Source organism: Hippoglossus stenolepis, chromosome 3, assembly GCF_022539355.2.
Source record: "Hippoglossus stenolepis isolate QCI-W04-F060 chromosome 3, HSTE1.2, whole genome shotgun sequence".
NCBI classification, from domain to species: Eukaryota; Metazoa; Chordata; class Actinopteri; order Pleuronectiformes; family Pleuronectidae; genus Hippoglossus; species Hippoglossus stenolepis.
The window spans coordinates 30,227,193-30,350,301 of NC_061485.1; the positions used below are offsets into that span (position 1 = coordinate 30,227,193).

General features: G+C 40.3%; 8 protein-coding genes across 15 annotated transcripts in view; 5 read left to right on the top strand and 3 right to left on the bottom strand.

The window, feature by feature from the left end:
* cadpsa (Ca2+-dependent activator protein for secretion a) overlaps positions 1-10,694 on the bottom strand; it is a 171,814-nt gene extending 161,120 nt beyond the window's left edge. For both annotated transcript variants that reach the window (XM_035152991.2, XM_047339451.1), the window contains exon 1: positions 10,025-10,694. In XM_035152991.2, the coding sequence (XP_035008882.1) occupies positions 10,025-10,375 (351 nt within the window). In that variant the 5' untranslated portion in view covers positions 10,376-10,694. The remainder of the gene's footprint in view (positions 1-10,024) is intronic.
* Positions 10,695-15,563: 4,869 nt separating this feature from the next.
* On the top strand, positions 15,564-33,275 carry nampt2 (nicotinamide phosphoribosyltransferase 2). Its single transcript, XM_035152229.2, has 11 exons — positions 15,564-15,879; positions 18,933-19,068; positions 20,818-20,921; positions 21,035-21,163; positions 22,276-22,434; positions 23,468-23,598; positions 24,869-25,094; positions 26,036-26,155; positions 26,759-26,899; positions 27,403-27,528; positions 29,359-33,275. Exons 1-11 carry the CDS (start codon positions 15,832-15,834, stop codon positions 29,518-29,520), a joined length of 1,482 nt encoding a protein of 493 aa, XP_035008120.1. The 5' UTR covers positions 15,564-15,831; the 3' UTR covers positions 29,521-33,275.
* A 1,612-nt stretch (positions 33,276-34,887) lies between these two features.
* ldlrad2 (low density lipoprotein receptor class A domain containing 2) lies at positions 34,888-41,586 on the top strand. The gene is made up of 5 exons (XM_035150340.2): positions 34,888-35,053; positions 37,059-37,544; positions 38,477-38,626; positions 38,881-39,021; positions 40,763-41,586. The coding sequence occupies exons 1-5, from the start codon at positions 34,963-34,965 to the stop codon at positions 41,065-41,067; spliced, it is 1,173 nt and encodes a 390-aa protein (XP_035006231.1). The 5' UTR covers positions 34,888-34,962; the 3' UTR covers positions 41,068-41,586.
* A 7,282-nt stretch (positions 41,587-48,868) lies between these two features.
* Positions 48,869-50,248, bottom strand: LOC118104963 (G0/G1 switch protein 2-like). 2 transcript variants are annotated; one of them, XM_035152287.1, is made up of 2 exons: positions 50,181-50,248; positions 48,869-49,806 (listed from the first exon to the last, which is right to left on the bottom strand). In XM_035152287.1, exon 2 carries the CDS (start codon positions 49,796-49,798, stop codon positions 49,427-49,429), a length of 372 nt encoding a protein of 123 aa, XP_035008178.1. In that variant the 5' UTR covers positions 49,799-49,806; positions 50,181-50,248; the 3' UTR covers positions 48,869-49,426. The 2 variants fall into 2 exon arrangements, with proteins under 2 accessions (XP_035008178.1, XP_035008179.1); XM_035152288.1 differs by having other exon boundaries at positions 48,869-49,803; positions 50,181-50,234.
* A 4,829-nt stretch (positions 50,249-55,077) lies between these two features.
* LOC118105406 (laminin subunit beta-3) lies at positions 55,078-72,671 on the top strand. The gene is made up of 24 exons (XM_035153136.2): positions 55,078-55,216; positions 55,970-56,116; positions 56,208-56,258; positions 57,218-57,372; positions 62,399-62,513; positions 62,942-63,015; positions 63,296-63,487; positions 63,638-63,701; positions 63,793-63,983; positions 64,302-64,422; positions 65,091-65,279; positions 65,370-65,525; positions 66,432-66,625; positions 66,918-67,014; positions 67,335-67,710; positions 67,899-68,059; positions 68,252-68,463; positions 68,591-68,797; positions 68,909-69,053; positions 69,132-69,339; positions 70,549-70,690; positions 70,776-70,952; positions 71,245-71,407; positions 72,048-72,671. Exons 3-24 carry the CDS (start codon positions 56,234-56,236, stop codon positions 72,185-72,187), a joined length of 3,504 nt encoding a protein of 1,167 aa, XP_035009027.1. The 5' UTR covers positions 55,078-55,216; positions 55,970-56,116; positions 56,208-56,233; the 3' UTR covers positions 72,188-72,671.
* A 65-nt stretch (positions 72,672-72,736) lies between these two features.
* camk1ga (calcium/calmodulin-dependent protein kinase IGa) lies at positions 72,737-88,060 on the bottom strand. Of its 2 annotated transcripts, XM_035153141.2 has the most exons (13): positions 87,973-88,060; positions 83,246-83,357; positions 81,836-81,908; positions 80,783-80,908; positions 80,509-80,583; positions 79,822-79,960; positions 79,111-79,234; positions 78,606-78,681; positions 77,436-77,548; positions 75,802-75,880; positions 75,446-75,533; positions 74,207-74,553; positions 72,737-73,854 (listed from the first exon to the last, which is right to left on the bottom strand). In XM_035153141.2, exons 2-13 carry the CDS (start codon positions 83,274-83,276, stop codon positions 73,791-73,793), a joined length of 1,335 nt encoding a protein of 444 aa, XP_035009032.1. In that variant the 5' UTR covers positions 83,277-83,357; positions 87,973-88,060; the 3' UTR covers positions 72,737-73,790. The 2 variants fall into 2 exon arrangements, with proteins under 2 accessions (XP_035009032.1, XP_035009033.1); XM_035153142.2 differs by lacking the exon at positions 81,836-81,908.
* Positions 88,061-90,906: 2,846 nt separating this feature from the next.
* On the top strand, positions 90,907-106,704 carry usp48 (ubiquitin specific peptidase 48). Of its 4 annotated transcripts, none has more exons than XM_035152443.2 (28): positions 90,907-91,062; positions 91,539-91,676; positions 92,171-92,291; positions 92,460-92,601; positions 93,058-93,185; positions 93,603-93,727; positions 94,343-94,451; positions 95,344-95,477; positions 95,698-95,783; positions 96,120-96,299; positions 96,582-96,719; positions 97,283-97,432; positions 97,884-98,084; positions 98,705-98,816; positions 99,046-99,179; positions 100,301-100,375; positions 100,527-100,651; positions 101,378-101,500; positions 101,704-101,765; positions 101,927-102,037; positions 102,419-102,549; positions 102,960-103,066; positions 103,187-103,294; positions 104,813-104,995; positions 105,110-105,235; positions 105,367-105,415; positions 105,530-105,556; positions 106,016-106,704. In XM_035152443.2, the coding sequence occupies exons 2-28, from the start codon at positions 91,543-91,545 to the stop codon at positions 106,036-106,038; spliced, it is 3,144 nt and encodes a 1,047-aa protein (XP_035008334.1). In that variant the 5' UTR covers positions 90,907-91,062; positions 91,539-91,542; the 3' UTR covers positions 106,039-106,704. The 4 variants fall into 4 exon arrangements, with proteins under 4 accessions (XP_035008334.1, XP_035008333.1, XP_035008331.1 ...); XM_035152442.2 differs by lacking the exon at positions 90,907-91,062 and adding an exon at positions 91,091-91,415; XM_035152440.2 differs by lacking the exon at positions 90,907-91,062 and adding an exon at positions 91,091-91,352.
* Positions 106,705-107,409: 705 nt separating this feature from the next.
* On the top strand, positions 107,410-120,467 carry zbtb40 (zinc finger and BTB domain containing 40). Of its 2 annotated transcripts, none has more exons than XM_035152029.2 (13): positions 107,410-107,494; positions 107,588-107,781; positions 108,237-108,486; positions 110,006-110,439; positions 110,564-110,766; positions 112,159-112,348; positions 112,515-112,892; positions 114,972-115,178; positions 115,465-115,629; positions 115,840-116,054; positions 116,584-116,740; positions 118,484-118,722; positions 120,051-120,467. In XM_035152029.2, exons 3-13 carry the CDS (start codon positions 108,335-108,337, stop codon positions 120,255-120,257), a joined length of 2,547 nt encoding a protein of 848 aa, XP_035007920.1. In that variant the 5' UTR covers positions 107,410-107,494; positions 107,588-107,781; positions 108,237-108,334; the 3' UTR covers positions 120,258-120,467. The 2 variants fall into 2 exon arrangements, with proteins under 2 accessions (XP_035007920.1, XP_035007921.1); XM_035152030.2 differs by having other exon boundaries at positions 108,293-108,486.
* Positions 120,468-123,109: the final 2,642 nt, after the last annotated feature.

Genomic DNA, 123,109 nt, shown 5'->3' on the forward strand with positions numbered 1-123,109 from the left:
GGTGGCAAACAATTATACTGTGTAGTTGCCGATCAACTATGGGCATTATTAAATAGGGAAAAAATGAAAGGCATATTTTTGCGGCTGCGGGTAATCAAAGGTTTGAAGTGCACTCACTAGTGGATGCTAGTTAGGATAATTCTCAATCATCAAACAGTTTGAGTAGAATTTGATTTGGCTTAGTTTGGACCTGACATCAGCTGCTGTGTTTATTGACATATTTTGTGTATATGAATTACATTCTCAATACAGAATATGTACAGCAGTGATTGTTTTTATGGTGAATGTAATGGCCTGGAAGGCTCATCATTTCACTGATTGCTTTTGATATGACCTCACAGGTGAAAGCTTGTGGAGAAGTTTTTGTCGACAGTCTAAAAGGCCAAGGACTCTTCATACTAATTACCCTGTGGCACTATAAAGATGAGTGTCATATTAGAGTCACAATAGATTGGATAGATATGATGACTCACCCTCAATCTAATTACAACACATTCATTGCTTTCTGTGAGTGGATGTGTCATAGAAACCCATACATTGAAGCATGTGGTGTATGTTCATGTGTGTGCTGTGTGGGTGTGCGTTTGTATATGAACACAGCAGGCCATCTGACAAGGCTTTCATCATTATTAGCAGCCTACATGCTGTCCTCATGAATTATGCAGACACTACTTAACTGTTTCTATAACAAACATACACACACACACACACACACACACACACACACACACACAAATGTGCTGTGAACCTTGTGGTGGCATATTTCAAAAAGGTTATCCTTTCTTTAACCGCCTCCTTTTGTGTTGCCAGACACACTGACAGTGACAGAAGTGAGAACTTGTAAGTGTTTTGGGAATCAAGCTGTAAATCAAGCTGTTTACAGCTTGATTTACAGCAGGAATATCACTGTTGTTTCAGGTGTGTTTTTAATGGCTTGTGCCTTGTCTGTGCCCTGTTATTTTGTTAACAAGGCAAAATCGGGTCAGGGATACAATTTTGATGTACTGTAAATAGAAAAAACTAATTTGTTGTCATACAAAGAGTCAGATGTGGAGAAGAAATGTTATCATTCTGCAATTAAATTGCAATAAAGCAGAACGTGCAGGATGTTCTCTGGTTCGTTTATGCAAACACTGACACTGTATAGCTGGTTTCAGACATACACTGAACTCCAGAGATTCTTCGCACTTTCTCCAGAGGAGGTGCATGTGTGAACACAAATGTCAGAGTGAGAGCCTCCAAATTATCTGCAGACTTTGTACTAGGGGGCCAGGTGACAGTCAGGAGAATCTGATGTGAGAACACAGCAGAAGATCCCCCACTGGATTCACAGCGAGAGAGTGGAGAGGGTTGATGATGCTTCTAAAATGCTAAACAGATGCAAAAATAAAAAAAGAAAGCAAATATATCTGGGTGATGAATCTATGGACCCCCAGATATTAATATTGTTTGTCACTGTAATAACGTTGGTTGGCTGCTGATGACGTAGCGAGTGATGTCCCAATTCCTGGGGAACGATTTTCTAGTCTTACCCCTTGTGGCTCGGTTTGGTGGGGACCCTACCTCGCAAGGGGCACTTCATATCTATGGGCAGGACCAAGGGAGAGGAATTGGGATATACACTCAACACTGTAAACTTTGGCCATGAATGGAGCGAGGCTTGTGAGCTAGTTCAGGCAGCCAACTCGAGCTGCGCTACTTTAATCATGTGACATATATCATGTGACATACCTCACTCTCCACAATCATCTATATTACACACCCACCCTATTAGGTGGTCTATTTAAGCAGAGACAATTTCCAATCCCCCCCTTTGCTCGCCCCACTGCTGCGTCAGTATTCCTGCCAGTTGCTTCAGCCCCTCCACCACCCCATCACCCACCTGTAGGCTCCGACAGGGGATTATAAATGATTTCTTATCACTAGAGCCTAGACATCAAACACTAACATGTTCTACTGTTGCAATAAACATTTGTACACATGAGTTGTCTGACTGAATTTGATTATACAGTTACAAGCAATGTTAAAATTTCACAAAGACATATCATAAGTATTCCCAGGGACAGATTTAAAAAAAAAAGTCTGATAAAAAAACAAATTATAATTTCAATGTGCAAATTGTAAAAGATACTTTGAGACTTCTACTCATCATCATGATCATATTTTCTTTCCTTTATGTTCCAATTCATGTTAGATGAACGTCTTTTGTCATCAATGTTGGAAATATAATTATTTTATTGATGTGCTCAGCTACACATGGCATCTATTGCACTTGTGATCCTGGGAGAGGGATCCCTGACACCTGTCTCCCTCTGAGGTTTCTATAATGTTTTCCCCTGTTTATAGTTTTTTTTTTTTGTTCTTTCATACTCTTGTTTAGGTTTAAGGAAAGAGGATGTCACAACAAATTTGATTGACTGATTGATTTACTTGTTAACTGTTTAACTGCTTTCAATTTATTTCGTTTAGTTTCTTAGATCTTAAAACAAAACAAATTGTTGTGAATTTGATTTTGAAAGTCAAAATTTAAATAACCAATTTGCATAATATCAACAGTGTCTCTAATTTCTTTCTACAGCATACAGACGTCTACAGCATAACAAAGCTAATGCCCTATCTCACCATATCAAAGCAATGTTTCACATTAATAAACTAGATTATGAACACATAGGAGATCTTGTACTTGGTGTTTTGCTTGGTTGCTGCAATTTGTAGCCCGATTTTCTGTGTGTTCACTCATGCTATAGTCCATAAAGTTGTTACTATCCATGCAGACAGTCCAGACCTCATAGTTTCAGCTGCACTTGTGTGCATACCATGTAATGCAGGTCTCTCTCTCACACAAGAACTTCTCTGATATTCTTTAGTCTGTGTGCCTGTCATTCGGAAACTGCATGAGAGCGACATTCATGTGTGTGCACGTGCTCACCCACTACCGCCATAGATTAAAGTAATTCTTTGGCAAATGTTGCAAAGAAAGTAAAAAATAAATCCTGGATACATTCTTTTCTGGGTCATGTTCCACCTCCCCACAAAATTTCATGAAAATCAGTTTAGCAGTTTCTGTGGAATTTGGATAACTAACACACTGTTGAAAACATAACCTCCTTGGTAGAGATGATACTGTAACTGTGGGTATAGAATACAATATAGTGAAGCATTGAACAGCTACAGAGCCAGATTCTTCGCTCGGGAGTTCATGGTGACTGTAACAAGGCAAGGCAAGGGGCAAATGAATTTATAAAGCACCTTTCATACACAGAGGTAAATTCAAGGTGCTGAGCAGAGAGCAGAGCTAAAAGTGAGGGAATATTGGACTCACGTGCATCAACACATGTAACTCTAAAGGCTGTTCTGTGTCTGCTAAATGTGCAAATAGGAAACGGTCCCAATAACATCTTCATTAGGTGTCAGTGTTGTGTTCATCGTTGCTGGCCTACCTACTTCTGCCAAGTAAAAATGTTTGAAACTCAGTCTTCATTAAACAGGTTTGAACATTAAAGAAACTGGCTTCATCTCTTTTCAGCCCACAACATCTCAAGCCCAGTGCAGTACCACCCACTTCCCAGCTGACTGGCAAATGTGTTTGAGAAGACTTTCACTAGACTTTCATTCTCTGTCTACCTCAGCATTTTCTCTCGTAACACACACACGGATTCTGACATTGTGTCTGAACTGTGATGCTGATATATTTGTGAATGGCTTACATTCAGGAACATTTTAAGCAATTTCCTGCTCTCTCTAAAAGTTGCTTGAACTGATGATTATGTAAAATCGCAGCCTTCTCACAATTCATCATCATCCTCCAGCACCTGTGTCAACATACTCCACCCTCCCAGCCTCACTTTTTTTCTGTCAGAACACCTAATAATAACACCTGATATCCCTAAGAATTGCATCCATATTGACTTAATTGAGTTTATATCCACTAAAAAATATCTGAGACAATGCAAAAAGTAATGTTTTGTTTAATTCGTAAGGTTGAAATTAAGGGTAGGAGGATTAAAGCATTTATATTTACAGAATGTGTTATTGTTGCATCTGCTGAAAGTAAACCTACGTTTACCTACTTTATATACCGTGGAATAGCTGAATATATAACTGGCATCATATATACACAGTATATGTATCTTAATGTTTGAGTATGAAATTAGAATTAAGTTCCACTCACCAAGGTTACACATATTTGTATGAGACTATATGGCAAGTGGCTGTAACCAACAAATGTGCTTGTTAGTAGAGTAAGTTAATGCACAGCGCCCTTCATCATAAATGAGGATGGTAAGGTGAGCCCCTCGCTGCACATGTAGGCATCATCCATGTCCCTGTGGGGGAGAGTCTAATGGAGACAATGAAGAGGATACAGTGCAGCATGATGACACCAAAATAACACGATGACACATACAGACAATAACAAGACCTTTAGTCAGCACTGTAGGGGTGATCTGCTGTCACCAGTGCCCTTTGTGTGGAAACATTGAGTTAACATGAAGATGAGCTTTACCTGATAGTAAACACTGTACAACTCAGGCACTGTTTGCCCCATTTCAACAGTCTAAGCTACCAGTGTGGGGAGAAACTGCCTTGGGCTGACTACAAATAGCAAAACATGTGTAAAACTCAAATGTACTCAATAGATTGCAGACCTACGCCAAGGCCTAACAGTCCCCTTCTGAACCCACATTTAAATTTACTAGATGCAGATTTTTAATCAGATCTGCAACAAATTGCACACTTTGTGTAATTCTGCTAACAAACAAACAAACTGAAGAAAAAATTTGCTCCTGGGCAGAGGTGACTACAAAAGATATGATGTGCCAGATGTTTTGTAAAGGCCTTTTCAGATACAAAATAACAACGGCACCCCTGTGCCCTAAAAATCATTTATTTTTAATTAAATCCACCACACAAGGATGTTTTTTACTGTTCCGACCAGAGCACGTTGAACTTGACTGGGGCGTGCTGTGTCTTTCTTAATGTTGTCCTTAATCTCAACAATTTCCACTGACATCCAATTTCATCCTAATGTTTTCAAAATTTCAGGAATTTTAGCAAAAGATGCTAACTAAAAGCTATTTTGCTTTGAGATCATGCAGGCTGCGATACCCATCAATATGTATAGAGTAGACCTATGAGTATCCAGTAGTTATTACTGCATTATTATAGGAGTAAACTATATCTGACTCTTAGTAATCCAGGTCATGGTATCTTCAGGAGTTTTCCATATATTCCCTGTGTAAACATGTACAATTATGCGAGTACCCAATTGTCAATACTAAATTTGATTTAATTTGCTACTCTAATGGACCCTAAAGGGCCTTTTTAAATGCGTTTTCTATTCTCTATTTCCTGTTTGATATATTTTCCTCAGTGTGTCTTTTGTTTTACATACAGTTTTTGTCTGTTTTCCTGCCTTTGTGTTCAACACCGTGAAGTGTTTCACCTGTCTCCAATTATCCCTGCTTCCCTTGTGTAGTCTCCCTGCTCCAAGTCCTCTTTGTCAGTTCATCTGTTCAGTTCCTTCACTGTGACATTGTGCAAATGTTGGTACAGTGAATACATTTTAATGAGAAATAATGAGGCTAGTAGTTCCAGTTTGTAGATAGGCAGGCAGATGAAAACAGGAAATCCAACTCAAAAACACAAGAAACCTACCACATGAGAAAACTAAACAGCAACACAAATTCACAGCATGTCTTAACATTGCTGCCAGTCTCTCGTCTGCAGTCCCAATCAATCCCTTTCAAAACTCCACACGCTCTGACTAAAAGGTAGACTGCTCCTTCTCCTCCTTCTGGTAATCCCCTTGCCATATACTACTCTTACTTTCCCAGTTACCGGATCACCCACCTCCTCATTGTCATCGCTGGTTGTTCTCAGATTCTTCCCCAGCCACTTTCTGGCCTCAATGCACTCTGGCCCTGCACTGGTCTAACCATAGGGTCTAGCAACTGTGCAGATTAAGCTGGAGGCAGGGGCAGCGAGCTCTGCCACTCCTGCTTTGGACCTCAATCAATTCATCACATTTTATTTGTATAACCCATATTTACAAATCACAATTTGTCTCATAGGGATTATCAAGGTGCCACACCCTCAACAAGAGTAAGGGAAAACTACCAAGAAAAAAACAGGACAGACAGAAGTGCACTAGATGTGGCATGTAGCAGAGCACATCAATAAAATAACAACTTTACACCATTGATGAGAAAAGGCGGTGTTTAACATAAATGTAGAGGTGTATCAATGTTTAAAGTATTATTTTATATTTAAGAAAATGTTCAACAGAGATGCCAATAATAATAGTATACGTGAGTAGGCATTTCATATATCTAGGCAATCTTGTAATCATAATCCATAAACAGCTGCCAACACATTCAGGATCCATGGTCACAATCCACGCTCCACCATCACGCTACAACACTTTGGATGGTCACCCACAACATCCAGGGATTTGCACCGGAAGTTAGCCCTCCACACCAAATAATGCCTAAATTGTCTGTTTTGCTGATTTTAGTGTTCAGAGTTTGCAATGACTTGTTATTTAGTGACCAACTTGTTCTTGCTAGTAGCATCGGAAACCACCACAAGCTCCAGAAAGAAGTGTGAGAGAGGAGATGTAAAATACACTGAGATGGGTTCTGGAACATAAATCACAAGTATCTTCTTATGGACATTAAAACAACTCTATGAAAGTGTAAAATGTGCAACATTTAATCTCTGAACCAGAAATGTAAAAATGACCATTTGTAGATTTGCGTTACATGCTGGAATATATGACCAGTCATAGCTGTAGTGATAGAAGTCATCAGTACTCCAGACCACAGCCTCGCTGCCGATTTCGTACAGCAGCCAACTGCGTTACTCTGACAAACAAACTCTCTGGGGCCCACAAAGAAGCTTGTCTATGGAATGCCATTGGAAAAGAGACTCTTGACAGGTCACCTCCAACTGCAAGCTCGGTCAATTATTACTCCTTTTTGACATTTTCAAGATTTGTTACCTATTTATCCTTACACCTTCTTATTTGTTAGTGGATAATAGAGAAGAAACAAAGGGAGAGAAGGGGCTATTGACATGAAACAAAGGTCGAACTGGGGGATGATGAATTAATGTGGTGTGCACCACAACTGTGCAGCTGTCAGGACACCCAAACCACAACTCCAGGTTCTACGAATTTGTATGCAATGAAGGCAGGAACAAGGAATCAAACCAGGGTTCAACAAAATCTTTTTGACTGGTGTACTTGTAGGGCAATTTTCATTTTGGCACTCATCTTATACCCTATTCTTTTCGGAACCACACACTCCGACACTCTCTGACCCTCCAGCACAACACTGCTCGTAAATAGGATCGGACGTGTGTCAAACTCCACTCAGCTTTGGTGATCTATCATTCCAAGTAATAAGAGTAGTAATTGTGTTTTGTCTCTCCTTGTTGTCACAAACAGCTTTTGTGACTTGCTTCCCATCCATTTACATGATTTACAATACTGTGGTTACTCTAAAACCACTGAAATCTATATTAGAGGTGAACTTCTTTGTGTCAATGTGTCTGACAATTTCTTATAATGTTTTTTCTGGGCCCTGGAACCATATACTGATTTAAAAACGTGTTAATGGTATTTGAGAAACCTGTTAAGTTGCTCCTGTACTGAATTTGTAGCTTCTACTTTTAAAATCCCTCGTTCAGATTGATGTTGCAATCAGACAACAGGTTTTTAGTGGGAGAGTAGTGAGTACACTATTTTTGTTGTATTTGTAAGTGTGCACATTTTAAATTTTACTGCAGATTTAATACAAAGTGGTTTGAGTTAACTTAAACTGAGCATTATCACGTTTCTTTCTTTTCAGTAAGTGGCTGCCAGACAGTCATGATTCCCTGTAACACTCTATAAACACTTATTACTAACTGCCTGTGCCAATGTCAAGTGCAGTGTTGAAGCCACTAGAGCAGAGGTCACTAATAGGTGGACTATGGTCCAGATCTGGACCCAGTGACTGTCCTCTCCGGGCCCACGCCTATAACCGATAAATAATCGAATGTTGTCAAATTTTGACATTGTTTCTATTTTATAGCTTTGTTAGCCTTCATGGCACTATTGGTGGTCCAGGTAACTTATAGACCAATTGCATCTCTCATGACGCCACTCAGCCAATCTGTGAATTCCGTTGAGCATTCCGACTGGAGTAGGGTTCAGTTCGAGCTTGGTTGCTTTTCTCTCAAACAGAAAATATGACACCTGAGCCGCATTATATTCTATACAACTGTAATGTCCACTGAACCAGTTCCTTGCGGCGTGATGTGTCCTGTCTCATCTCGTGTTTTTGTGATCCATCAAAGTTTGAAAAGCAGACATGCTTCTCCTGGAGCAGTGTGTGACTCCCCATCACTAGTCGGCCGTGTAGTGTGTGCTCACCATGACTGCAAGATTCCCAAGCACAAGACAACAAGTTGTGTTGTGTGAACTGCACAGCGATCTGACAACTTTGAAAGTCATGTAGTGCGAACTTGGTTATACACACCAGGGAGGGACGAGGGGAGGAACAATAGACAGTGAGAAATGTGTCAGAGAAATGCACAACAACAAATAACTGAGGAGGTTTGCCTTCCAGGATGTATCTAGTTTTGTGCAATATTTTGCAAAAAGATGGAGTATGAACCTATGCATACACTCTATGTGTCACTCAGCTAACATGCTACTGTTGACTAAATAAGCCGTTGAACCTTTGATTTGTGGTATCCCTTGTACAGTCTGTCTGAAGTCTGTTAAAAAACTTTCAATGTAAAATAGCTATTTCTGGACCAAAGAAAACTGAAGGAAGCGTTTTGGAAACACATCAGAGATCATGGAGGTTCCCTTATGAGTGAATGTACTTTCAGTCCAGACTAGCATGCTACACAGAGCTCTGTGGAAATGGTGTATTGGACTGAGTGCTGTCTGTGAGTGCAGCTTTATTGGATCACTGGTGCAGACACAATAACAGTCTGCAGTTGCTCTTGCTTACAAGTTACTTAGACTGGTGTAGAAAAGGTGTAGGCTAAACACTAACTTTGAATGTAACCATTTCCAATGCAAAATTTGTCTGATTACATTTATGAAGTGACGAGTGACGTACAGACACTTTACATCACACAATGTACAAACAATTTAATTTTAAGTATGTTGACACCATCCTAACTGCAGTTCCAGTACAGACCAGCGGTGGACTGCAAATAACCCCCCTGTGTCTGTGTCTGTGATACAACAAAGTCATAGAGTCTACCTAATTCATATATTAGACCGGTAACCCTATAAAGCAGCTCTCCCATAAGACCTGCTTACATCACCACTGATAAACACAGAATGACATGGTGAGTGGTGTAGAGAAGCTATTTCTCACGTGCTGGCTTGAGACAAGCAGGAGGGGGAAACATCAATGATGCGTCTATGCCCAGAGGCAATTCTCATTTGTAAGAGCTACTACAATGGGTGGGAACGAACTGAATTCACATACTCTCTCTCTCTTTTAGCCTCTCCTCATGGTGCCAACCCTGTCAGTTTAGTTTGAATAGAACATCACATTGCTCCTGAAACCTTTTTCACCTTTTAGCAGTTTCTCATTTAATCTTTTTGATTTCGTCATTACAAGATGCTGTGTGTAGGGACAAAAGAAAATATTTTCAATCGGAAAACGACTGCCCGTGGAGTCGGCATTTGACATTTGTGAAGTTACCGTCATAGATGCTTTCTGTGCAGTATCATCCTCCATCCTGTCTATTAACCACCTTTCCTAATACAAGTATTGGATCGCCGTGTGGTGTGATGTGTATTTAGAAGCCTGTGATCTGTAGATTCGTCTCGAACTATAAGGCTGAGTGAACTAAATTGTGTTTTCTTGCTCGACCAAAAGCCAACATGGTGCGACTCCGGAAGCAACAGTTGGTGTCATGTATCCTGGACAAGCCTTGTAGGAGTGAAAGGTGTATTTAAATCACAGCTTTAAAGTTAGGTTCGGGTTTTTCAGATTTTGAACAATGATCTTACCTTCTGCTGCCTCCTTGCCATATCAGTAGGTTGTTTAGCGTTGAACGGATATGCGATGCAGCGCATCACAAACACATAGAGCTGGAGTCTCTTTTTCCTCTCCTCCTCTTCCCTCTGCATCTTCTCCAGGTCCTCCTTCTCCTTTTCGCTGCCGATTGACGGGCTGGGGCTGGAGGGTCGGCCACCGCCGCTCCCGCGGCCCCGGGGCTGAAGCCCTCCTCCGCCGTGGCCGTCGGCAGCTCGCCCCGGTGACAGTCGGGCTCCTCCGTGGCTCTTCGGGGCCGCCACCTCTTTGCGTTCCACCTCCAGTACCTCATCCCCTTCCTCCTCGCTGGAAGACGGGTCCAACATGCTAGTGAGGCTGTTGAGGTGGCGACTGTAGGCCTACCTGCAGCAAAAGTACAACTGTAAAAGTAGAAAAAAAAATACCGAGCAGCTTCAGAGACGAGCACAGAGGGAGGGATTCGACTGAAGCTGCTGCGGAGACGCACAACCTGACTGATGAGCGACTGTTGCTCCTGAAGAAAAACTGTCACCAGACGAGTCTGTCTCAGCAAGAAAAATGAAAGTGTTGGTGTGGAGTTGGTATCGTGATTTCCAGATCTTTCAACTCTGCCAGTCAGTGGCACATAGGAGGGATTTACCATGAGCGCAGATATAAAGGGGGAGGGGTCGCAGCGAGGACTGATGATGATGTGTTGATGCTCTGCTGCCTGCGGAAGGAAGAGGCAGGGCCGGGAGCTGACCGCGGTGCTGAAACCCGATCCCCGGCTGCTCCGGGATCAGTTAGATCAGCCTGCGAGCACAAGAGATGAACAGCCACCTGATGAGCCAGCTGAGTCAAAGGAGGTCACATCTTTACAGCAGCAGCCCGGATTCAAAGGGCTGTGGCTTTCACAATAAAAGCTGATTTCCACTGATTTCATCAAACCAATGATGTCTAAATGTTGAAAACATGAAAATGTTTGAAATATTAAGAATAGGGTTCTATTTACTGTCCCTATGATGTTTGGAGAGACTGCCGCTGGTTCAACACGGGTCTGAAATTGTGCCTACCATCAATTGTCTTAATAAGAGCATATCAAATTATTTACATTTATAACATAATAACATTGACATGTATATATAAACAGTATATACAGCTGTATCTCTCTCCCCATATTTATTTCCTTCATAGAATAAAAATACAATGATCATATAAGATTATCACATTTTAGTTAAAGACACTTTGCAACTGGGATTTAAAAATTGCAATGGTTGGAGCATTCCTAAGATCATCATGCAGTTGGCTCCAGCGCTGTGCTGCATAGTGACTAAAAGCTGCTCCTGTTTTTACCCCAGGCACCACCAGCAGACCACTCCCCACTGACCTCAGAGGTCTCGCATGGGTTAAATTGCACGAAAATGTCTGTTATGTATTTGAGAGCAGCTCCATTAAGAGATTTAAGAGATTTAAAAATCAGCAGGAAAACTTTCAAATCAATCCTGTAGCTTACTTGCAGCCAGTGTAGAGATTTAAGAACAGGAGTGATGTGGGCGGTCTTTAGTGATTTGGTTAAAACTCTTGCAGCTGAATTTAGGATGAGTTGTAAAGTGCATGCTTATCTTTTTAGGAATTCCTGTTCAAAGTCCACTGTAGTAGTCCATTTTACTAGAGTTAAAAGCATGAATCAAGTCTTGTTTTGTCATGAAGTCCCTGGCTATGTTTTTGAAGTGATAAAATACTGATTTTGAGATTGCTTTAATGTAACTGTTACGCCGGGCTAACCCTTTAACTGTATAATTTTAAAAGGCTTCAACTTTACTCTTTATGTAGAGTGCCCTGAGATAATGTAACATGTGCTTTGATGTTTAATAAACATTTATTTGAAGAATATCAGGATCAATTTACCATATGAATTTAGGTAGCGCAATAGTTGTAGGCTAGCTAATGAATGGCACTAACCCTTCACAGAATTTTTAAATATTATTATACAAATCTAAACATTATAATTTAAAGTAAGTAATCAAGATTTTTTTTAATTATGTGTATAATAACAGCTGATATTTTCAATGTTATTCCTTAGCCTAATTCATATTGTCACAAATATGTCAACCAGTGATAAATTTCAAATGAAGTGTGTGTTAGACAAATACAAAGTTTCTCATCTCATCACATCACCAAAGCTTTTGCTAACTAATGATGCGTTCACACCAGTTCTCATTCCCAACCCTTCAAATGTTTTGGAGCCCTTTGTCCCAGTCTTTGTCTGATTGCCTGCTTTTGTTCCCAGTGTTGTCCTCTTGTCTCCTTGTGTATAGACTCCTGTTGTCTGTTCCTGTTTGCCTGCCATCCTTTCAACTCATCTTCCTGGTTAACCACCCATCTGCCTGTAAACCTTGTTTTCTTTAGTAAGCTTAATCTTCAGTGTATCAGCCTGTCATTGTGTGTCTGCATTTAGATCCTTTCCCCTGTGTTTCATCAATTGTCACCAGATGACCAGGTGTTCTGCTTTACATCGGACTCCGGAGAATAAATGCACACGTAGCTTTTTGTTGTGAATTTTAAATTGGATTATAAACAAGGTCAAGGAAAATGTATAAAATCTGGTAAGGACATTCTGAAGGCAAACTGAATGGCCCCAATAGTGCACAATTGTGTGCAGCTGCAGCAATGCCCAAAGTCACTGCAGGGACAAAGGATGTTTCCCCGGCCAGGATAAAGATGAACTGTACCCTGTAATGTCTAATCCAGCCTTGAATGGTTCCTATGGACACATCCCCACAGGCCTTCCCCATGGAAATCAAGATGCTCTGTCTTGTGTACAGGTTTCGGTTACAAACCTCCCACCAGAATGCGGGAAAAATGTCCTTTACCGCATTGAGAAGTGGGCAATATGATAGTAAAAAAGGTCTGTGAATGTGGGCTGGTCATTGAACTAGGTGCAAACCAGAGCCACCCAATGGAACCTTACATTATCCAGATGAAAATGTGTTGGGGCTGAGTTGAGTAAACAACAGTGTCTAAATGGCATGTTGATGAAGGACCCCTTGATTGCAGTCACTTTGCTTCTTCTCTGGCAAGGAACCTCCACAAATTCTGTTTTGTCACCTTCTTCCCAACGTTGTGACCAACCATGCCATCAACAAAGATGTTACTTGTGGGCTCAGGCATTGCATTGATATCAAAGATCATCTATATAAGTAAAACAAGGGTACATTTATGCATCAACACAATAGGCCCACTACATTAACTATACAAACAAAGGTATGCCATGCCTAATGACCATGTCTGCAATAGTAGTTTCTTGTACATCTATCAGTAGTCATTGAAAAAAATACAGAAGCTTAATGCTCTTCTATTACAATGGAGCTGTAATAGTGAGTAATAAGTATAGTTATAGTCTGTACAGAAACAGTTCCCATGTGCTCAGTGCATGATAGGGGTTCCCCCAGCAGTCTAGACCTATAGCAGCATAACTAAGGGATGGTTCAGGACTCACCTGCTCCAGCGCTAACTATAGGCTTTATCAAAAAGGAACGTTTTTAAGTTGAACCTTAAATGTAGAGATGGTGTCTGCCTCAAGAACCCAGAGTGGGAGCTGGTTCTACAGGAGAGGAGCCTGGTAGCTGAAGGCTCTACCTCCCATTGTACTCTTAGAGATCCCTGGAACCACAAGAGAGCCTGTATGCATACAGGCATTTAGTCCCTAAACTCCAATGAGAAAAAACACTGAGGTGCACACTAGCTAAGCCATGCAGCACCCAATATGGTGACTGGTGTAACCACAATATAACTTAATGACCACCAGGGGGACAACCTGATAATCTAGACCTGCCTGAATTTAGTCAAATAATTCATTTGCTCACATAAGCACATGCTGTAGTTACGGGAGCTTGAGCCACTTTTAGGTCAAATATGAAGTGTTTTGGTGGTTGAATTGGACCAACGTGTCAGGTTAATCACTGTCACTGACGTCTTCAGTTATATTAACGTGGGTTTTATTCACAAACATTCACTACCCATTGCCATGATGAAGTTACCTAATCACATAACTGCTGAGTGACCAGTTGCATGCTGCATTCAATTATATCAGTACATCTCACCACATCTCCCCCTTTTAGAAACACAAAAGGCCTACTAAAGGAACATGTCCCACTTAGCTGAGGATATGTATCACTTAAGAATTCTCACTCTCCTACTGTGTATCAATACAACATTTAACATACACAACAGACTGGAAAACTATGACTTCGGGGTAGACTGCCCTCCGCCAGCAGTGACATAGGGATTATTCTGCCCTCAGTAGTTGTTGTTTCTATTGAAGAACAATATTTTAACTCAAAAGTCTATATTGTCCCTCTCTAGGTAGGGACATTTAACCCAATTTGTAAAATCACAAATAAAGTGCATTTCAAAGTCTGATGTAACATCTCGTGGCTGGTGGTACAAGAGTCAGTCAGTACGGATCTGCCGTCCTATCATCAACTGAGCCGCACCAGTTGGAGCGATGGGCATTGTTCTGTAGCTCATTTAGGCCAGGTAGGAGTTAGGCTGTTTGAGAATCTGTTTCGCTCTTTCAGCTGCCCCATTCGCCTGGCGGTAATGGGGGCTAGAAGTAGTGTGAGTAAACCCATACTCTTTACAAAAGTCTCTAAACTCAGCTAACTTAAACTGCATGAAGTTGTCACTGACGAGCTCCAGTGGCATTCCCCATACAGCTTTTAAACCGGTTAATGAACTGAAGGCTTGACAGCGTGTCTGCTACGACCACCTGTTTCCCCGGGACGTGTACGGCTGTGGCACCGAACCTCTTAGGGCTCATCAACAGTTTTTGGCATTGCATTGGTGCTTTGTCCAGATCATACGCGTTGATCTGAGGTACCAGTGGTTTGTAGTCTGGAGGCAGAAGCTGTCCATTCCTTGTAGATAGCGTGCAAACCTTTCACAGGACCACACCACTGCAAAGTAATCCGTAGAGAAGACCTGCTCCTATTGTAAATATAGTAAGTATTTAGGGCCCATTCTTAGGTAAAGAAAACAACAATTTGTACAATTTAGATGAAACACACCAGTGAAAACATCACTAGGATTATTTTATATTCTAATTCTGGTAATAGATCCCTTTCACCTAAATCTTACACACTTACACACATAAAAAATCAATATCCAAAAACTGTTTGTAAAAGACCAGAAAATATATGTATATTTAAAATTTGGTTGGCAGCCTTGATGGAGTTCGATTCTCCTGGTTTTCTGTATGTGAGTATACGGAGGGGCTCTCCGGCATTGTCGGTATAATACAACAAACAACAGTACCGGGTCATTTACACATTCTTTATTTTCTTAAAGAACCAATCAGTTTGAATTGAAAGTTACTGACATTTGTGTAAACATAGAATGAAAGAATAAATATGGATAGAGCGCGTCAGAATATATAACTGAATAAATAGCTGATAAAAAGTGCTTAATGCACTTGAACGCAGCATGACGTCAGTTCACGAAAGCGTTGAGAGAACGTGGGCGTGGCCGTGAGTAGTGGGACACGCCCCTCTCCAAAACCCCCCACCCACAGACTGGTTTCTGTTTCTCCACAATCTCCAGTATCTCGGAAATTGGCTTGACCGTAAAAACCCGGGGCTTCACTTCACCACTAACCGCCACTGAACGCGCATTTCCCTTTCCACCGGAGCCACAGTGTGTTCGCCCAGCTCCCATCCAGCCAGCCCCACACACACGCTCTGGATCCCGGGTCTCTCTGGTCAACTTGCTACGAGGACGCAGAGCCTGACATTCGTTCACGCTCATTCATTCAACCACAACAACAATGGCAGCGCAGGATTTTAATGTCCTGCTTGCGACGGATTCCTACAAGGTGAGTGCAGCCGCTCTTCCTGCTGCTGGCCTCTGCCCCGGCATCGAACTCCGTTTGTTATACGAGATATTTAACCACACGCATTTACCACTTTCTGGACTGTGCTTTAAACTCCAGTACAATCTTCATTTGTGCCTCAGCAAGTCATGACTAATGTACAAACCGGTTCATTGTACATATGATCACAGGTTATATATTCTGTTTACACTCGTGTCCTATCTAATTCAGTCTGCAGTCACAGCACAAAGCCAACTATGTTCGCTGTTACAGTTTGGAGAATCGATAATATTGCTGTAATATTCACTGAATGGTGTGCACGCGGCTGTTATCCATGGCCAGGAGCAGAGGTTGTGACCAAAATGTATGAAGAAATGACTTGACCATCTCGTGCCACTTTTGCCTGAGTTTCATTTTGAACACACCAACCCACTCCTCACATCCTCCTTTACTGGGTGTAAGCGCATTTGCTAAATGTATTTATTCAGTTACTCCGTTAAGAGAGCTTTATCACAGCGTGATAATGTGACAGACTAGTTTTTTGAAGCAGGATTCACAAACAAGTCTTGGCCAAGCCTTTGCTGCCACATTTAATAAGTGCACAGCATTACATCTGCCACGTGCACATAGTGTGGCAAGGGGCATAAAAACTAATTGGGAATGTTCTTTAACTAAATTGTGTGGACACAGTCCACCAACACACACTCTCTTATCAAACTTCTAATTCACCAGTGTCAGTGTCAGCATCACCACAGGGGCCATATTTCAATTACAAATAATGACAGGGTCTGGACATGTGGACAATATGCTTACAAAAGACATTGTACATGTGCAGTACCCCCTGTAACTTTGTGCTAGTATTCTTGTATGCAGACGCTCAAGCTATTACAACCACAAGCTCATTCATGTCCACTGTCGGCCTTGCACTTCATGTCTGCCTTGGACTACTTCAGGGCCTTTTCAGATTTAACAAACAGGGGCCTTTCCTGGTGCTGAGTCTTCTTTGAGACTCTTCATTGACATAAGAATACTGTTAAAAGTAGAAACAGTCAGTATATCAGTACTACTTTGTGTCAAAGTGCTAAACTCAAGGAAATGTTGTGACAGAGTTAAATATTAGTTTTTTACTGAAGACTATTGAAGACCAGGATCTCTCAGGAGTCCCATGACTCCAGTTTAATGAATCATGTTCTAAAGGGCAAGTCCCTGTGTGATAAATATCATTAATATGCATAACCAGTAATGCTCACTCTCATAGTCTGTATTTGTGTAAAAGAGAACCTAACCCTCCACTGACTGTTTTGCTTTCAGTTTCATGGTAATGAAAGTGAAACCTGATACAGTGTTTCCTGACAGTTGGTAACCTGAATCCAGCGGTGAGTCAGTGCTGTGCTTGAGAAGGCGTTGCTGGCATATAGAGTACGACATATGCCCACTTCAGTAGAGTTAAATGTCAAATGTCACTGTTAGATGTCACTGAAAGGTCTGCATTGCATCCAGACTGCAGAGGTCTGCATGGTGACCAACTGGCCTTTATACTAGCTCCAGTGACCCCAGCAGAAAAGTCCATAGCAGCAGCAGCAGCACCACTAAGAGGATTCCTCCAATGGGCCTGTCATCACAATCACACAATACATCTCCATGAACTTGGTGCAGAGAGATATTCATAGTCAGCAGAAGATGAATCATAATCACTGTATTCATTCTCTTTCATTTACCACCAGCTGGGCATAATTTTCACTCATCTAAAGTGTCTCAGCGTCTACTTTTTTTATGTCCATGAACTCCTGACTTTTCATCACGGTCAAAATGTCATTGTCCTAAATAGTGACACTCCCATCAGCCTCAGCTGCAAAAGAAGATATATTTAGATCCTTACAGCAGTCATGATGCTGATTACGATGTCGCCTGCATGACTACACTTGATCCCTGGCCAATCCATGTGACTGTGGCTTTGTATTTTGTTTCCCGTTGAGCTTCTCAGTTGCATAACTTGTGTAATTATGAACAAGTATATCCAATATGCACCCACAGCACAGCTGAGAACACTACAAGCTTTAGCTTTCACTACTGAAGTTTCTGAGGAATTCTCTCGGTCTAAGTTTGTCCTTGTGCCTAGCTACATGCAACCGTAACCTTTGGGTGTGTACACTATATACACCTGCTGTCATTCATTTGTTTTCCTGTTCTTTCTCTGTGGTTTGTTCAGGGTCCTACCCCCACCATCCCTCCTTAAATGTTAAAAAAAATCTCTGTTTACAGTACAGGTAACATTCACCCATTCACTTACACATTAATACAGTGCTTCCATATCTTTTTTCTGTCCATCACCATTCATACACTGTCAGCACAGCAATGTGTGGTTCACTGTCTTGCCCAAGGCCACTTCACAATCACCAACCATCTGGATAGTGGACAACCCACTCTATTTCCTGAGCCACAGCTGCCCACTTACATAGTTAGCCTGTAGATAGTGTAAGGGTAATAATATATGTTGAAACAGGACGAATATTAAAGTTTCTTCCAGTAAAGATGGAGCCTGTGCTTGAAATTTCCATGTTTTGGATCTCCTGTGTTTCGGATTATGTTTTCCTGAGGGGAAAGAGGGAAGATAAGAGAGAGAACTCCAACTGGTGGCAGGATGAGGCAGAAGAATCCAGAGTCAATGCTCCTTGGAGTTATTTCTTCCAGTGACTGGTGGATGCTGTTGATTATTCAATTAGTGCTGAAGGAGCACAAAGAGACTCTTGTACTTTAAGCTTTCATTATTCCTTCCCACTTGAATCCAGAAAACATGCTTACTGTACGCAAGCATCACATAGTGCAGACAATCCTTCACTTTACAGATTATCCCCAGTGGACTTACTGTGGTTTTATTTCATGCTGTTTCACAATATAAATCTGTGTGGTGTGACGAGATTAAGAAGTGTTAAATGAACATTTCAGATACTGTGGGTGATAATTGGAATGGCATTGCAACATGTTTACTCAATGAATCTGTTTTGGGGGTTTTGCTTGTCAGTTGCTTGTGCTTGACTTCTGTCTGTTTCTTCCAGATCACACACTACAAACAGTATCCTCCAAACATCAACAAGATCTATTCCTACTTTGAATGCAGACGCAAGGAGGGATCCCAGTTTAGTGAGGTGGTGTTCTTCGGTCTTCAGTATCTACTGAAGAAGTATTTGGAAGGTACATTCACCCCCTTTCTTCTGACGTAAGAACAGCATTGACTGAGCGTTACAGTTACCGAGTTACAGCACTGTGTCAGATCTCGAGAATGGTCTTTTTCTGCTATAGACTTGACTTGTTTGTATTTCTTAAACCATCCCCTATTGTCTTGGGGAGCGCCAAGCCCAATATGCAACAAACCCCCCCTCGGACATTTGCACATGGGGAGTTGTCACTAGAGCCGTTTTCAGACATGAACTGCGGGTTAAGGCCGGAGAATTGGGTCCAGAGTTTGCCTTTCACACATGCACAACACAGCGGGAGGTTCTCTGCACAGGCGCATCATTCAGGCGAGAGGTGGAGCAGCCGGGTGCCACAGGCCGAGACAGGAAGAGACCTATTAACTCCGCTACTCAGATCACGTGATCTTCGTTACAACACACCGTCGTCGGCTCTTATCACCCCAAACTCTCTTGACACCTTTGTCAATGTCTTCAATGTGTGTGTCGCTGCTTTTTCACAGGGAGATATTTGTTTTCTTTTTGTTTGTTTTTTTATTTTGCGTCTGTCGCGCATTAGAAGCATCATCAACCCCCCCCACTCACTCACGTTAAATCCAGCGGGGGATCCCCTGCTGTGTTCTCACATCGAATTCTCCTGGATTTCTGCTGACGTTATACTAAGCAGAGAAAGATAGTCCGGAGGCTCTCACCCGGACATTTGTGTTCACATATGCACCTCCTCCAGAGAAAATAACGGATCATCTGCGGAGTTCAGTGCATGTCTAAAGGCAGTCTAAAATATCCAATTCCTTGCAAAGAAAATGCAACAAAAAGCAGTAAAAGACAAGATGTTTTCAAACATGAACTCTGGAAGATGTCTGGAGAATTGGGTCAGGACTTTCTCTTAAGTTTGCCTTTCACACATGAACAACGCAGCAGGACATTCTCTGCTGAAACGCATTCACAACAACACAGAAATCTCTGGTTTTGTTTTCAATTTTTGCATCTGTTCCGTATTAGAAAAACACACCCAATCGCTCACAGTGAATCCTGCCGAGAATCCCCTGCTGTGTTCTCACAAGAGTTTTACCAGGAGGCTGGTCAGAGATTTTCTCACATTCTGACATTTGATTTCTCACATACAGCCGCTCCAGAGTTCTTCAGAGTTCATAGTGCATGTCTGAAAGCAGCTATAGTGACTCTTCAATTCAAATCTTGGTCAGAACTTGCCATTTTCAGCATGTATATTGCAGGTTAGGGGTTGTTATTATATCCTGTAGCAAAGGAGATTTTGAAAATGGAAACAGATAGATAGCTGAGCCTGACTCACAGCTTATATCCGATGAGCCTGACTATAAAGAATATTACTCAAAGGAGTGCCTTGTAAGAACATTGCCATAAAACATACCTGTTAACATACAGGAGAAATGTCTCATGTATCATTAAAACCTAATGAATGAATAAAATCATTCTGTGATAGTATAAGTATTATAATATTAATGTAAAAATACACCGTCTCACGATTTACCATAAGGTGCAACAGTAAATTTAGATGGTAGCCAATAGTACACTGTAGTTTGAAAAGTTCACTCCTTTAACATGTGATCTTGAATCGTTTGGTAACTCCAGCACCATTTGTAAGGAGACATAATATGAACTACTCTGATACAGTTTGATTTAAATTGACTACAGATGAATCAATATTCCTCTATGTACAGTAGTTTCTGCTTGTGACTGATGTTGTAGTAACTTAGATTGTTTTCTACAGGCCCTGTTGTCACTGAGGAGAAGATTCAGGAAGCCAAGCTCTTCTACCAGATGCACTTCAAACAAGATGTGTTTGATGAAGAAGGCTGGAGGCAGGTCCTTGAGGTGCACAAAATGATTTCAACTGTCCCTCTGTCCAGACAGATCCAGATAGAGAGGCATCCATCATTATACCTCCAGTAAATAACTTGAACTAAATATGCTTGTTGCTTTGTCAGAAACATAATGGCCGTCTTCCTATCCGGATAAAAGCTGTCCCTGAAGGCAGGATTATACCGAGAGGCAACGTGCTCTTCACTGTGGAAAACACTGATCCCAGCTTCTACTGGCTCACCAACTACATTGAGGTAAACTGTGAATATGCTGAAAGCTTTACTGAATGAGAGAGAGATAGAGCTTAGTTATAAGTGTCCTTCCAGTTTCATATTAAACCAGGAATTAAAAAAACAGTAAGCACGTTCTGGGGTTTTTAAATTCACTAACCCATTCTAGCTACTCGTCATACAACTGTATACAAAAAACAACAGTATGTCCATTCCCCATGAAACAGCAGGAAATTATGCTTTAGTAGCATCAGTCCCTATCTCCACAACTTCATTATTCTCATGTACTCTTAACACTCTCATCAAAATCTGGCCCTTCCCTCCTTCTTATCCATCGGTTTTCTTTTTCTTTACCAACTGATCACTCGCTATGCCTCGATGTTGTTTTGGTTGGCCGGAGGCATTATCCGTCTGTTGGTCCCATTCTTGTGAACACAATATCTCAACAATACCTTGAGGGGATTTCTTTAAATTTGGTACAAACGTTCGACGTTTGACTCAAGGATGAATTGGTTATATTCTTGTGTTCAAAGGTCAAGGTCGTTGTGACCTCATAAATCATTTTTTGCCTTTTGAACGTGTCATCTTAAGAATGCCTCGAGAGAAACCTTTCAAATTTGGCGCAAACATTCACTGAGACTGGTGGATTAACTGATTAGATTTGGTTGGTCAAAGGTCAACGTCAATGTGACCTTAGAAAACACATTTTTGTTCTTGTGGATCCAAAAACCCTTTGAGGTAATTCAAAAAATGTTTTATTAGTTGTTACTTGGACTCAAACTTGGGCTGCAGCTATTTAATTTGAGTCTTCTATCGATAATTCCATTGAGTAATGACATTATCTGTTCTTTATTAAATAGCAATAGTAAATAAACAAAAGAGAAAAAAGGCATGTCTAACTAACTGTTTTTTTGAAAATCCAACATTTTTATTGGTTAAATTGCAAACCGAACCCAGTTAGTGCATTTAAATGCCGTCTGGTCTTCTGAACATTTTCTGAAATGCAAAAACAACAAACAAAAAGGTCTACGACTTTAAACTGTAACAGCCAAGGTTCAGTGGAAGCATACAACCACAGGGCAGTAATTCTAGCTTCTCTCTTTTTCTCATCTAACCCTCCCTCTTGTGGACTGTAGACCATGCTGGTGCAGATGTGGTATCCCATCACAGTTGCCACAGTGTCCAGGGAGTTTAAGAAGATCCTGGCCAAGCACCTGAAGGCCACCTCAGGAAGCCTTGAAGGCCTGGACCTGAAGCTGCATGACTTTGGCTACAGAGGCGTCTCCTCACAGGAGGTCAGGAATATTTTTGGCTCCTTGTATTTATTTTGTGAAAACTCAGCACTGAGGCAAAGCCAATGTGGTTTCTCACTTTATTTCTGTATATTGCAACTTTCTTATGTTGTGGTTTCAGAGTATCTACAGGCGCTATGTTTGCACATTGGCCTTTCTACGTCATTACTATCATCGGAACTCTGCTTGTAAATGCTCTGTGTTGCAAGTGATAATCTTGCAATATCTGCTTTGTGATTATGGCTTTATCATGCTGAAGTTATCAAGTTATTGAATGATGTACTGTTCACATCATTGATTATGGGCACAAAGGTTAGATGACTGAACATCAGAGGGAAACACTTTCATTGGAACAGGAAGCTGAAATCAAATTCGTTTCGGTTTAGTGCACAGAGGAACAAATGTTTGAACATTCTCTCTTCAAGCCGAGCTCAGTGTACTGAATCACCTAGGCATATGTGACTCTAAGTGCCATTGTCAACAGCATAGTCCTGCTGGCTGTCAGAGGGACCCACACATCACACCAGTCACTCAGTCAATCACAGAATTGTTTAAAAAAATGTGTTGAGGAATATTTAATAAGAAAGGAGAGCAGAAAGGGAAATCTTCAGAGTCACTTACATGATGTACAAAAACCTTGTCAAGTCTGATGTAAAGTTAAAAAAACAAAACACTAAGGCAGTGAGGAGGATTCTCCACCCTCTGTGATTTTCCATGGTTTGCACTGACGGTAACAGAAGTTACACTCTCTCAAAATATAATATTGATCATATTTGTCACTTTTTTACACCCAACTGACAGTATTTTTCATTTTATCTGAAGTATGAACATCATGGATTAGGGTTAAGCTGCAGAGCTCTCATCTCAAGTGTTTAACTACCTGCATAAAGCTCACTGCAAAATATGTAATCAGGATGTAATAACCCTGCAGCATATGTGCTGTCGTTGTGCTGTAACTCTTTAACACTGTACCTGAATTTCAAAGACACTATTTGAAACAGCAGAGTGATTTATTATTCCCACCTGTACACCCCAGTCTGCAGCATTAGGGGGAGCAGCTCACCTGGTTAATTTCTGCAGCACAGACACAGTGGCTGGACTTCTGATGGCTCAGAGATATTATAGCTGCCCGATGGCTGGCTTCTCCATTCCAGCAGCAGAGCACAGGTAGAACACAAACACACCACCCCCACCCCCACCCCCACCACTAACCCCAAAATGTTGTTTTTGTGATCCTATCTCAAGTGGACAGCTTTAAGTACAGGTGTGAACACACTCCGATCGGATAGTGATCCGATCACTCCAGACCACATTCGGAGGTGATCTGGGCCACGTGTCAACATTCTTTTAACAGTGTGAACTTCCTACTCAGCAGACTCGCTGCAGTTTCACTTTGAATCTAAATTTGTTTTTCTCTTTTGTTGATTTGTTTGTGTCCACCGCCACAATATCAACTCCGATCACCACATATTGGTCTATACTTTCCTGAAATTGGTCAAATCTTTCTTCACAGCGAGGCTGCATGACATTCATTCAGTCTCTCCTGACTCGTCTTTCTACCTCTTTCTCTCGCTCGTACCAACACACACACACACACACACACACACACACACACACACACACACACACTGACATCGGACATGCTTGGTCTTCATGAACAGAAATTTCTACATGTTTGTATAGAGTGGGGAGGTGACGTCTGATCTGAGATCCAATAGAGAGACGCATGTGGGGTCACATTTTAATGCAAGGTGTGAACGCACGCATTCAGAGCTGTCCACTTTTGATCAGATCACAAAAACCAAATGTTAATACCAGGTTTGACTTCAGAGGACATTACCTTAACTTACATTGATTTCTTGGAGACTTACTCTAACCATAACCATGGTTAACCCTTACCCTAACCTTAAAACATATCTCACCTTAAAGTTTAATGATTAACCTTAAAGGGATTTGCTTTTCATCCCCATAAGGAAAACATCACTGGCTTTGTAAAGAGAAATACCTGGACCACAAACAGACACTCTTTGTCACAAACTATGTTGTCCTTGGTAACATCAGAATATTTTTGAAAAGATCCTACATTAATTTGAGCTTTTAATCTAGAATTAATGTCATTGATGTCTTGTCTATGTTTTGGTCTTATCTGAAACTCTCCCTATGTAAAGTTTGTTGGATCCCTTACTTATCTTCATAATGATGTAATAATCCATTTTCAGTGTAAATTTGTGTTTGCAATGTGGAAGTGGGGCATTTACATTTTTTGTACTTGCATAAATTAAATGCATATCCCATTGTTCAAATCTGCCCAGTTGATGAGTCAGTGAATTGTAAGTAAAACTGTAACACCATCAGCGGTTGTATTTTCAGATATTAGAACAAGTTGTAAGATCTCTAGCACCATGAGACTGTTAATTTCTTCCTCTCTGTTATCCAGCACCATCATCTCTTGGGGGAGGAGCAGGGAGAAGGAGGCGTTTGAGCGAGTCCTGGACCAGTTCTCCTCTGGACCAGTCTCAGTGGTCAGTGACAGCTACGACATCTTTAATGCCTGCAAACACATATGGGGAGAGAAACTGAAGGAGCGAGTGATGGAGCGCAGCCAGGACTCCTGTCTGGTCATCCGGCCGGACTCTGGAGATCCTGCAGAGACCCTTATTGAGGTAAAGAACAGGCCTGATTAGTCAGTGTTGGACAACCAAAGCAATTGTACTATTAAAACACACACGGTCTATTAGTTCACACTCATTTATTACTGGAAATTTCATAAATATAGATCTTCTCTGCTCTATTTTAAGTGTAGGGGACTGCATTTACAGGATATAGCACTTTTTTTGTGTGTTACATTACATTAGGCCACTTTTCTATCACACATCATTTACACTTGATGGAATAGCCTTCAGGAAAAACCAGTTTAGTGTCTTCCCTAAGGACCCTTCAGGACTAGAGGAGTGGACTGGCTGATTAGGGGATGATCTGCTCGGCCTGCTGAGCCACAATTAAATCCAGCCTAGAAGGTTTAGTTGGAAAAATCTGTAGGCAGTATCTTCTTAGCTGCATTTTAGAGCTTTAGAAAAAACACAACACACGACTGTACTATTAAAGCTTTAACTTTAACTTCCCACACAACACTGTACAACACGGCCTGAGCTTTAGGTTGTGTGGCATGATCGTTGTCAGATGGAACACGTATAATCATAAAGGAGACTCAGTTTTATAACTTTTCTAAAATAATTTGATAACAGTATATTAACCAAAATCTGTAAAATATAATGTGTTCATGCAGTGACTATATGAATAAGTGATATAACTGATTGTAGATACAAGTTGAGAATGATAGTTTTTCAGTATCGTTATCACATCATCTGATGTTTTTATTAGAGATATTATTAATATATGATATATGTTATCGATAGTTATCACAATATGTTTGACACTAACGATGAGAAAGCAGTTTGTTGGTCCAGTAAGCTGCAGAGTGACTTGTATTTCTGAAATGCAGATTTTTAGATTGTTGTTCAGACTGCACCAAATTAACATGCAGCTTGTAGCTATACGTATAAATCAAAGTCCCCCAAAAATATACACTTTGTTTGCTTTATAGGTCATCAAGATTTTAGAAGAGTGTTTTGGCAGCTCTCTGAACTCGGTTGGATACAAGGTGCTGCCTTCTTGCCTGCGAATTATTCAGGGAGATGGCATTGACCTCCACTCAGTGGACGAGGTAAGAAGAAGTTTGGTTGTTGTACTAGTTTTATCTTAACTGTTATTTATACATTGTTTTGTTAGTTATGACGACTTTTCACTTACATTTTTCATTGCTGAGATTCGGCTGTGCTGTGACACACCACAGCTTTATAGTAGAGACGAGCAAGAAACACAAGCAGTGAAACATCACATGTACCCAGTTATCTAAACCACTGATTTGAAAATCAAGTGTTACCTTTAAATACTCTATTACACTAAACAGTTAACAGACAGCTATGGCAATGAAATGTCATGGACAATTCTCTGAAGCTGACTTGTTTTAAACCTGTGAAACTATGACTGACATTCACTATTAACTCCAGGGCTAACTTATCAAATCATTTATTATTAATAAGCTCCATTGTTATCAGTTCTGTTTTAGGTAAGGACAAATGAAGAAAAAAATATTTCCAATTTATTATTGCAACATAAAAGTTATCTTGCACATTTAATCTCAACGGTCTTTCTAAAGTAGACATTTCACTATGATGAATTTTGCCATTCCCCTTCCAAGTGAGAGATGACAAATCCTGATTTGTTGTGATTGTGTTTGAAGCTGTAATTTCTGTGTTTTCTGAAGATCCTTAAGAAGCTGAGTGATCAGGGCTGGAGTGCTGAGAACGTCTTCTTTGGATGTGGCAGTGCTTTGCTTCAGAAACTCAACAGAGATACACTCAACTGTGCCTTCAAGTGCAGCTATGTGGAGACTAATGGCAAGGGGGTAAGTGGAAGGGTTTTGGCTGGATTTGAATAGTGTGACTGAATTGCTGAAGATATTATCACTCTTAATTTACTGGCTAATGTTGATTGAATACAGAAAAAACACTTGCCTGGTCAAATAATCAAAAACCCTTCCATGATAAAGTCTCCAAATTGCCGTCTGTTGCTTTTATAGTTGGAACCATCGATAACGGTGGTTACGATAACAGGTTCTTTACCAAAGGAACTATTGAGGACTATGGAGGGGGGACAACGACTAACCCTAACCCTAAATCACAGTGGTCATTATCTGGCAACAAGAAGTGTGTAAATGTACAGAGGTAGATGTGAGATTTGATTTAATGAAGTAGAGTTTGCAGAACTACATTCTGGTTCAGCTGTTATTGTGGTTTCTTGTCTCATGGGTACACGTACTGGCATCCTCATAGAGTGTCGCTTTCAATTTGCTCATGAGTATGATTTCCATTAGTTGTCTTGAAACTAGTTATATGTCTCTCCCCCCAGATGGACGTGTACAAGCAGCCGGTGACCGACCCATCCAAGGGCTCAAAGAAGGGTCGCTTATCACTGAGGAGAAACTCTGATGGCTTCTTGGAGACGATAGAGGAAGGAGCAGGCAAACCTGAGGAGGTTAGTCCAAGCATTTCACTGTGTTTATTTACTAAGTGTATTTTAGTAAGAAAATTGTTTGGTTGATAGGTAAAAACTACAATTACATCTTTTTTTGTACTGCTCAAAGGTTTATGAACATGTTACCATTTTGATAATATTTGGTTTTCAGTGCTTTAGTCGATTACACACGTAAAAGCACAATTCCAACTGAATAACTAAGCAACAATGTTAGTTCTTTAATTCACCCAACCTCCATACCAAGAGACATATGTTAATCACTCCTCTGCATAGTCACAGAGCAGCCTCCTCCACACACTCCCCTTGTACACGTTTGTCTCATGTTTCGTCTGTGATGTGGCAGCAATCAAAGGAATTTAAAGTGCGTGCAGAGACGGGACATGACGTATTCATTCCACTGCAGAGATCACGTGACTTCTTTACAACACAGACACTGGCGTCGGCTCTTATCAACACAAACTCTCTTGACATATTCTTCTACCTGTGTGGCTCTGCTTTTTCATGAGGAGAATCTGGCGGCTAATCTTGCGGTGGATCTTCTGGTTCATCGGCTGCTACCGGAGTTTCTACTGACTTTATACTAGGGAGCCAAGCGGAGGAAGCCAGCAGAAGGCTCTCACTGGGACATTTGCGTTCTCACATACACCTCTTCCTGGGAAACTGCAGACTCTCTCTGGAGTTCGGTGCATGCCTGAAATCACGATTAATCACCATTTCTAAATGCCCGAAAAATCCCCATTTTCTATGTATTGTTATGGGAACTCAAAGATAAATGACAGAAGGCGGATATATACATTTAACATTTGTTTTTTTATTGATGACAAGTCCAAATGATAGTTATTAAGATTGAAAAATAATATAAAATCAAACTCAAAGATAACCTTCATCCTAAACAATTAGGGCATCTTAGCCTTTGCTCTCTTTTTTTTTTTAATCAAATATAGGATGGTTGAATAAAACTTTTTTCTTTTCTTTTTTAAATCAAACAACCAACCAAACCTTTACACAATTAAATGTGAATGTGAAATCTGAATCTGAGCCCATCTGTAGAAGCAGTGTTGAGCCAGTTCACACTTAAAAAGAACGAGTTCCAAGTTCAGTTCATGCAGATGAAAATGAACTAGTTCACGTTCATTTGTTAAATTTTTTATTGGGATGATTTAGGTGACAAACTTACGATCATGTGTTTAGTAATTAATCGATGGTGTTGGCACAAAATGTTGACGAGTCATTTTCATGATGTTTAAATGCAGCCTCATAAACTCTGGAGCGAATCAAACAAACACTGAGTGACTTCATGTGCTGATCAGGTCCTGATAACTAGTGATGAGTGTTTATTAGTTCCAGTGAGAGCAGAGTGGAGGAGGACACAGAAACTCCAGCTCGGTACAAACCAACTGCAGCTTCTGCTCTGATCATGAAGCAGCTGATCACTGAGCAGCTGAGACCAGAGAAACTCTGTGTTTCACTGTTCTTCTACAAAGTCACTGACCGGCTGCTTCACGTGAACGAGCTCTGATCTCACTGCGTGTGACGCTCCGAGAGAGTGAGCGGGGGCGGATATGGGTACATGGACCGGGTCATTCTGCGCATGCGTTAATGCGTTACAAAAATGTACGCGTTAATTGCACAAATTAATCATCCCGCGTTAACAAAGCGGCTCAAGTCATGACAGCCATTGGTTACATTGCACAACTGACTTTGGACATACTTTTAACACAAAGTTTCACAAGATAAAGTAGCTGGAGATCCAGTCGATCAGTTTGAATTGGTTTAATACCTGCTCCTCCTGCATGTGGTGATGATTTCTGTGCGCCCTGTGTTTCCCAGGACCTACTGGTGACAGTTTTTGAGAACGGCAGCCTGGTGCAGGACTACTCCCTGGAGGAGATCCGGAAGAACGCTCGGCTGCATGACGAGGAGCTGAATCTCCCCCTACACAACCATGAGCAGGAGCTGCTTCACAACCGTATCATCAATGGGATTCATTAGATCAACCACAGGCTCCGACCATGCACAAGATACCCCAGTGTTAAACAGGGTGCACTGGAATGAAGGCTGCCGTGTGATAGAAAGGCACCCCTGTAAGAATAAACTTCATCATGTTGAAGGAGAGTGAAAGGCTATTTCTCATAGCACTACCTCCACCCCCATTCCCCTGAGGATCCCTTTGATAATAGGTAGATAATAATTCACTTCTCTCCTCATTAAAGCTCAGGGTCAACTATAATAAGCCAACTTAGTTTTTACTTTTTCATACTTTGATTTAAAGATACATCTCCTGATGTTGTGGTTTTCATTAGGAACAACAACAACAAAATGAGGAAGTAGGTCTTTCTTGAGCATTTTAGAGCTATAATGAACTAAACATCCAAATATTCCATTTGATTTCTATTAGCATAGAAAGAGAAGAAACATTTACTAAGAAAGGTAGCAAAGTACCCATATTACTGATTATTGTAATAGTACCCAATTGATCGGTTTCCAATGAGTACTTGACGCAAATTATTACGTTAATGGTCAGTGTTCACTCCATTTTTCAGCAGAGCAATATATTGCTCTAGCCTTACTTGCTGCCATTTATTTTTTTTTATTTTTATTTTTTACTTCCACAGCAAATTTTCCTTTAGCAGGTTTGCAGTGCATAACACTTGAGATGTCAGACGAGAAAGGGAAACAAACCGAATGTACACTGTCAAGGAAAATGAATGTGAACCCTTTGGGTTGCTCATAAAATGTTATCTGATCTTCATCTAGGTTACATGATCAATCAAGCAATCAAAATTTATTTGTATAGCCCATATTCACAAATCACAATTTGTTTCATAGTGTTTGACAAGTCCTAACCCAGGGATTCCTAAACTTCTCAGTGTCCAACCTCTAAAAATAACAGTGCCAGAGATCTGCAACTCCCACTACCTCTAAGCAGAAGGCTGATGATACTTCATGTTTTCATGGTTTTATTTCGAATGTTCATATTTTAGAACAATTGTGGCTAAATGTGCCATTTCTAATAGTTTTTTAATTTGATCTGATTTCAGGAAATCATCTCTCAACACTGAACACTGATTTCATTATGGATAAGAACAATGATATATGATATTATTTCAGATCGATTGTGCTGTGTTCAAAAATGATAGGGTTCACTTACTTTTCCTTTCCCCTGTAAATTAACATCACAGCTCTACCAGTATTACAAGTTAAATAAAACAGATTATGCTGTACTGCCAAGTTTGGTAAAAACAAAAATCTAAATTAGTGAAACAATATATTTTCTTTTCAGTATTTCTGATGCAGCTGATCCACAATGCACTCTTTATGTAACCCCTGTTATATTCAATATTTCATATACAGAAATTATCAACCCTATAAATAACCAAACATTTGTTAAATAATTGACGAAATTATTGAAACTCATTATGAAAGGTTATTTCATGATTTATGTTTGAAATAAAACGGTTAAAATACTTATTGTTTGATATTTAACAGACAGGGTTTTTTGCATAATAGTGTCAAGTTACTGCCTTATGTTCCCCAAGCTTCTTTTCAGCTACCACCTTAAACCGCTGCTGCCAAATGTAGTAGTCAGCTCGGGCAACAACATCATCAAAGTAGTCGTGTAGTCAACCCAAAAAAGATTTACTGCCTTTAATAAGCAACACATAAAAGTATCAACTACACGTCTCCAGCCTTCCTGCCTCTAGTGAACTAGCGGAGCTCAGCATCACAGTGAGGAGACCGTGTCAGCAGTGTAATCAATCAATCAATCAAATTGTATTTGTATAGCCCATATTCACAAATCACAATTTGTCTCATAGGGCTTTAACAGGGTGTGACATCCTCTGCCCTTAACCCTCAACACGAGTAAGGAAAAACTACTAAAAAACCCTTTTAACAGGGTAAAAAGAAGGTAGAAACCTCAGAGAGAGCCACATGTGAGGGTGTAAGTCAGCTCCTGTTGTCTGGAACAGTTGCAGTTGTGGTCGGCACTGACCTCTCCTCACAGCTTCCGTCCATCTGTACGCACTTCATCCAAATATTGTTCATGTCAGACTGAGTTCTTTTTAATTTGCATAACTCCAAGCAAATAACAACTGAATTATTCTCTGGCTGAAATCGATGGAGGCACAGACACATTCATTGTTTTCTATTTCCATTTAAAGACTTGAACTGCCACTTTTGTTAATGTCTTTGCTTTAGTGAAATGTGTTTTTGTTTGTTTTTCCTTTGAGAATTGTAACAATAAGTGATTGGCTGATTTGACAAAGATGGTATCCTGAAATGCTGAATGCTACAGTGAACATGGCTCATTTCATCAGACATAAAGATAGAAACACATATTGGTAAGACGCCACTCTATGTGGTTCAAGTGCTTGATTGCTTGTTTGGCCTTTTGACCTTGACCTTGGACTGGCCTCCATTAAAACAGTGGCACTGCTATAAAGAGTGGCGCAATAATGCAAGTGATTATGAGGTGTGATGGCTTAGAGGTCTCTATGAATGATATGATGATATTTAACAGTTTCGTAATTAATATAGCACAGTCTTGACTTTGAGATAATGCATTGATATTCTCTCAGATTACAAATGATTTAGGTGATGATGCAGTGATAATGCTCGTTTCACTAGCGTTTCGCCATTTACTGCTTTTTCCAATTTTTTTTTATCATTTTCTGTTTAATGCCGTTTTCGGATTTGACAAATCACTTCTTTTTGCAGATGAACCTTAGACAGCCAACATTAAACTGCTTTTGCTACATTTCAAATAGGCTCATGATTGTGCACTGCTAACATGATGGGGGAATTCCACATCCCTGGATGAAAAAATACAGGATAATACAGGATGTATTTAAAGTTAGGTTTGATTGACAGATGAAACGTTTGATTTTTTTTATGGACAAAGAAAAAAAAATTCTCCGAAATTCTCCTACACATTAATGCACACATTAAATGTCTGTGATGTTCACAACATTCCTCCAGTTGTTTTATGATGACATTTTAGCAATAAGTCTAAATATACCAACCGGCCTCTTCTACTCTACTTGCCCAGAATGCCTTTCAACAACGTCAACACGAGGCATTATTACTTCAATCAAAACGCCACATATAAGTACATCTCAGAGGATTCACACTGTTGTCGCAGATGATTTTAATGTATCATCTGATTACCTCCCTTCACCAACATAGTGTCAAAATATATTGAATCATTAAGTGGCTCCTTCCCTCTGTTCTGTGCAGGTAAAGGAAATGCTGCCTACCTGTACAGGAACATGTGGACAGTGTAAGAAGCGTTGGAAATATTTGACAAAGGTAACATTAGCTAATTGAACCACTGTCAGTCACAGTGAACTAAAACTGCACTGACAAGTGAAAACACAAGTGACCCATTGTTTTGTTGAGTGAGACTTTTTAGAATCCTGCTGTATACCATTCATTTGAAGTGTTGTCATATTTTCTGTTACCTTTTTGTGGTTAGTGTAATTCTGTTTTTCAGCATCATATTCCACAACAATCAGTTCAGTGTCTGACAGCACTAGTGAAAGCAAGTAATGATGTACACATGGTCTACCTTTTGTGTAGTTCCAGCAGTAATCATTGTTCTATTTATGTTTTGTAAATATCCTTTTGACTCTGATTTTGCTTTTAACTGATCTGTATCTTTTGAATGTGCTTTATCTTTGATTTTAATTGTGTTTTGAAAAATGAACTTTTCTAAGATTAAAGAAAATTTTTTTAAAAGCTTCAAACTGGGCGAGTTACTTTGCTAAACTACAAACAACGACACCACTCTATAGAGGAAGAGGTTGTTACTAAGCAGAAAGTAGAACCTCTGCATGACATCACACGGATGATGAGATACGTACAGTATCATTCAGAAAACGAGCACACATGACGGGTGGATTTAAAAGAAAATATTATTAAACAAGGACAATGCACAAAAACATTCATCTTAAAATGAGAAGAGATTATTTATGCCAGATTTAGCTATCAGCTAATTTCCATATGCAGTCCTTGGGCAGGTACACTCTAAATATTTCATCTTATTGTTGGGGGAGACCCTAAACTGAGAATTTTCTTAAGTGCAATTCCAGAAGGGGACAGGAAAAAAAATAAATAACTGAAGGATTGTACCAGGATGTTTATATAGTTAACTACCCTCAGACACATCCTCACTGGTTGCAAGGTGAGATTCTGCCAAGGTAGGTGCACTTGGAGCTTTAGCTTTTATACCTACCTATGTTAATGTATATCACTTTTACTTTGGCATTAAAAGTAACCTCACCAATACCTTCATTGCAATTTTGACCATGTAATTCATTGGTCATCAAAATGTTTGTAACCATTTCTTAAACTTACCAGGTGCACTACCAGTTTGCTTCGCTTCTCTCCTCAAGAGGGCAGCAGATTCACACAAAGCTTGGTTTTGTGCACGGACGTGATACAAAACATTTCTTAGTGGTGCAGCAGAGGTGTATGGTGTCATGATGATATTTGATTTCTGTATTCATATAGGTTTCTGCTAAACTAAAAACTTCAACTGGTCAAACTTTCAATTATGAATTCATGTGCACTTTCATTAGAATTTGAATAGTGTTGTCTATTTAAATTGTATCAGTCAGTGGGAATTGAACATGTCTTCTTCTATGTACTCCGATAAACGTCTGCAGAGGGAGATAACTGGGTCAAACCGTGGGTCAAAATTGCTGCCAGATCATTTTGATGATTTGATGATTTGTATTAAACCATATCAGACTGACAGAGACATTCATAGTTGTCACGGGTGCTGATCTCTGTCACGGCAGCAATATTCATACATACTAAGTTTGAAATAATGTATTAATGAATGAATGAATGAATTATTTAAATATAAACGGCCTATTCTAGGGTCAAGAGAACCATTTACATAATTTAGATAATAACACACTAGTGGAAACATCCCTAGGATTATTTTGTATTCAATTTCTTCCAATAGATCCCTTTCACCTAAATCTTACACACTGGACCTTAAACAGACTGCTGAAATAGCCAACATGCGATTTCCCGAAAAAAACAGCACAAGTCAAGCACACTCGTGACCAGTAATAAAGCAAAAATCGGTTTCATTTTATGAAACACATTGACAATAAAATCTTCATTGCAGATAAACCAGGTAGGATGAACACAAAGTTGTCTCACTTCACCCTGCACGATAGTCTGTTTAGAATTTAAAGTATATGAATGAGTTGTGGACGTTTACGCGGGCAAACTTATGTTTGTCCCTCGCAGGCTTGACGGCAGCTTGGACGGGTGTCGTCATGGATAGGAGGGGACAGAGGGAGGAGGTCCAGCGGGTCTGAGAGGCAGCGGACAGAGGCGGTGATGATGGAGAGCAGAGCTGAGGGGGGACATGATGCGTTCACCGTGATGTCCCGTCAGTGAGTCTGTGTCTGCTGGATGATGGAGGTGGAGAATTGTTGGCAGCGTGTGTTCAGGCTGCTCCTCCTGCTCTGCTTCATGACTCTGCACAGCTCGGCCATCGAGACCGGTAAGACTGGAGCCTCACTGCCATCACGCTCCTGTCCTGGCACGGAGCTCTGAGTGGAGCCCAAAGAGGCGCATTCTTCTCTGGGTTGGTTTTTTGGGGCTGGCATGTGGGTAGGCAGCGGAGAGTAGTGGCGGTGCTTCAGTTAAGGATCCGGAAAGTTTGCCTGCTGTCTCTCCATCTGGATTTGTTATATGTTCATGTGTGTTCACCTCAATCTGCCACTGAGAGCTTCACTCACAAAGAACAGAGAACATTGCCCTCTTGTCAAACCATAATAGGGACGAATACATCTTGAACTTCTTCCCTTTTGACACTGAACATTATAGTGAATATTGAAACATTAGGATACCAAGTATAGTAGTAGTACAAATGACCAAAAGTAGCATCAGCTCTTATTGAAGTATTGCTCCTGTGAGTACTTTATTTTACACATGATCACATTATTCTGTAATTGGACTTGACTCTTTAGATGTTGCTTTTGTCTGTGCCGTCCAATATTAAAGGACCATAGAAATGATATGTAGACTGCTTACCATCTGAAAACTCAAAATATGTCTGGATTTCTGCCCAAAGTTAGGGTTATAGAAAATACAGTCATTTGTATTAAATGAGCTCATATGTGCAAAGCGAGTGGTCTGGTCCCATAAGCTGCTCCTTCATCTTCACTGTAGTTTGTTTATGTTGAGCTATACTTTTTACTGGAGAAGCTCTCTTGCATTAAACATTGTGGGAAATAGTGCAAATAAATTAGCTGTATTGATAGAACTGAATTTATATGTTTTTTTTTCATTTTTGAATGTGAAATATTTTATTCCCTGGACAAATGCAAGACAGTGATTTATTAGTCCGTGTAACATTTCTAAATGATTCAGTAAATATACCTATCATGATACATATCAATATTGTGATTTGAAATTGCAAACGCTGTGGTTCATGGTTTTTGTAGATGAAGTCCCTCTCCTGGTGTAAATCAGTTTATTCATCTTAACCACTGTGCTACTCATGTACTTTGTTTGCAGACTGAATCAGTTTCAGTGTAAAGTGATTGGTGTGTTAGAAGGACACATGGATGGAAAGTGAGGTTGCTCCCCTTTTCCATACAATACTGTCTCAGAGACATTTCTCACTACAGTGTGTCGCTCAGGACATTGACCCTCACTCACCCTCTGAATTTTCTCCCTGAAATGGACTCAGTCATAGTGTTTAAAAAGACTCAAATTATCAGCCTGTAAAAAAAAGTTTACCGGGGACTTGGCGTCCTCTGGTCCTCCATGTTTTGAACAATGTCTCTGGGGCTTTGTATTTACTTGTGCGGTGAAGAGGGGATAAGCTGCTTCCCACCAACAGGGGCTCCCAGGCTTTGGGACATTCCTGGAGGTCAGTGCAGGAGGATCTAGTTGTCTCCCAGGGTAACAGAGCTAATAAACTCCAGGGGTGGTTGTAAATTTTCTCATTATTTGGCCTGCAGCCCAGAGGCAGGGGGCAGTGGGTGGCTGGGTGTGGGCTGCTGAAGACAGATCTGCCCACCCATCTGTCCTGGTCCTGCCTGAGGATGAGCAGTGAGCTGCTTCTCAAGCTATCAACAACACTGATGGCATGGCTGATGTAGGTTTACACTTATGTGTACATGTTTTTACCGTGCATCTATATGTACTAAAGAAAAAAACAACTCACTCAAAAAATATCTCTCAGCTTGTTCTATAACATCACTGGGATTTTTTATTTAGCTTCCCTCTTTGTCCACACATCGCAGCTTCGTGGAGATTCTCTGTCATGGTATATGACGTGCCTCTCATCTCATTTTGCCCCTGATTTATTACCTCTAGATTCAGCAGTAATATAACTAGATTTACAAACCGTTTGTTTTTATTACCAATCAATTTACACAATCAACAGAATAAAAAAATCCCAATTATAAACAGTTGTCCATTTGCAGTTTGACTCATTTCTTTGTTGAAAAGCTCCATGTATCTGTTTTCTCTGAGAGTTGTGTTTTCCTCTGCAGTAAATGTGGTGGACTTCTGTGGCCAGATGATCCGAGGTGACGGCATGATCGTGAACTCGCATCAGGAATCCAAGAAGTACTACTTTGTAACCATGGGGACTGACTGCCACCTCACCATGCAGGCCATCTCTCCTAAAGACAAAGTCCAGTTCCACTTCCGTTTCTTCCTGGTCTACAGTTTGCTGCGAGTGGCCCCGATGAGCCCAGCCCCTCTCTTCCCAGAGTCCCCTCATGACCCTGTACCCCTCAACCCGAGACTGGAGCCCACCTCTGGTGAAAACCTGGGGGACCCGTGTCACGCCGGCTCATACGTTCAGTTTTATGATGGGAGGGACAGGAGTTCACCTTCCCTCGGGCCACCTCTTTGTGGGAAGAGCCCACCCAGGCCAGTGCTGTCAACAGGAAACTACTTGACCCTAAGGCTGGTGACCCGGGGGACTCAGCCCAGAGTCGATTTTGTGGGAGACTTCACCTCCTTCAGACTGGGTAAGTAAGATGCAGACTGCAGACCATCTGTCCACCTTCCAGTCTCCTGTTTTTAGAATTTGTTTATTGGGAAATTTTAGATGAGTCTGAACCAATACAAGGGTAGAGGTTGAATAGTTAAAAATATTGGTATAAAATGAGCCTGCTACTCTCACGTCATTACAACCAATTTCTGTCACTAAGATTCCTGAAAAGCCACGTGTAAGATCAGTGAAAATTTGTTTTAGGAAAAACCCTAGAAATGGCTTCCAAGTGTAGTTCAGGTTAGGGGTGGTGCAGCAGGCAAAGGCAGGACAAAATGTTAATTTTTCTTATAGGGCTTAACAAGGCATTACATCCTTTGTCCTTAACTCTCAACAAGTGTAAGGAAAAACAACCCAAAAAACCTATTAACAGGGGAATAAGAACCCCATGTGAGGGATCCCTCTCCCAGGATGGACAAAATAACATTATTTACAACATTGATATCCAACAATATTGTATATCAAGCAGTCTTGTAGTAATCATAGTCCATGGTCAGTTGCCACCACGATCAGCCACCACCATGATCAGGATCCACCGCCACTTTTTTGCATCTGCTATTTGTTAGAAACATCATCAACGCCACCAGTCAGCCCATGTAGGTCAGAGTTTTTTATTTTTATGAATGTTACATTATACTAGTGTCAGTGATTCAATGTGTCATCTCAGCAGCTTGTTTTCATGTTTCTGCTGTTTTTATACTGTTTAGAACATGGTCTCTGAGAAATGTTTGTTTCATTAATAACAAACAATGCAATGCAGGAAAGTATAATCACAGCGTGGTTGTGCAGCATCTCTGTGTAGCCCAACCAGGATTATTGTGGTGCTGCTGTCCAGCCGTCATCTGAGGTAAACGCATGCAGGTCCTTCCTCTTTTGCACGGTTTCCTTGATTGCCATCTTCTTCCTCAGGTTTCAACCAATCAGAGTGCAGCAGTGACCCCTACTTCACCTGTAGGAATGGCAAGTGTATCCCTCTCAGCCTGGTGTGTGATGATAAAGGCATTGACAACTGTGGGGATGGAAGTGACCTGGAGGAAAACTTAACCACAGGCTGCAAAGGTCAGTTAGGTGATGAGGTGGCACTTGTAATGCTGGCTTTTAAAGACATGCTTCCTAAATTCATAAACCTCCTGATCAAGCAGCACTCTCAAAACCTCACCCTCAATCCTTCAAAACAAATTTTCATAATCTCAGTAGTGTTGGGAGGAAATTCTGGGATTCTGAAGTGTCATAACATATTAAAGGGAGTACTTTTGTGGTCATGATTACTTTTGGTACCATTTAACAGTTGACACAAATCTGTCCTTCATCAGCAGGTCAGTTATTACCTCCTGAACCTCCACCACCGATAGCCACACCACCCCCACCTTTTGGGAATCCACCCACAGTGCCACTTCCCACACATATGAACTGTGGCATGCCAGACAGCGCTCCCAGCCATGAGTCAGTAACAGGTGAGTGACCAAAGTATTACAATAAATCTTTGTTATATTCACCTTGCAGGAAAATCTCCCATTCCAGACAAGATTGACTCACTCTGTATGCAGTCAGTTGGTTGGTCAGCAAATTAACTAAATGCCCATTTGGATGCAAAGTAGCCTGGTGACTGGGTATAAAGCTGATGGAGGTGGCTATTGAGTTGTTCATCTCAGCTAGTAAACCAATAGGTGTTGAAGGATTCTCAAAGCAAAGAGCAGCCTTTTGAGTTATTTGTCTCGTTTCCAGCGTCAGAGGTGCAAACAGAGACTGTCTGGGCCAGGCCGTCAGCTTCTGACGGATTTTAAGACCCGGCTGGTCTGAGAAAACAGCCATTCTTCTGTTGAGACAGTTCAACTGAGAGTGGGGGATCACATTGGTCTACTGTGCAACGTGGCAGCTGTTTATTAGCTGAGAGACATTTAAATAGACCCTTGTCTGCCCACAGTGAGGAACCATAGCCTGGGTGAACCAACACACTGTTCAGTAACAACTTGTTTGACTGTGGTTCAATTAGTGAATGGGCTCCATGCATATCAATATATAAGCTTCAAATATTCCACTGTGAGTAGCTCAAATGACTGTTACACAGACAAGGAGGCATTAGAACATGGTAGGCAAAGAAGGCAATTGCCTGGGGCCCTGATCTGAGACGGGGTCCCTGAGAATGGCTGATTATGTTAGTCCACAGCAACCACAATTTTTAATGCCCCCCTACGTGCTGTTTGCCTATAGGCCCCAAACTCATTTGATACACAAATCTAGTGCATCTCTATCTATATTTAAAACAGGTAAAACAAGAGAGTTGTATTTGACTGATTGTGGAAGTATTGTCAGAGGCTCTGTCGGCTTTCATTCACAATTTCTGAAGTTGTAGAATAAGTTTCTCCTGGCCCTTCTGGGCACTGTCGCCTCACAGCACAATTTTATGGTTCAAATCCCAGTTCAGCCAGGGTCTTTCTATGTGGATTTTGTATATTCTCCCTATGTCTTTGTGGATTTTCTCCAGATACTTTTGCTTACTCAGCCTTAAAGGGATAGTTCACCCAAAAATGAAAATGCACTCATTATTTACTTACCATTATGCCAATGGAGGGGTGGGTGTAGGGTTTGAGTCCACAAAAGACTTCTGGAGTTTCACAGGTAAACAGTGTTGCAGCCAAATTGAAGTAAATGGCGACTGATTCTTCAAATGTAAAAAACAACAGAAAAAACCATACTGCTCCTCTGGTGTCAGCCCCGACATTCAAATTGGATTCGAAACAAGGTCATTTTCACCAGGTTTTCAGCCTAAATGTCCTCGGTTATCCTCCTCTGGAGAACGTTTGAAGAATCAGTCACCATTTACTTCAATTGTATTGGATATGGCTGAGACACTGTTTACCAGTGAAACTCCAAAAGTGTTTGTGGACTCAAACACTTCACCCACCCCTCCATCGACATAGTGGTGAGTAGATAATGAGTGAATTTTCATTTTTGGGTGGACTATCCCTTTAAGACATGCAGTTTAATTGGAGGATTAATGTGTTTGTGAATGGCTGCTTGTCTTGTTGTCTTGTGAGTGCTTTTAGACTGCCTCACACCATCTCTGTTGCACTCAGGGCCAAGCTCATGGTTTCCTGCAGAAGATATAAATCTATAGTTTTTAGTTTTTTAAAACAGCTGAGCACTGTAGGTCTATGTTACAAGAAAACTGTATTGTATCTCTTTTATCTCCAGACTCTCCTTCCTCCCTGTCTCTGTTGATCCTCTACATCATCCTGGCTGTGGTGGCGGGTGGCTTGGTGCTGTGCTGGTGCTGCTGGTCACCTGGCTGGTTCCTGTGGCGTGTCAGCATCTGTCGCTTTTTACCCTGCTGCAACTTGGCCTGCGCCTCTTGCCAGATGTGTGCCCGCAGCTGCATCCACAGCAAGGAGCACCGACTGGCAAAAGTCACCCCACACACACCTATCAATGGGATCCCGACTGGCACAGCAGCCACTGGCAACAATGCGGAGGAAAATGTTACCACAGCTGCTGTTTAGAGCAGAAGGACTGACAATGAATGCTGAGCTGTGATCAGTGGTGAACATGAGCAGTTTAACATGACCAAGAATCCTTTTAGTGCAGAATGGACTCATGTGGTCCAGTGTGTCACACTGGAAAGAGCAGAGCTAAAGGGTATTGGTTAACCTGTGGTTTGTGTGCTTTAAATGAGAGGATGCAGGTGATGAGGCTTTTGTGTTTATGTTGTTTTAAGAAGGTAGAGCAGGGTACAGTGTGACTATGGATTGTATGAACGTATGAATGTATCTGACAAGAAAGGATTAAGGGTTCTTAGAATCACTTGAGAAACATTTGTGTTCACAGCAGGCTTTATATGTTGAACTTTTTCTCTTACATATTATAGTGGAAGCACCATCAGTTTATACGGACAGTCCACCGAAAAATTTAAATTCACTCATTATCTACTCAGCACTATGCCGATAGAGGGGTGGGTGAAGTGTTTGAGTCCACTAAATACTTCTGGAGTCTCAGGGTAAACAGTGTTGGAGTCAAATCCAATTCTTCAGACGTAATAAAACAACAGAAAAAACATGACATGCCTCCATACTGCTCGTGTGGTGTCATCCAAGTGTCTGAAAGCCCTGACATTCATATCCGACTCGAATCAGCGGCATTTACACCATGTTTTTAGCCTAAATGTCCTCTGATAGCCTCCTCAGACGCCCGTTCACGTACGAACAGGCACACAGGAACATCGCACACACTCTTGCCCAAGTGTTGGACTTGTTTTCTGGACTCAAACACTTCATCCTCCCCTCTTTCAACATAGTGGTGAGTAGATAATGAGTGCATTTTTTATTTTTCGGTAAACTAATCCTTTTAGAGACGATTAATGAAGCTTGAGAAGTTCAGCCAGTAAAGCGTCTCCAGAACACACAATGGCGTGTATTAGGCTATTAGTGTGTACAGTTTTACATATATATATATATATTTTTGTTTCTTCTAAATGTGTTTTTATGTTCTGTCTTAGAAGTAATAATTTAGGTAGACAGTGAAACTACAGCTCCAGTGTACAGCTTTAACCAAAGGTCTGCCATGGACACATGTTGAGGACACAGAACAAAGTCAACCAACCACCTGGTGATAACAGCTGTTCTCCGCTGGAGAAATTCCTTCAACCACTTAACTCTCCTCCCAGCAGCCTGCTGTTGTTCGTCATACTGTACGACCCAATGGGATGTCTGGACACTGGAGCACAAAGTCATCCAGTATCTAGCGGTCAACATGCTGAAGAGATATACGTTGTGGTAAATAAGTATTATCTCCCGACAAGTGTGTGTGCATAACATACAACAAATTCAAAAGAAACATTCAAAATAACCTACTTGAATTCAATTTAATTCTATTTTATCTTTTTAGTGCCAATCACAACATACATTATTTGAAGGCACTTAACATAGTAAGATAGAGACCTCACAATATTATAGAAAACTGAACGGTTCACTATATGAGGCAGTACAGATGGCAGCCCAGTGTGATTAGATGATATTTTAACTTGAGGTTGTGAGGCTCACCAGGACACAGCACATTACACTCCTGATCTATACCCTCCACTCATCGTTGAAGGCTCTCTATCAGATGTTGGGACCTGGCTGCATGGCTTTGCTCTCATTCAGACAAAAGAGCATTAGTCAGGACTAACACTAATGTTGAGCGATAAAGTCTGACTCACAGTCGGCGCCCCAGTTCATCCCACATGTGTTGAATGGGGTTCCGGCCAGTCAGGTTCCACCAAGCCAAAATGGGAAAACCATTATGGTGTTGCCTTTGTGCACAGGGACATTGAGACATTGATACATAAATACCCCACCAAGTTGGATTTACTCTGATTAAGGCTACATAGAGTGGTGTCTACATACTCTTATTGTATTTACTTGTTTGTGTTTATTATAAAACTGTACACAAATAGAAATCAAGATGAAAACACACCATACTAAAATATGGGTAATTTATATGTCTTGGCCCGAAGTCAATCAAAATCAAAATATGTGGTTGATGTCTTTCTTGCAGATTCTTCTGTTGTTTTCCTGACCTCATGTACAGTAAATAGTAAAGTAGAGTTAGTCACTGTACCCAGATTAAAAGTCCATGTGAGGGGTGACTAGTTCATGTGTTCACCAGGCAAAATGTCTTTGTGGCATCCTTGGAGTAGCTCCATAACCTTTCCTCGCCCCTGCTGCACTGTGTGTTGTGTAACCACCTGAATTACTGTCTTTTTAGGTATTTGGAATTGTGTCCTGCATGCATGTTTAAGACACAGGGCCACATAGGCTTAAACAAACTTGTGTTTCCAGGTTGCTGCACACTGAAGCATGCAGAATTCATGATCTATCTCGCTCTGCTCAGACTGTACAAGAATGCAGCTGCATCCTAACACCCATCAGACAACATACACACAGTACAATACACATCCCCTGAACTCTCACACACTCAGACATCCATGTGCGTCACTGTGGCGAAGGTCAGCTCTCCAGCTGGATGTCCCTTCCAACTAAACCTTTCTCACATTTGACTTTAAACATACATTTTATGATTATTTCGTTTTTTTTATGGTTTCGACTGTTACAGGCTGATTTTATAACATTTTTGTAAATAAACAGTGTAAATGTCAACATCTGTAAATGTCAAACATGGTTTGATTGACGGAAATATCACACAGGCTGTATTCATCAATATTTTATATTAAAGGGATAGTTTGCTAAAAAATCTACTCACTATTATGCCGATAGAGGGGTGGGTGAAGTGTTTGAGTCTGTAAAACACTTCTGGAGTCTCAGGGGTAAACAGTGTAAGAGCAGAATCCAATACAACTGAAGTAACTGGTGACCAAAACTTCAGACATAATAAAACAACAGAAAAAACACAACATGACTCCACATTCAATTCAATTCAATTTGTATCGCGCCAAATCGTAATATACATTATCTCAAGGCACTTTACATTGAAGATCAAGACCGTAACCTTTTTTTTATAGAGAAACCCAACAGTTCCAACAATGAGCAAGCGCTGTGGAGAGGAAAAACTCCCTCATTAACTGGAAGAAACCTCTGGCAGAACCAGACTCAGTGTGGGTGGCCATCTGCCTTGACCGGTTGGGGTGAGCAGGGGAAAATGGGGGGGGAGAGGAGAGATGGGTGGAAAAGAGGGGAGAGATAGGGGGGAGGGGAGGAGAGGGAGGCCAGGAATACTTGTGCATTATCAGGTATCAGCTCTAAGTAGTTATAATGAAAACAATAACAGTGTAAACATGCTACTGATTATTAATGACAGCAGCAACAGTTCATATAGTAATTGAGTAATACTAGGTATTATTGTTAATAATAATAGTAATAATAATAATAGTTGTTATCCTGCAGCTCTGGAGTCGGAGATACCTGCAAAGAGAGAGAGAGACTATGGGAGGAAAAATACATAGTAGGTGACATGTAAATAAATGAATGTGGGGGCAGAGAGACAGAAAGAAGGGGAGAAGTGCTCATTGCATGATGGGAGTTCCCCCAGCAGTATAGCATATAGCATATAGCATATATAGGGATGGTTCAGGACTCACCTGATCCAGCGCTAACTATAGACTTTATCAAAAAGGAACGTTTTAAGTTTAACCTTAAATGTAGAGACGGTGTCTGCCTCACAAACCCAGAGTGGGAGCTGGTTCCACAGGAGAGGAGCCTGGTAGCTGAAGGCTCTACCTCCCATTCTGCTCTTACAGACTCTTGGAACCACAAGAGAGCCTGTGTTTTCGGAGCAGAGTGATCTATTTGGATAATATGATGTTATGAGCTCTTTGATATATGAAGGGGCTTGATTGTTAAGGGCTTTATATGTGAGGAGCAGGATCTTGAATTCTATTCTGAAATTTACAGGGAGCCAATGCAGAGAAGCTAAGACAGGAGTAATATGACCTCTCCTTCTAGTTCCTGTCAGCACTCGTGCTGCAGAATTTTGTACCAGCTGGAGGCTTTTCACAGACTTACTGGGACATCCTGATAATAAAGAATTACAGTAATCCAGTCTGGAGGTAACAAATGCATGAACTAGATTTTCAGCATCCTTCTGAGACAGGATGTTCCTAATTTTCACAATATTGCGCAGGTGGAAGAAAGCGTTTCTAGAGACTTGTTTTATATGTGGGTCCAATGACATGTCCTGGTCAAACATAACTCCAAGGTTCCTCACACAGGAGCTAGGAGCCAAACTAACACCAGCTAAGGTGACTATCTGTTCAGACAGTGTTTCTCTAAAATGTTTAGGACCAATTACAACGACCTGAGTTTTTTCTGAATTTAGAAGTATGAAGTTTTAGGTCATCCAGGCCTTGATGTTCTTGAGACATTCCTGAAGTTGAAATAAGTGATTAGATTCATCAGGCTTCATATATATGTACAGCTGGGTGTCTGCGTAACAATGGAAGTGTAAGTTATGCTTTCTGATTATGGTGCCTAAAGGGAGCATATATAAGGTGAAGAGTATCGGTCCAAGGACAGAACCTTGTGGAACTCCATGACTAACTTGTGCATGGAGGAGTCATTGTTAACATTAACAAATTGAAAATTATCTGACTTGAATGTGAATTAAACCAGCCCAATGCTGTTCCTTCAATCCCTACATGTCGTTCCAGTCTCTGTCAGAGAATCTTATGATCTATGGAGTCAAATGCTGCACTAAGATCCAACAGGACAAGTATAGAGGCAAGTCCATTATCTAATGCCATGAAAGGGTCATTAGTAACTTTTAATAGTGTTGTTTCTGTGCTGTGATGGATTCTAAATCCTGACTGAAAGTCTTCCAACAGACCATTACTATCTAAGTAATCACACAGCTGGTTAGCAACAGCTCTTTCTAGGATTATGCAAATGAAGGGCAGGTTTGATATGGATCTGTAATTTGCTAAAACCTCTGGATCAAGAGTGGGCCTTTTAAGCAGAGGTTTAATTACTGCTACCTTAAAAGCTTGTGGTACGTAGCAGATTAACAAAGACATATTAATCTGATTTAATATGGAACTTGAAACTTCCTTCAAATGTCTAGTTTGGACAGGTTCTAAAAGACAAGTTGTTGGTTTAGATGATGAAACCAGTGACATCAATTCAGGAAGATAAATTGAAGAAAAGTGGTCCAAATATATATCTGGTGTTTACAGGTGGTTCTATGGTTTCTGTACAAGACAACGTATCTGTGCTATTCATGGGGAGGAGGGGGTGGATTTGTTTCCCTGATGGTTACAATTTTATTTGTGAAGAAGTTCATGAAATCATTGCTTCTGAGAGTTAGAGGAATAGATGGATCAGTAGAGCTATGACTCGGTGTCAGCCTGGCTACAGAGCTGAAGAAGAACCTGGGGTTGTTCTGCTCCTGTGATGTCATCCAAGTGTCCGCAAGCCCCGACATTCATATTCGACTCAAAACGAGGTCATTTACACCTTGTTTTTAGCCTAAATGTCCGCTGATAGCTTCTGACGAGGTGCATTCAGGGACCGTCGGGAAATGCAAACGTCTGCTAGCTTAGCCGCTTCTGGTGGACTTTTAGGTCAGAGAATGTCAGCTCAGCAGGAAGTTCCTCATATGTGGCCCAGGACACATTTGTGTTCAAACTGGTTAAACAATGAGACCACATGTCTCCCAGACCACCTCCCAATGTGGTCTGAGAGATTGGATCTCAAGACACATTAAGGAATATTTGAGTGCGTTCACACATGGACTTAAGGCTGACCACTTGGGATCAGATCACTAGGCCTAAACAGGGACTAAATGTCACTGGTTCACCATCTACACTCATAAGCATATTTATGACATCATTGGTTGATGTTTTCTTCCTGTGTGCTTCTCCCCCCCTCTCTGTGCTCATACATATAGTACTTTAATAGAGCAGTGGACCAAAGCTGTTCTCATTCATGTTTTTCTGTTCCTGTTGTCAGACAAAAAAAACTTCTGATAAAATCACCATAAACATCTGTTCAAGCTGTAGTGTAATTTCAGCTGTAAGGTTTCAGCTAAGGTTTGTCCAATCACCTGTTAGATTGATTGGTAAACAGTGTGCTACATAGGCATCACTGGCTGATGGGAATCTCCAACACTCCAATGACCAATGGTGGAACTTCAATCAGTCACAATGCTTTCAGCAGACCAATCATCATTCAGTGTGGACAGAGGGCTGGCCCTGCTGCTGAGATCTAAACTAAGTTAATGCAGCTTTAAAGCAGGTTCATTTTAGTTTTAATTAAATGAAAAGATTGTTGAATGATATGATTTGTTTCAATGGAGTAAAGTTTTTGTCACTTTCCAATGGAATTCATGAACCTCTCTGTACAAGTAAAACAGAGACATGGATTTTAACTTATTGCAGCATAAGTGTAAATAATGAAGAACTGTGTGAATAATTACTGAGATAACAAAAACTTAACTTTATAACTTATAGGGTAGGTATTAATATGTGTGGTTTAAGATGTTAAGTTTTAATAAATGCTCCACAATGGAAACACTGTTTTCTTCTCTTTCTGAATTACATACTTTTTCTTCTGCTGGTTGAGATTTCAGAAATAAAATAAACAGTATCAAATAAAGTAGCCTTAATGTTGTAGGGGCTTTGTCCATCACTTCACTGACACAAATCAATGCTTACATTTAGTGAAATATTCCAAACAAAAGATGACTTCCATTAAATGGGAAATGTTCTCGACTGGACCTAAGACCGAAGTTCTATGGATTAAAACAAACCTCATACAGAGTTTAGTTTGCAACACGTATGTTTTCATCTGGATCAAAATACAACTTATATTGCTCTTCATGCCTCATGTGATTGTTATAAAGCCAAGCTCACAATTCAAAGCAGGATGTAATCAAATCCTGGTCTGCAGCCCTGTGCCGAGTCGGATTCAGAGGCTGCTCAGTTGACACTGGGGAGGACTTGGCACAGAGTCAACAGCTTCACACTGTGTATGTTGCTTCTGGTTTCCACTGGCAACCTTTCAAGTCAAATCCCTTTTTTCTATGAAAGACGGAGCGGAATCTTTCCAAACCCTTTTTTCACTTTGATTTGACTTTCTGTAACTAACCTATTGCCCCTTAGTTAAATTGCTATGTTGTGGTACTGGAGGGTAAGGAATTTGCTCAGAAGGAAACCTTTTGGTTGGTTCATTAATGTTATTTTTATGTTTTTAAGCAGAGCTAATATCACATCAACTCTGTTTACTCATCTTTTTAGGTTAAATAGATGTAAACAGTGTTAACCCACCTGCATCAGTCTGTGTGAATTAACACTAAACACTACTACACAGAAATATAGAAAACACTGACACTGTATTCAATCCCCCATTGAACTCCTTAAACCTGTTTATTAAAAAATTAAAAAGGACCCAACAGCTGAAACTGCTATTCGGCCTTTTTATCCTGAAGGAACCTTAATTTTCAACATACAGTAACAAACACAAATGTGAGGTTCTCCTCTTCAAGTCTGGTCACCCTCAAATTATTTTCAGACCAGAGTACTGTGTTGACTCAGGGTCGTATTGGCCTCTCACTCTTGTGTGTTCATGTGTCAGGCAGCATTGTTCCATTGTCACACTGTGCTATCTCAGCCATGCTGCTGGATGTGTTAGTGGCTCCGCTGAGACGTGTTGTGATCCTATATACTCTGTAATCAGCCACCAAAACAGACAGATAGATAGATAGATAGATAGATAGATAGATAGATAGATAGATAGATAGATAGATAGATAGATAGATAGATAGATAGATAGATAGATAGATAGATAGATAGATAGATCTCATACCACCAGATTGTACAAAATGACACCAGATGATTTATTGAACATTTACAGCATTCATCTTTGAACATTCAAACTTAAAGTAAAAAAAAATGAGGTTAAATAAATAAAATGATCTTCGAAAGTTGCACATTTACAGTATTTTCACACAGCATAATATTTCCAACATTGTTCCTCTTTTAAGATGTATGTAGCTGTAGCAGCAGACACATCCACCAGACAATAGGTGGTGCTATACCGCAGTTTATGCTGCCAGGCAGACCCATGCTGCCTTCAGCTACTTCTCCTAAACTCATTAGTTTGAACTCTGAAGTCCAATTGTTTGAATCGAAAATATGAAGAAGTAGTTTTGTGTTTTGGCTATTTTCCTCTTTTCTTTAAACAATGTTTAAATGGAGTACAGGTGTTTTATTTATTCATTATTAACACATTACTAACCTATGACCACTGGTTGGTAAACCCAATTCGTAAGCAGCACAGAGTGGCAGGCGGGTGTGTGTGTGTGTAGCTCGTTGGTGTGGCAGGAGAATTCTAATAAATATCTCAAGTCACTGAGTGTTGACTCCTTTTGTCTTTAGGAAGCATGCAGCCGGTTGGCCATGGTTCGATGGCTGAGTCTGTGAGTCTTAGAGAGTGTCATGCTGAGGGTCGTGGCCCCATTTTTATGAGCCAGCTCCTCATCCTTCTCCTCCGTACCTTCCTGGCCTCCCACATTGTTCTGTGTCTCCGCCTTAAGAGTTCTCTGCTCCCGGGCCAACATGAGGACACTTTCTGCATCCATCCACTGACCAGAGGAGAAGGGTTGACACACAGTTTCAACCAACCCGATGATTGTCCCCAGTACAGCAAACATGGAGCCCAGCAGATAAACCTTCAAAAGACCCCGTCCGGGTTTCTGACTCAACATCTCTTTGGCAAAGGGGATCAGCTCCTGCATGGTTTCCATTCCTACTGCTTTAGATAAGACATAAGAGTGGGTCAGAAATTGTGTGTAGACCTATGAACAATTTACAAAACAAATAATGATCATCTAAAAAAAGCATAGAAACAATGGCAGAATGCATTTATCACATAAAACTACCAAACCTTAAAAAATAAATAATTTAAGCCTTTTGGTTCTGGGAACTTATTAGTAGAAATTGTTGTTACCACATCACATACTAACTGAACAGCAACAAAGCAGCAGCATTAAATGGATTTGCACAAGATACCAAATATAATTGACATGTCATAATAAATGCAAAAATAATAAATTGGCCACTAAAGTAACAGAAGCACAACAGCCTTTACTGTGCATTACATACAGCATTTCCAAATGAATAGCTTACTGTAATGCAGTCTGTTGTTTGTTGTAGGCAGGCGTATACCCTACTCCAGTTTGCTGCAGGAACACACCTTCCCTGGACACTCTGGCAATTTATACACCCACTCTCTCCACCCACACTGTGACAGCTGCTGAATATTTATGAAGTGGGGAGGAAGTAGAGAAAGCCAGACACTTTAACCCAGATATGTGTAGGCGCATTACTCAATTTGAAGCATGTGCATGTAAGAGTTGTCATTGTTGATAAATTACTCGCATTACAGCCATGGTCCATACATCTATAGTTCCTATCTCAATGAGTGACATTCTTTCAGCCCTCTAATTGTTCACAGAACTAAAACTATAGCACCTATTCAAACTTAAATTTACCGAATATAGATAGCTGGATAGATGTACTTTATTGATCCAAAATTGGGAAATTATTGTATAAATATTTCCCCTTAGATGGTATGGGAAGTAAAAGACAAAACAAAGACAAGATCACCTTTCCATTATTCTAGTAAACTGTCAATGTTGTAAATGTTATAATTTTGTTAATATGTTCGGTTACACATGGCATCTATTGCACTTCTGTCCGTCCTGGGAGAGGGATCCCTCACATGTGGCTCTCTGAGGTTTCTACGTTCCTTTTCCCCTGTTAATAGTTTTTTTTTGATAGTTTTCCTTACTCTTGTTGAGGGTTAAGGGCAGAGGATGTCGCACCGTGTTAAGAACTATGAGGCAAATTGTGATTCGTGAATATGGGCTATCCAAATAAAATTTGATTGATTGAATGATTGATCAGGATTCTAATGGTTTGTTGTCATTTTGATGCAGTGTTAGAGTCGGTATAGGCTAAAATACATACAGGTGACCAGGTTCCATGTGAACTGTCACCAAATAAAGGGGAAAGGTTGTGTAAACCCTGCAGCATTCCTGTTGCTCCAACACTGGCAATACTGGTGTGAACAATGGTCAGAGCCTACGCCATAGAACACACGTACCACACACACTCATAATTGTGACTAAGAGGCACGCAGGAAGTGAAGCACACGCTGTGTTCTGAATCACAGCGTGTGCTACTAACACTCCCCCTGACTGTGTGCCAGAGCAGACAGTGTGGTTAAATTAACTCATTTGACTTGTTATAAGATTGTTTTAAAAGCTATTTGGTCTTAATTGTAATAGAAAAGATTTTTTCTAAACGCAGTCATTTTTTTTACTTTTTACCAAAACCTTTTAGTCATGCCTTAATGACATGGAACAGTCCAGTATCCTCTGTTCATTCTGTTAGGATCCATAATGGACCTTGATCTTTGACACCAGTGTAACTAATAAAATGAAACGACTGCTGGATGTTTCAGATCCCTGACTGTGTGCATGCTGACTCACTGGGAAGGTTTGTTAGAACATTTAAATCACCCAGAAAAACATGATAATCATCTGTATTGTTCACACCTTTGTTTTTCTTGATATGACCATTTTTATTTAAGACTTTAATTTGCAGAATGATATATCTGTGTCAAATATTCAGAACAAATTACATCACTCAGAGGAACCTGAAGAAACCTTCTATCCATTGTATTTGTACCCATTCAAAACATTATTTGAATTAGTAACCCTAACCGTAGTTTATCCGCAAGATCTAGATGTACAGTCACACCCCTGTGTCTGTGTCATTTCCTGCATCAGCTTGCTGAACCCATTCGCCCTTACAAGGAGGAGTTTTTTTCTCCTTGTAAAATCAGTGAGGCAGAATTAGTAAGTAAATAATCTAGTTTGAGAAAATCATAAGAGCAACACCCAGAAAGCATTAAGTATATCTTAAAGTCCCTGACATGTAGCATGTGAGCTTGCATTGTAGTATTCCAATTATCTATTTACTTAATTATCTATACATCATATTCGCATCAGTCACATTTTACATCAGCCACATTTGACTTTAGTTACATTCTACATCAGTCACATTCTACATCAGTTACATTCTATATTAGTCACATTCTACATCAGTCACAATCTATATCAGTCCAATTCTACATCAGTCACATTCTACATCAGTTACATTCTACATCAGTTACATTCTACATCAGTCACATTCTATATTAGTCACATTCTACATCAGTTACAATCTATATCAGTCCAATTCTACATCAGTCACATTCTACATCAGTCACATTCTACATCAGTTACATTCTACATCAGTTACATTCTACATCAGTTACATCTATATCAGTCCAATTCTACATCAGTCACATTCTACATCAGTTACATTCTACATCAGTTACAATCTATATCAGTCCAATTCTACATCAGTTACATTCTACATCAGTTACATTCTACATCAGTTACATTCTACATCAGTCACATTCTATATTAGTCACTTTACATCAGTTACAATCTATATCATCTACATCAGTCACGTTTGACATCAGTCACATTCTACATCAGTTACATTCTACATCAGTTACATTCTACATCAGTTACATTCTACATCAGTCACATTCTACATCAGTTACATTCTACATCAGTTACATTCTACATCAGTCACATTCTATATTAGTCAGATGTACACACGCACACACACACACACACACACACACACACAGTAAAGATAGAACAAAAGAAATAAATACATAAGGTACAGTGGTCATACGTCACCTTTAGGTCATGGTCAAAAGCAGCACAAAAGATAAGAGGAACTATTATTTTATTACACACACACACACACACACAAACAAGCAAAAGCTGGATGCGGCTGATTAGCTTGACTAAAGCAGGGCGGTGGAGCCATTCGTTCGAGAAAAAGAATAAAGTCATGCATTCAGCCACCATTAACAGAGACAGACTCCTCTGCTGTCAGGGTTATCAGATGATCCACATAGCTTGGACTGCATGAATCAGCTGATGGGTTGTCATGAGGCTGATATATGGTAGCTGTGGGTTTAGGTTGGATTGTTCCCTTCCACATGCTAAATATTTACAATTTATCTATACAGCAGATGCATGTGGTATGTATGAGCTGAATCTATAGAAATACGTATAATCTATACATACATACATACACACATACATACATACATACAAACACACAAACACACACACATTCACACACACGTCCTGATGTCTGCCCCACACTTCTACCCCTTTGTACCATACAATTGAAAAAAATCATATAGGCTATATATATTTTTCATATCTTTGCAATATTCTACAGATATAGACATTTAAACTATAGTGAGTTGTCAGTTATGTTATCACATGTAGGCCATCATTTATGGTATGTTTATGGTATGTTTATTGTTTATGGGGAAAACAAGTCATTAATCAGTTAGAAGCTTTATTAGTTTCTCAGTATCTTATTGGGTTCACCACAATTTTGTTTGGCTAGTTTTGGATCCAGTATATGACACACAGCGAGGCTACAGATTGGCAGAGGAAGTTTTAGGGCTTAACAAATAATTGATTACCATAATATATTGAAAAGGATATTTAAATGAAATGTAATCTTTTTTTAAAGTGTGCAGCGCTATAAATATTTGTACTTTCCTTTGTTATTAATCTCTCTCTGTTTTCCACTGTTCTCCACAGATACATTCTGCATTCAGGGCTGGAGTTGAATCATGGGTGGAAGTCAGGACTTATTCCATGGTTGAGCTCAGGGAACATTCAGCTATTACAAGCCTTCCGTGCAACAATGTCTTCTGCTACAGTGACACACCATGTTCCTATTGTTGCCTGTCAGGACTTAATTCATCATTCACTTATTCATGGTGAAGCATATCAAATGATGTACAGGCTGATTTGTATGTTTGACGTATGTGGATGCTAGCATCAACTGCAATGTGCACTCAGTGTTGCATTGATCAGGGTCTCATTTCATGCTGCATTCCTATTGATTGGTTGGTCGACATTGGTCAAAGCAGTATTTTGAGATTGTCCTGTTTTTTATTAAACCTCTCTCTCACTACGACATAGGATCACCCTCCTGGAGCCATGGCATGATATTCAAGATATTGCCATGTTTCTTTAATGTGCGTCATCTTTTGTCTTGGACAGCCTAAAATTGAGCAATGACCTTACATGCCTTTCAAAATAGACAGTAAAATGTTATTGTTTGTTTTTAATTCACTGAGAGGCTTTACCCCATATCAAAATATCGATCTTCTCACCACCTCCCTCCCCTGCTTATACTCGTAGGACTGCAGACCAGCTGTTGCTCTGCGTCTCCATGGCAATGCCTGGGACAGAGGCTGGCCACAAAGTGGAGACTGCCAAACAATAGCAATTTCCGAAATCTGAGCTGTTGGTGATTTTCCCATCACGGCATTCTCTGTCCATATATAAATGTCCCAACATAAATCGCTAAAACGCTATTTTTCTGCCATACCTTTGGAACATGTAAAACACAGCACTCCTTTTTCTTGATCACATTTTCCGTGCTCCTATTATCTATTATCTGTTATTCCTTTATCAGCACTGTAATTTGTGTGAAACTTTTCAAGTCTTGATGACCACTCAAAGCCATTTATGCAGTGCCTCTATGTCCAGCACTTTCTCTATCATACATCAATCATACACTGCTGGCGACGGGGATCGAACCGCCGACCTTTTGGTCATCTTGATCTCCATCTTGATCTACACCCCCTGAACGTAAACAATGAATACAAACACAAAGATCCAAAGCCAAATGTTAACTGACGATGTACGAAAGGATTATTTTTGCAACTGTTTTACGTGTAGCCTACCAGCTTATGCTATCAGCCACTCCAATAAAGCAGCCTCGGCTCCATGTCTCTGTTCCCAACAGCCAGTGTTGAAAGTCAGGAGGAGTCAGGCTGTTTCCAAGAGATAACTCACAGCTACAGCGCCAACCAGAGACACTGCAGACTTGACTGTACTTGTCCGAAGTTGTATGTGCACAGTGGGTTAGGTGAAAAATTGAGTCAGAGGACACACCTCACAGAGAGTGGAGAGAACCTTAACATGAAAGTTCAGCTGGACCCTGAGGCTGCTATTTCTTTACAGACAAGTGATGATCAGCAGGAGTTACCACACATCCTGGTAAATCTTAAACACCTCAGGGCATCTATTGTGTCTGTTGACGAATGAGTGAGTTCGACTGTGTTCTTTTAAAGATGGAATAGACCATGAAATTGTTGTGTAATCCATTCTTACTTGTGTTAGGGTTGAGTCTTCCCTACATAAGACCTACAGAAATGTACATTACACTTCTAGACGACACCACCATTCATCTCATGCTTATTTAAGGTAAACAAGTATAGAGATGTTGTTTTTTATTATTTATATCCAGGAAATATGGTTATGTGGACACAATAACTAATTATTTTCAGAAACATTTGGGGATGTTGGTGGGTATAATGTTTATAACCATATTGTGTTAGCATACTAACATTTGCAAATTCGCACTGAACACAGAGCGCAGCTGAGACTGCTGGAAATGCTTCGTAAGTAAAAACCAAAACAATTTACAAATCTAAACGTTTGACCTGATGATGGCACCAGATAAAATGTTCAGCGAGCACCAAAGTTATTGCCCTTCTACTTCAGGGACCTTACATTTTATAGACCTTGTTGGTAGCCTGCATAAGGAACAACAAAATCAAGTTTCTAAATATTTGATATATTCCGTAAATAGATAAGATTAGGGTAGATTAGAACATTTGACCTGTATCTTTAGGTGTACTAATGTTTTATCTCTTCTAACTTTGGTTTTGTTTTTTTCCTTGGTGTCTTTGTGTTGACTATGTGTCTACGTCTGTCTGCTTGTCTGTATGCGTCTGTGTTGATTCATAGAGTGCAGGGTGTGGTGGTGAAGGGCGTGACTCTGACACACAGTGTATCACACTGTCCAGGTGAGAAAGTGTTTATAAAGCAGCAGCCAGGAAGCAACACACACTTAAAGAGAGGAAATAACAGAGGTGATATAGTAGCGGCTGCCAGGTGAGTCTCGTGCTCAGAAATACGATCCACTGGCTCTGGTTCTGTTCCTGTTTGCTGATATTCTGCTTTTTTCTTTTCTCATGTGTTCCAGAATCTTTCATATAGGAGAAACACAGCATGATGATACTTTTACTTCTAGCTGGTAAGATCTCTCATCTTTTTCTTTTACACTTTAACACTTTAGCATGTGTCATCTTACTGTTTGTCCTTCAGCTTTAAAAAAAGGCCTTACTTTTTCCACACCAGATGTAAACATTTATAAATCATTTGGAGTCAACATGTAAAATGTTGTTTTTCATCTTGCAGCAGCTGATGAAACTGATCACTCCATTTTGTAGAAGGGAGGAGGAACTGACATGAAACAATTTGCTGCAGTGATTGGCTGGAATGAAAACATGCATACTCTGGTCATGATGGTACATGTTTAACAAGCTGTATGGGTCTGCTTCAGAGGCTCTGATTCAAATCAAACACCCGTTTAGTGTGTTAGCATTATGTTCAAATAAACGCAACCAAAGTGTTTGACAGTGCTTCAATAAAAGAAATTGGCAGAACAGCTTGTTCAAATCATACATATCATATAATTTATAGAAATGCACTGCTGTAGACACTGACTTTTTCTAAACTAAAAAGAAGTGTCCCTCTTGCATGTATTTGTGTATCCAATGCTCCCTTTTAAGTCTTTTTGTTTTCCTTCATGAGTCTTTAGGAGGAAATATGAAATGTCACAAAACTTTGCGACATCATCTCAGGGACAGACATAGAGAAAAACTGCTATGGGCTAAAAGACGAGCTGGATGGATCTAAATTATGGATCCCATCATATAACGCATGATCATGGTGATGGCCAGAAGCTGAAAGATCAAAGATGTCCTTTCCAATGCCTGCTTTATCTGTAAAATCCTTTGTCTGAAGGGCAAAGCCGAATCTGGTGCTGTTTGGGTTAAAGTGTCATGACTGAATGAGTTTCAAAACTGGAATAATCCATAGTTTTATGTTTTCATTTGTTTTGAGAAAAGATGTATTTATAACTGTCACTGGTCATACAGTATACTGTCATTGTATTTTACATTTCTTCTTTCACTGCCTTCCTCCTTACAGCCTTAACTGCAGTATCACAGGCCCAGACTGATTGCTCTCGGGGGGCTTGTTACCCACCCAGCAATAACCTGCTCTTGGGTAGGGCTCACCAGCTCCATGCCTCCTCCACCTGTGGCCTCACCGGCTCCGAGGTCTACTGCAGCCCATACCCACTGGTAAGAGCAGTCCTGTTCAAAAAACCTTGTATCTTCCTGGAGATATTTTGAGACATAACTTTCTATCTCACAACTGCACTACATTTGTTTCAAACTGGGGAAAAAACCCCACAGAAAACTAAGTTAACTCGATCAAGGGAGAATTACCCTGGGTGGTTGGAAGAGAGTTCTGTTAATGGTGTGGACAAAATAATTCCTGAATCCAAGCTACAGTCTGTGAGCCAGAGAAAGACAGAAACAAATTTGCATTTTTTATTGTAAAATATTGGGTTAGGGTTAGGTATTACCCCCTCAGCCAACTGTGTTCAGCCAGGCCATGCATGGATCTCCACATGGTGTTTGCACAGCCAGGAGGTGAGTGCTGCAGAGGTCAGGATGAACAGACAGACGTGCAGGACAGAGTCTGTAGCAGGTTTGGCTGCTGCCTCCTGTCCATTTGTGAAACAGTCTGATTTCAGAGCCAGAGCATCATGTTGCAACTGTACTCTTTGACCAATGTCTGAAAAACCACTCACCAGCCCATGTGCAACCTCAGCACAAATACGTCACTTATGATTTTGAAATAAGACTTTAACTGTCCAGAGCAGAGGACATTCAATAAGCAAGAGACTGTAATGTTGCAAGTTCTATTTTTGCAGTAAAAAAGGGAAAGAAGTGTCTCTAATATGAGATAAACTAATCAGCCTGCAGATCAAAGTTTGTCTTTCAGCACATATTTTACTAAACTTAACTATTATAAAATCTGCTAAAATTAATGAAACAGCATGTGGCCTGATTCATGACAAAATAATCTTGTTAAAATGGACATTTTGTATTGTGCATATAGTGTGGTTTTAGTGTAGTTAGAATTATTAAAATTATTTAGAGTGATTTAATCAGTGATTGTCATTTTGATCCTCAGTGAGGGCACCCTTCACCTCAAAAATCTGAATGCAGCTTAATGACAGAGCAGCACTAAAGACACAAGAGATCATGTTTCTGCTGATGTCAAAGCCTTCACACCATACAGTGTATGAGCACAGTGTTGACATCTGCCTCAGGGAATGGATACTTGAGTTAGGTGTGGACTTCTTTTTTTACACAAGCCGCACCTTGTCCAGACAAGGAAGGGCAGGAACACTCTGTAACGCTGTATCCAGGAGCTGACACATAGAAATAAACACGTATGTATGATTACTAATTAAAAAAAATCGTGTTGGGTATGGTCCACATTAGTGCAATAATTCTGTATAATAATCAATTGACTGAATGTGCTGTAAAAGGAAAATGTCGAGGTGGCTAACATCAATTAGGTAAAAAAGCAGCTGAAAATGTTGACTGGTCTATAGAGACTTAACATGTCTTAGAAAAAAATATATATATACATTAATAACTACATTGTAAGTCCATTTAAAGCCCTTCTTATATACAGTATTTATTTGCAAATGCATTTATCAACTAAGAATTTTCATTTTCTGATGTCATTGTTGTGACCACGTCATGACGTCACCTATTACTATTATTATTATTATTGGGAATAATTTTCTGATCAATATAAGCTTTAGATTGTCTCTTTCATAGATAAGTTGGAAAATGTGTTTTTCAGACCATATTTGTGTTGAGCTTTACCTTTGATCTTTGACAGATCAACACAACACAGAGAGAGAGAGAGAGAGAGAGAGAGAGAGAGAGAGAGAGAGAGAGAGATGCCTGATATATTTTTTATAAAAATCCTCTTAAATATAGCTATTTGGTGCTATTATTATCAGATACAGTAAACGTGGCCAGGCACCTGTTTGAACATGAAGTTAATATTGGTTAAAATGTAACCTGAGCCTCCTTTGTGCCAATGCAGACACATATTGTGGTCTAGCCAACTTTTTTTCATCATCGTGTCTACTATGGACTTTACACCCTAACTGAGGATCAAAATGCACACCAATTTGATTCAGACTACTGGAAGTGACTCAATGCAAACAGTGTGTTTGTGCCAGTATCTACAAATCCCTTGTAACCTACATATGCAAAGTCAAGAGGAACGTCCCTGTCATGCTTTGATGTGGTTACAGGATTAAATATATGTTATGAAACCTTCAAACTTAATACTCTAAAACTGAAGTGAGCTTGTGAGATGATTATTGAATTGTGTCTCTACTGTTAATAATATATACAGCTGGGCTCAGTTAAGGTTTCATTGAAGGACAGTCTCTGTAAGCTGTACGTGAGTTTATCTGCTATTCTTTATGTGTCTGACTGACATGTCTCTGACCTTCATCACAGAAGAAGACAGTGATTATTCAAAGATTTGATAGGACTGAAAACCTTGAAGTAAACCTGAAGTTAACCCGTTAACTGCAACTTCTGTTTTGTAGTAAGGCCCCAGGTAGTTTAATGCAAAGACCTCAACAGTGTGAAGCTTCAAAACAAACACATCTTTCATATCTAGGCTGCATGCATTGCGTAAGGAATGGAAATTAATATTTGCCACAAGTGGTATAAGCATTGTGTTTTTATATCTTGAAGCACAAAAGTGAAATGAAAAAAGTGTTTCTTCTGTTAAATTGCTATCGTAGTTAATGTTAATTTTCTGAAAGTCTGAAGGTCTCTCGGAGTTCCCTGAACAGGCTTTAATATCATTTACATCACAGATGTTGAAATATAGAAAAAACTGTAAATACCTCCGCCAAGGAGATATGTTTTTATCTTGTGTTGTTTATAGTTGGCATGATTATGCAAAAAACAGACAGATTACCACAAAACTTGGTGGAGGGATGTGGTATTGATCAGGAAAGAACTCGTTAAATTTGTGATCCAAATCTTTAACATTTTTGTTGATTTCTCAGAAAATGGAAAAATAAGAGATCTTCATGAAAAAAGTCTGATATGTTTGGGGCTAATATTTATCAGGGTGTGCAATTTGGTGCAGATCCTAATAAACTGTATCTAGTCAATTTAGATGGGATTTCTGTGGGTCAGGGGGTAGAGTGGGTCATCCTCTAACCAAAAGGTAGGCAGTTTGATCCCAGTCTTCACCATTCCATATTTGAGCAAGATACTGAACCCCAAATTGCCCCTGTGCGTGTGTGTGTGTGTGTGTGTGTGTGTGTGTGTGTGTGTGTGTGTGTGTGTGTGTGTGTGTGTGTGTGTGAGAGAGTGTTTGTGTGTGTGTGAGAATGGGTGAATGGTACTGTAAAGCGTTTTGAGTGGTCATCAAGACTAGAAAAACACTATGTAATACATAACATTTACCACAAGGGGACTCTTGGGCCTTGGCGTAGTTATGGTCTCTCCTGTTGTGCTGACCAGCTCCCACAGCAGCATGAACTACTTATTCGTCTACACAGAAAAGATTCTCCACACAATGGATACCACAGTAGCAGGATACAAGCAGACTGAATTGTTACACTGATGTTGTCATAGCCTCTGTCTGCCCTTTGACATCAACAGATACTGTTTGTGATACAGATAATAAAGTATATGATCTTTGCTGAGTTGCCTCAACTTGACCATGAACCTGACATGCTAAAGATGTCAGCCATATTGATGAGAGGCACTCAGAGACCAGTTCACGTTTTGCCTGTGGCCTTTCTGTTGAACTTTATCAATGTCAGCACATAACATGCTACCATGGCAAAGTAATGACCTAACCTAGCCTCACTTATTCAACTGAATACATGAATAGAAGAAGGAGGATTGCATTTGCAATGGAATATCAGAGTAGGTCTTTAGTTTGCAGTATAGAGTAAGTGAGGTAATAACTCAGCCTTAGTCCTGCAAAAAGACCTATTCTTATCTATATTAATGAAAATATTAATTCAATTCAATTTTATTTGTATAGCACCAAATCACAACATACATTATTGCCAGACACTTTACAGAATTATGGAGAAACCCAACAGTCAACAAACATCACTTGGCAAATGTGGACATGAACAAGAAGGAACCTCTATAGTACCCGACTCAATGTGGCCGGTGATCTGCCTCAACAGGTGAGCGGAGAAAATTGGGGCAGTGAGGAGAAGTGGGTGGAAAAGAGGGGAGAAGAGAGAGAGAGGGGGGGAGAGAGGTTTACATAGACAAAGACAAAACCGGCATTACAAACTGTGGGTGTGGATCTAAAGGAGACCTAACGTCTGTCAATGTAAAGTCTCCCAACTTTACAGACATGCAACAGTAAGCTGGTGAGCTTCATGACCTTTGCTCTGTAATTCAGGTTTTTATCCAGGACCGGACCTCTGCCTTGTCCTCAGTTACCTCAGTGAAAAACAAATTTGTTATTAGGGTGAGTGAGTTGAGGCACGTAGCTTGAGTGTAAAACAATCCTTTATGTTGAAAAGAATCTGCAACCTTGAGGGACCTTTTCCCTACAGGGAACGCAGCCATGGTTTGTGTGCCAGAGTGGCAGCCAAGTGCAGTGTGGGAGTTACTGAGCGTTGACCCGTCTGGTGGAAGCAGGGGCCCAGCTCTCAGTGATGTGAGCATCTGCGTAAAGGAATAAATTCACAGACACCCTGGGTAAAACCAGCCCCGTCACTGTAAATATTAAAGGAACGTTTTCCCCCAAAATGGAAATTTTGTAATCATCTACTTAAATCAATTTAACTCAAAACTTTGTGTGTTGTTTGCACATGCACATGCAGAGTTCATGTGTGCCAATTCAGAGGTCAGTAGATATGTAAAAAGAGGGAGGAGGAAAATGTGATCGTATTTAAACTGGGTCCACGCTTGATCCTTCCACATCTTTAACTGGGGCAAAGTTTCTGCAATGTCATCGACCAATTCAATCCAAACAGTGTTAAGCACAAAATAAAGCCAGAACTGCCAGTCATCAGAGAGATATTGGTTTTCTGTCCCTCTGGCAACTGTGTGACCTGCTCAGTGACACTGCTTATCTACACATCATATCAGAGAGGCAGCTGGTCTCAGGTCCATGGGTTAGTTTAAGGACAAACACTTGACACTCACACTGATACAATTCCAAACATGCACGCGCTAAATATTTTAAAGTCTGTTGCCACTGATGTGTTTGTGTGTTTTTGTTTCATAGGGGAGGATGAAGTGTTGTCCATGTGACTCCAGGAACCCAAATGGGCCGCTGGCCCACACTGTCCAGGATGTCCTGTCCACCTCTGGACCAGAGAGATGGTGGCAGTCCAAGAAAGGTGGGAGACTTTAAGACAGAAAGAAAGAAAGAAAGAAAGAAAGACAGAAAGAAAGAAAGAAAGAAAGAAAGAAAGAAAGAAAGAAAGAAAGAAAGAAAGAAAGAAAGAAAGAAAGAAAGAGGAAGGAAAGAAAGAGGAAGGAAGAAAGTTTTCCATTAGCAGAGGTGAAAAGGGATACTTTAAGGTACAGCTCACTTAAAGGTTGTTTTTTTTTTCTGTTCGTCCAAGCTCTTTAGATTCCCCTCCACTTTCTGTCAGTAGAGGCACATTGGGATCTGTCCTCTACCCTGCTAAGTGTAAATTTCACTTGGAATCCATTGATTCCAGATAATCATTTAAAACCAAATCAAAGTCTTTCTCTGATTATCTATAAAGAGCGAAACAAGTCATACAGAGTGGAATAACTGTTTTGCTTGTTTGTTCTGCAGACGTGAGTCCAGTCACTCTCCAGTTGGACCTTGACAACCTGTTCCAGCTTGACAACTTGTTTCTCAACTTCAAGGTACGACACAGTCAGATACAATTATCACTGCCGCATTAGGTGAGCACATTCACTCACAAGAGAAAATATGGTGCGTTCAAATCTTTTTGAAATTAAATAAAGATATTCTATTTACTTTAAAAATATATTTCCTTCTTAAAGTTTATTAAGTAGTTTGAAATAATATAATATTAGAATAGAATAATAGTTTGTGATGGTTTTGAGACACAATAGATCTCACTATGTTTGTGTTTTCCTATAGAATTAAACCTTTTTTGAATGAATTGTTGTTTGTGTGCAGGGCCCTCGTCCCAGTGCCTTGGTTATAGAGAGGACACTAGACAACGGCAGGACATGGGAGCCCAGCCTCTACCTGGCTACAGATTGTCAAAGGACTTTTCCTGGCATCCCCACGTCAACACCTCTTAAGCTGGATGATACATACTGCTACACACTGCCCTCTACTGAAGCAACCCCCTACCAAGACCACATAGTAAGGAAAAAACAATGCTTAAAGATAATGCAGATCTATTGTGTAGAACATATAGTTATTGACAGTGTCAATTTGTCTGAGGGGGAATGCAGGTTGGAAATCCTGTGATAGAGAAGGTGCACATGTAACATGTACGTTTCTCCTTTTCAGATTGAGTTCAGTCCTCTGCGTCAGTATGCTTATGTCCCAGCTCCCAAGAGCCAAAAAATTGAAGGTAACTGTTTCTTTCCAACTATGACATAAGTTTTTGTCTGGATCAGATCAAGAATGAACCTGATTAAAGGTGTTGACCATCTCATTTACAGGTGTCACTGGGTTAACGGGGCTGAGAGTGAAGCTGACAGAGCTGGGTGATGTGCCACGTCACCCAGGCAGAGCTCTCAGTAGGTTTTATGCCCTGAAGGAGATGAGGGTGATGGGCAGATGTATGTGCCATGGACACGCCAACCGATGTCTGCCAGAGGCCTATAACAACCCACTGTCCAATACCATACAAGTATGTATGTAATGTGTTTTAAGGCTTGGATGTGTGAGGGACATGGAGTCACACACAGACACTAACACACACACACACACTCATTCACTCACACTCACAAACCAAAGTACTGTCTATTTTCAGTTTACTCTTTCAGTTTTAACAGTCTAAAAACATGGCAGTAGACAAATTACAGTGATGTGAAACAAAAGAAAAACAGGAAAACTATTACTGATAGTTAAGTAACAACTTTTGAGCTGTTCCGAACTAAAGTCTGCAACAAATCTTATCTGAACGTCCTGTTTTGTGCACACGTCTTCTTTCCGTGCCTCTTTTCAGGTGAATCCTCAGTGTGACTGCCAACATAACACAGCAGGCATGAACTGTGAGCGTTGTGCTGATCTCTACAACGATCTACCCTGGAGACCTGCAGAGGAGGGAGACACTCATGCCTGCAAACGTAAGACATCACCTGTACCTGTCACACGCATCCGCATCATAACATCATGGCTCATCAATGGGAAAGGCTGAAAGAACTATGAAATATCTCATCAGTGTAATCCTAGCCTAACCCTAACCCACCAAGACACACGTTGAAAAAAGAGGATGAATCCAAGAGCCGGTGTTTAACTTGTGCTCAGAAGCAGCTTAAGAGCGAGAAGAAGAGCTGAGCACAAGAAATCTAAGCATAACAGGGTTTATTCTAGTGCAGGGTTTTTTAGAAAGAGCATTACAAAATCTGACCATAAAATCAACAAGTGCTGCTCTCAGACTTAAAGATCACTCTCATTAATAAAGATTGGAAAAAACTAGAATGTTTTTAAAGGTGTCCTTTGAATACATGAAAGTTTCTTCGGATCAAGAGACTTACCATTATCATTTTTAATTATTCACTCATGCTGTAGGCATGCTGTGCTCTGGTTTCCTCCTGTAGTCCAGAGGCATGCAGCATGCTTGTCTGTCCAGTGACTGACTGGCAACTTGTTGAGGGTGTTCCTCGACTTTCACCCACTGTCAGTGGGGATAGGCTCCAGCCCCCATACTGTATGTTCCTCAAGGATGAATGTGTGTAGCAAATGAATGGGTGGATGCATATACCTTATAGTAACCTCTTTGTCTTCTCCTCAGGCTGTGAGTGCAACAACCATGCCCAGCGCTGTCATTTTGACCAGGCAGTGTACGATGCTAGTTGGCAGAGTAGTGGAGGTGTGTGTGAGGGTTGTCTGCACCACACCACAGGGCCAAAGTGCGACCAGTGTGCCCCAGGCTACCAACCCAACCCCCGCAGCCGAATGGACCGTCCTGACGCCTGCATTCGTAAGTGCCATATTAGTGATCTACATGTATCTACATGTATGTAGGATCTAAGGTGAGTGGCTCATGTCTGTGCTAATGTGTTTGTTCCAGGCTGTATCTGCAATCCTGAGGGGACAGTGAACGGGGGCCAGTGTGACGACATCACAGGCTCGTGTCAGTGTAAAGTGAATGTCGAAGGTCCCCGCTGTGACCGCTGTAAAAGAGGCCACCATGGTCTGAGCGACTCCAACCCTCTGGGCTGCACCAGTAAGTCATCCAACACCAAAAGTTTGCACACCACACTCGCCTGTTTTCAGATAGTTTCACGATTCCAGCATCCTTGCATTTCTTCAGGAAAATATCACTGCTTGCACCTGAATGTTAAATATATTATGTAAGCCTAATCCCCAAGGATGGAGGTCACTGATACTTACACAGCTAAGTGTGTGTGAACAAATGTTCATACTAGAATGGCACTCAGTAGAGCACATACCTGCACAGTGCCCTTGAATTCAATCAAGCTAAAAGTAAACCAGGCATACAAAAAATGAGTGAAGCTGATAATTGAGTTTCTATTTACATTTAAAGAAAATAACAAAACTGCTTCAAGTAAAAACAAGCATTTGGGAAAGCAGAGGCTGATCACAAACCTATAACACAAAGACGACGCTGTTAATTAAGGTTTAGACCAGAAATAAACAGGACAATCACCGTCCCTTTGAAAAAGGAGTAACCTTACCAGTTTCACACTAAAGTGCTTGAGTCAAAAAGCACGTATGTGAACACACAGCAAGTGGCCAGAGAGAGGTTCCTCCTGGGCTTATAAGAGCCAGATTCTGATGAGGATGGAGGTGGGATCCACTCACCTGAAGTACAAAGAGGAGGAGGGGCAGAGTCTAGAGAAAAAGAGCACACACACACACACACACACACACACACACACACACACACACACACACACACACACACACACACACACACACACACACACAGCACTAGGGTCGTAACAATTTGTTTTTATTTTTAAATCAAGGTATTAAATGTTTTCATATTAAAACCCCATTTCTACTACACGGATAATTTTATTAATAAAATAATAATGCATACTTTGGTGAAGTCGGATCAAAGTGTCCAGTCCTTTGTTCGGACTCTGATGTTACCCCTGCTCTCCAGAGTGTTCCTGTTCTCCTGACGGGTCCATGTCAGACGTCTGTGACGCTCTGACTGGCCAGTGTCCCTGTCATCCCCACTTCCATGGCCTGACCTGTGAAGTCTGTTCAAAAGGCTACTGGAAACCAGTCCTGTCCGGACGCTGTAAACCCTGTGCCTGTGACCCCACCAGGTCATACAGTGATACCTGTGACCAGGTACGACCTCTGCAGAATTTATAAAACCCTGTCTATTGGGTTGTTAGAGCAGCAAAGCACAAGCAAAGTAAAGGTTTATCAACATTTATAAAGTAATTGAAGAGATAATTCAAAGTTTAACATAATCCTAAAATGAAATGTACAGACAAAAGCAATGAACCAGGTCTGACACTATCATAGCACCACTGTTACTGCTCACCACTGCTAGTCCTCACATTTGTATCCAGAGTTTATATACGGGCTTTATTTATCTTTAGTAATGACACTAAAACCATTCTACCCTTCTCCCCAGGTGACTGGTCAGTGCCAATGCAGACCAGGGTTTGGAGGCCGAACATGTACAGAGTGCCCAGAGAACTCTTACGGAGACCCACTAATAGGCTGCCAGCGTGAGTCAGCCATCTTTAATACCTCTTCTCTGTTCTACTTTTTGTTGATTACCTCTGCCAGTGAGGTTATGTTTTCATTGCAATTTGTTTGTCTGGCTGTTAGCAGCATTACGCAAAAACTCCTGAACAGATTTCTTGACATGGAAGTGTGGAAGGACAAGAACCCTTTACATTTTAGACAAATTTAGCAGATGCATGACATTTTTCAACATACTGGGATGAGACATTTATTTGACATTTTCATTGATTTCATTGATGTTCACTGTGATACTGAGGTGTACAAATTAAACAACTTTTTACGAATCTCTTTATGTCTTCAGCATGTGGGTGTGATACAGATGGAACCCTTCCAGAGGTTTGTGATAAGCAGACAGGAGCCTGTTTATGTCAGCTGGGTGTCACCGGGACACGCTGTGACTCCTGCACTCGAGGACACTGTGATTCTTTCCCTGCCTGCGAGACGTGTCCCTCCTGCTTCTTCACACTGGATGCACAGATGCAGAACCTCAGCTTAACTCTGGAGAGACTCTCCTCCGGCTTCCCCTCACGTCCTGGAGGTGACACTGATATTGGAAAGTTCGGGCCTCGCATCCGGACCCTGGAGGCCAGTCTGAAACTGATCCAAGACTCCATCCTCCTTCCTCCAAATATTGTCAAACAGATCGATGGTGCTCTGTCCCGACTGGACAAGCTGAGGTGAGGGTCTACACAGAACGAAACATGGCCCGACTAAATAGTTATTCATTCATTAAGCTTCTCTTTAAAAGGCTGTTATTCATTAATTCAATTTTGTTCACCCCATTCTAACCCCTAGATGGACTCACAAAGTTAGATTTTTTTTCTCACTAATGCCTAACCAAACAATTGTAATTGTTGTCTGACAGGGACCAGGTGGACGAGGTTAATGATGACCTCCCACCTGCTACAAGACCTCCTGGTCTGGAGTCAGAGCTGAACAAGCTGCAGGCTCTGCTGGATGGCCTCAGTGTGTTGTACAAAGCCAAGAAAAGTGCCACAGAGAACACCATCAGTCCCAACAATGCAGGTAAGAAACAAAGACACACTTATCTCTTATCTCACTTTTAACGACGGATCGCTGAGTGTAGGTGTTATCTTGGGGCATGTATTAAGTAACAGCACCCTCAAGTGGGACTTTCAATAAAACAATAAAAGCAGCACAAACAAATCCACTTATCTCTCAGGCACTCTGATATAATGAATATATTATATTCCTCAGGAGCATTTACTGCCATCAAGAACGCCTATGATGAGTCGACAGATGCAGCCAAGAAGGTAGATGCCAGCGGAAACACGGTGAAGGAGTCAGCTGACAAGAGAGAAGAAACTAAAGATCTTCAGGGCAACGTGCAACCAGACAACACCAGAGATCTGAACAATCTGAACCAGAGCATGGCTACCCAACCTGACCTCACTCCTGTTGCCAAACAGGTAACTGCCTCACCTGACTTCCTTGATTCAAGAGATGATGTCTTATGGCTGTTTTGTTACATGGGGCTGGAGCTCTTCCACATTACATCACCATATTTGCCTTTTATTATGTCCATGTGACTTTCAGGTATGCGGCAGTGTTCGCACTGAGCCCTGCACCCCTCTTCTATGTGAGGGTGGAGACTTGTGTCCACCGCGGGGAACCCCAATGTGTGTAAAGGGGAAAAAGTGTGTGGGCGCCCTGCCGCTGAGTAAGAGGGCAAAGGCTGATTCTAAGGATGTGAAGGAGCAACTGGACAAGCTCTCTGTGAATGTCACGGAGGCTACAGAGAAGGTGCACATATCCCCTTAACATTGCACTGCAACTGTAGATTGTTCTTTCATATTGTTAGATATTATTATACAGTTCATTCTGAGGCATCGTCTACATTTAATGTCCTTACAGCTTCAGGAAACACAGGACACAACCAATCAGGTGAGACAGTCAGCAGAAAAGCTGTCCAATAAGATGAAGCGGACCAGAGACGAGCTAGAAGATGACTTAAAGGAGACACGTGATGCTGTGAAGGAACTCAAAGACTTCCTGTCAGGTAAAGATTGTTTTGGATGAGGGCAATAATATATGGAAGGAGAGTCAGGGTTCACCTCTCCCATTTTTGTATGTTCAGACCCGTCCTCCAACCTGACCCACATCAAGGAGGTGAGTGACTGGATCCTGAATGCCAAGCTGCCTATCGAACAGGCTGATCTGAAGAGAAAGCTGGAGGAGCTGAAGAATCTGGCAGCCATTCTTCCAGACAGCACAGCTGTGTTGAAGGACGCAGAGCCCCTGCTGGCGAGAGCCAGGAAACTGTTGCAGGAGGCCCAGGATGCCAGGTTGGCCTTCACACTCCAAAATCACTGTCGCTGTTTTCTCAAATAAGAAGTGTCCTCTTAATGCTCTTATTACGCTGTTGTTTGTTCGACTTGTAATTAAGCATTAATTCATGCATTTATCCAATCACTTGCAGGTCAGGGGCTTCAGTTAATCCAACATTAGAATGATGTTTAAAAAAAACTGTTAAAAAGATGGAAAAAATATATAATCTTATAAAAATATATTTTTACTGTCATCATTGTTGGTTTGAGTTTTACTGAAACTGTTGATCTCCTGAGATTTTCACTCGCAGCAGCCTTTAGTCACTTATTCCAAATGATCAGACTGCTTGTAGCTGACAGGCTACAGTAACTAAGATAAGCACTCCAGAGGCTCCAGACATCTCGGAATGAACATGTCCAACCTTGAGGTGGATGGTCTGTAACAGCAGAGACCATGTCAGGTTCCTCTACTGTCAGTCAAGGACAGAAATCTGAGGCTGCAGTGACATGGGTCTGATGAATCTGGATTTCTACTGAGGCTGCAGATGGTAGTCACAATCTGGAGTCACAGCATGAATCCATGGAGACAAACAGTCCAAGCTGCTGGCTGTGGTGTGATGGCATGAGAATGTTTTCTTAATAATTCTTAATACAAATCAATCATAGTATTTTTTCTGATCATGTTCATCCCTCTATAGCCACAGTTTACCATCTTCTTATGGGTCCATGTGACAAAGTAAAAGACTCAAACTGGTCTCATGAACCTGGCAGTGAGTTCAGTGATCTTCAGTGACCTCTACAGTCACCAGATGGGAATCTTTAAAACGGGAGATTGAAAGCATGAGTGTGCAGCAGATAAATCTGCAGAAATTATGTAATGTTATCATGTCAACATGGAAGAACTGAGGCTATTTGAGAAGAAAGGGAGGAAGTACCCAGTATTCGTATGATGTTCCTAACAAAATATTCAGTGGATGCATATAGACTGGATATGCATTCTGAATATCGTGGTAAAATCATAATTGTCTCTCTGCGATTCTCGGCTTCTGGCTCAGAATAACCGGTTGAAATACAAAATGACAAGAATTTTACCTTTTGAAAGAGCTTCAAGGCTTCATACACAGACCCATTGAGAACATCATTTTCCCTAAACTTACAAAAAATCATTTGTAGTGACAATACATGTAACACATGTAAAAGTTGTTTTCTCTGGTTGCACATTCACAGGGACACAGCTCTGGGAGTAAATGCGGATGTGGACGGGCTGCTGGAAGGCTTGGGTTCGGTGGACAGCTCTCTCACTGGCCTGGAGGAAAAACTGCAGAGCAGCATAGATTCCATAGACAACCTGAACAATACCCTGACTGAGGTAGGCAGTATGGAGGCATCAAACATTGATGGCATGTTGGCCCATTGGCGAACGTTATTAAGTACAAGTGGTTCTCTTAATGCAGGCCAAGGACAAGCTGCCCCCAGCAGAGAAGGATCTGGATGATGTATCCACGCAGATAAAGTCAATAAAACCTCAACTGGACGAGATCAAAGACATTCTGCAGAATGGGAGCCAGCAGGCCGGGTTAGCACAGGCAACTGCAGACAAAGCGGAGGATGAAGCAGCTGCTGCAAATGAGGTGAGGAACTTAACATAAAAACTATGTTTATAAGAACTTGCTGAAATAGTTACAATTCAAGTTATGTGTTATGTTATGTAATTCTGATAGAAGACTTTAATGGTCTTTTTGCAGCCCATTTCTGTGTCAAATGTCTGGATTAATGTGACATTATAATTTAGTAAGTAATTCATGTCAATGAATGTTGAGACATGTTGAGACAACCCCATTAAAGTTGCTTGTTATTTAATAATAATGTTCAGCAGTAGAAATACGTACTGATACAACTGTGTGTGTGTGTGTGTGTGTTTAGGACCTGTTGTCCTTAGAGGACGAGCTTGACAAACTTAAAGACCAGGTTGCTGCCAGTGGGTCTGGTGGAAATGCCGGGGATGTGGGAGATCGACTGGCAAAGCTACAGCAGGACGCTGGAACTCTGGCCAACACCACTGCTGACATGATGAATTCTCTAGAAGGTAATACAGCAAAACCAGACCACCACACATCTGTGTGTTAACTAAAACACTTTTGGTTTGTGTCATTTTAAATTGTCATTCACCTTCAAATGGGAGAGCTTCATTAAGGAGTCCTTGAGTCCACAGAGGCAGCTTCTCCTTCAGTCAGTTTTGTAGAGGTGATTCTGAAATGCCTGATAAATACAGCTAAACTAAGTGTATTTTTTTATCAGACTCAACAATACAACTGCCTCTAATGTCACAAGACAGCTGTTTGGGTTGGAGAATCCTGTGATGTTTTTATTGTTTTAGATGTTTTCTTCTTCTTTTGTCATCAGTTTCTATCTGTTCAGTTACATTTTTTTGTGACTTGGTCTAAATGCTTTGGATATCTTTCCCATGGCCCTTCTAAGCCATGGAGTCTGGATCTGGTACAGAAATATTCAAAGTTTGTCTTAGTCTTGGGATCAATTAAAGATATTGAATTCAAATGATGCAATGTGTGTCATGCTTCAACATCCCATTGTAGAATCCACATTAATGTTTATGGTTAAAACCCTTAGAACACAGGAGAGTTGACCTTGAGGTCATCGGCTGCAGTTCTGGTCCAGTAAGGTGATGATGTGCCTTCTTTACTCCTTGTACTTTTATCTTTTTGTAGGTAAGGCAGATTCCCTGAGGAGCCTTCAGGATCAGATTGTTCAGAACTCAACAATGCTTGAAGGACTTGATGTCAAGCTAAAAGAACTGTTTCAACAACTTCGAAAGAAAGCCATTGACCTGAGCACCTGCCAGGGCTGAGAGTCAGCAAGCTGCAGTCACAGCAGCATGTACAGCTGCTGAGACTCCTCCCTTTAACACTGCACATCAACTCTAGCAGCCAAAGGATTGTGGGAAATCTGGGATTGAAGGAGATGGAGGGGTCAGAGATATATATGGCTACCGTAGCAATTGTTGTCTGACTATAGAGGGGCTTGAAACTACATTCTTGTGTATTTAAATATCTTCTGAAAGTCTGTATAAACAGCAGGGACATTAAAATATCATGCAGTTTCATTTTCGTCACATAGCATTACATCTGGAAAAGTCACAGATTCAGAATTTTGGCAGCTCTGCAAGAACCAACACAAACTAAAAAAAAAAATTTTATTCAGCAGCTTTTCATTCAAATGTTCACTGTGACCATTGTACCATGATTATTGTATTTTTAAGAACTATTTTGTATGTTGAATTTGTTGTTTGTACAGAACCAAAGTATTTACATAAAAGCCTGTTTACACTTTGATTTGTTTCTTAATTTTGGATGGGAGAGGCCTGGATGCTGCTGCAGCTCTTCATTCAACACCAGACTAGTTACTGCATATTTATTGAGAAAACAATACAAAAAACAGGTGTGTGTTACTACATTTGTGAATTCATGACATCACTAGTGTTCACACCAGCTTGTGGCACTTGATAAGTTCAGTTGTTTAACAAGAGCAGCTTATGTACATATAACAGAGGCAGTGAACTCCAGGTTACTGAGTCTCAACGCAACCACCTTAAAATAAAGGTTTAACCTAAAAAGTTGAGTGGAAATTGGATTTATGATCCTTCAATGGCATCCAACTATAAAAGGAGGAATCTGTCAGAATGTAAATGTTCTTTTCAACCACTCATCCCATGGCTATCTGATTTGGTGGATGTGTTGCTGAGCTGGGTAAGTTCTCAGCTCAGTAACACATCCAGTTGTCGAAAAAATCACCAATTTCCTTAAATTTATTTTAAACTGCAAACTTCTCTTATTATCACCACAGTAACAATGTTTGATCTTGAATTGAGATGCAATTTTTGATAATATGGTCAAAAAGACAACCTGAAAACATACTGTATCCAACCACGACTGTGGCATTAAAAACTGCCAGCAAGGTCCCAACTGTCCAAACACTACAGTTAAAGGTAGATTTAAAGATTGTGTTATAGTGTAAAGCAGTAAATACCAATTTAGTGATGACTGAAAATGCTCTGAAAAAATCTGCTTTGTAAAACATCAAATAAAAGTCAGAAAATGATAAGTGTGCTTTCACATTGCATAAGCTACTCAAAATAAATATATTTTGATGGAAGTCAGTAATATGTTGGCAGTATGATACAATTGATAATTATTTTAAGAAAATAAATGTCATCTCTGTTACAGGAGTTTGTCTAAAAGCTAAGTGATGAATTCCAGCTTATGTCTGTTTTTATGTGATGTTCACTGCACACAGTCATTCCATGTGGAAGTGTTTTCTGTGATAAAGACACAGCATGTGTCTGTTTCTGCAGCCGGGAACCACAACAGACATGAAAACACTGAACACCAGATGTGTCGACACCTTCACATCAAGAAGGATCCACTGAGATTCATTTCTGGTTAACCAGCCAATCACATGAGAGAGCAGACTCCAGACTGGAGTGCATGGTCCTTCCTCTGAGCCACAGCATCCATGCTGCAACAGAATACATCACCAGGATTCATTAGAATAACAACACGGAAGACTGAGAAAATGATGAGAAGTGATAAAAACAGATGAATTTCTTTAAGAACCTTCTTTCAGAGAACTAGTTTCCCCCAGTCTAAAAATAGTGCAAACTTCCCCAGTGTAGGACTAATAAAGGATTATCTGATCTTATCTTATCTGATCTGATCTTATCTGATCTGATCTTATCTTATCAGTTGACTGTTAAAGCCTGTCTGTTAAGATTCTCTGTCATCAGGTCATGGTATCTTTACAAGTTGTACAAGTGTACGTAGACTGTTAAAGCACATTCTAGCAGCTGGAAGAGGACAGCAGCTCTTACCTCCTGGACGGCCTGAGAGAGGTGTCGCTCGCTGACTTAAAGGTATGGACTTCTCTTGACTCCTTGACGGTGAGGGCGTGACGGGGCTCACTGTGACTGGGTCTCAATAGTGGACACAGACCACTGCCTGACTCAGGATTACTGCAGGATAGATGAGTGGCAACAGGATTCCCGTTGGGGTCGAGGACAGCTGCCTCATCGGGGCAGGGTCCTAGCACCTTTAGATCATCCTGGGAGGAGGACTGCACTATGATATTTGGCATGGAGAGGGATGAAGGGGAGGACTCACTGTGGGACAGCTGCAGTTTCTTCATGTGATGGATTACTGAGGTTGCATTGAAGGCTTGCTGTTGGAAAAACACACACACACGCAAACACACACACACACACACACATGTAATACAGTAGTTGTACTTCTGACATCTAATATGACAGATTATATGTTTATGATGAACTGAGGAACGCTGCAGGAAGTCTTTAACTGGAACTGGTTAGATTTCTTGGCATTTTGCTGGTTTCAGTTTGTTGCTATTAAAATACAACCAATTATAATAAATATTATAATAACTTTATTTGTTTAGGTTTGTAACAAGGTTATAAAGTGCTTCACAAAATCCATAGCAATGCTGGTGCAAGTGCATTGCAATAGTCCAGAAGGGAAAAGACAAAGGCATGTATGAGCTTTTCTAGGTCAGGGAGAGATATATCTGATTTAATTTTGGATATATTTTGTAGGTGGAAGTAGCAGGATTTAATAACCTCAATAACATACATAAGGCTGTGACTATGTTTATACAGCACTCATACATTGGTCGAGGCAAATGGCCGCCCACATTGAGTCTGGTTCTTCTAGGTTTCTTCCAGATAACGAGGGTATTTTTCCCTGCTGCTCATTGTGGGAACTTTTGGGTTTCTCAATAATTATACATTTTTGACCTTCTATGTAAAGTGCCTTGAGATAATATATATTATGATTTGGCGCTATACAAATCAAATTAAAATGAATTGAATTCACCCTTTCACACACAAATTCATACATTGTTTCTGTATCCAACATCATTCACAAACACATATCAAATTTTGGATTCAGTATCTTGTACACTTAGATATGCAGACTGGAGGAGCCAGGAATCAAAATATGGAGCCTCTGATTAACTTCTGATAATTGTTTTCTTCCTTTTTCTCCCACACTACATCTGGATTGTTGTGTAGTAGTATCCGTGAGCCAGCAGCACCTACCTTCCACTTGGATTTGGCAAAGTTTCTCTCCATCTGTTCACAGACAGACTGATAGATGTCCAGGTCTTTAGCTGTATCTTCTGAAATCCTGCAGTCAAGCCAATGGAAATAGTAATTATATTATTATTATGATGTCATAGGTGAATAAGTAAGTCATTAATCATTGAGACATGTGGGAACCCCATTAAAGTTGCCTGTTATTAAAGGTGTGTCTGTGTTTGTGCGTGTGTGCTTGTGTGCATACGTGTGTGTGTGTGTGTGTGTGTGTGTGTGTGTGTGTGTGTGTGTGTGTGTGTGTGTGTGTGTGTGTGTGTGTGTGTGTGTGTGTGTGTGTGTGTGTGTGTGTGTGAACTAACCAGGGGTGTCTGATTGCCTGTTCAGTGGTGAAGCGCTTGGTGGGGTTTTTCTCCATCATATTCCTGATAAAGTCTTTAGCTGTTGAGACACGGTAACTGCTAATGAAAAAATGCTGCTATCATACAGTAATACACATTAGGTCTCCTACTGTGACATTATATTCAAACTAAATACAAAAAGCTAATTTATTAATGATTAACAGGTGAGTTTCACGTCACTGCTTTAATGTGAACGTTTTTCAGGAATACAAATTAAGAAACAATGGAGCACATATGACTCTCAACTCACTCGACTTGAAACATTATTATTATGAAGGTAATTGCTCTGTAACCCCATATTCAAGATCACCAAACACAAACAACAATCCATGAAATGGTATCAAATATATCATAAATATATATTATTTATGATATATTATAAACTGAACTATAAAAGCTCAAATGACAGCAAATAACAGAGAAACTCTAACCAGCTGAAAACCCAGAAACATAGTTGTGAAGAATGAACTCAACTAACAGAAAACCTGCTTGTGTGTTTAAATGAGGCAGAGCCTCAAATAGCCGCTGCATGGTATAAAAGAAGCTTTGTCGCACTGTGTCTTTCTTTGACAGGGTTAAAAGTAGGAGCCTGGAGAAGGAAGCTGGACCTTTTTCTGGTGCGGATAATCAGTCAAGGATATCCTATTTGTGTTTACAAGAACACTACAGCAGCATTTAAGTTCAAACTTGGAAACTCACAAACATTATAGAAAGTTTTTTATTCTTAACCTCTGATATACATTACACTGATTTATTGCTTCTTCACACATATTATGACTGACCCACTGTTTCTGGCCAGGGCAACTTTTACATGTTGTTCTTTTTGTGATGGCACTGTGACAGTGAGAGACAGATACTGTGTAACTGAAATAAACGGAGCAGGTCCTGCAATGTAATGTAACATCTAACATTTCCTCTTCATTGATATGTTCACAACTCATTTTTTTGTTCTACCTGTTTTTCATAGAATTAAATCTATCTTACATTTACTTCAGGTACGGAGGTTGGTTAACATGTCCCTTAACAATAATAAAAATCATTCAGGAAGATCCACCCTTACCAATTTAGCATTTAGAGTTCTTTTACCTGACCTAATCTAAAGCACCTCAGGAGAGGACGTCAGATTGACACACGGGTCCATATTAGCTTAAGCTCTAAGGTTATATAAACCAATCTTGATCTATACTTAGCTGGAGTCAATCTTAGTCATGGCACTATTTTTGTCAGAGTTTGTCAATCAGCCAGAGCTGGACTTAAATCTTTGGAAGCTCACACCAAGCTTTCAACAGTACCTTATGTTTCAGCCAGTGTGATTTCACACGGAGAAAACATAAAACTAGTAGCTTCAAAATCAACCTTTAAATTCTGTTTTTTATCATATATAAGGCACAAGGGGTACATGTCAACATGTTTAAAAAAGCTTTCTAACATTTTTTTTCACCGGAGGGGGAATTTAACCCAGGTAAAAGTTATTGTCAGTTGGCCTAACAGTGTCAAAGCACTGCATCAAAGTGAATTAATTTGTAAAACAGAAAGTGCAGGGACATTACATGTCTAAACATGTTAGAAGATTTAGTTAAGTGCTGTTTTCATACCTGACTCAGAGATGTCGTCCCAGAATGGTGAATGAAAAGCATACTCAGCTCTTCTGATCTTTGAAAACAGACGAGTTTGGTTCTCTTCAAAGAATGGAGGGTAGCCGCAGAGCCTGCAACACACAGAGAGAACTCAGCTCATCTTTTCACATCCACCTTTTGTGAATCCTTCTGGATACATTTAGCAGCTATTGTGTAGTATTTTGTTCCTGGTTACCACAATGCAAATATTCTAAATAAACTATGAACTCTGGTTTGACATATCTGCTGGGAGTTGTCTCCACAGGAAGGAGCTGACTGGTGTATGGAAAACAGCACTGCACATAGAAGCGTTAGAAGACATATTAATGTGTGCATAAATGGGTGACTGTGACTTGTACTGTAAACCACCGCCCAATCCCATTTCACTTCTTGGCCCTACCCCTTAGCCCTTTTCCCTTCGTTTTGCGCATTCACGTGTAGGGGTAGGCTGTCCCAATACCTGTTGGGACGGAGGGGTAGGGCTAAGGGGTAGGGCTAAGGGTTGGGCTTTAAACCCTTAGCCCTACCCCTCCATCCCAATACCTGTTGGGATGGAGGGGTAGGGCTAAGGGGTAGGGCTAAGGGTTGGGCTTTAAACCCTTCCAAACAGAGATTTTTCAGACCCACACTTCAGACGGAGGGGTACCCAGAACTCCTTACGAATCACCAAGCTGGGAGAGAGACCCACAAATATAGGATTTTCTCCATTAAAAAGGATTTAAAAATTACGATATTGATTATAGTATCTTAGTTTAATATCATTTCAATGTATTATGGTCACTTTTTTCACAACAACCTTTCATATCTCAAATTCGTAGGGGAAGATTTTAACCACTACCCCTTGTGACTCCGTTTCAAGGGGCAAGATAACCCTCGAAAAAACAAAGGGTAGGGGTAGGGGCAGGGCCAAGGGGTGAAATGGGATTGGGCCTTTGAGTGGTCAATAAGACTGGGAAAGCATTACATAAATACACGTTAACCAGAAGGCTCGTTTCTGACTGGGTTAGTGAAACTGAGCAATTTTCAGTGGTCGTCACTAGGTGGCACTGTAGGTGGCCATGGTAGTCTGATTTGAATGTAGGACTGACTGATGCTAATGTGGTGTATAGGGAGTGCTGTGTTGTTGTTTGAGACCAGAAATGTATTTACAGAATGTATGTGATGACTCCAATGGACCAGCAGTCCACTGCTTTGCTGTAGGGTTTCAGTGCCAGAACCTCAGGAGCTGTTGAATGAAACACAGCAGTGAGTATCATGCAGGTAACACAATGTGTATTAGCTACATCCATTTAAGTAGTTGATATATTTGCACAAATAGAGTGATATATATCCTCTGGTTATAAATACTTGGGATGTGGATACTTCTTAAAATAAAAAAATAAATTTAAGAATTTTGTTGATCAAAAATTGTTTGATCAAAACAGCTACTTTATTACATTCACGCTGTTCACACTGTCTGTAACTAATGCTTTTCATGACGTAAATCACAGTAAACTAAATATCCTTTATACTTTCATAAATTAAATGTACAGTTTTATATTAGGAGAGCAGGGGGAAAGTTGCATATAAATATAAATATATATATATATATATATATATATATATTTATATATATATGCAGCATTTCAATGATGTGTATACTCCAATAACTCACCAACATATCCTGGTGTCCCACAAGCTGTGGACATGACACCATGCTCCAACGTCTTAGACAGACCAAAGTCACTGACCATGATCTTAGCATTCTTGTCTGTGTTATAGTACAGCAGGTTTTCAGGCTGCTCAGAGACAGAGAAACAGAGAGAGAGAAAGATGGAAAGTGAAAAGAGGGAAAATATGTGTGCATGTGTGTGTGTGTGTGTGTGTGTGTGTGTGTGTGTGTGTGTGTGTGTGTGTGTGTGTGTGTGTGTGTGCGCGTGTGTGTGTGTGTGTGTGTGTGTGTGTGTGTGTGTGTGTGTGTGTGTGTGTGTGCGTGTGTGTTTAAAGGTCAGATATATGTACTCATTGACTACTTTATATAATCAAAATAACATTTTATTTCCCATGAAGTTGGTAGTTGCATAGTGAGGACAAACATAACCAACATGTCCTGCTGTAGCACTGGATGTTGACACCACACTATGCTGTGACGTCTTACACACGCCAAAATCTCTTCTCTACAGTCACCTGTTTGAACACTAGGGATCTCAAACCACCTGCCTACGTAGATGTGTGCTGATAGAACATTTTATCGAAGGATAAATATTGGCAAGGAATCTTATGCGGATACTGTATGCATCATCTTGATCACGTTAAAACTTAGACCATGTAGAAGTGTTTTTTTGTTATTCTAATTTTGTTTCATTTGCGTGTGTGTTTGTCTTACCTTGAGGTCCCTGTGTACAATGCTGTTTTCATGCAGGTAGCTGACAGCCTGCAGCACCTGCGTGATCACTGTGCTTGCATCCTTCTCGGTGTAAACTCCCTTGTCTAAAATTCGATCAAAAAGCTCCCCGCCTGACACCCTGCACACACACACACACACACACACACACACACACACACACACACACACACACACACACACACACACACACACACACACACACACACACACACACACACCACACACACACAGTGTTTCTGTATGTCTAGAGATATTGTTGCCTTGCTTAACCCTTTGACCCTGGAATCTTGGACAGAAAAGTTGAGGGCTCATGAAGCCGACACAACTTTGCTTTAAATCTTAGCAACAAAGCCACAGTTTCCAAACATAACAAATATGTCAAGTTGGATTTGGGGAAAGTGGATATAAATTATGTGTGAATATGTCACGCATGCATAAGACATCAGCTGCTGCCTGAGTTCTCCTTTCACCAGATTCCAGAAAAGTTCCATAACAACAAGGAATGTGATAATTATAGAGGTATTGGTAATAGCCAAGTTGGATTGAGCCAGGTTGAGTTAGGTGGAGAAAGCAGTTCATGTACTACATGTGTGTTCGCACAGTCAATAACTCCATCGAGTTGAGTACAAATAATCTGTGTTATTTGACAATAATAATAATACTTACAGTTGCATGACCAGGTAATAGTGTGTTCGAGTCTCATAGAAATCCTCCAATCCCACCACATTTTCATGTGTTATTCTGAAAGAGTAAGAAAGAGACTATAGAGTCACTCCCGTCCACATGTTATATGTTTACAGTGTCGCACATGCAGCTGGATATAAACTTAAACAGGTTACAGGCAAAGAGAACATCTGCTGCACTGTTCTCTGATGGCTACAACATCATGGAAACCACCTGCATGAATGTGTGAATGCGTGCATTCAAATGTGGGTTTTACCTTCTTAGTACATTGATTTCATTTTCCAGGTTGCTATGAGCAAGGTGCTTTTTCTTCAGACATTTCAGGGCATACAGGTTCCCCGTTGTCTTTTCTCTCACCATAAAAACCTCTGAAAATGACCCCCTGCACAAACACAGCAAAGACAGACACATACAGTATTCAGGTGGGGGTTAGTGGAAGGGACTGAGACAGGGAAAATGCTCAAACTAATTCAAATGACACAACTTTATTTCTTATCAGTACTTGTTATTAGTTTTTGTTTTTGACAGTCCCCAGATGAGAGGAGGATCACTTTTTCCTTTTCTTTTCTTGATTTAACAAGGTTTGAAAATGTTCTCTATTTAGACTTTACATTGATGTAGTGGTTTTTATCAGCTAAAAAAAGTTCACAGTCAGGGTGTAATCCTACTTTTTGGCCCCTAAGTCGAGCATCTGTACCAGTTCTGACCCAAAAAGTCTCAAACCCAGTCAGCCAGTCAGGGATGTGCAGGGTACAAATGCATTGTTACACTAAACTTTTTTTTGTGTGTTACCTTCAGGGTAAGATTTGTATACCGACACTAATGAAATCATTCTATTGTATTTACTTATCATTACCTCTAAACCCATCATATAACTTGAATTTATTACACCTGAATGTGAAAATCAGACAAATTGATCTGCAAAGTAACACATATGTTAACTCCAACACTTTTCAACACACACTTGCACCTGCTTATACAACCTTCATTTGTATACATTTAGTACACCCATATACCAATATAGTCAGCTAGACTCTTAATCCTATAATGATGTGGTGCTAGGATGTTCCTGCACTGCTGGTCTGACGTCAGTGCTCAGGAACAACACACACACACACACACACACACACACACACACACACACACACACACACACACACACACACACACACACACACACACACACACACACACACACACGAGAGCCTGACTCATTCACAGCCAGTCAAAGAGGGGCACATTAAGCAGCTTAGAGTGCAGGGCAGGCCTGGCGAAGTAGCACCTTCTTGTTAGGGTTCATTATACTGACCTGTGCTGATATGAAGCCAACCTGGTATCAATACATTTCTGGGAAGATCCTGACAAAGCTAATATCTCTTTCTCTGCAGAACAGGACAGACACACAGTTTGAGTACTTAAAGTTTTTTTGATGGACCATATCAGTGTGTTTACAAAGTTTGGGCCACTGCATTATACAATTGTTTAGCTAAGTGGTGTTTCTTATGACTACATGCAACATTTGTGGAGTACCCCTTTACATGGGAAAATAATCATGTTGTCTGGTTTACTGTAACTGGAAGATTTCAGTCCTGGTAAATCTGGTGACACCTGTAGTTACTGATGGTAAAAAGCAAATGTCCCAGGTTTCTGGGGGCAGCAATTCAAACTATTGTCAATTTAATAAATAAGTCAGATAATAACCTTTTTCATAATTCTGTGAGCAACCATTTCGCAGGTGCTTTACAACAAAGGTTAATATTAATGTTGAACATTATCAAGTTTATTTAACTGCTAGGTTGTAATCATGTTCATTACATGTGCAGTATATTGTGCAGCCTTAGTGTGGTTAACAATATGAAGTGCTCCACTGATTAGTTTAGCTGTGAGTAGATTACACAGATGCTATAAGAGGCTCCACTGATAAAACAAGCTCAATCTGTCACGTTCATAGTAGTCTAACTTTTACAGATGAAATCAGGGTAGTGGCTGCAACCAATTCTATAGTGGATAATGGTTTGATATTTCCTCATGGTAATAACTCATTACACAAATCTGGAGTCAAGCATGTTCCCTGGGGGAAATCTCCACCTTCAGTGAAGGCTGAATCATAAGGCTCTTTGTGCTACATCACAAGATGTAGCACAAAGAGCAGCTGGCTGTCGTTTTAACTTCAATTCATGTTGTGGTTTGGATTGTGTGAACTTGTTTTTGTCTGCTTCTGCTGCATCAGTCTGTATCTGCAGGATTTTCTGACACAGCCACTCACAAAGCATTGTACCAAGCCTTACTGCTGTCTGATGTCTGTGCCAGCTACCATCAACAAATGGGTTTTAAGTCCTGATTCCATTAAATAAAGTGTGACAAAGAAAACAACCAAATACAAACTGTTGTCAACAATCTGTTTCATAAAAACTATATCTGCTGTGATTCTCATTAGCCCCACCCCATGACTTGTAAAATCTATCAGCTCTCTGCAATATTTTCAAAATAATGGTTAAACCGGAGGGTGCTTTCAAATTGAAGCAGTCAACATGCATTTGTCAGTGAACAGTTTTGCCTTGTCCATTAATGTCAATTATATGTGAACTGAATTGTTTTTGCAATTTGCAACAATACATTTGTCTACATAACTAAAAACATGAAAGCTGCTTCAAGAGCTTCACAGAGCAATCGCATTGTCTTTCTCTCAACTGTGTGTATTTTCTGCCGGAATACTTACGATCCCATTTTCCCCTTGAAGTCAAAGACATCCCTGATGTTACTGATGCTTTTCTTCCAGCTGCAGATGATCTCCTTCCGCCCCATCTTGGCTCTGATGTTGCCGTAGACTCCTGAAGTACAGGTGACATGAATAATTGCATTTTTTTATGGGTTAAAAAACAGAAATGTAGCATTACAATTGGGAAACCATCGGTGTTAATTTAAAAACCTACGATGATTTCAGTTTTTTCAGTACCACATGAATAGGTGTCTTTTCTCATCAAAACTCCTGTACTTCAGTGCACACACTTTGCTCTTTTTCTCTGTTCCTTACATATGACCATACTTAGTAGTACATAGTTTGGCCCACAATAATTCTAATTCTGTAAAATGTAGCTTCTTTTTACAATGTAGTTAACTACTTTAACATGTCACCAAGAGCTTAGGGTTTGGGTCAGGACTTGCTCCATGTGGAAAGTTTCCCTACATAACTTTTGTTATGATATTGTGCTACATAAATAAACTATAATTACTTCAGAGCACATCTTCAAGTGCAACATCAAACATATATTTTACCGAAAAAGGTTCATTAGTCCAGAGAGTTCTAAAGGGCAGGACCCCAATAAAACTAAAGAATGCAAGGCTGTGTGATATAGAATTAAGGACATACTGTATAAATGTAAGGCTCACGAAAGGCTGAGCTACAAATGTCATGGTCTTATCTACCCATCAGAGTTTCATATGCAGCTACTATAATTATCAGGAAATTCCTGTCTGTCTCTTCTTTGTTTCCTGATGAGCACAATTGCCGTTTGTATACATCCCAGACCACAGAAGGAATTTGATGTGAAGGATCTCATGGGCATTAAGGAGACCTTATAGTCGACCATTAACTCAATACAATCATGTATGAATGTCGAAAATTCCTGACTTTTAACACATTTTTATAACACGAGTATTGATGTGCCCTCATTTCTACATCTTCACCAGGCTTTATTAAGTATAATATATTCTATTAATGATTTTATCAATTTTGTGGCTGTGTGTGCCACCCATGACATGTAATTTCCTTTCACTTACATATTGGCCCACACCTACTCTGGAATTACTATTGAAAAACCCATCACTATGCCCAAGTTTTAGTCCCAAGCCTGTTGAGTGACATTGGAGAGCTACACTACTGCATAACATGGAACAACACATGGGTATGTTGTGACTTTTCTCAGAAGAAAATAAAAGTATTTCAGGCAGGGCAGTAGTCATAATAGTCATTGGGGGGGACATGTCTCCCCCCAATGTTTAAATCTGGTCAAATTGTCCCCCCCAATAAAATTAATTGTAAACTGACGATGAATGATAATAATAAAACTGTTATGCTATGACGACAAGCAAAAATGCACTGCTGTCCGAAATGGTCACTGTGAAACTTTGAACGATTAAGGAATTACGGTGTAGGGCAGCTAATATACTGTTTCTGGCAGCTCTGCATGCGGTTTGTCCAATATCATTTTTCCACCAACGTGAACCATGTTCCAGTCCAGGCTGGTGCTGGTGCTGGTTCGCAGTTGCTTTTCCACAGGCCAGTGCCATTCAAAGAGCCACGTCATGACGTCCCTGTATACGTACTTTAAACACCACAACAAAAACAGCGGCGGATACAACTCATTTTAATGAGTGTTGCTTGTGGCTATGCTCTCCTGTTTTCGAGCATACACAGATATCCAAACACAACTGGTCCAGCATATTTTTGCTGCCCATCGCGATCGCTATGGACAGCAATCAACCCTCAGAAATGTTGGCAGACATTAACGTAATTTGTTTTTATGAATACTATTCACTAGTTGCATAAGACGCCGTTCTACTACTTCTGGTTTGAGGACGGTGTGCACAACCGTTTCCGGTTCAGGACACCGGTCAGTGACAAGACAAAAAACTAAATTACTTTCTATACACTGTGTCTCCAGGATCTACCATAGATCACAGTTAAAAACACTCATGTTCACTTCTATTGCTAACGTTATGCAACAGCTATCGTTTTCCAGGTCTTTCCACCGGAAACAGTTAAGCTCACTACGCATATCCAGAAGTTGAGAGATGCCATCTTGTGCACAGGGCATATTAGCAGCCACTCATTCACCTCAACATGGGAGTGGATAAAATGTTTGCTTTGTACAAAATGTATGTTTATTGTTTTTGCAACAATCAAAAACAAAGTCCAGAATATTCTCCAGAATATCCTCAAAGGTACTGCATGCTCAAAAAATATGCTGAAAGCATAACATGGCAAACTCAAGCCCAACAAGAAACAACAGATGGGCATATGGACAATGGTAATCGGCCTGCAAGCTGTATCCACCCATTTAGCTATCGCTGTTGAAAGTTTGTTTCTTGTGGAGTTGTCCATGCGTGAGGGAGGGGAGAAGAGAGAGGAGAAATGACTGGAGAGGAGGAGAGGAGAGATGAACTGGAGAGGAGAGGAGAGAGGAGAAGAGATAGGAGAGGACAAGAGTGGAGTGGATAGGAGGGGAGGAGGAGAGAAGGAGAAAAGATGACTGAAGAGAAGGTTAGTGTAGGATCAATCAAAACCAATTTGTTAAACCTTTTGCTAAAATAACTGTACTTGTGTTCATAGATCTATAGCAATGCATATATTTCTGTTCATTGTTTAAAACATTGTTGGCCATAATCTTTTTGCTGTCTTATGTCTTGAGTCTAATGTATACATTCTAATTTGAAGATATGTATATTATATATATGTATATATTTTTTTTTTATAAAAAAATGAATATATAAAGTTGTATAAAATTCACATAAACATGTTTATATTACCAAGCACACATTAGACTTACAATACCATATTAAACATTGTTTTAAATAACTAAATACATTAAAATTCATCTCATGTGTTCATAATGAGTTAACCCAATGTTCACATCATGACTACGGCCTTGATTACAGGTATTTCTGTCCCCTCCCATTCAGACTGAGACTAGAAGGGCCAATAACAACAATGTATCTAAAATGGGTTGGATTTTCATATGATGAGTGACAGAGAAGCATGACTGAAAAAATTTTTAACACTAATGTGAGAGGTCAACATCGTAACAACAAGTAACAAACTAACTGACAATATATTTTCTCTAAAAGAAGAACAAACAACTGCATATAATGAGTTTAATTATGCGTTACGTGGCAGATCTCAACTCTCAGATTGACCCATTCGGTCCGGTGATACCAGGCTAATAACCTGATCACAATAGAGGTTCCCAAGTAGGCTACCAGAATATTAGTGGCTAACAAAATAAAGAGCTTGTAAACAAGGTTTCCACATTATTATTCATTGTATATTCAAAGAGGACTCAAACCTGAACATGTGAAAAATATTCAGAAAAGACATGATAATATTGAGTGAAAAGAAACAGGCCTAAGCCTCTATACTAAACCAGAGGGGAGCATGCTCTGGAGGGGAAGAGCACTGTGCTCATTGTTGCAAGCAGAAGGTATAGGGATATAACAACATCCAAGGATCCACTGCAAGTGCAGGTGCAGCCGCTGGAGGTATTAGGCTATAAATAGAAACAAATCCCAATCCAGATGACTGAAATTGTCCCACTTCCCCATCAACTGACCCGACAATTGATCTTTGATGTCTCATTCCAAAGCTCTATTTTCCCCTCTATGTCTCCTGTGTTGCTCTTTTCAAATGCAGATGTTTTGTGTACAAGTCTGTCCTCATAAATATGCCTCACTAAAAGCCTTTCCCTGACCCTAACCCTTTCCTGCTCCATGGCCATCAAATATGTCAGCCCACCTTCGTCGAGTGTCCTGCATAAACAGTTGCATGTGCTTGACTGAGGTCAGTTCTCACATATGCTTTACATTGAGTAAAGCCCATTTGTACCTATCAGTTACACAAGCGTCAGAAAAGCAGTGGATTAGAGAGGTAAATAACAGTGGTTGGTTAATCTTCTCAGCCATCCCTAATCTCCTCCATGCATCTCATCTCCTGAATTCCTTCCTTGTGTCTGTTGAGGGAACAGATTAGTGACTGATTCCCTGACAGGATGAAAACTGGGTTCATTTTTAAATCCTGGCCATGACACGGCAATGAACTTCGACCTTCCAAATTTTTTTTAAATGTAATGATAGTATAGTAAGTTATGAAATTCTCAATTGTTACTATCTCATAAAAAGTCACATTTTAAATTACTTTCTGATGCATAAAACCCAAGAGCAGAATATTTCCCAAATATCTCGACTGATTTATCCCTACTTTGTAACCTGGTAGAAAGATGTTATAGAAAATTTTGAATTTTGCAAGGACAACTTCCATTCATGCATTAGTCACAAGGGAAAATAAACTTGTCAATCTCTCTTCTTATAACTCTGCTGACACCCCATTTCGCTAACATTCAGCAATACAGTTTTCATTTAAGCAATCAAGCAACTTTAAGAACCCAAAACTTCAGGGCTACATATGATAAAGATTTAGGCGACAACACTTAACACTTGTTCTTTAGTGATTATAAGACGCAATACACGCAGACACACGCGCACACAACTGGCTGTGGCTGTGTTAAAACTTTCCACAGAGGATTCTTGTGAATGAAGACTATACCTTTTGGTTATATATCATCTTACAATGTTGCTTTCTAGTACCAGTTTGGTATCTGTGATGGTTCAAGTTTAAACATCCATTAAATAACTCTATGTAGAAAAACACATAATAAGAAAGATGGTGTGTACCTGAGGAGCGGTGCAGAGCTGGCTCAGTCGAGGTATCCGTGGATGAACCTGACTGTCTCCAGCAGATTACAGCTCCTCACGGCCGGCGGGCGGAGCCTCGTCTATTCATCTCCTCAGCATAATTACACAACGTGCCACACTCTGCAGCGCCACCTGGCGGTCAAAGAGAGCTGAGACATCCTCTCTGCCATTCAGCGCCCTCTCCACTCAGCTCGCTCTCCACTAATACAATCTGATGTGCTTAGTGATTCGAAGTTGAGTGGTCCTGCAAGTGATGATTCATCTAATTGCTTATCAACAAATCAATCAATCAACTTCATTTGAGCAGCACATTTCATACAGTCAGTAAAGTTCAAAGTACTTCAGTGATGACTGATGTAGCGAGAAATTAAGACTTAATAACTGAAGACTATAATTAAGTGAAATAAACTACAAATCCGTTAAAATAGATTAAAAAAGACAAAACAAATTTTAAAGAAATCTCTGAAAATGAATTATATAGATTTTAAGGTTTGTTAGGAGTAATGATAAAATACAAAAAAACATATACTACTACTACTACTACTAATAATAATAATAATAATAATAATAATAATAATAATAATAATAAAAACAATAATAATAACAATAATAATAACAGTAATATATTAGGGTTATTTTTCAGCCCTTCCATCTGCTCTTAGGTCGTCAACAGATTTGTTCTAGGGGCTTGGACCATAAATGTTTATCTCATCAGGCCTGAGGATCAGGATCCACAAGTAGGAGATGGGAAATATTGTTTTCTCCTAGGAGAGGGTCTTCTGTACTAACTTGCTGTGGATGTGGCTCTGATAGAGATATAGATCTAAGGAGCCAGGGATCTAAGGTTAGCTCATCCAGTCTGCATGAATCGTGCATCATGGGCAAAATACTGAACCCCAATTGCCACACACATTACAGTGTGTGAATGGTGTGTGATAACAAAAGAGTAAAGCATATATTAGTGCTGTGTGAATGGGTAAAAGTGGCTTGTACTGTAAAGCACTTTGAGTGGTCAATAAGACTAGACAAATTAATTTACCACTGAACATGGATGGATGGGAAATTTGAATTTAAAGAATTTCCTGAAACCAAGTGAAACAAAAAGCATACATTTTTTTGTTTCAGCTTTAGTATCTGAAGCTATCTGATAAAATGCATTGTCTGGTACATCCCTTCAAACTGTCCATCATAACTGGGCCTGTTGTTCAGTCATCTATTTTTCTGCAGTCAACAAATATTTCAGTTGACTTTGAAAATGGACACATATGCTGCATAACAGTGAACAACAGCAGCCATTGAAACAGCAAAAGTATATTACTGTTTGTGATTATGTCATACACATACAGACAGCACACCTGCCATAAAGGTAACATCATATGACCGTTAGCTCTTTAGTTTCTAATGATGCTGATTTGTGATGATAACGTGTGTGTGTGTGTGTGTGTGTGTGTGTGTGTGTGTGTGTGTATAATATGCCTGTGTGTCTGCAATCTTCACAGCTGGTCAGTTGTTAACCACCCTTGTCAACTCACAATCTTACAATGTGTAAAAACATATGGCAAATACATATTGATAATGCTAGATTTTTTTTAATGGATGTATTTATATATAACGCTTTTCTAGTCTTATCAACCACTCAATGAGTTTTTCAGTACAAGTTACAGAGACAGACAATTGCTTTGGTTCAAACATAGATCGAATTGAGATATACGGATCCTGTATCGTGTTGGCATCTGATAGTGGTGGTGGACCACGATCGAGGTGGCAGCTGATGGTGGATCCTAATGGCGGCAGTGGACAATGACTGAGGACTATAGTGGCATCCGATCTTGATGGTGGATCATGATCGTGGTGGCTGCTGACCGTGGACTATGAATACAACAAGACTGCTTGATATATAATATTTCTCCTCAGATACTCGACCATTACTGACAATAATCCATCAATTCATTGACCTTCCATTATGCTACAAAGTGTTTATTCTAATCAAAGCTGCAAATACCCTTATCTTTCTGATGTTCTCCTTTACACTTGACATCTATTGCACTTCTGTCCGTCCTGGGAGAGGGATCCCTCACATGTGGCTCTCTCTGAGGTTTCTACGTTCTTTTTACCCTGTTAAAAAAGTTTGTCCTTACTCTTGTTGAGGGTTAAGGGCAGAGGATGTCACACCTTGTTAAAGCCCTATGAGACAAATTGTGATTTGTGAATATGGGCTATACAAATAAAATTTGATTGATTGATTGATATACATCATTTATGTAACTGTCCTGTGGCAACAGTGCAGACCCCAACCTAGGGGTCCAAAATAGGAATTTGTTGTACCTTAATTTTTGTTAAATAGTTTTACTTTTCATGTTATAAATGTGCACATTGATCATTAAAATTAGGAAGACAATTTGAAATGTTGAAATGCATATATTTTACAAAATAACAATGGAATTAAAATCGATCAAGGTGCCTTGTTAAACTAATGTGCTCATGTTCACGTGATATATGTGTGCTACACAATGAATCATTAACATTTGATAACATGCTCACTTGAAAGGAGCTGCACAACTTAACCTCAGACTGTGGCTCTCTCTGAAACTACACTCAGCTCATTGGAAGCGCACACTTCCACTTCAGACTCACCTGGATTTAATATAAAGCTTTTAAAAGTGTAGGTGATTTTAAACAAACTCACCTACACTTATATTGCGTATTTAATATTAAATAATTTCCATATATTTATCCCTTTGACATGGCCTACTGTTGGGAAGTGAATAGTGATAAGCTTTATATATTATTTGAGCAGGGTTAAACTCCATTAAATCCTACATTCTGAAGGACTGGTCGCTCATACTCTATGGGCAGTGTTGACATGTAAAGACAATGGAAGGCTCACATCCGTGCCGCGCTCCAGTCACAACACAGAGACGTCGTCTACGTCACGTGTTGACGTCGTGTTGATTTTGAGCGGAGAATAATATATTTATAAACTGACGCAAGGGCGCTAAATCTAAAATAAACCGTGAATAAAATGTGAAAATACATAAATATTTGGTGAAGCAGCTGCACGCATGAAAGGTTCGATGGCATTTGACCTTTACACAATAAACTCGTTACGTTAGCGTCAGGTAGCGCTAAATGGAAAGTGCAGGGAAAATGACTTGCTAACACTGCCGGTCGGGTTAGCTACATTTTAGCTAGCTAGCTAACGTTAGCACAAGGGTTATCATTACCTCTGGCGTTACCCTGCAAATACTATTTGTCGTGGTTTCTTTCATTGTCTTGTTCTGTGTGTTCCTGAGATGTGGTACGATACGCTTGACTTTCAAGTGCAATATGACAGTGAGGGAATTACCAGGCCAACATTTGTAAGCTAGGTTAAGTAGCACTACATAGCTAACAAGAGCTTCGTAAGAACCAGGCTCCGACCTGTAAGAACTTGGTTAGCTCCTTTTAGCCGGCTATGTTAGCATTCATAGAAGCGGTTTTGCTAACCCTGCTCCTCTTTTTTTCCGACTCATGTATCTGACTGTGTGCTGAACGATACATCGCAGGATTATGGCTCCCCGCATACAACTGGAGAAAGCGGCTTGGCGTTGGGTGGAAGCGGTGAAACCAGAAGAAATCAGACAGGAGCATATCGAGCTAGCATATCGCGTCAACCTCCCGGCCTGCAAGAGAGGAGCCTGCAGGTATGATGGTAACATTTCTGGGTGCATATGTTGTGATAGCCTACTCCAGTGAAAATATCAGTAGCAGAAGTTAGATTTAATGTTGAGGGCTTAAGCCCCAGCTTCACAGAGATGTGCTAATGTGCACCACAGGTCTGGTTAGTTTCATTGTTTGTGGACACATTTTTATTGTTTTTAGAGCTGCTTCGTTGACTTATTTTGAACGATCGGGTTGATCCACTCCACTCCTTAATCCCACATACCACAATAACCTTAATACACACGACGGTAGGCAGTGGGCACCTCAATGTACAACTGCTATAAGGTTGCAGAACTTAATCTTGCTCTGTGGCTTATAGATGCGTATAAATGACCTTTTCCAAAGAGTTGAAAGATGGACTGATTCATGCATGGAGTTTGTCATTACTTCTGTATCCACTAAGCAGGTTGCAGTTTGATGTTACTGCTAAATTTGGTCGTGAAATACTGAAGTAAATCATGACTCTATTGTGCAGGAGGAACTGCAAAGGGAATCCCAACTGTCTTGTGGGCATTGGTGAGCAGGCATGGCTGGGGGACATAGATGAAAATGCTTTCCACAATATTGATGACCCAAATTCAGAGCGCCGAGACAAGGTATTTCTTTCACCAGGTGCACATACTGCACATTATATACTCACCAGTCTATTGTAGGTGGACAGCTGAAGTCCCAGGATGTTATCATCAGACCAGAGCTGGAGGAATGTGTATTGACGCAGTTGATCTTATCTTTTTATCTATTTCTCTGTCTCTGATTCCTTCCAGAACACATTTGTCGGACTGACCAACCTGGGTGCAACATGTTACGTCAACACATTCCTGCAAGTGTGGTTCCACAACCTGGAGTTGCGGAGGAGCCTCTATCAGTGCCATAATTCAAGAGCACAGGAACATAACATTGAGTCTGGTACAACTGAAAACTAAATACTGAGGACACTTATTTATGTTTGTTCATTCTCTGTTTTAAGTTCACATGTTTTAACAATATTTTTTGGTATTTTTGTGCAAACTGTAAACCTCATGTAGTGCATGTACTGTCAGCTAGTATAGCACTACTCAAACGAGTATGCAGGTACTCTGAGAACAGAGCCCTCCAACAGTACTGAAAAAATGTGCAGCTAGACATCATACCCAAAGGAATCATCAATATATATCAAATTTGATGAATTTAATTACAATTATTTTTGCAAACTTTATATATATGGCCTGCCAAATTAACAGGGGCAATAATGACTGTAGACACAGTCTCAAATCATTTTAAATTACTATAAGTACCTACATCACACTGTAAACTTGTATTAATCTCTCTGTAGGTTTTATGAAAGAATTTCCACCTCTCAGACAGACGTCTGTGTCTTTTCAGAGTACGAGCCTCAATCCATCTGTGAGCATCTTCAGTATCTGTTTGCACTGCTGCAGAACAGCAACAGAAAGTACATAGATCCTTCAGGGCTGGTTAAAGCACTGGGTCTGGATACAGGACAGCAGCAGGTAAATCACGACATGAGATTTAGTAAATTATCAAAGCTTGAACTGAATGGTTTCCCTGTGTACCGTCTAATTTTAGTGTATTATAGAGCTCCCTCAGTGATGAGCGTTCACTTACTTGGATGTTTATTCCATCACTGTTGGAAACATGATGGTGGATATTGATTTTACAGTTTTTTCCTTATTGTGAGAGTTGTGCCAGAATTTTCTCACTTACATCTTTGTTGAGTTTAGTATTATATTACCTCTGTACCTAAATGGTAAAAAAAATAACACCCATCAGAAGTTCCCAGAAGTTAAATTGACAGTTTGAAATTTGTTCATCTGTTAATAATCCAAAATTTTGTTTACAATGTGTCTATTAGGAAGTAGAGATGCGCTTTCTTTACAGACCACTGAATTCAAACCCTTCATTTTCAGGATGCCCAGGAGTTTTCCAAGCTTTTCTTGTCTCTATTGGAGGACACACTGTCGAAGCAAAAGAACTCAAACCTGCAGAATGTCATCCAGCTGCAGTTCTGTGGACAGTTCTCCTACGTTACTGTGTAAGACCACTCAATACTTAAACATGAATGAAGTTTGTACTTAAGTGGAAAAGTGTCATATGAGTAGGCTATAGACAATGCAACTCCTCAACATGTCACTATTTATATTTAGCTAACTGTGCTCTCGTAAAGTGTGGAAGGGTGTTTTGGAGCTGATCTTCTCATTCCAACTTCTGTGCTGGATTCATGTCAAAACTACCTTCATTGCATTATTTGTTTAACTCGACTTTGTGGAGAATACATTGGACCTTACTCTGTTACCTTTGGAGCCTCAGGAAGATAAAAGCTGATCCTCAGAGAGTGAGGTGTCAGGTCTTGGCTCATAATAACCAACAGCTGTATGGTTAGCCTTCTAAAATCTTCTAAAAGTAAAAGAGCATTACTTTTGAGTATGTCACAAGTTCCTTTTAAATTGTCATATAATCTTTGACTATAAAGTTGACAGAGGTTAAGTTTTCTTGTTGCTCAGAGAGATGCGTTGTTCTTATTTCTTATGAAAAATGTTAAAAGTCATGCTATCTATAATACAAAAAATTGTATTGAGCCAGAACAAGTGGGAGCCATTATCTTGAGTGCTGTGGTGGAATCTGATATCTTGGTTTGGCTGTTTTCTAGGTGTAATCAGTGTGGACGATCATCTGCTCTCCCATCCCGATTCTACGAGCTGGAGCTCAACATCCAGGGTCACAAGAACCTCAGAGAGTGTGTCACAGAGTTCCTGAAGGTACTGATTATTTATTATCACAGAGAGTGTCTTTTTTATATCTTTTTTATCTATTGCAGTAAATCATATTTGGGATTTTTATATTGTAAAATGTTGAGTGAGTCAGCAACACAACAAAGGAAAAATGCTCCTTAGGACACACAGCATGAATCCAAACACACAAAGAACTTTTGTCAGTGTCCGTGTAGAACTCCTGCCACATAATGTGTTTTGAGACCTTGTGAGAAAATAGGTGATACAAACAGAAAGGGATTTCTGTTAGCCCTCTTCTGTATCATGTTTATACAATGACAATTCTGCCATGTTCGACTAGATGTGCTGCATTAAAACGAACACGTCTAATTTCTTTCTAAGTGTGCATAATTACTCATGAATTAAATAAAATGTTATTTGTATAGCGCCAAATCATAATATACATGATCTCAAGGCACTTTATACAGTAAGGTTGAGACCTTAAAAATGACATGAAAAACCATGCACAAACGGAGGAGGGACACTGACGTCGATAAACCTATCATGTGAGTAACAGCAGTGGGCTGAAAGACAATACTTTTTATAAAGAGCAAAAATGTGTCAGAGTCCTGGAATCTCAGGGCCAGGATCAGTGTCCCAAGATTTGAAAAAAAACACTCAGCTTCCTGCTGTGTTAACTGCTCCAAAGTATTACACAAATGTTTAAGGTCATGCAGCATCATTTAATGCCTGTGAAAATGTATGATCAAATTGATTCATGGAATCATATATGCACTTGTTTTATCAGTGATGACTTTATAATGAACAGTGTAGACTGAAGCATAATCTGCTGGAGTAAAGTTTGAATACTGCTTTCCATGTCTTGATGAGTGTATTTGTGTGTTCTTCTCATAATGGTTCTCCCTTCTCCACCTTGCAGGAGGAGAAGCTGGATGGTGATAACTGCTACTTCTGTGAGAGCTGTCAGAGTAAACAAAGCGCCACCAGAACGATAAAGCTGCACAGCCTTCCTCCAACCCTCAACCTGCAGCTCATGCGCTTTGTCTTTGATAGGTAAGCTAACACTTTGTAGTGCATTGTGTAAAACAACAATAAATTGCAATATGTGGCTTTGGAAATAAAAAAATGTCTTATTAAATCACTGTGCAAAGTGCTAGATTTAATACATTTTTGGGGGTTTAGTTAAGGTAGTTGGTTAACTACTGAGGGCAGTTGTATTTACATTCTGTTCGTGGGAGAACAGAAACTTTAGTGACCTTACTGTGTTCTTCAGACAAACAGGCCACAAGAAGAAGCTGAACACTTTCATCAGTTTTCCAGAGCAACTGGACATGGGGTCATTTCTGGAAGGAAAAGAGGGTATCAGCAGTTCTCTGTGATTCACACACACATACACACAATCTGCACTCTCCTTTGCTAGTCAATACACACTGGCATGTGTCAGCTATATAAAAGAAAAAAAGAACTCTCCGTTTTCTTTTCATCTCTTTACATTCTAAGGACTAAAACCAAATGTTTTCAATTTAGAAAGCAAGAGTGAAATTTGCTGTCTTATGGGTTAAATAAACATGGTCAATTTTGAAGCAGGGTACTTTCAGATGGGCAATTGATTACTGTCACAGCAACTTCACTGCCTGAGAAATCTGACATTGTGTTGTTGAGCTTGATGCATGATTGATCTGACTGTTTCTACAGACCAGAAGTGTGTTTATGAACTGAGTGCAGTGCTGATCCATCGGGGCATCAGTGCGTACTCAGGCCACTACATTGCCCACGTGAAGGATGCTCGTACTGGTGATTGGTACAAATTCAACGATGAGGAAATTGAGAAGATGGAAGGCAAGAAGCTGCAGCTTGGCATTGAGGAGGACATTGGTGAGCAATAAATACACATGTACTCCTTCCTGAAAGCCAGGGATACCTTTATGTTTTATTGTTATTCAGTATAATTTGTAATGTAGAATTCTTGGTTTTTTTTGTGAAGCGTCATATTGTAAGACAGCTGAAAGGTTTTGTCAAAAAAGTGTATTTTCCACTTTGATGGTGCTTTGGTGACTTAAAGAAGCACAAGTTTAAAACATTAGGGGTGAGAGTCATGTCTGTAAATCTATACACTTACACTTGTTACTTTTTCTTCTTGATCTTCATGGTCCCTAGCCGAGACAGTTAAGTCCCAGACACGAAAGCCAAAGTGCAGTAAAGGCTTCCACTGCTCCAGAAATGCCTACATGCTGGTGTATAAGGTCCAGGAAGAGGAGAGCTCAGATCCCTCCAGGACCAACATCGAGGTGCCAGGTGAGCAGTAGAGATTTACAATTTAAAATCTCACATATTCGCTGGTGTTCCTTCATTTATTTTTTGGACCCAAATGATTCTTATTCTTAATGATTCCCAGCTTATACCACTAGAGCTGGGCCATAAACATTTTTAAAAGTTTAAAAGCTGTTGGTGTTCCAGTTGATGCAAGATCTATCGTACACAGTCATAGAGCACCATCCTCCACTTTAATAGTCAGTTAGAGACTGAGCAAAGTAGAATCTCTGCGCTTTTCATACCTCGATAGCGAACACAAACTGAGAACACAGACCAGTATCCAGAATGGTTCTCTAGTCCGTCTTCTTTGAAGATGTAACCATTAAATTCAAGAGATGGTCTGAGGCAGCGAGCCACCGGAGACATCAGCTATTGACCTAAAATACCCTTTTGAGCAAATTGCAATAATCAGATTTTCAAGATTTGGACAATTTATACATCATGCAAAAGCTAATTTGAATTGAATTAAATTTATTTCTCAGCCCTACCTCCCACCTGCTCTGTGTTGCCTTGTCTAGTGGATGAATTTGTCTCTTTCCTGCCAGCCTTCCTTCAGAGGTTGGTGGACCAAGACAACCATAAATTTGAGGAGTGGTGCAGTGAAATGGCAGACATGAGAAAACAGAGCGTGGATAAGGGCAAGGCCAAGCACGAGGAGGTGAAGGAACTCTACGAGCTTTTACCCACAAAAGAAGGTCAGTAAAAACATTCCTCAATCACACACTCTGTAACGTAAACATTGAAGAGAGTTAAATGTTTGTTGTGACTTTAAGTTAGAAAATTAAATATAAACAATAAAAGTACATTATGACTAAAGAAAGTGTGACAAAGGGACAATCCCACTAATGGAAGATTTTGTTTCACTCATACTACAGCTCCCCTACCTGTAGTAAAACTGCGAGTATTCCACAGCACACCTGAACCACTATGATTTGTGATTCTTACAAAGCTAAAACCTTATGACATTATTAGACAATAACCCTATTTGTATTTACTTACATTCAATTCCCATACTTAACATGCATTGGGCGTGTACATGTAAGGGAGAATACACTGACAGTTGTTAATCACAGGGGAATTCTTCATTTAAAGAATCAAAATTAAAGATCCTGTGTCTCTTGTTGTTTGATGCACTTCTCTCCTCAGGTGAGCCATATGAGTTTATCCCCCTGGACTGGCTGAAGAAGTGGCTGGATGACTCCACTGCCACAAAAGACATCGACAACTCTTTCTTCCTTTGTTCACACGGTAAACTGCACCCAGACAAGGTGGGAGATTCCAAAAGGATTTCTCTGCAAGCTGCTCAGCTCCTCTATGAGCGATACGGCGGAGGGCCGAGACTGGACGGTAGGTCTTACAAAGGGTGTGGTCTCTTCTCAAATGAATCTGCTTCAGTTTAAGTGCTATTCATTAAATAGTTAGCTACGTATCAAAACTCTGACTTTATAATTTTTTTATGAAAAATCTGAAAATCATCAAATGAAATATGTGCTCATGTAATCAGACCCAAACAGATTATGGACTATCCACAGCCTGTTCAATTCTTTTATCAGAGCCTACTAATCCCTCTGTTATAAAATAAACAGAGGAGTAAAGTTAGTGAAGTAACGTCTTTATTTAGAGTGTATCTCCAAGGCCAGGGGTGGGTTATGTGTGCAGGTTCATTACTACAACTAAATAAGATGGCTGGTTAGTGGGACAGTACTGTCCCACTACAGTCAAAGAAGCAGCCACACATTTTCTGTTGTAATTAATCATTCACTAACAAATCATTAACACCAGTAGAAATACCATGAAACCAAAACCATGGTTGGATTTGCTGCCTGTATTTCTGGAGTTTTGGAAATACACTTGTTTGTTATATGAGAAACTTTACACTTTCGAGAAATGTCTTTAGTACAAACTGCTCAAAAACCACGATATTTGTCTCTTCCATTTTTACAAAACAGTTTTATTTGTTTGTTCAGATTCCTCACTGTGTAGTGAGTGTGTTGGACAGCGATGCCGAGTGCTGCGGCTGAAGAACCAGCTCAATGAAGACTACAAGGAGGTCTCCAACCTGGTCAAACGCACGCTCAGGTGCAAACACTCAGCATAAGTGTTAATGGGTTAAGCCTCTTGTGTTGTTAGGGTTAGCTATGCTTATTGATTCAGGGGAGATAAATAGTTATTTGAATATGCAAAAAATGAATAGGGAGTAATTCAGAACTATTGCAGATAAGAGAAAAGTATTCAAAGGTCCAGAATTTCACTGGAACATAATCATGGGTCTTTATTTATTGTGTGTGTGCACATGTGTGTGTTTCAGTGACGAGGGTTACTGGGTGGGCAAAGCATCTCTGCGTAGCTGGAGGCAGTTGGCTTTGGAACAGCTGGAGGAGGATGAACATGAAACCAAACACAGCAATGGCCAGACCAATGGACAGGGACCACACATCAAAGGTTGGGGGAATGGAAATGATTTAGTTTTTCCTGCTGTGTTCTCTTGTAAGTGACGTAATTCATAGCGTTTATTTAGTCTCAAAATTTGCGAGCTCGTGAACTTGTGAGTCTACAAGCACATAGAATAGTAGTGGGCAGAGAGGCATATTTGCGAGCATGTGTTCAAAGTGAGCAATCAAAGAAGGTGAGCATCAGCCATTGTCCCTGCCCTTCAAAGTCTCACAATTCAACTTGATGAGCAAGACTGTTGAATGGTGTTGTGCATTTGCAAGCGCAGGGAATGGCGAGTTAGCGCAGATATTTTGAGACTTAATAAACACCATACAAATTCTTCTTTACAATAACTCATACAAATATTAATATATTAGTCAGGCAAGAAAACTCAATTAAATGGTCAATGGCAATACCCAGCCCTTCGATGTAAATTAAAAAACAGTAACACTTATTATATGTTATATGATTTATATTAATTTATTCATTCGGTCAATCCTGATTCAACTCTGTCACTTCTGTCTCACTCCAGCTGACACACAAACACATACTCCGACAGCTCACGTTTCTGATTCAGTACAGTTTAAATGCTTTTTTTTACTCTTCTCAGTGTCTTACATTCATTTGATTATAGCCACAATATCACACATAACCCCATAATGACTAATACTTTTCTTAAATGGCTCAAATCTCTCTTCATAACTGTGTGCATTCAGTCATTCATTCCATCCTCACTCTGCTCCATCTCTTTCTCTCCCTCTCTGACACGCAGACACAGACCGACACAAACACATACAGTGTCATTGGACACATCTGAAAACTCAGACTAGGCGAAAACAACATAATTTGGTTTTCAAGAACACAAATGATAGTCTGGATTATTTGCATATAGAGCAGGTAAATCCATCATGTTAGAATCTTTTGCTGCACGTTTGCTAAGAATTTCTTCGAAGATACTTCTGCTTGCCATGATCAGGTGATTTTATATTCTTCTTGGCAAAAAGTCCTTTCATGCATTCGCTTATAATGGCGACACAAACACCTGTGCGAATATATCGTCAATCGATAGTGGTTTGGCTTTCAATACTGAACCCTACTGTTAACATTCTTGGTGAATTGTTTGGTTGTAGAGTTCAGTTCAGAGCTCTCAGAGGGCAACGAGGATGAGATGAAGACTTTCAATGAAGACATTGTCTGCAGTCATGGTACGTCCTATCATTTGCATCTATAAACCCTTTAACACTGACATTGTACTACGATTAAAGAGAAAATCTTAACTGTCACTATTACAAAAGAACCCAGAGTTCAATCGTTGATGCACTGGCTCTTAAATGTGTGTGTTTGATCCTGCTGTAGGGGGTCTGACTATTCTCGAGACTGAACGGAAGTTAGTATCCACTGAAGTTTGGACCAAGCTAAGGGCATACTTCTCCAAAGCCCCAGAATTCACCCAAAACCAAGAGCCCTGTCAGCAGTGCCTGGTGAGTAAGACATTAGCCACGTCTCTATATAATTGTCAAATTTGCAGTAAAATTGAAGCATAACAAGAACCTTTTTTCTTTTTGTCAAGCACTGGAAAAAGCTCATCAGTCATGTGAGCTAAATGTTTGCTACGACAGAACTTATTCAGAAAAGATGTTTCTGTGAAACATGTTAACTATCTCAAATGAGCATAAAAACCTATTTGCTCAGTTTTTTCCCAAACATTGCCATGAGCATCATTTTCTAATGCAATTTTCAAAATGTATGTAAGAATTAAGCAGATTGAAATACAACTATTTAAAAACCATTTAGGGATGCAATAAACTGGTCCCTCACTTAAATCCTTAAAAATGTAATTGTCATGTTTTATTTTGACCCCTAACTACAATGTTTTTTACAAATTGTAGTTTCTCTATGCCTACTTTGAAATTGTAAATGTAAAGGTTGAATTATGCACAGTACTGCTGTTATGATTGGCTGCACAAGAGATGTTTAGGCTCTGTTGCTTCACCTTAATCCCCAGCCTGGAAATAAAGGGAATGTTAAAGGGCTTTATTTACACAGGGTTCCCCCGTGAGCCACAGCCACCCCCAAAAAAGGGAGCCAAACTGATGAAAGCTGTAGTCATACAGACACAGTAATGCCTCCACAGTTCCTAGATATGTCCAGCATGTAAGCCATTGAGTAATTTTAAGAATAAAAAGTTATCGTTGTTTTGTGTCCAGACGTTAGAACAGGAGGAGAAGGACAATGAGGCAATCAGTAAGATGATGGCCCTGGACCAGAAGAACCAGCTGCTCAACCTTTTCAATGAGAAGAATCGGCCAACCCTCACCAAGTGGCCTCAGGTGTGTGTGTGTGTGTGTGTGTGTGTGTGTGTGTGTGTGTGTGTGTGTGTGTGTGTGTGTGTGTGTGTGTGTGGTGTGTGTGTGTGTGTGTGTGTGTGTGTGTGTGTGTGTGTGTGTGTGAGACAGTTAATACAGTGTTATGACAGATTATCACTGTGGCTGGTAGATGAATACACTAATTGTTCTCTGGCTTGTCTCTACAGGGCACAGATGTTCTTTACATAGTTCCTCTGTTCTTTGTGGATGAGTGGAGAAAATTTATCAGGTATGTTTGTTTCAGTAGTGAAATTGATGAAATGACATTATCAGATTTGCTTCATTAGTAATGATTGTTCGTAATTTATGTTTGTTTTTACAAACTATTTTACAGTATGATTTAGTCAGTACATCAAATGTTTTTTTTCCTCCCATCTGTGTGTTTTCAAGGAGACCCACAAAATCCTCTCCAGTGTCTAATGTGGGCAACACTCTGCTTCTCTGCCCCCATGGAGGGTTCATGTTTACCCATGACTCCCTGATCAGCGGAGATGCACAACAGTGAGTTCTGCTTATCTAAAAGTGACTTGTGGAGTTCACTTGTAAAAGTCAAAATCAACTTATGTATATAGTGAGAGTTAACTCACCTAACTCCCAATTTTTAAACTAAAAAAAAACTGGAACAGAAGTTAAACTTCACTTTCAAGAACATCCAAAACAAACACTAAACCCTAAACTTAGAATGGGCAGTAGTCATGCTTCACGTACAAACTTTGTTTACTTTCTTAAGCTACTCTTGATAAGGTCTGAACAGCTGGGTTAATTATTTTAAAGTAACTGGGCAAGTTGCATTAATAAAATGAAAATATATGACGACCTGACCTCAAGTCATACTGACTGCACACTGTTGTGATGTCCTGTTTTGCTGTTTGTCCTGCACAGTATAGCTCTGCTCTGGCCCAACGAATGGGAAGTGATTAGCAGACTCTTCATTGTGGACCAGCCCATCTCCATCCACTGCTTCAAACAAACCACACCAAGTGGACCTACCACCCAGTTCACCACTCAGCCTGGTGAGACTACAGTTATCCCAAATGTTTTACCTCGAATATTTATATTTACTTCTTTCATATACTTAAAAATAAGATTACACTCATCTATTTTCAAATGTCAAACATTCAGTGCCTGTAGGCTTAAATATTGACAAAAATTTATTTTCTGTAATAAAAAGTTCTTCCTTTGTGTAGAACTTGGATTCACAGCTTTTATAAGATGGTAGTTACACTTTTTTAGCATCAAGAAGTATCAAATGTCCATGCAACTAAAAAGTAGAATATGCATTTGGAATTTTTTGATAAATTTAATGGCCATTTTGAATCTTAAGCCTTTTTTAAAGTTTCTTTGTTACACTCTTTGTGTGTGTGTGTGTGTGCGCGTGTGCCTGCGCGTGTGCCTGCACGTGTGTGTGTGTTATTGTGTTTAGATCTGTGTTGGGAGTGCAGAGAGAGCTTCCTTTTCCAGCAGCAGAGGGACCTCAGAGAGTACACCCAGGCAACCATCTACATCCGGAAAGTCATCGAAGACCAGAGGGTACAATAAAAAGCAAATTTTAAGTCAATTAAACAGACAGAGGTATTTTGTCACCAACTGTAGTGTCTAATGTGCAGTCTTAAAGTTTGTGTTTTTCTACATTGCATATATGATGCATAGCTGTTAAAGGAGGCAGCTCCGGAGACAAACGCCAGCAGCTCTGAGGCAGAGGACGAGAAAGAAGAACTTCCGAAGGTGGATGGAGAGATAGACCCAGACTTTAGCCAGGTAGGTTCACCATGCTACAGCAGTAGACTAAGGGTGACAACACACACATGATATCCACTGACTGCAAGCAGCAGTTGTAACAGGAGCGACCATAACAGTAGTAAAGGCAGCCAAATACTCCCTGTGTAAATACAATCAAACTAGACATCCTGGTTGTTCTGGTAAATTCCCTTTGTTCACATTATTTTTAAAGAGCATAGAATAACAACATTATGTAACTCTCCACCTTCCATCGAAACATACAATTAAATGGTAAATGGTTTGTAATTATATAGCGCTTTTCTAGTCTTGACCACTCAAAGCTCTTTACAGTACAGTTTTACATTCACACACACACATTCATACAGTGCATCTATTAGCAGCACTTTTTTGTTTTATGAGGGGCAATTCGGGGTTCAGCATCTTGCCCAAGGACACTTCGCTTCATTAAACCAATAAATGAATATTTTACTGGGAGCCATACAGTTTGAAGACGTAGTGGAGTGAATGATTTTATGTTCTGCACCTGTACATATTTAGCCTGCATGTGTGCTTATTTATTACCTCTTCAGAAATCGAAGCCAAACTTAATTGAAGGGGATGACAAATGAAAGACAGAATTACCAAGCTAGCTGCTGCTAATGGCTACCTGAAGACCCATAATAGGTGGTGTGTGTGCCACTTGGCACTGCAGATTACACCTGCTTAATATACGTTCTATGGTGCAAGAACAGGCTTTGGCTCCACAGGTGCGGGGTGAGAATGAAAGTCATCAATCTCCCTATTACAAGTCAGTGTACCATCAAATTGTTATTTTAAAGTAAATACAACGTTGTTTTAAAACCCTAATTTTCTCCATCTGTCTTTGTTGCTCTTTGATGCCGCCTTCATGTTTTCTCTTTCAACTATCAGTATTCAATTAACAGTACCAGTGGACAGTAAAACCAGTGGAACTTATAAAAGGGAAGCTTGTGACACAGACAGATTTCACAAAAGAGAGAATCCAGCTGTCCAAGCTCCAAGCTATTTACTTGTGGCTGAACCACAGTTGTTCAGATCAATTAGTGTCCTATGAGGGAGGAAATACAGGCTCCTTCAGATGTGTGACATCTATGACAAGCAACTGTCAACAACAATGTTTCCTCCTGAAGACATTTGCACGGAAAGTATTTCTTCATTGAAAGAGCAAAGAATCATTCTGAAGACTTTTCTCAGTGGAAAACGTGTTTTCACTCTTTTCTCGATGGACTTCGTCAGTGATAGACAGATGGTTCATCCAATCACATACAGAAAAAGTGCTGCACATAGATGCACTGTATGACTGTGTGTGAATGTAAAACTGTACTGAAAAGCACTTTGAGTGGTCATCACGACTAGAAAAGCGCTATATAAATACAGACCATTTACCATGTACTTTTTTGAAAGCACCAGCCCTTTCTGTTTCCAACAAAGACTTTCCAGATGGTTCTGTGTCACAAACAAACCATGATGTCCAATAGTAATTGATTGTACCTAACATAAATCATACATTTCTTACAGTCAGAAGATGGTGCAAAGCGGCTAAAGCTGTGTGACAGCAGCACAGCCTCAGCAGCGGCTGTTCCTGTGAGCAACATGACCAAACTAGGTGGAATCAGGAGAAGCACCCGGCACAGGAAACTCCGAGGAGAGAAAGCACTCATAGTTTCAGCTAATCAGACACTTAAAGAGCTGAAAATACAGGTGAGGGCTCCAAATAACCGGATCAAGTGTAATAATAATAAGTCATTATTAATAATAATATGATATAATAAGTCATATAAAAAATAAAAAACAAACTTCCCTTTGATCCTTTAGATTATGCACGCCTTCTCTGTGGCTCCATTTGACCAGAACCTCTCCATTGATGGAAAAAGTCTGACAGACGACTCGGCCACTTTGGGCAGTCTGGGCGTCATTCCAGAAAGCATCATCTGTCTGAAGGTACAGCTTCTTTGAATCTCCAGTGGCTGGATGGTCACAGAGGAATCCTTAACATTGCACCTTTAACGCTGAATTCTTATCGAAATCAATCATCTAAAATCCAAAACATTCATTCCATTGTTCCCCCTCAGGCTGATGAGCCAATAGCAGACTTTGCTGCAATGGATGATGTCTACCAGGGTAAGAGGCCTTATCTTCACCTCCACTGTAGATGACTCATTAGTCTTGATTTATTTAAAATGAAAAAGTCAAATGATGATAATGTTCTTATACAGTCATATCCTTCCTTCACAGTGAGAATGCCTGAAGAGGGATTCAAAGGTGAGCATTTGTTTTTGTTTTTCCCTTCATCATGGAGGAAGTTAATGTTTTGTCTACATCGATGCATTAAAGCTGAGAGGGACAACCCTGATGATCAGACTGAATTTACTTCATTATTCTGTTTGAAAACCCTCAGAGGTGTGGCCACTGGTTCAGAGCTCTGGAGCTTGGAGTATTGTTACATGCCTTTCTCTTTGTTGTAGAATTTTTAATTCCGACTTCGATCTGTGAATGCATGGATTTGACCTTACCTGCTTGGTATTAAAGATAAATACATTTGGTACCGGACTAAATTGTATCCGTACTGCTGAGTTTGACTGTTAAGCTCTGAATTTCACCACACTGTTATTTTGTTTATGTTATCAGATCATTTCAAAAATATTACAATGGACTTGCTGTTTTTGTTGTATTGGTATTGAAAGGTTCTGATTCAGTGTCAATGTTTGTGTCTCTCTGCAGGCACTGGGCTTCTCGGACACTGAGGAAAGCTGTGCTGTAGCCATGCTTGAATTGGACAGATGACAGAGAAATTATCAGAGAAAAGCTTGAATTTGTCAAGTGTCCATATATATAAATAAGTGCTTTAATTTTTTTTTTTTTACAATTTGATGAGGGGTTCTTTAATAAAACTGTGACTATGTTGGAAAGCCGCTGTACAAAGGATTAGCTGGCCTTTGATATTTAAAGTTCCTTGTCATTCTGAAGGACTGTTCAATGTTGAGGAAGTTAAGTGGATCTCTGTATTCTAAAGCTTGTTTCCAGTTCAGTCCTACTGTTACTTTTGAAAAAAGCTTTGTTTTTCACTATTTTAAATTATGGCAGAAGTAATATGAAAGAAAGTGTTTCTCTCCATTGTGTGGAAGCTTGTGTTCTCACTGCACAGTTTTTCAGGTTTGTCAAAAGAATGCACGAGTAATTGTCAAGTATTACAAATATAACTGCTCTCTAATGTTAGAACATTTATTACCTCCTATAGAAAATCTATATCCATAATACTCCATGTGGCATTTCGAGACACAGCTACTCTATGTATAGAGGCTGATTCCTGCAGGCGTCTCAGCAGTGCAAACCTTGAGTGAGTGCAAGCAGTTAATGTTCTCTTCCTCTGACAGTTATTTCTTATGGACAATAAAGTTATTTTCAAAACACTCTGTCCTAAAATACTTGTATTAAATGCTCTACAAATTCCCAGTTGAAATGTGGTATTGGTGGTACATTGTTTATTGGAGTAACTACTACAGAACAATGCAGCTCACAACAGGTACATTAACCACTAAACCACGGAGAAGCTCCATCATGGTTTCATTAGTTTACCTGAACATGACAAGATGACATGTACTTTGGATAGAGGGGTGATATAGTTGGTGGGTAAATACAGCCATGATCATTTACTGTGCTATTGTGAATTGGGAGTCGTTCAGTCACTGTGATGGAATACTCCACTGTTCACACACAACAAATATCTTGTTCTCTAAAGATAATTTACTGAAAGTTCATGTGCGTCTCTACTGAACAAGTTTAATTTTCACCTTGGGAATGTCATAACGAAATTTCTGCAGCTCTTCTAAGCTATAAAAGCAGCTTAGCCCTGTGGTAAACAGGCAAAAGAAAATAATAATAATAAAGCATAGGCCAATCATCCATTTACTTGTTCCTATAGAAAGACAAGTAAAATAATCTCCCTATAGTATAGGGAGATTATTTTACTTATCTGGTGCGCACAAGATACAAAATCGGACATGTCGGTGCTTTAGTGGCTCTGTGAAACTCTGTTTCATCATTCTGAGTATGTGGCCCTGGTAGAGACAGGTTTGTGCGCAACACTGTGTTTTACTTCTCCCATACGCTTTTTAAAAAGCTGGCTGTTTCATCCTTCAGCACTGAGGGGAACTACTGGTCGGCTTCAACCCAGCACCCCGCCGCCATCACTGTTCTCAAGTAAAACGATCTTGTAGTGAATGTATGTGACAGTTTAACTGGTCTAAACGATTTAGTTATGTTCAAGATGTGTTTCTGTTTTATCACGTACAGACCAAGTACAGACAGAGAGAACTGAAGAGCTAACGGGCTAGCATGGTGGCAGACAGTTTCCAAACCGGAACCGGACCAATTTATAGACCGTACCGCCGGTCGCCATCTTCAAAATGGCCAAGCTTTATTGCGCACAACACGTTTGTTCAGCAAAAGCGTTTAAATAAAGAGACGGATCGTTTGAATAACTCAAGGTAAATACATCCAGTGAGTGGGAGCTGCATGTCAGAGGGACACCGGGTTTATCACAGCTTAGCTGTTCCTGTGTTCCAGCGAAATTCACCCACTGAACAGAGCGTTTATTTTCTATATGACATTAGCATGTGTAGCTAAAGCTATCGATAGATGCTAGAGCTGATTAGCTTGTGTATTGTCAGTAAATGTTGACTGAGGTGAATATGAGTACCATAATGGCGGCCAGCATCTTACCAAACACTGACGCGACACTTTTCATAAACAAACTGTAAACAGCAGACGCGGGACATTGTGTTACAAACACACAACTCAGAGTCCACGTTATAGAAGAGTCTACCGAAGCACTTGACTTGTTTAGTCCGGTCTCAGTGACTGACTGGAGAACATTAACCATCCGACTCAAGGCAGTGTTTGTTCTGTGCATCCTAATAACGACATGCTCTCTGTTTCTTAGATTACTGTACATGGTTCCTCTGACCTGGGAATGACATTATGTTCTGTCCATAAAAGAAAGAGCAGAAGATTGAGCCCCTCCCCAGACCATCACAGAAAATGATGGAGCTACCCAACTACAGCAGTCAGCTGATGCAGCAGCTGTGGGCGCTGAGGAAGGAGGGCCACTTCTGTGACTGCACCATCCTGGTGGGAGACAGTCCTCACCGAGCACACAAACTGGTGCTGGCGGCCTCCAGTATGCTCTTCAGGTAGTAACAGCATGGAATATGAAACGTGATCCTTATAGTATGGTTTGCAGATGATTTACCTCAAGTGAAATATGTGATGGGCTTGAACTCAAGTGTCAAATCTTAACTCAAGGTACACAGGTCAATATTTAGGTGTCTCCAAAACCATCACACTTAAAGGAGTCTTTAAACTTTGGTATACAATCACTGCAGTAACCCGGTAATACTGTTTGCATTACACTCAACACAGTACTAACACACTAAGCACTTCTGGAGTCTCAGAAGTAAACTTTGTAGGAGCCGAATCCAATACAATGAAGTAAATGGTGACCGAGACTTCAGAGGTAAAAAAAACCAAACATAACATGCCTCCATACTGCTCGTGTGGTGTCATCCAAGTGTCCGCAAACCACAACATTCATATTTGTCTCGAAACGAGGTCATTTAAACTGGGTTTTAATACTAAGTCCACCGGAAGTGGCTAAGCTAGCGGATTTAGCTACACGGTGGTGTGTCTGAGGATCCCTGAATGCACCTCGTAGGAAGATGTCAGCGGTCATTTAGGATTGAAACATGGTGTAAATGACCTCGTTTCCTGTTGTTTTATTACCTCCGAAGTCTCCACCATTTACTTAAATTGTATCAGATTTGGCTCCTACAAACTTTACTTCTGAGACTCCAGAAGTGTTTAGGGGACTCAAACACTTCACCCACCCCTCCATCGGCATAATGGGGAGTGGATGAGGGAATTATCATTTTTCAGTGAACTATCCCTTTAAGGGGGGTTCATGTTGCACAAGAACGGAAGTGCCACTGATGATCTATTCATCTAACACATACACAATACACTCATTTCCCAAAAAGTGAATGCACTCTGTTATCCTATCTGTTATCCGACTTCTTATATATTCAGTGTAGTTATCAAAATGTTTGGTTTGTCATACAGCCATTAATTTTGTCTTGAGCTGTAAAACCCAGATTTAAAAAAACAATACAGCATCTCCATGCTGTTGCAGCAGTAGCATTTTAGGGCAAATCTAAATGTATATTTACATTATCAGTGAAAGGCAGCTTTTGCGTCTGGCTCTTCCATTATTGTCTATATAGGGTGTTGTGATGATGCTGCACACGTGTTGGATGTGTGTGCAGAGTCATGTCCATGGTGTGCAGAGCAGCGTGAACAGCCTCGACCCACGATTTGTGGCAAACAAACGCAGCACAAGAGCCTTGTGTCTCTGGTATATTCATATACTTAAATATTTTGAGCAAGTCTCGAGCCGAGTTTTGTCTCAAGTCTTGATAAAGCAAGGTTCAACTCTCAACCAATTCATTCAAGGCTCAAGTATTACAAATTCATTACTAGTTAATCTGCAAAATATTTGCGCAGGTAGTGTTAGACTCAGTCAGAGACTAGTGCATCATCTTGAAGTTTAATAAAAGTGGGTATGGATTGTTTTTTTGAAGTGTGAGTGTTGCCATGGAACCAGTTACTTTTATTGTTTGGGACCTCAAACTGTAAAACTGTCGTCATATCTGTCAGGTCTCTCCTGGATGGATCTGACACCATCTCCATCGACACAGCTGTGGTTTCCTCGCAGGAGTTTGGGTGTCTGCTGGACATGGTGTACACCGGCAAGCTGCCTCAGGGAAAACACAACGTCAGTCGCATCGTTGCCGCTGCAGACAACCTGCAGATGTTCGACGTAGCTGTTGGCTTTAAAAACGTCCTCACCAGCCTTGTGAACCAGCAGCCGTTGGCCTCAGTCATATCAACACAGACGTCAAACCTCAACATGATCCACAAAGTCCAGAGCACAAGCCCAGAAGGTTCAGCCTCATCCAACATGGACAAGTCCACTTCAGACGAGACAGAGCTGAAGACAGAGTTAAAGCAGGAAGACTGTCAGGGTGACTGTGATGAGGCAGAGGAACCACTATGTAAAAGAGCCTGTGTGGAGCTCACTGAGTCCTCAGGTCAGTTTCAGTCTAATGAAATCCAGTGTAACAATCCCACAACAAACACCACAACCACAATGTTTTACTGTGACTATTACTTTTACTACTACTGAACTCCATGTTATCATATTTGTGTACACAGCGCCTGAAGCAGCCAGACCCTCAGAAACTGCTGTGGAAGAAAACAACACCATTGCAACGATAGCCAAGGTGTCAAGTGAGTCTGCCACTGGTCCTTCACTGGAACATTTCTCACAGATCGTGGAACTCTTCACCAACATGTCCTCTGTCCTGGAGCTGCTGAGCCAAGCAGCACAGAGCAGCCTGGATGAACAGGAGAGACAGGTATACTACAGTTAGAAAAATAATCTGAAAATATCTTCAACATAGTTTGCTAAAATGTTTTTTTTTACACATCCATTAAACTACATATGTATTTCCCTGCTGTGCTCTACTATCCACCTTTTTGCTGTATTCTTCACATTTCTCCTGCTCCATCCTCGTTCAGATCAACAACATCAAATTAGAAATTACAATCAACTGCATCTAATTCACTCTAGGACTTGATTTAGAAAGTAGGATAATTCAGGTCAACCTATTGCCATGAAGAGTAACCAGGTTTATTCAGCAATGACTGTCGGAATTGAATAAGTAGATTCATTATTAATAAAGGTGTAGGTTAAGTGCTGTAATGCACAGAGGTTTGCACAGAGGTTTGAATTCAAATTCAGTTCAATTCAGAGAATTTAATAAAATAATTGTGGTGATACAGACATACATGTTGTAAGGAAAGCAACAACTTTTGTATGGTCGAACAACAAAGTTCTAGAAAATCATCTTTATTCTGGTGTTTTCTTTATCAGAAGTATTTGCTGTTCACTTTCATTGGATGAAAATAATCATGTGACACAGTTGAATAGAGTTATAATGAATGAGCCAGTGTGCCAGAGACTGAAGTACAGCACAGACCACACACTGGGTAATATATTACATACTGTCAGTTTTCAGATAAAGCGAAAAGAAAAGAAAATGTGTGGAGCAGGGTGGAGTTACCTGTGCTACAATAATGCTTGGATAGAACTGAGCTGTGACTATTGTCAGTCATCCAGGTTATGGTATTTTCACGAGTTGTACATGGGCAAATAGAGAACTGGAGTTGCTTGTGTTCCTTGAAGACGTTTCATGTTTCATCCAAGAGGCTTCTTCAGTTTGAATTGATGAGTGGGAGTTCAACCTCGACGGACGAAGCCTGTTGGATGTCCAGTTGTCTATGTACACATGTACGATTGCTGAAAAATGAACTGAGGGTATTGTGAATAGACTTCTGTAGATATTTAAAATTAAAAGCCTGCCAGCATTATGGTCAACTTAAGTATTTTTTTATTTACAGTATATTCCTACATAAAATAGCCGCTCTTGCTCTATCAGCAGATCAGGGGTCATAGCTTGGCTTTCTTTTGGGATTTTATACTGCATCATCCAAACGTTACTGGTTACTGGATTTTATTGCTACTCCTTACATGATGCCAGCACCTGAAGATTAACCTCATGCCCAGTACACAGTAAACTAGCTTTGAACTACTGGAAGAACCCTCAACTAGCAGTGAATGAAAAGCATTTATATGTTGTGATTTGGCACTATACAAATTGAATTAAAATTGAAATTAAGGCTTAATTCCATCTGTAGTTGAGGCAAATGAAGATATTTTAAGATTTTTTATATTTTTATTATTCCAGGTTGTGTGTCAGTGCTGTGAGGAGGCAGATCCCAGATCAGCGCTGGAGAAACTAATGAGCAGAGTAAATGAAGGGCAGCTCAGTAAGGGAGTGCTCAGCAGGCTTCTCCAGACAGTCCAACAGAAAGCCTCTGTCTCTCTGCTGGAGGAGGAGAGGAGCACACAGGAGCCAAAGAGATACCAAACAAGAGGTAAGGTATAGCATGGTGTCACTCTTCTCTGCATCTTCAAACAAAACTGTTTGCAAAGCCTGTTTTCTGTTGACAGAAGTGAAAACCATTAATCATCATTACATTGCTCTTATATCTTCTTGTTGTGATAATGGTGATCATGTTGTTTTTTTTCTGTTTTTTACAGCCGTGTCAGATCAGCAGAGCAGCACCAAAAGTGAAGAACTGGAGGGGGAAGAGGGAGAGAAAGAAAACAGTAAGGAGGAGACTGAAGATGATGAGAAAGATACAATAGACTCCCCCTCCCCTTCCCCTGCTTCCTCCTCCAAGCCTTACTCTTGCCGCTGGTGTAAAAAGGGCTTTGCCTACAAGTGTCGAATGCTGGCCCATGTGAAACGTTGCTCCATGTCCAAGGAGTGTGAGCAGCAGTGTCCACAGTGCACCAAGAAGCTGCCAAACCAGCGGGCCCTGCAACGCCACCAGGCTGAAGCTCACCGCAACACCATGCGTGTTAAGAAGAAGGTGGCCTGTGACCTCTGTGGACGGACCTTTGCCCACCCATCAGGTGAGAGTCGGTGGGATAATAAAGCTTTAATAACATTGTCTTTACGTTAGCTTTTACACACTGAAATGTGACACATTAAAGTATGTGTACATTTAGCATTTCTCTGAGCACCTCATCTTTGTTCCCAATGAGGAGAGAGCATATACAGGAGTATTCGGCCTCCGGAGAAAAAGCACTGTCAATCTTTTTCTAGAGCGCTTCGCCTTTTTGTGCAGCCGCTTCAACACTTCTAGTTGAAAAGCTGTGAACTTTTCAGAACAGCTCTGGAAGAACAAGTACAGCAGTGATATGAGAAGTCATGTGAGCGGATAATTGGAGGAACTAGTGTTAATTGTAAAAAGAAGAGGGTGTTTTAGTGTATTTTGCATCCTGAAAAGTGACCATACAAGTGGAGCACTCATGTACACACTGAAGATGTGTAAGGTTGTCTCTAGCTGTATTACACACAACACAGCCTTCCATTACAGGATGAGATCAACACCGTATCCCACCAAGGACCAGTCAAATTTGGCAGAAGGCAGACTGCTCAGAACTTAGGTGATCAGAAGATATTTTTCTATTTTCTGATGTGTAATATACGTTTGTGTGATATAGAGTGTTATTAGAATAGAATGTTATTTTGAAACAAATTTGAACAATTTGTAACCTATTGACCTGTACAAAACATCAGATGACCAGGAAAAATGTTATTGTCATTTCTCTTTCTCTTTTATATAGCACTTATCTAAACAAGGTTACAAAGTGCTTCACACAAATGTCCATGGCAAAGTTAAGAATCGTTATTATTTACTTATAAAAATAACTTATACTGTGCTATACGTTTTTAATGTCTTTATTTATTTTTCCCCCTTAAGATGAACTTGAAGAATTTTTCGTTGCAACAATAACATATCATTATCATCCTATCCTCAAGTAGTGTAATTACTCTCATGTTGCTTTTACATAATGAAGAAAGTTTGGTATTAACTTGCAGGTCACTCTATGAATTCAGTTCAATTTTACTTTTATAGCACCTAATCATAACATACATTATCTCAAGGCACTTTCCATTGTAAGGTCAAGATCTTAGAAACCCAACAGTTCCCACAATGAGCAGCACTTTGGCGACTGTGGAGAGAAAAGACTCTGTAAGAAACCTCTAGAACCAGACTCAATGTGGGTGGCCACCAGAAAAAATGGGGAAGAGAGGGGAGATGGGGCATGGAAAAGCTATGTAACCGTCATATTTAAGCTCTATCAGACTGGCTGTTATAATGAAAATTATAATAAGAGTGATATCTATGTACGTAATGATGTTATTAACGATAGCAGCATCAGTTATTAATAATAATAATGAATAGACCCTTGTTTTAGACCCTGTCCCAACCAAGCTTTTTAAATCTTGCTACTACAGCTTCTCCTGATAAACTACAAAAATATGAATCTCCTCACTTTCAGACCTTTTAAAAAAACGTTAATGGTCAATCCCCTCTTCAAGAAACCCAATCTGGACTCTAGGAACCATAAGTGAGCCTGTATTTAGGGAGCGAAGTGATCAATTGGGACATTGGCCTATGAGCTCTCAAATAAATGAAGGGGCTTGATTGTTAAGGGCTTTGTATACAAGGAGCAGGATCTTAAATTATTTTCTTTTACAGGGAGCCAATGCAGAGAAGCTATGACAGGAGTAATATGATCTCTCCTTCTAGTTCCTGTCAGCACTCATGCTGCAGCATTTTGTACCAGCTGGAGGCTGCTCACAGACTTACTGGGACATCCTGACAATTACAGTAATCCAGTCTAGAGGTAACAAATGCATGGACTAGTTTCTCAGCATCCTTCTGAGACAGGATGTTCCTAATTTTCATAATACTGCGCAGGTGGACGGAAGCTGTCCTCGAGACTTGTTTTATATGTGGGTCAAATGACATGTCCTGGTCAAACATAACTCCAAGGTTCCTCACAGTAGAGCTAGGGGCCAAACTAACACCATCTAAGGTGACTATCTGGTCAGACAGCGTTTCTCTGAGGTGTTTATTGCCAAGCACAATGACTTAAGTAATTTTAGATAGAGCATAAGTGTGTTCTGTCTCTTTTCAGGCATGATTTACCACAAACGAACAGAACACTTTGAAGAAAAGCCGTTTGCTTGTGAGGAATGTGGCGCAAAGTTCGGTGCCAACTCGTCTTTGAAAAATCACATGCGGCTGCACACAGGAGAGAAACCATACCAGTGCAAACACTGTGACATGAGCTTCAGTGTGGCTGCTGCTCTCGCATACCACACCAAGAAGAAACACTCTGATGGTAAGAGAGGAACCCTTTTTGGCTATTAATTACAATTAGCTTACATATTTTTTTCAACAAGAAAATGGTCATATCTTTATCATATTTTTCCACTAAGAATCGGTAAATGATATTATTGAAATGTTGTGACTGGACTCCATAATGGTCACCAATAAAAAAATTCTTTAAAATAAATACAAAATGTTTGTAACTGATGATGGTGAGGCAGTGTGAAAAGTTGTTCCTTAAGGATAAAAATCGAAGCTTTACATTGAGCGTCCTGATGTCTTTGTCTTTTTGTGTTTAGGGAAGATGTATGTATGTCAGTACTGCAAGGCTGTCTTTGCTCAGTCCATTGAACTGACACGTCATGTGCGCACACACACCGGTGATCGTCCGTATGTGTGTCGGGAGTGTGGCAAAGGTTACAGTCAGGCCAGTGGACTCACTGTCCACCTACACACCTTCCACAGTAAGAAATCTTCACATTCATTCAGGTGATGGCTCTTTGCATCATGTTTTGTCACATGAGTGAAATGTTTAAAATGTTTTTGTAACAAACATTGCTATATTTTATGACTTTGATAACAATTGACTCGTGTAGAATTATAAATGACAAACATAATATCATAAGGATTATGATATGATATCATTCTTTGTACCTCCTCCTGCTCTCTGTCAGACTTGTCCGAGCCCCATGACTGTCAGAAGTGCTGTCTCAGCTTCTCGTCACTGGAGGATCATCGGCAGCACATCCAGGAGTTCCACCCTAAGGAGTTCCACAAGTGTCCAACTTGTGACAAAGTGTTCACCAGCGCCGTCCTCCTGGAAAAGCACAAAGTCACACACACTGGAGCCAAGCCCTTCAGCTGTGACCTCTGCAACAAGTCGTACCAGGTAAGAGAAGATGCTTCAGGTTCTGAGGTGATGCTCCATGACTGTTTTTATTATTGGGGTTTTGTACTGAACCCAGTACTTTTAAGGGTACCGAACGAATAACGCCGGTATTACTGGGTACTGATTCACGTTAAATCAATCGGTACCAACTTTCGGTACATGTGAGGGTGAAAGAGAAAGAATACATTAGATAAAGAGAGAGAGAGAGCAATACCATGTGACTCACCCCTGAACGGGATCAAGCCAAGCTCATTTCTGATCAGTGCACAGAGTCAGGACAATGGTGAGTCAATGGCGCAGACACCAAGGGAGCATAGAAGTGAGCAGAGGAGTGTGTGTGCACATGATGTTATCTTTCCCTCTGTTCTGTGCCTATCATACAGAAGCTACACACTGCTTATAGGGATGAATTTGGCCCGAGACAAACATGAACACTATAAGTGGTTTCCAATGTACTAGAATTTTGTTGGGAAGCGGGACGAAATGTGGGTGTGTTCATAATATTTCATCTGTTTGTCTGTTGCCATAGCAACTGTCAGGCCTGTGGTACCATAACAGGACCAACCACCCTGACGTGTTCGCTAACCACACCCGGCAGCTCAAGACCTTGGTCCAGTGTGACGTTTGTTTCAAGTTCTTCCCCAGTGCCGCCAGTGTGGCCAAACATCAAGCGTCTGAACACCAAGGTGAGGACAATACTGGAGTGGACAGGAACATTAAAAGGTAGACCCTCTACAGACTGGGTATCAACATATGTTTTAAGTGAGCTGATAATCAGGAAACAATAGTGGCTCAGGAGGTACAGCGGGTTGTCCACCAACCAGAAAGTTGATCATTGGTTTCAGTATGCTGAAGTTTCCTTGGGAAAGACACTAAACCCCCAAATTGCCCCTGAGGGCTGTGCCAGCAGTATTTGGATGGTGTGTGATAGAAAAAGTACTGTGCATAGAAGCACTGTATGAATGTTTGAGTGAATGGGTTTTTGACTTGGAGTTGTCAATAAGACAAAAAAAGTGCAAGATACAATATAAATACGTGTATATATAATACAGTCCATTTACAAATGGAGAGGTGAATTCCAGAAAAATGTTAGATCAGACTACTCGGTCCACGTGTCCACATTCTTTTACCAGTATGAACACAAACAGCTACAATAAATATTACCATATTAAACTTTCAGAAAAACACACACACTAAGCTGTCTACTTCTTATATAGAATTTCCATTTGTATTATCCACTATCTTCTACACTTTTGAGGGAGACACACTGATTTATATTCATTTTATATGTGGCAAGTGCATTTAGTTTGTGTCCAAATCTTTTTGTCAGTTTACCTGCAGAAAAAAAGTCTATGCAGCAGACAGTCTTCATTTATCATGGGTCTGTTTTGGGCTTAAAATGCCACAAACCATTTTGACAGCCAACTCCCATTCCCTTTAAAAGCAAAGTGAGTTTGCAGCTTGGTGGATTGGTCTGTCAGTCAGTCAGTCATAGAGAGAAATCCAACAGTTCACACAATGAGCACACGCCACATTCCTCACAGCTAATGTGTTTAGTGGACTCAAACACTTCACCCACCCCTCCATCGGCATAGTGGTGAGTAGAAAATGAGTGAATTTTCATTTTTCGGTGAACTATCCCTTTAATCTAGCTCATGTCGGTTAATTCAGTTAATACTTTCCCTAATACGTGCATTCACACTACTTTGTGCTGTATTACTGTGCATGTCCTCCTCACTCCCCTGCTGATCTGCGCTCACTTTACACATTAACAATAAAGAGCGTCACTAATCAGAAGTTATTAGGACATGAACAGTCGTTGAAGTTTACTTTTATTTGTTTAATTCGCTCCAGAGTTTGAGACATGTATTTAAACACATTAAAAAGTATATTATTATTAAAATAATTGTTCAAAAAGTCTTAATGGATTTAAAGTAAAATAAAGTTAGAAATAATTGTGATATTGATTTGAAGCCATATCGCTCAGCCCTACTGGTGATGTAAAAAAAGTAGAAACCTCAGAGAGCCACGTGTGAGGGTCCGTCGCCCAGGACGAACAGAAGAGCAATAGATGCCACGTGGTTTTATCAAGTTCATTTTTAATGTGGACATCAGTTGAGTGCATGCCAGCAGACTTTATAGTCTTTACATTACAATCTGACTTTAAAAAAATAATTTCAAATCATTTCACTGCAGCAACTTAAGCAGTGAACGACTGAGTACTGAGCAGCCACTTTAGTGTAGACTTCAATTGAATCTGACCTTGCAGCTGCATCATGAGTTCTGTGCATTAAAACAAGATGGTTCGTCCTCAGGAGGTTCTCATCACATTTTGAGGTAGTTGTGGTCAGAGAGGAAGGCAGTGCAGCACAACTGTGAGTTTTGACGTGATCTGGCATCTTTACTGATCCTGTTTGTGCCTCCTCCAGGCTCAGCAGAGTCGGCATTGCAATGTCCGTACTGCCCAGCTGTTTTGGGCGGAGAGGAGGAGTTGCAGGAGCATATCGCCACCCACCACATCAGCCAGAGCAGTGAGGTTTTCAGCTGCCCACTCTGTGCCCTGGTCTGCACATCTCAGCCGGAGCTGCAGGAACACCTGGTCTCCAGCCACATGGAGACACAGGAAGAGCAGGAGTCAGGAGAGGAGAAGGCTTCCACTTCCCACACAGTAAGAAGCTATGCTGCTGCACTCAAGTCAGATGAGAAATACAATACAAACAACTTTCAAGTTGGCCATTAAATCTGAAGAATATTGTTCAGCTGTATAGTAACTGGGTGAATAAAGGCTGGTGCAATTTGCACACAGGTTTCAGTCTCTCCTGAACCATTTGAATGCAGTAGTACGGAATAATTTAGGCTTCAGTGTCTTTGACACTTCGAAATGCGGACTGAAGGAGCCGGGGATTGAACCACCGACCTTCTCGTTAGTGGACGACCCGCTCTGTCGCTGAGCACTGAAAACTGTCTGACTGAAAAGAGAGAATCATTTCAATAAAATGAGGATTATAATCAGAATAAATGTTTGAGTCCACACAGGAGTCAAACCTCCTGGGTTAAAGTCCTGTGCTCAAACCATAGACTCGGACCACTCATCCACCACGACCACTTCCCCATTCAGACTCGTTATACAACCTCACCTGACTTCCTTAAGGCTCTCTCCTGGCAGAATGCGTGGTCTGTCCGTCCCATTCTTGTGAAATCTCATGAACGCCTTGAAGGAATTTCTTCAAGTTTGTTACAAACATTCACTTGAAGTCAAAAAAGAACTCACTTGAGTTTGGAAGCCAAAGGTGGAAAGGTCATGGTCACAGTGGCCACACAAACTGGTTAGTTTTTCTTGAAAATTGTATCTTAGGATAAAGCTTGAGGGAATGTCTTCATATTTTGTACAAACATTCACTTGGCGTCAGCGATTAACTGATTCGATTTTGGTGGTCGAAGGGGTAATGGTCAAGATCACTGTGATCTCACGAAACACATATTTTGACTTGTTAATGTAATATCTCAGGAACACCTGAAGGAAATTGCTTCAAATTTAGCCCACGTTTTCAAAGGACAAGGTCAGGATGGCCTCACTTGATTATGATGTGACTGCCTTGAGGGAATTTCTTCAATATTTGATCAGTTGTCGCTCAAAGATGAAGTGATTCGATTTCAGGGGTCACAGGTAAAGGTCACGGTCCTTATGTGAATCTGGAGAAATGTCTTTTGATGAAAACTGCACTGGTTGTCAGATTACTGTTTGAGAGAATCACAGCATATGTGAAAAACTTGAGTCTGTGTTCATCGGTTCTCATCTTGAGTCCAACAATGTCACAAGTGCAATGGTTGATTGGTGGAGCCCTTTTGAATTTAGAATCAGCAATGACTAGTGCTGACTCCACCTCAAACTGTGTCACTGTATGTATGGCCAAAGTGCAGGAACATTGAAAGTTTCAGAGCATGGTGGTGTAAGAATAAATTGACATTTAACATGAGACTCCTCTGTGCACTCAGGTGACTCCAGCAGATCCCACAGGTGGTGAAGGGGCGGAGTCCACCCTCTCTGAGGAGCAGGCCCAGCAGGTTTTAGTGGCTCTGGCAGGTGGAAGACAGGGCGGATCATCAGCAGAGGTAGTGGAGGTCAATATGTACGACCTGCTGAACAGCTCTGTCACCTTCATCTGTGAAGAAAAACCATCAGCTCCTCACTGCGAACCATGAACTTTGACCCCTGGAGGATCACACTGGACATTAAAGCGATTTATGGATTTATTGTGTCCTCTGGTCTTTAACACAACTGTCCCTACAGTGAGAAAAATCACAAGACAAGACTGTGTTTTAATTCATTTTGCTGGAATTCGTGTTTCACTTTAATCTACAGGTGCATCTCAGATTCAGTACAAATAAAGTGAAATATTTGAAGCCTTTAAATATCTTAATATTTCCCAAGATCAATTAGAAAGGCTTTACACTACAGAGATGCCCAACTTGTGAGAGGTATCTTCTAGGGGTGTAACGGTACATGTATCCGAACCGAAAGGTCCGTACCGAAAATGTTTGGTTCGGAAGCACGTGTAAGGAACGAATCCAGCGAGTCCACGTGCAGAACTTATGTGTGCGTATGGGTCTCAAAGTCAGAGGCACAACTTGGGCGAAGGGGCGGATGTGCTGTAGGCTCGTTGTCATAGTGACCACAGACAAACAGGAGTGTGAAGACCCTCATCATCTAAGTCTGCTGTGTGGGAACCTAATATACAGTCTATGGTGGGAACACTTCAGTGTGACAGTCACTATAATGACGATGGACAAAGACAAGTGGATCGTCCAAAAGCCGACATTGCGCAACTGCAATCGGATATGTAGCTGGGAGTACATCCAACATGCCGACTCCTTTGAAACGGCATCACCAGAGTGATGTTCTCTAACATTGAAAATAACACTAACATTAGTGGGACAAGGAGGAACGTTAAAGCTGCTGCTTGCAAGTAATTCAGACCACGTCAAAGCAATAACGAGCGACATGCAACCGTTCTGTTGTTGAGAACGCAGGGTTCAAACAGATGCTGAGAGCAATTGAGCCCCGTTACGAAGTTCACTCTCGTCTGCATTTCAGCCAGCATGTCACACCAGCCCTTATAAACCCTGTCCCTAGGGAGAGTGTTCCCCACAGCCGAGACATGTTAGTACCAGCAGGGCATCAAACCCTCTCTGCAAACTATGTGGACGAGTTTACATATATATATATATATATATATATATATATATATATATATATATATATATATATATATATATATATATATATAATATATATATATATATATATATATATATATATGATATATAGGTGGGCTTGGATGATATAGAGAGGAACAAAGCTGAATGTGAAAGAAGACGTGTTTTTGGCTATAACAAAGCAACACAGGAGTCAGTGCACGTGTTTCCTACTGTATTAAAAGCAATATAACAAAAAGAATAACCAACAAATAACCATGACACAGTTAAGGTGTGTTTTTATATCTTATGCAAATAAGCTATTGTGTGTGCACAGTGCAACACTAACCAGGGACTTGGTACATGTCAACATGTAAACGTAGCAAGCAGATGAAAATATAACTTGATTAGGCGAGTTCTCTCCATTATATGGTGGCTGTGTGTATATGAACTTTTTAGAGAAACATTGGAATTTATTTTAATTTATTCTCATTTTAAAATATCAACTTTCAGAATTGTGTATGTGTAGCCACATGTACATGATGACATAGATATAACAGTGGCTCATGAACCAGAGATGCTACATGATGTTTTTCAGTGTCTTCAGAAAGTATTCAGACCCCTTCAATTGTTGGACACTTTGTATTGTAGATCTATCTGGAAAAGGATAAAACAAATTTTGCCCATCGATCTAAAGTCAATTACCCAGAGTCACAAAGTGAAACGTTTTCAGAAATTTGTGCAAATTTATTGACAATCAAAATCTGAAATCTTCAATTCTATGACAATTACTTTATCGCCAAGTATACAGGTGCCAAACCATTAATATCAATTCAGGAGACATTCATTTGGAGTAGTGTGCAGGTCCACCTAACAAAGAACAAGTTCAACATTCAATCTTTACCACTGCAAAGGAGGTTATGTTTTCACCCAAGTCTGTTTGTTTGATTATTTGTCAGCAGGATTATGCAAAAATAAATGCTACTACTACTCTAGTGCTTTCCACCGACCATGGTGGAGAGGTGGAGCCTGGGCCTTGGAGGAACCCATTATATTTTGGTGCAGATTAAGGGCAGATCCAGGAATTCAATTTCACTTTTGTTAACATAGCAACCTTGGGAATCTTTCTACATTTTTATTTGTTCTGGGAATAACACACAAATCTTGATTTTTAAAAACAAGCATATTTATTGTTATTATTGGGCGGATAATTATCGGCTCATGCAATTGGGTGTGGATCCAAATACAAGTCTTATTCAAGCACATAATTTATGTCATAAGATTGTGTTAGGTTTATTTCTCTTGAGCAGATACACATGTAAAATATCTTACTTTGGTTTTCAGGTCCACTGTTAAGGACTACATTTTAATTGCAAATACATAATTTGATTATCAAATCACTTTTTCTTTTATACTACTAATACCATAAGGACTAGAAATCATGTGTAGGATTGTTCAGCCTTGGTGGAGGTATGTGCTCCACTGATTGACATTCTAGTCTTTTAGCTGTAGTCTGCTCTCCACCAACTCCTGAGAAAAATACCTGTCTGTTCAACTGCTACACCTTCAATTTTGTTCACCAGATAGTTGCAAACTGTGTCTGCCAACTAACTATTAAAGGGATAGTTAACCCAGAAATTTAAATTCCCTCATTATCTACTCAGCCCTATGCCGATGGAGGGGTGGGTGAAGTGTTTGAGTCCACAAAACACTTTTGGAGTCTCAGGGGTAAACAGTGTAACACATTAGTGACGTAATAAAACAGAAAAAACACAACATGCCTCCATACTTCCCGTGTGGTGTCATCCAAGTGTCTGTAAGCCTGGAGATTTATATTCGACTCGAAACGAGGTCATTTA

Excerpts from the sequence above, each read along its gene's own strand:
- ldlrad2 (XM_035150340.2), top strand. The coding sequence starts at position 34,963 with ATGATGGAGGTGGAGAATTGTTGGCAGCGTGTGTTCAGGCTGCTCCTC. Across the intron at positions 35,054-37,058 it reads CAGCTCGGCCATCGAGACCG|TAAATGTGGTGGACTTCTGT; the intron begins GTAAGACTGGAG and ends TTTCCTCTGCAG. Across the intron at positions 39,022-40,762 it reads CAGCCATGAGTCAGTAACAG|ACTCTCCTTCCTCCCTGTCT; the intron begins GTGAGTGACCAA and ends TTTTATCTCCAG.
- LOC118105406 (XM_035153136.2), top strand. The coding sequence starts at position 56,234 with ATGATGATACTTTTACTTCTAGCTG. Across the intron at positions 62,514-62,941 it reads ATGGTGGCAGTCCAAGAAAG|ACGTGAGTCCAGTCACTCTC; the intron begins GTGGGAGACTTT and ends TTTGTTCTGCAG. Across the intron at positions 71,408-72,047 it reads CATGATGAATTCTCTAGAAG|GTAAGGCAGATTCCCTGAGG; the intron begins GTAATACAGCAA and ends ATCTTTTTGTAG.
- LOC118104963 (XM_035152287.1), bottom strand. The coding sequence starts at position 49,798 with ATGGAAACCATGCAGGAGCTGATCCCCTTTGCCAAAGAGATGTTGAGT.
- zbtb40 (XM_035152029.2), top strand. The coding sequence starts at position 108,335 with ATGATGGAGCTACCCAACTACAGCAGTCAGCTGATGCAGCAGCTGTGG. Across the intron at positions 110,440-110,563 it reads GGAGCTCACTGAGTCCTCAG|CGCCTGAAGCAGCCAGACCC; the intron begins GTCAGTTTCAGT and ends TTGTGTACACAG. Across the intron at positions 118,723-120,050 it reads AGGCTTCCACTTCCCACACA|GTGACTCCAGCAGATCCCAC; the intron begins GTAAGAAGCTAT and ends CTGTGCACTCAG.
- camk1ga (XM_035153141.2), bottom strand. The coding sequence starts at position 83,276 with ATGTCTTTGACTTCAAGGGGAAAATGGGATC. Across the intron at positions 80,909-81,835 it reads TTGGCTTCATATCAGCACAG|GGGGTCATTTTCAGAGGTTT; the intron begins GTCAGTATAATG and ends GTGTTTGTGCAG. Across the intron at positions 74,554-75,445 it reads TTGCCAAATCCAAGTGGAAG|CAAGCCTTCAATGCAACCTC; the intron begins GTAGGTGCTGCT and ends TTTTTCCAACAG.
- usp48 (XM_035152440.2), top strand. The coding sequence starts at position 91,321 with ATGACAGTGAGGGAATTACCAGGCCAACATTT. Across the intron at positions 95,784-96,119 it reads ATTTCTGGAAGGAAAAGAGG|ACCAGAAGTGTGTTTATGAA; the intron begins GTATCAGCAGTT and ends CTGTTTCTACAG. Across the intron at positions 104,996-105,109 it reads TTAAAGAGCTGAAAATACAG|ATTATGCACGCCTTCTCTGT; the intron begins GTGAGGGCTCCA and ends TTGATCCTTTAG.
- nampt2 (XM_035152229.2), top strand. The coding sequence starts at position 15,832 with ATGGCAGCGCAGGATTTTAATGTCCTGCTTGCGACGGATTCCTACAAG. Across the intron at positions 23,599-24,868 it reads ATTCCAGCAGCAGAGCACAG|CACCATCATCTCTTGGGGGA; the intron begins GTAGAACACAAA and ends TCTGTTATCCAG. Across the intron at positions 25,095-26,035 it reads CTGCAGAGACCCTTATTGAG|GTCATCAAGATTTTAGAAGA; the intron begins GTAAAGAACAGG and ends TTTGCTTTATAG.